Consider the following 144,179-nt stretch of genomic DNA (forward strand, 5'->3'; position numbering starts at 1 on the left):
TAAACTCAGTTTTTCACAATTCCTGACATTTATTCCTAGTAAAAATTAATTGTCTTTCATCAGTTAGGATCACCACTTTATTTTAAGAATGTGAAATGTCAGAATAATAGTAGAGAGAATAATTTATTTCAACTTTTATTTCTTTCATCAAGTTCCCAGTGGGTCAGAAGTTTACATACACTCAATTAGTATTTGGTAGCATTGCCTTTAAATTGTTTAACTTAGGTCAAACGTATCAGGTAGCCTTCCACAAGCTTCCCACAATAAGTTGGGTGAATTTTGGCCCATTCCTCCTGACAGAGCTGGTGTAACTGATTCAGGTTTGTAAGCCTGCTTGCTCGCACACGCTTTTTCAGTTCTGCCCACAAATGTTCTATAGGATTGAGGTCAGGGCTTTGTGAAGGCCACTCCAATACCTTGACTTTGAAGTCCTTAAGACATTTTGCCACAACTTTTGAAGTTTGCTTGGGGTCATTGTCCATTTGAAAGACCCATTTGCGACTAAGCTTTAACTTCCTGACTGATGTCTTGAGATGTTACTTCAATATATCCACGTAATTTTCCTCCCTGATGATGCCATCTTTTTTGTGAAGTACACCAGTCCCTCCTGCAGCAAAGCACCCCCACAACATGATGCTGCCATCCCCATGATTCACGGTTGGGATGGTGTTCTTCGGCTTGCAAGCCTCCCCCTTTTTCCTCCAAACATAATGATGGTCATTATGGCCAAACAGTTCTATATTTGTTTCATCAGACCAGAGGACATTTCTCCAAAAACTACAATCTTTGTCCCCATGTGCAGTTGCAAACCATAGTCTGGCTTTTTTATGGCAGTTTTGGAGCAGTGGCTTCTTCCTTGCTGAGCGGCCTTTCAGGTTATGTCGATATAGGACTCGTTTTACTGTGGATATAGATACTTTTGTCCCTGTTTCCTCCAGCATCTTCACAAGGTCCTTTGCTATTGTTCTGGGATTGATTTGCACTTTTCACACCAAAGTACGTTCATCTCTAGGAGACAGAATTCTTCTCCTTCCTGAGCGGTATGACGGCTGCGTGGTCCCATGGTGCTTATACTTGCGTACTATTGTTTGTACAGATGACCGTGGTACCTTCACAGGCGTTTGGAAGTTGATCCCAAGGATGACCCAGACTTGTGGAGGTCTACAATTTTTTTCTGAGGTCTTGGCTGATTTCTTTAGATTTTCCCATGATGTCAAGCAAAGAGGCACTGAGTTTGAGGGTAGGCCTTAATATACATCCACAGGTATACCTCCAATTGACTCAAATTATGTCAATTATCCTATCAGAAGCTTCTAAAGCCATAACATCATTTTCTGGAATTGTCCATGCTGTTTAAAGGCAACTTAGTGTATGTAAACTTCTTACCCACTGGAATTGTGATACAGTGAATTCTAATGACTTGTGTCATGTACAAAGTAGATGTCCTAACCGACTTGCCAAAACTATAGTTTGTTAACAAGAAATGTGTATAGTGGTTGAAAAACGAGTTATAATGATTCCAACCTAAGTGTATGTAAACTTCCAATTTCAACTGTATATACATGTAAACAGGAGTAATAGTGACCAGTAGCAGGATAAATAGATCGATACTAATGTTAATGGAAATCAATAAAGAGAATTATACTGGTAGTAATACAGCTAATCAATAATAACTTTAGCTGCAGCTTAGGAGTGAGAGGGGGAGTGGGTGTACTATATGTGTGTGGTGTTGGTAATGACTGTGTGAGTGAGTGAGTGAGTGAGTGAGTGAGTGAGTGAGTGAGTGAGTGAGTGAGTGAGTGAGTGAGTGAGTGAGTGAGTGAGTGAGTGAGTGAGTGAGTGAGTGAGTGAGTGAGTGAGTTAGTGTGTGTATGTGAGTATGTGTTTGCGCGTGTTAGGTAATGAGTGAGTGAGTGGTGTGTGTGTCTGAGTGGGTGAACAGGGAGTACAGGAAGTGGCTACAGGCACACATCCTGGGGTCCTGAGCTTGGTGACGGGCTTGAAGGGCACTATGGTGTTGAAAGCTGAGTTGTAGTCGATGAACAGCATCCTCACATAGGTGTTCCCCTTTCTAGGTGGGAGTGGGCAGTGTGGAGTGCAATTGAGATTGTGTTGTCTGTGGATCTGTTGGGGCGGTATGCAATTTGAGATTTTGGGAACAGGAATGATGGTAGTCACCTTGAAATGTGAGGATTACCGACTGGGACAAGGAGAGGTTGAAAATGTTAATTAAAACACCTGCCAGCTGGTGTGTGTGTGTGTGCATGTGTCTGTTTGCGTGTGTGAGTGTTGAAGCACGTGTGTGTGTCTGAGTTAGTGAGTGTTTAGTGTGATTACTCCTAAGTGTTAACCTGTGCCAATGTCTGTGTCGCCAGGGAGAGGGAGGGCCTGGGAGTGTGGGTATTTCAGTGCTCTCCTATTGGCTGAAACCCGAGGGGGTGTATTTCGGGGCTGGGCCAGGGCTTGTGGGGGAGGGGCCGTGCGTTCAGTCTTTCTCTTGCTCAGTCTAGAGCGGAGTGAGTGAGTGTGTACACAACAGAGAGAACAGTCGATAGAAAGAGAGAGCTGTTCTATTCTGGTTTTCATTCTGTCTATCCGTTTGTCTCCTCCAGACACCCAGGACTCCTCTGGCTCTCTCTACCCCGGCAGGGTGCTTGCTGTTGGTGTAACACTAGACCAGCTCAGCCTCCCTCCTTTTGGGAACTCTGGAGCTCCCTCTCTCACCATCTGTGTTTGCTCTCCATCGACTGGCTGATTTTCTTAATTTGGAGTGTGTGAGAGTGTGTTTTACTCGGCAGGATTAGGCAGTCAGTATGCACTCTGGTACAAGCTGGTACGGTGGAGGGCGTTTCGCTCGTAAGTGTGCGTTGTTGCCTCTCGCTCTGTGAGCCGCACTTGAGCATACACTCGTCGGATCTAACGGAACAAGCACCCACTATTCCCAAGGATTTGGGATATTTGTATAAAGGTTTAGCCTTCCCTGAATGGTGGATACAGAGAGGACTACACATTACAACTTCCCTGAGAAGTAACATCGTCTGAGCAGGTGAGAGAGACGTACCACTGCTTTCACTGGTTATCCACATGGACTGAGGTGTGTGCTTACGTGTGCCAGCTTTTAAATCTGTTCACCTTGTGTGTAGGGGAATCCATGGCGAGTTGCATAAACTACAGTCTGGTTAAGAGGGAGCAGAGCTTATGTGCAGCTTTCTGCAGTAAACCATAAACTGAACTGAATATGTTGACTAGTATTATCCGCATGGATGTTTGTCTGTGTGGTTTGTGGGCAGATTCCATGTTTTGGTGCATTTGTGTAGGTCAGTGTGCTTTTTTTGGTAGTTTTCGTGTGTGTGTGTGTGTGTGTGTGTGTGTGTGTGTGTACACCCCTCACCCTGCCCCCTCACCCCTATCACATCTGCACCCTCCCCTCAGGCCCTCTGCTTGCACCCCCCATTAAGGCCCCATTCCCCCACCACCATAACCCCTATCCCACTCCTGTACCCCCCCCCCACACACACACACACACAACCTTTATTGCTTCCCCATCGTAGCTCACTCCCCTACACACACACACACACACACACACACACACACACACACACACATCACTGTCTACCCCTGGGGTCTTGCTCAAACAGCTGTTACTTCCTCGACACTTTAAACACTTCGCTGGTCACAGGTTGAGGAATGGTTAAAAAAAATCACAACATTCACCTAAAATGAACCTTACAAATCGCAGTGTCGGGCGATTTGGAAAGCCATAGTCAGTCAATAAGTAATAATTTAATAATACTGGTAAGAAAGGTTTTCATCTTTAGCTCACAATCTGGGCATACTCTTTGATTAGAAAGGTTCAAAATGTAAAACATCACAGCACAATTAAAAAATATATGGCACATGGGAAGCAAACGAGAGTAGTCTATGGTGATAGGTGGGATGGGCTGAGAGTGGCTGAGGGGTGGGATTGAAGAGCTTATGGTTGGTAATGTATTATTGGTATGTGATTGCTTTATATACAAGTACCATGTATGTAAAATATGGATGCTAAATGTGTATGTAATATGTATATGTAAAATGTATGTATATGTAGCAGAAAAGCTGTAAAAAAAAAAGAAGGAAAAAAAAGATGTGTCCTCCGAAGGTTAATAATAATAAACCAAAAAAATAATAGAAAAAATCTAAGGAAAACAAAAAAATACAAAAAACTATTGGTTGCTGCTTTTCTGCTCCTCTCTCCTCCCTCTACTTCTCCTCTACCCTTCCTTGCTTCTCTCCCTCCCTCCCTCCCTCACTCTCCTACTCCACTTCTTCTCTCCCTTGCTCCTCTCCTCCCTTCTTTCATTCCTCATCTCCCCTGCTGCCATTTACCATCTACCACTCTATGGGCTACCGCTGCAACGAGCTCCTGTAAAACAGTAACCAGTGTGTGTGTGGTGTGTGTGTGTGTCAGGATATGTTTTATGCCTTAGACCTTGTATCCTCTGGAGGAATGCTGTATTACTTCTCTCCCTGGGTCCTTTACCTCCTCTCTCTCTCACTCACTCACTCACTCACTCACTCACTCACTCACTCACTCACTCAATCACTCAATTTCAATTCAATGTAAGGGCTTTATTGGCATGGGAAACATATGTTAACATTGCCAAAGCAAGTGAAGTAGATAATAAACAAAATTGAAGTTAACAATACAAATTAACAGTAAACATTACACTCACAAAAGTTCCAAAAGAATAAAGACATTACAAATGTCATATTATGTGCAAAAGGTAATAGTTAAAGTACGAAAGGAAAAATAAATTAACATAAATATGGGTTGCATTTACAATGGTGTTTCTTCTTCTCTTGTTGCCCTTTTCTTGTGGCAACAGGTCACACATCTTGCTGCTGTGATGCCACACTGTGGTATTTCACCCAATAGATATGGGAGTTTATCAAAATTAGGTTTGTTTTCGAATTCTCTGTCTTTCTGTGTAATCTGAAATATGTGTCTCTAATATGGTCATACATTTAGCAGGAGGTTAGAAAGTGCAGGTCAGTTTCCACCTCATTTTGTGGGCAATGCGCACAGTTTGTCTTCTCTTGAGAGACAGGTCTGCCTACGGCGGCCTTTCTCAATAGTAAGGCTATTTTCACTGAGTCTGTAAATAGTCAAAGCTTTCCGTAAGTTTGGGTCAGTCACAGCGGTCAGGTATTCTGCCACTTTGTACTCTGTTTAGGGCCAAATAGAATTCTTGTTTGCTCTGTTTTTTTTGTTTATTCTTTCCAATGTGTCAAGTAATTCTCTTTTTGTTTTCTCATGATTTGGTTGGGTCTAATTGTGGGGCTGTCCTGGGGCTCTGTGGGGTCTGTTTGTGTTTGTGAACAGAGCCCCAGGACCAGTTTGCTTAAGGGACTCTTCTCCAGGTTCATCTCTCTGTAGGTGATGGCTTTGTTATGTAAGGTTTCGGAATCAATTCCTTTTAGGTGGTTGTAGAATTGAATTGCTCTTTTCTGGATTTTGATAATTAGCGGGTATCGGCCTAATTCTGCCCTGCATGCATTATTTGGTGTTTTACGTTGTACACAGAGGATATTTTTGCAGAATTCTGCATGCAGAGTCTCAATTTGGTGTTTGTCCCATTTTGTGAATTCTTGGTTGGTGAGTGGACCCCAGACCTGTCAGGCGCGTTGTAAAAAGGGGACCAAGGCGCAGCGGGTATTGTGCTCATCTTCCTTTTTTATTTGGATAAACGTGAACACTTAACAAAAATAACAAACAACAACGAAAAACAGTCCTGTAAGGCTACACAGCTATACATGGAACAACTACCCACAAAAACACTGACAAAAACCCTCTACTTAGATATGACCTCCAATTAGAAGCAACGAAAGATAGCTGCTTCCAATTGAAGGCCAAACCAAAACCTGAACATAGACATACACTAAATAGACATTCAAACATAGAAATAGACAACATAGAACATTACCCAAAAACCCAAGACACATAAATCAAACACACCCCTGCCACGTCCTGACCATACTACAATAACAAAATGACTCCTTACTGGTCAGGACATGACAGTACCCCCCCCCCAAAAAAAGGTGCATATCCCGAATGCACCTTAACCAAAAGACCCCAACAATAACCCACAAAAAAAATAATAATAAAGGGAGGGGAGGGAAGGGAAGGGAGGGTGGCCACCGTCACCGACGGTTCCTGTGCAAACACCCCCCCTTCCCCAAACTCCCCCCTATGGAGGTGGCTCTGGTTCCGGCCCTAGTCCACAACCTAACTTGTCCAACACCGCTGAAGGCTCTGGGCTGAGGAGCGACTCTGGCTGCGCCGGACTGGCGGGCGACTCTGGCAGCTCCGGACTGGAGGGCGACTCTGGCAGCTCCGGACTGGCGGGCGACGCTGGAGGCCAAGTGCTCACTGCAGGCACTGGCTGTACCGGGTTATGGAGGCACACTGGAGGGTGAGTGCGGGGAACAGGAACAGGACGTACTGGACTGGGCTGGCGCACTAGAGGCCTGATGCGTGGGGCTGGCTTTGGAGGTGCCAGACTAGTGACACGCACCTCAAGGCTAGTGCGAGGAGCAGGAACAGGATGTACTGGACTGGGCAGGCGCACTAGAGGCCTGCTGCGTGGGGTTGGCTTCGGAGGCGCCAGACTGGTGACACGCACCTCAAGGCTAGTGCGAGGAGCAGGGACAGGACGTACTGGACTGGGCAGGCGCACTAAAGGCCTGGTGCGTGGGGCTGGCTTTGGAGGTGCCAGACTGGTGACACGCACCTCAAGGCTAGTGCGAGGAGCAGGAACAGGGTAAACTGACCCTGGAGACGCACTGGAGGTCTGGAGCATACAGCCTGCACAACCCTTCCTGGCTGAGTGCTCAACATCGCCTGGCCATACTGAGGAGCTTTAACCAATCGCACCGGCCTTTGAATGCTTCTGGGCAATATAGTGCGCATTTCCGCATAGCTCGGTGCTTTCTTGATCCGTCGCTCCCTGTAATAAGCACGGGGAGTTGGCTCAGATCTGCATCCTGACTCTGCCCAACTCCCCGTGTGCCCCCCAACATTTTTTGGGGGGATGCCTCCTGGTCTCCTCTAGCTTCCTTAGTTTGTCCTCCCAGAATTGTCATTCATCACTCCAAGTCCATCCTTCTCCCTGGTGCTCCAAACCCCGCTGCTTGGTCTTCGTTTGGTGGGTAGTTCTGTCAGGCGCGTCGTAAAAAGTGGACCAAGGCACAACGGGTATCGTGCTCATCTTCCTTTTTTATTTGGATAAACGTGAACACTTAACAAAAATAACGAACAACGACGAAAAACAGTCCTGTAAGGCTACACAGCTGTACATGGAACAACTACCCACAAAAACAGTGACAAAAACCCCCTACTTAAATATGACCTCCAATTAGAAGCAACGAAGAACAGCTGCTTCCAATTGAAGGCCAAACCAAAACCTGAACATAGAAATAGACTAAATAGACATTCAAACAAATAGACAACATAGAACATTACCCAAAAACCCAAGACACATAAATCAAACACACCCCTGCCACGTCCTGACCATACTACAATAACAAAATGACCCCTTACTGGTCAGGACGTGACAAGACCTCACAACCATTAAGGGCAATAGGTTCTATAACTGATTCAAGTATTCTTAGCCAGATCCTAATGTCAAATTTTATATTCCCTTTGATGGCATAGAAGGCCCTTCTTGACTTGTCTTTCAGCTCGTTCACAGTGGCCTCTCTCTCACTCTCAAAATTGAATAAACAAGGGAAACATTAGTGAACATTACATTCACAAAAAATTTACAAAAATATTAAAATGTGAAATATCATGTTATTGGCTATGTACAGCGGTGTTATAATGTGCAAGTACAGTGCATTCGGAAAGTATTCAGACCCCTTCACTTTCACACACTTTTTACACAGCATTACTCTAAAATATACTGCTCAAAAAAATAAAGGGAACACTTAAACAACACATCCTAGATCTGAATGAAAGAAATAATCGTATTAAATACTTTTTTCTTTGCATAGTTGAATGTGCTGACAACAAAATCACACAAAAATAATCAATGGAAATCCAATTTATCAACCCATGGAGGTCTGGATTTGGAGTCACACTCAAGCATCAATGCCTTCCTCAGTCCATAGCATCAATGCCTTCCTCTTGCAGGAACTGCTGACACACTCCAGCCACATGAGGTCTAGCATTGTCTTGCATTAGGAGGAACCCAGGGCCAACCGCACCAGCATATGGTCTCACAAGGGGTCTGAGGATCTCATCTCGGTACCTAATGGCAGTCAGGCTACCTCTGGCGAGCACATGGAGGGCTGTGCGGCCCCCCAAAGAAATGCCACCCCACACCATGACTGACCCACCGCCAAACCGGTCATGCTGGAGGATGTTGCAGGCAGCAGAACGTTCTCCACGGCGTCTCCAGACTCTGTCACATCTGTCACATGTGCTCAGTGTGAACCTGCTTTCATCTGTGAAGAGCACAGGGCGCCAGTGGCGAATTTGCCAATCTTGGTGTTCTCTGGCAAATGCCAAACGTCCTGCATGGTGTTGGGCTGTAAGCACAACCCCCACCTGTGGACGTCGGGCCCTCATACCACCCTCATGGAGTCTGTTTCTGACCGTTTGAGCAGACACATGCACATTTGTGGCCTGCTGGAGGTAATTTTGCAGGGCTCTGGCAGTGCTCCTCCTGCTCCTCCTTGCACAAAGGCGGAGGTAGCGGTCCTGCTGCTGGGTTGTTGCCCTCCTACGGCCTCCTCCACATCTCCTGATGTACTGGCCTGTCTCCTGGTAGTGCCTCCATGCTCTGGACACTACGCTGACAGACACAGCAAACCTTCTTGCCACAGCTCGCATTGATGTGCCATCCTGGATGAGCTGCACTACCTGAGCCACTTGTGTGGGTTGTAGACTCCGTCTCATGCTACCACTAGAGTGAAAGCACCGCCAGCATTCAAAAGTGAGCAAAACATCAGCCAGGAAGCATAGGAACTGAGAAGTGGCCTGTGGTCCCCACCTGCAGAGCCACTCCTTTATTGGGGGTGTCTTGCTAATTGCCTATAATTTCCACCTGTTGTATATTCCATTTGCACAACAGCATGTGAAATGTATTGTCAATCAGTGTTGCTTCCTAAGTGGACAGTTTGATTTCACAGAAGTGTGATTGACTTGGAGTTACATTGTGTTGTTTAAGTGTTCCCTTTATTTTTTTGAGCAGTGTATATTAAATTAATAAAAATCCTCAGCACTCTGCACTCAATACCCCATAATGACAAAGCGAAAATGTTTTTTTCATTTTTTTCTTTTTGCAAATGTATAAAAAATTAAAAGATACCTTATTTACATAAGCATTCAGACCCTTTGCTATGAGACTTGATATTGAGCTCAGGTGCATCCTGTTTCTATTGATAATTCTTGAGATGTTTCTGCAACTTGATTGAGTCCACTTGTGTTAAATTCAATTGATTGGACATGATTTGGAAAGGCACAAAGGTGTGTGTGTGTGTGTGTGTGTGTGTGTGTGTGTGTGTGTGTGTGTGTGTGTGTGTGTGTGTGTGTGTGTGTGTATAAGGTCCCACAGTTGACAGTGCATGTCTGAGCAAAAAACAAGCCATGAGGTCAAAGGAATTGTCCGTAGAGCTCAGAGACAGGATTGTGTCGAGGCACAGATCTGGGAAATGGTACCAAAACAATTCTGCAGAATTGAAGGTCCCCCAAGAACACAGTGGCCTCCATCGTTCTTAAATGGAAGAAGTTTGGAACCAGCAAGACTCTTCCTAGAGCTGGCCACCTGTCCAAACTGAGCAATCAGGGGAGAAGGGCCTTGGTCAGGGAGGTGATCAAGAACCCAATGGTCACTCTGACAGAGCCCCAGAGTTCCTCTGTGGAGATGGGAGAAACTTCCAGAAGGACAAACATCTCCGCAGCACTCAGGCCTTTTTTTATTTTACCTTTATTTAACTAGGCAAGTCAGTTAAGAACAAATTCTTATTTACCATGACGGCCTACCAGGAAACAGTGGGGCAACTGCCTTGTTCAGGGGCAGAACAGATTTTTACTTTGTTAGCTCAGGGATTCAGTCCAGCAACCTTTTCGTTACTGGCCCAACGCTCTAACCACTAGGCTACCTGCCGGCCTTTATGGTAGAGTAGACAGACGGATGCCACTCCCCAGTAAAAGTTACATAACAGCCCGCTTGGAGTTTGCCAAAAGGCACCTAAAGACTCTCAGACCATGAGAAACAAGATTCTCTGGTCTGATGAAACCAACATTGGACCCTTTGGCCTGAATGTCAAGCGTCACGTCTGGAGGAAACCTGCCACCATCCCTACGGTGAAGCATGGTGGTGGCAGCATCATGCTGTGGAGATGTTTTTCAGCAGCAGTGACTGGGAGACTAGTCAGGATCGAGGCAAAGATGAACGGAGCAACATACAGAGAGATCCTTGATGAAAACCTGCTCCAGAGTGCTCAGGACTTCAGACTGGGGCGAAGATTTACCTTCCAACAAGACAACAACCCTAAGCACACAGCCAAGACAATACAGGAGTGGCTTCGGGTCAAGTCTCTGAATGTCCTTGAGTGGCCCAGCCAGAGCCCGGACTTGAACCCGATCGAACCTCTCTGGAGAGACCTGAAAATAGCTGTGCAGCAATGCTCCCCATCCAACCTGACAGAGCTTGAGAGGATCTGCAGAGAAGAATGGGAGAAACTCCCCAAATACAAGTGTGCCAAGCTTGTAGCGTCATACCCAAGAAGACTCGATGCTGTAATCACTGCCAAAGGTGCTTCAACAAAGTACTGAGTAAAGGGTCTGAATGCTTAAGTAAATGTTATATTTCAGGTTTTTATTTGTAATAAATTAGCAAAAACATCTTCACCTGTTTTTGATGTTTTTGTCATTATGGGTTATTGTGTGAGGATTTGATGAGTATTTTTTTTAATGTTAATCCATTTTATATTAAATCTGAAACGTATCAAAATCTTTAAAAAAGTCAAGGGGTCTGAATACTTTCCGGAGTCACTGTAGTCGAAGTATGAAAGGGTAAATAAAAAAAACAGATAAATATAGATTGTATTTACAATGTTCGTGCTCCAGTGGTTTCCCTTTTCTCATGGCAATGGGCCAAAAATCTTGCTGCTGTGATTGCACCCTGCGGTATTTTCCCTTACACATATGGGAGTTTATCAATGTTTGATTTGTGATCTGTCGGAAATATATGTCACTAATGTGGTCGTACATTTGGCAGCAGGTTAGGAAGTATAGATCTGTTTCCACCTCATTTTGTGGGCAGTGGGCACATAGCCTGTCTTCTCTCGAGAGCCAGGTCTGCCTATGGCAGCCTCTGTGAATAGCAAGGCTATGCTCACTGAGTCTGTACATAGTCAAGGATTTTCTTAATTTGGGGTCAGTCACAGTGGTAAGGTATTCTGCCACTGTGTACTCTGTTTAGGGCCAGATAGTACTCCAATTTGCTCCGTTTTTTTTGTTTGATTCTTTCCAGTTGGTCAAATATTTATATTTTTGCTTTCTCATAGTTTGGTTGGGTCTTAATGTGTTGCTGTCCTGGGGCTCTTTGTTGTCTGTTTGTGAACAGAGCCCCAGAACCAGCTGGCTGAGGAGACTCTTCTCAAGGTTCATCTCTCTGTAGGTGAAGGCTTTGTGGTGGAATATGTGAGCATCGCTTCCTTTTAGGTGGTTGAAGAATTGAACAGGTCTTTTCTGGATTTTGATCATTAGCGGGTATAGTCCTAATTTCGCTCTGCGTGCATTATTTGGATTCAAATTTAAATTCAAAGTATTTTCTCTCTCTCTCGCTCGCTCCCCCTCTCTCCCTCTCTCTCTGTGTGCTGATGCTTGTAATGCTTATAAAAGTTTGGCATGAATTCAGTCATTGCACTTCAGAAGTGTGTTTGGTTAGCCCAACTGCTAGCTGTGTGTCCTGGATGGATGGCGTTAACACCTGGGACACGATCAGGAGGCAGACGTTGTGGAACGTTGCAGATGTCATGAATAGATCTGTTTCCACTGTATATTATGTTCACTCTACCTAGTTGTATATAATGTATGTAAACTTTGTGTAAACTCCTCTGTATGTCTTCTCTCTCTAAATCTTGTTAATCACTAGCAGCACCATATTACCAAGTAAAATTCAGAGTATGCGTAAATGTACTTGGTGAATAAAAGTGATTCCGATTTTGGCACGATTCCTAACTCTACATGTCAGAGAGGCGTGTTTGTTCTACATAATGTATTTCTATTCCCTGCTCCCAGTCTGCACTGCTTGAATTCCAGCTTCAGTCTTTTCCTTTACCTACACGACTGTACATCCATGGGTTCTCCCAGTCCATTTCCCAGGTAACCTCTAGTGCCTAATGCAATATGTTAAATGTGACGCTCTGATAAGAGCCACTGATGTGTTGCGTAGCATCGCTGCCACCATGGAGGAGCTTATCAGCCCATGTTAACTGGTGCAGCCTATTGGTGAGGTGTGTTTATCCGTGTGTGTGTCTGTGTGCATGCATGCGTGTGTTTTTTTCAGCCCATCCTTCTCAAAGGCCTTGCCCTCAGCAGCTGAGACGTATGTATGCATGTATGTTTGTGATTCCCATTAGACTATGTGTCAGTGCCACAAGATATGACTTTTTATGGCAGTATCAGTTTTAAGAGAAGTTAAAACTGGACCCTTCTCTTCTCGTATGAATGTGGAACAGAGATTAAACTCTGTAGAGAGATTAAACACTGTGATGTAAATAAATGTGTTTATGCAATTTAAGTGTAATTATGTGTTATTAGCACAGACACGCACGCACGTGTGCACACGCACACACGCTGCTCAGCCAGTGGTGGTCAGATGTGCTCTTTGACATTGTGACCTGTTACCGTAGCGACAGATGGACATTAATCATACAGAGAGAGGGGGAGATAGGCTTCCAGCCTCTCTAACGTTTTAGAGCGGTGGGCCAGTAACCGAATGGTCGCTGGTTCGAATCCCTGAGCAAAGAACTTAACCCCCTAATTGCTCCTGTAAGTCACTCTGGATAAGACTGTCTGCTAAAGTCACTCTGGATAAGACTAAACTTTCCCCTCTGCCCTCCATGACCCATGCATGATGTATGAATTCAGAGTGACCCCTCTTTGTCCCATGGGACTCCACAGTAAACCTTGTAAGTTCAAGCTTGTAAGAACCCCCCCCAGGGCCTCTTATTACTGACTGATGAACTGGTGGCGTGCTCTCTGGCGTGGATGACAAAACAATGATGTTTTAATTAGTTATTGACTAACGAAGATTACTAGGTCTGTACCTCACTCTCTCTTTCTCATATGCCCACATTCTCTCATTAACATTCTCGCTCTCTACCTCGTACACTTTTTCTCTGTGGTTCATTCTTTCCCTCTGCAATTTCCTCACCATATGTTCTGTCTCTCCCTTCATTTTATCCTGTTTTCTTTTGTCCTTCGCTCTTTTCCTCAGCAGTAAATTGGCAGGGATGGCAGACATTTCCGAATTAAGCCAAAATCTCTTTATTACACCCATGGCTGATTATGAAAGACCACGCCCCACCCCCCTCTCCTCTCTTTTCCCCCATCCCTCTCTCCCCTCCTCTAGACGCTCCCCTGTTCCTCTAATGGTAATGCTTTCTCCATTAACCCCACCTGATGGCTATGCAAGTAATTATAAGTCTATTGACGACCCTGTGGCCACACACAATGAGAAATAAATAACGTGTTCGCCCAAGCAGAAACATATTAGTTAGCTCTCTCCCTCCCTACTCCCACCTCTCTCTCTCTCTCTCTCTCTCTCTCTCTCTCTCTCTCTCTCTCTCTCTCTCTCTCTCTCTCTCTCTCTCTCTCTCTCTCTCTCTCTCTCTGTCTCTCTCTGTAACGCCCTGGCCATAGAGAGGGTTTTTTGTTCTTTATTTTGGTTAGGCCAGGGTGTTACATTGGGTGGGCGTTCTATGTTCCTTTTTCTATGTTTTTGTATTTCTTTGTTTTGGGCCGTGTGTGGCTCCCAATCAGGCACAGCTGAAGCTCGTTGTTGCTGATTGGGAGTCACACATAAGGAGCATGTTTTTCCTTTGGGTTTGGTGGGTAATTGTTTTCTGTTTAGTGTGTTCCTAACAGAACTGTTGCTAGTCGTTTTTTTTGGTTTCTTTTGTATGGTGTTCGTTGATCATTAAAACCTTTTATGATGAACACTAACTCCGCTGCACATTGGTCTCTCTCTCACGACAGCCCTTACACTCTCACACAACTCAAGAAGCTATAGGCTTTGATTTTTCCACAGAACTGCATTGTGCCTTACATCTCTCTTATTGGCTATTGTATGAGTTCTGACTCAAGGAGAGCCTTGCTCTATTATCTTCCCTTCAACAGCAAGGCTGTGTCCTTTATCCACATACTGTGTGTGTTCCACTCCTCGTCCACTCCACTTTCACTCCACTCCCCCACCGCCATTATTATATGTATGCTGTGTTCACAAATAGAACTGGTGAATGATGTGATAGGTTGTTGAGTCCATCTGTATTCTTCTCTGACGTATGTGGAAAATTGTATGTATGACCTATAGCCGTATCATTTTAGAGTGGAGCCATGGCCATATTATCCAGCCTTTTTTCCCACATGGGCCGTCTTCCTATAGTATATGTCAAGCTTTACCGCTCTGTTGGTAAATCTAAATAGGCATATGTATGTGACTCCTTTCCTTCCTTCACACTTGACTCCTTTCCTTCCTTCCTTCTGTACTGGTGAAAGCATACATTTGGTTGGCGTCACACTTATCACTTTGACTTATCACTTGCTTTTAGATCAGTGCACGAAAAAGTAGAGGAGAAGAAGCCACTTGATTTTGAGATGCAAACATTGATAATATTGTTTTCGTTTCATAGTCATCTTTTCCAGAGGTTAGGGGTCATAGCGTCCTACATAACGTCAACCCCTGCTCCTCTGAACCAGCTGATGCTGTTAAGTTATTTCAGGCGATTTCAAGTTGTTATAACTCATATTTCATTCACTTTGGAGTCATGCCACATTACTTACACTGGTACGATTTATAGTTGGTTGTTAGTCACTAAATCGCCACTGTGTGGTGTTATGTGAGACATTAGGCAAGCCTAGGCGCCAGGATGATTTACTGTGGTAGAGAGTCGAGCGTGAAGACTTCTGATTGCTTGATTGATTCGAGGTCGTTGTTGTTTGTTTACTCACTTGGATGTTTACTTCCGCAGTATGCCGAGAACGCTTGTCAGACTCATGGCTTAGGGTTTGGCAATAACCATTAACTAGTGTAAGTCAAACTATGCTGTAACTAAGATGGTAAATCAACGTTTTTACAACTCATTTATCAAAGGCCCCCTTTTTGATTTATGCCACGTTGTGAAAATGTCGTCCAATGCCGTTGTATGCTCAATAATTTAATTAGGCACCCTGTGTATGAAGTGCTATTTCACTTCACTGTGCTTGGAGTTTAAGACCCTCTCCAAGTTATAGAGAAGGAGTGGGAAGGAGGCAGAGAGATAATGGGGTTGGTAGAAGTTTAATATGAAATATTGAAGTACTACTACTTTGTTCCCTCCCGGTACACGAAAGCATGCAGGAGGCATGTTGAAACAACGTGTTCACATCTAACGTTCATCCAACATTCATGCCACAGTGTGGTGTATGTGTGTGTGTGTCTGACACAGAATACTCGAGAGCAGGCCTACACTCCTCCAACAAACTACTTTCAAAAGGAGTGGGAACAAGCAGAACACAGACACATAAAGAGATTATATAAAAATAAATAATAAGTTGTTTGATATAACTGTTCCTCCGTACTGGTTCAGATTCTTATGGGCGTGTGTAATCACTATCAGCCAGGATATGCTCTCAATACTTTCTAGTTCTCTGTGTGTGTGTGTGTGTGTGTGTGTGTGTGTGTGTGTGTGTGTGTGTGTGTGTGTGTGTGTGTGTGTGTGTGTGTGTGTGTGTGTGTGTGTGTGTGTGTGTGTGTGTGTGCGTGCGTGCGTGTGCGCCCGTTTTCCTGTAGACATCCAAAGCAGTGTCTGACGAGATAGCCTTGTAACATCCCTCTCTTCCACATGGATAAACAGAGAGAAATGGAAGACAAGGAGGGATGAGAGTGGGAGCAGAGTATAAAGAGAGACTGGGGAGGATGGTTGATGTAATGGCCCTGTCCAACATTTTCCCACTCATCCTGCTCTTTTCATATTGAGATGGGTGAAGGGAAGGGTTCCGCCTGGCAGACAGAGAGGAGTCAGGGTGTGCGTATGTGCATGTTTGTGCACGTGCGTGCATGTGTGTGTGTGAGACCTGTAGAGGTGTTGCCCCTCCTCATGCCCACTATTGTGCTCCGAAGAGATGGGCAGCACTTACTCAGCACCTATTATGTTGAACACTATAGGTGAGTGTGAGTCAGGGTCACAGAGGTGCAGAGACATGCATGAGCCTGAAAATGTGGCTGATTATTCAGGTTCATTCAGTTAATTTAATCCATGACACTAATGTTAGCTAGTCCTTTAGAATAGGGGATAATTCTGTTCTGAATCGGTAACTGGCACCTGCTTTATCCTCTCTTCCCCCGGTCTATATAACATATGCATAGCTGTTTAATTGCTAATTAGCCACTAATAGCTCTACATGCCCGATGCCTACATGACTGAATAGGCTGATAGGTGCTTTACATAGAAATAACCCTGTACTGTTTTGTGAGCGATTGTGTCTGTAGCAGCTGCCCCGATAGACCAGTAAATTCTTCTCAATATGGCTAAGTACATATTTTTTGAAGGTAATTACAGTATAATGTGACACAAAATTACATTTTTTTGTACAATGCACTCTTACGTCCTTACAGTTACATAGTAGAGAAATAACACTGCTACCTCTATTCCCCAAACTGCTATGTATTGTTTTGAAGTGGTGTGATCTGTGTAGTACAATATAGATTGGGTTGGAGGTCCTAATGGCATGACTTTCTATTGCTGCTCTGTGTATCTGTGACCCAGTTTGTAGATCCGTAAATTCAGAGGGAGATGCTTTGTCAGCTGGCTGTGTTCCCGACCTCCCTATACCTGTGTGTTTAAAGGAAAGGTTCACCCATTTTGAATGTTATTGTTTTTGTGCATCTCTGAGGGATGCTCTATTGATTCCCAGTGTCATGTTTTCATGTGTATCTGAGCTGTTGCCGCTCAAGCATGCAGAAAGTATGACGTAGCATTGCGATAAAGCCACTCTCACTACGCTGGAGATTAAGAGGAATATGACTTTTAGATCACGAAAACGTCTGATATATGTCAGATTTCAATACTGGCCGATGTCATAAAGCAGAGCGTTGTCTTCTCTTGAATGAGCCATTGATCATATTTTTGCGATTTTCCTACTTCGAGAAATGTGTAATTTAACAGAGGGTCTAGCACATTTCTCCTATTTGTCTGCCTCTTCAGGCAGGGTGCATTGCATGGTGCTGTCGCATGGCTGTTGTGAATGTCAGACTCCATTCTGTGAGACATATTGATCTGCAGGTTGAACATGGTGAGATTGTTGACCCAAAATTGAAAGTGCAGTTTGTTTAGGCGATTTTACAGTTAACTAGCTACTTCACATGTTGATACTGACTTTGGTATTATTGTGTGTAGCTACGTTTGCTAGTTAGCTACCTAGCTAGCCAGCCAGCCAGCCAGCTCATAGAGAGAGCATAGCATTGTGGGTTTTGTAGTTGACTTGAGCTGCAACATATTTTCACATGTTGCTACCAACCTTATTATAATGACAAAATGAAACATTTGTTTACAAAAAATATTGTTCTCACATATTAGTGTTGTTTAACACTGTAAATGAATGAATGAATAAATTCATTTGTGGTTCTGGATAGATTTTTCCTTTTATCAAGAATCGTTGATCTACAGTGGTTCCTCCTTTAAAAGTTGCGTTATACTGCGGCACACCTTGCGTGCTGCTGCAGCATTCTGTTGCACGTCATTTAATTATCAGTCATTTTTTCTGTTACTGCAAGTTATTGCTAGTTTGACCACCAGAGGGCATCTTTGAGAAGCATTTGATAGTATTCCATATTGGCATTACCAGAGAATTTTAAACCTCTTTTGTAATAACATAAAATATGGGATTGATTTTAAGAAATTTGGCTTAATTAATTTGATTAATATTATGGGGTTTCGATTCAGAGAAAAACTAAACCCTCAGGGTTTCCGTTAGGATGGAATGGAAAATATGGGGCTGTACAACGTGACGGTCGGGAGTAGGCTACAGGATTGGAGGATTCTAAATTGTTTGCCTTCATTAGACAACTTTGTTCCAATATTTCTGTAAATCAGTGATATTTATTCCCATAGTAATTCGTTATGGATCCATAACTAAATCAACATCTGCAATTTGAAAGAGTATTTTTTTAATCATTATTTTATTAACAAAATGTGTTTATTTGTTTATTAGGCTACTGTGCAGTCTACAATGCATACTGTAGTAAACATGGGTAAGTGCCTAATTCCTTACACAAGGGAGAGCAGGCCATGTCTGTACTACAGAATGCGGGGCACGCGGGAGACCGGGGTTCAAATCCCCATTAGGGAGGAAGGAGTAGGCTGTCCTTGTAAATAATAATTTGTTCTTAACTGATTCCATATGTGCTATTTCATAGTTGTGATGTCTTCACTATTATTCCACAATGTAGAAAATAGTAATAATATAGAAAAATCATGGAATGAGTACAGTAGGTGTGTCCAAACTTTTGACTGGTACTTAATGGAAAGGAAAATATGGCGCTGTACAACATGACGGTTGGCAGTACAGTACTGGGCTATTTAGCTAAAGAATCCCCGCAGGGCACGAGGAAGGAGTAGGCTGTCCTTGTAAATAAGAATTTGTTCTTAACTGACTTGCCTAGTTAAATAAAGGTTACACTAAGAGCATAACATTTCCTCACCCTAATTTTCTAATTATTGTCTAACCAATACCCAACTGGAGATTAACTGAAAATAAAAATCTCATTGATTTATCAAGACCAGTCCCCATGCTTGTCTCAGAGCAGTGCGAAACAGTGCTAAAATATTTGTAGGCTTGTGCTTCTAAGTTTTATATGCTATTTAAATAAATAAAACCTACACCATTTTTAACAGCACATTACTCAACAATAGTGAGACTCATTTTGCCTATGGTAGGCCTACAGTATATCGAAAAATATTTTTTTCAATGACGTGACTCTCCGCCAATAATTTCATTTAGAGGATTGGAAGACTAAATTAATATCTAAGGGGCATTTTCCATTAGGATCTGTAAGAATATCTGGGAATATCTAAGGGGCTTTTATATAATTCTAAATGAATTAATAATAGTAATAATCGCTTGTTTAAAAAGTATAATATTTTGGAGATTTCATTTTCATTTAACCTAGAGTGAATGAGAAAAAAGCAATTCTTGAACATGGTGTGAGACATTCTCACTAATTTGTAAGAAGCCAGTTTGTTATTTAGAATTATTTATTTCTGGAGAAACCTAACTTGATTATTTAGCAGATATCACTTGCTTATATTCATGAAGATGATGAGCGATCGGCAAAGGCCGATCTGTAATCTGCTGGCATCACGGCACGACACAGTCAGAAGACAGTTGAAGAAACTTGCGTGGACTTATGGAAATGCTCGGAAAGAAATGTTTTATATATAAAGTTGAAGTCGGATGTTTACATACATTTACAGTTGAAGTCGGAAGTTTACATACATTTAGGTTGGAGTCATTCAAACTCGTTTTTCAACCACTTCACAAATGTCTTGTTAACAAACCATAGTTTTGGCAAGTCGGTTAGGACATCTACTTTGTGCATGACACAAGTCCTTTTTCCAACAATTTTTTACAGACAAATTATTTCACTTATAATTCACTGTATCACAATTCCAGTGGGTCAGAAGTTTACATATACTAAGTTGACTGTGCCTTTTAACAGCTTGGAAAATTCCAGAAAATGACGTTATGGCTTTAGAAGGTTCTTATAGGCTAATTGGCATCATTTGAGTCAATTGGAGGTGTATCTGTGGATGTATTTCAAGGCCTACCTTCAAACTCAGTGCCTCTTTGCTTGACATCATGGGAAAATCAAAGGAAATCAGCCAAGACTCCAGAAAAAAATTGTAGACCTCCACAAGTCTGGTTCATCCTTGGAAGCAATTTGAAAACGCCTGTGAAGGTACCACGTTCATCTGTACAAACAATAGTACGCAAGTATAAACACCATGGGACCATGCAGCCATCATACCGCTCAGGAAAGAGACGCATTCTGTTTCCTAGAGATGAACGTACTTTGGTGCGAAAAGTGCAAATCAATCCCAGAACAACAGCAAAGGACCTTGTGAAGATGCTGGAGGAAACAGGGACAAAACTATCTGCAGCCACGGTAAAACGAGTCCTATATCGACATAACCTGAAAGGCCGCTCAGCAAGGAAGAAGCCACTTCTCCAAACCCACCATAAAAAAGCCAGACTACGGTTTGCAACTGCACATGGGGACAAAGATTGTACTTTTTGGAGAAATGTCCGCTGGTCTGATGAAACAAAAATAGAACTGTTTGGCCATAATGACCATCGTTATGTTTGGAGGAAAAAGGGGGAGGCTTGCAAGCCGAAGAACACCATCCCAACCGTGAAGCACGGGGGTGGCAGTATCATGTTGTGGGGGTGCTTTGCTGCAGGAGGGACTGGTGCACTTCACAAAATAGATGGCATCATGAGGGAGGAAAATTATGTGGATTTATTGAAGCAACATCGCAAGACATCAGTCAGGAAGTTAATGCTTGGTCGCAAATGGGTCTTCCAAATGGACAAATACTCCAAGCATACTTCCAAAGTTGTGACAAAATGGCTTAACCTCTTACATCTAGATGTTCCGCTAGCGGAACACCTGCTCCAATATCCAATGATAGGCGTGGCGCGAATTACAAATTCCTCAAAAATACAAAAACTTCAATTTTTCAAACATATGACTATTTCACAGCATTTTAAAGACAAGACTCTCCTTTATCTAACCACACTGTCTGATTTCAAAAAGGCTTTACAGCGAAAGCAAAACATTAGATTATGTCAGCAGAGTACCCAGCCAGAAATAGTCAGACACCCATTTTTCAAGCTAGCATATAATGTCACAAAAACCCAGAAGACAGCTAAATGCAGCACTAAATTTTGATGATCTTCATCAGATGACACACCTAGGACATTATGTTATCCTGTTGGGGCTAGGGGGCAGTATTGAGAATTTTGAAAAAAATATGTGCCCATTTTTAACTGCCACCTACACCAACTCAGAAGCTAGGATATGCATATTATTACCAGATTTGGATAGAAAACACTCTGAATTTTCTAAAACTGTTTGAATGGTGTCTGTAAGTGTAACAAAACTCATATGGCATGCAAAAACCTGAGAGAAAAAAATAATTTTGTGGCTGTACTATTTTTTTTAATCATTGTTTAATAGATACCACAGTGAGAAAGGATTAATTTCGCAACTCCTACGGCTTCCACTAGATGTCAGCGATCTTTATAAAGTTGTTTGAAGCGTCTATGATCAACAGAGACCGGATGACAAGGAAGGGAAGTTCACCTCCCTGGGATGTCGTCACTTCCATTATTGCCTGCACCTGCTCAATCATGTGACGCGAGACAATTTTCAAATACGTTTTTCAAGACACAGGAGAGGTCGGGTTGAAACATTACTGATGTTTCACGTTAAAAATGGCTCTAAAGATTGATGCTAAACAACGTTTGAACGAACGTAAATAGATTATTTTTTAAACTTTTTAAACTTTTCGCCGTGACTTCCCTCCCCCCGCCCGCACTACTTTTGAGTAGCCACCGAAGCGCTAACAACATGGAACAACTTGGAGTTATTTGGACATCAATGATGAACTTTGTCAAAATAAACCACATTTGTAGTGGACCTGGGATTCCTGGAAGTGCCAATGGATGAAGATAATCAATAATCAATAATATCCACCCTGCACAGCCAGAAGAGGACTGGCCACCCCTCATAGCCTGGTTCCTCTCTAGGTTTCTTCCTAGGTTTTTGGCCTTTCTAGGGAGTTTTTCCTAGGGAGTTTTTCCTAGCCACCGTGCTTCTTTCACATGCTTTGCTTGCTGTTTGGGGTTTTAGGCTGGGTTTCTGTACAGCACTTTGAGAATATCAGCTGATTTACGAAGGGCTATATAAAAATAAATTTGATTTGATTTGATTTGATTTTAAGGGATTATTGACGATAGTATTATTGAAATTAGATGGTTACAAGATGATGCTAACCTATATAGCCTAGCCTATTGTTCTTAGCACAGCACCCGGTTTATTGCAACTTGTGATTTCCCAGTAAAGTTATTTTGAAATCGGGCAATACAGTAGCATTTACGAAATGTTAAAATATAATTATTTGAATGACAATATTATAATTTACCAATGTTTTCGAATAGTAATTTTGTAAATTGTAACGTTGTTCACGTTGTTCACGTTGTTCACCGCTACTGTAAAATGCTGTTTTTGGATATAAATATGAACTTGATGGAACAAAAAATGCATGTATTGTTTAACATAATGTCCTAGGAGTGTCATCTGATGGAGATTGCCAAAGGTTAGTGCATAATTTTAGCTGGTTTCTGCTTTTGGTGACGCCTGACCTTGAATTGAAAATGGATGTTTGTACTTTTGTGGCTATGTACTGTCCTAACATAATCTAACTTTATGCTTTTGCCGTAAAGCCTCTTTGAAAATCGAACAATGTGGTTAGATTAAGGAGATGTTTATCTTTTAAATTGTGTAAAATAGTTGATTGTTTGAGAAATTGAAATTATTAGATTTTTGATGTTTTGAATTTCCAGCCTTGTTAGCAATCCCGTCTCGGGTTTCATTGCTAACCTGTAGCCCCAACAGGTTATACAATACATGCATGTTTTGTTCAATCAAGTTCATATTTATATCAAAAAACAGCTTTTTACATTAGCATGTGATGTTCAGAACTACCATACCCCCTGCAAACTTCCGGGGAATTTACTAACAATTTACTAAATTACTCACGATAAACGTTCACAAAAAGCATAACAATTATTTTAAGAATTATAGATACAGAACTCCTCTATGCACTCGATATGTCCGATTTTAAAATAGCTTTTTGGTGAAAGCACATTTTGCAATATTCTAAGTACATAGCCCAGCCATCACGGGCTAGCTATTTAGACACTCGGCAAGTTTAGCCTTCACCAAAATCAGATTTACTATAACAAAAATGTTATTACCTTTGTTGTCTTCGTCAGAATGCACTCCCAGGACTGCTACTTCAATAACAAATGTTGGTTTGGTCCCAAATAATCCATCGTTATATCCGAATAGCGCCGTTTTGTTCGTGCGTTCCAGAAACTATCCGAAATGGTAAATCAGGGTCGTGCGCATGGCGCATTTCGTGACAAAAAAATTCTAAATATTCCATTACCGTACTTCGAAGCATGTCAACCGCTGTTTAAAATCAATTTTTATGCAATTTATCTCGTAAAAAAGCGATAATATTCCGACCGGGAATCTCCTTTTCGGCAAACAGAGGAAAAATCACAAAGACGGGGGTGACCAGTGCACGCGCCTAAGCCCACAGTCCCTTGATCGGCCACTTGAGAAAGGCGATAATGTGTTTCAGCCTGGGGCTGGAATGACGACATTCAGGTTTTTCCCGGGCTCTGAGCGCCCATGGAAGACGTAGGAAGTGTCACGTTAGAGCAGAGATCCTTTGTAAAAGATAGAGATGGCAAAGAAGTTCAAGAAATGGTCAGACAGGCCACTTCCTGTAAAGGAATCTCTTATTATATACTTATTATATATGGATAGAAAACACTCTAAAGTTTCTAAAACTGTTTGAATGGTGTCTGTGAGTATAACAGAACTCATTTGGCAGGCAAAACCCTGAGACATTTTCTGACAGGAAGTGGATACCTGATGTGTTGTATTACCTTTAAACCTATCCCATTGAAAAACACAGGGGCTGAGGAATATTTTGGCACTTCCTATTGCTTCCACTAGATGTCACCAGCCTTTACAAAGTGTTTTGAGTCTTCTGGAGGGAGATCTGACCGAACAAGAGCCATGGAACGATGATGTCCCATTAGACACCTGGCGCGCGAGTTCATGTTGGGTACCCTCGTTCCAATACGTTATAAAAGAGTATGCATTCGTCCACCTTGAATATTATTCATGTTCTGGTTAAAAAGGCCCTAATGATTTATGCTATACAACGTTTGACATGTTTGAACGAACGGAAATATATTTTTTCCCCTCGTTCATGACGAGAAGTCCGGCTGGCTTAGATCATGTGCTAACAAGACGGAGATTTTTGGACATAAATGATGAGCTTTTTTGAACAAAACTACATTCGTTATGGACCTGTGATACCTGGAAGTGACATCTGATGAAGAGAATCAAAGGTAATGGATTATTTACATAGTATTTTCGATTTTAGATCTCCCCAACATGACGTCTAGTCTGTATCGCAACGCGTATTTTTCTGGGCGCAGTGCTCAGATTATTGTAAAGTGTGATTTCCCAGTAAGGTTATTTTTAAATCTGGCAAGTTGATTGCGTTCAAGAGATGTAAATCTATAATTCTTTAAATGACAATATAATATTTTACCAATGTTTTCTACTTTTAATTATTTAATTTGTGACGCTGACTTGACTGCTGGTTATTGGAGGGAAACGATTTCCTCAACATCAATGCCATAGTAAAACGCTGTTTTTGGATATAAATATGAACTTGATAGAACTAAAAATGCATGCATTGTCTAACATAATGTCCTAGGAGTGTCATCTGATGGAGATTGTAAAAGGTTAGTGCATCATTTTAGCTGGTTTTATGGTTTTGGTGACCCTGTCTTTGACTTGACAAAACATTACACACAACTCTTGTAAATGTACTGTCCTAACATACTCTAAATTTATGCTTTCGCCGTAAAACCTTTTTGAAATCGTAAAACGTGGTTAGATTAAGGAGATGTTTATCTTTCAAAGGGTGTAAAATAGTTGTATGTTTGAAAAATTTGAATTTTGACATTTATTTGGATTCAAATTTGCCGCTCTTGAAATGCACCTGCTGTTGATGGAGTGCACCACGGGTGGCACGCTAGCGTCCCACCTAGCCCATAGAGGTTAATGAGGGAAATAAGTATTTGACCCCCTCTCAATCAGACAGATTTCTGGCTCCCAGGTGTCTTTTATATAGGTAACGAGCTGAGATTAGGAGCATACTCTTAAAGGGAGTGCTCCTAACCGCAGCTTGTTACCTGTAAAAAGACACCTGTCCACAGAAGCAATCAATCAATCAGATTCCAAACTCTCCACCATGGCCAAGACCAAAGAGCTCTCCAAGGATGTCAGGGACAAGATTGTAGACCTGCACAAGGCTGGAATGGGCTACAAGACCATCGCCAAGCAGCTTGATGAGAAGGTGACAACAGTTGGCACGATTATTCGCAAATGGAAGAAACACAAAAGAACTGTCATCTCCCTCGGCCTGGGGCTCCATGCAAGATCTCACCTTGTTGAGTTGCAATGATCATGAGAACGGTGAGGAATCAGCCCAGAACTACACAGGAGGATCTTGTCAATGATCGCAAGGCAGCTGGGACCATAGTCACCAAGAAAACAATTGGTAACACACTACACCGTGAAGAACTGAAATCCTGCAGCACCGCAAGGTCCCCCTGCTCAAGAATACATATACAGGCCTGTCTGAAGTCTGCCAATGAACATCTGAATGATTCAGAGGACAACTGGTGAAAGTGTTGAGGTCAGATGAGACCAAAATGGAGCTCTTTGACATCAACTCCACTCGCCGTGTTTGGAGGAGGAGGAATGCAGCCTATGACCCCAAGAACACTATCTCCACCGTCAAACATGGAGGAGGAAACATTATGCTTTGGGGATGTTTTTCTGATAAAGGGACAGGACAACTTCACCGCATCAAAGGGACGATGGACAGGGCCATGTACCGTCAAATCTTGGGTGAGAACCTCCTTCCCTCAGCCAGGGTATTGAAAATGGGTCGTCGATGGGTATTCCAGCATGACAATGACCCAAAACACACGGCCAAGGCAACAAAGGAGTGGCTCAAGAAGAAGCACATTACGCTCCTGGAGTGGCCTAGCCAGTCTCCAGACCTTAATCCCATAGAAAATCTGGGGAGAGAGCTGAAGGTTCGAGTTGCCAAACGTCAGCCTCGAAACCTTAATGACTTGGAGAAGATCTGCAAAGAGGAGTGGGACAAAATCCCTCCTGAGATGTGTGCAAACCTGGTGGCCAACTACAAGAAACATCAGACCTCTGTGATTGCCAACAAGGGTTTTGCCACCAAGTACTAAGTCATGTTTTGCAGAGGGGTCAAATACTTATTTCCCTCATTAAAATGCAAATCATTTTATAACATTTTTGACATGCGTTTTTCAGGATTTTTGTTGTTGTTATTCTGTCTCTCACTGTTCAAATAAACCTACTATTAAAATTATAGAATGATCATCTCTTTATAAGTGGGCAAACGTACAAAATCAGCAGGGGATCAAATACTTTTTTCCCCCACTGTACATGCAGAAACAGCATAAGTCACAGAATGGAGTTTGATACACTTGGTATTGGATATGACAGAGAGAAAAAAACTTGCTAAAGAGCGATTTTCGTAAATTAACTTTATGACAAAAAAATATGCACAATCGTTTGTCTCTACATTAACTAACATATTCCTCTCAATTTTAAGTGTTTTGCTTGACTCGTTATGACGTTATAACTACTTACATTTGCTTCCTCCGTAATGTTTTGTCAGCCATCTTTACTGAAGAAAGTCACCAGGGAGGGGTGGCTTGCATCAAATTCGTCATTGGAACCACTCGATATGATTGGTCATATAAAAACCTTGGTACCCAAATGCATAATGAGTGCTCTAACTCCCCCTTGTGGTGGTTTGGAGCAATGAAGCCGTGACGTTGGGTACCTCTAAGTCCCGCGGTTTAAACTCGCAACTTTTAAAGGAGGAACCATTGTATGCTCTCATCTTGTTTTTATCGTTTTTTTAATTGTCATGTCTATTCTGTGCCACGGTGTTGTGTGTGTGTGTGGCAGTTTGTGATGTAGTTGTTTGAGAGGGTGTGTGTGTGTATGTGTGTGCATGCCCATGTGTGTGCTTGCGTGCGTGAAAAGTATGCCCTCAGTTTCTTGACACACAGGAATAAGTGTTATGCTCTCAAAGTTGTCCACCTGTTCATATGTATAAATCTGCTCTCTCTCTCTCCCTCGCTATATCTCTAGAGATTCTCATTCACTTATTAATCCCCTATGTTTAACAAGGAACCTAAGAACCTTAGAATGGAGACATCCTCTCAATTGTCTCTGGAGATCTATCTCAGTTTTAGTCAGAACATTCCGGGAGACCGGAAGGGGTCCAAGACCGAGTCAAGACCGAGACCAATTCAAGACCATGATTGTAATTTTGTCAAATCCCCACAATAATAAGAGTTAAAAATGTCCAGTATTTCTGTGTTCATATTTCAGAACAACTTATGGATTCTTTAGATATTCAGAATAGTGAAAAAATGGATACTGAGGGAAAATAAAGCCACTCTACAAATTATTACTAACCCAAACACAGTGGGGAACAATGGGCCTTCTACGCCTTCAGAGAAGGGCTAATCTAGCTGCAGCATTTAATTATAATTATATTATTGTTTTCAATGATGTTCTAATTTAATCTCTTCACTTTTTTGGGAAAAGAAAGAGTTAACACTGATGAGAAAAAAATATACAGTCAGTGTTTTTCTTTGCTTGTCTCTAGGGAGACTAATCTAGCTAGCTAAGTCAGCCATTGGCTAGGCCATCAGAAGCTAGATAAAGGCTTCTGCCATTCAACTATATCAGGGAAAAATGTTGGAGTGACAGTGGAATCAACCAATCACATTTTGTCTGGATGGGACCGTTTTTACAAAAATGTATGGAAACGTCTGCCTTCTTGAAGGCCAACAGGTCACTGCGCAATAGCGAGCAATAGTTTTCCCTTGGGCTAGCTAGCTGGCTTTTGTTTTTGGCTAGTTTGCAACGGCTGCACAGGTGTTATCAAAGAGGATGTTGTTGCTAATGTGTTAGCTTCTCCCTTTTCAAGAATGACTTTCAACAAGAAGATATGTTTCAAATGATTATCATCATCTGGTGAGTGGAACTGTTTTTTATTACAGAGCGCTTGCTGCTGTTAGCCATCTCTTTGAAAATAACTTATCTGTGTGAAACATTTTTTGCATTGTAGCACCATGAAATCTTATTAAAATCTGTTCAAATACACCCCCAGGAAGAATATGACACTTAAAAAAAAATCTGACAAGGTACCACTTATCTGACAAGCTACCACTTTTTTAACTTTTTCATAAATTCTTAGAATGTTTGGGAATTACGTATACTTAGGCATTTGTGAAATTTCTATAGCAATATAGAGTGGGAAAGCGGCCGTGTGTTTGGATAATTTATAGACACTGCAGTAAATAAAACCCAAATAAAAATATCTGACTTGTCCAGGACCAGAGTCTATACACAGGCCGGTGCTCTATAGCCGATCAGAGCTACAGCAGGCTTTTACAGTGCATTCGGAAATTATTCAGACCCCTTGACTTTTTCAACATTTTGTTACATTACAGATTTATTCTAAAATGGATAAAACCAAAATAATCCTCATCATTCTACACACAATACCCCATAATGATAAAGCGAAAAGCAGGTTTTTAGAAATTTTTGCAGATTTATTTCAAATAAAAAAACCTTATTTACATAAGTATTCAGACCCACGATTATGTCAAGGCACAGATCTGGGGAAGGGTACCAAAAACTGTCTGCAGCATTGAACGTCCCCAAGAACACAGTGGCCTCCATCAGCTCTTCCTAGAGATGGTCGCCCGGCCAAACTGAGCAATCGGGGGAGAAGGGCCTTGGTCAGGGAGGTGAACAAGAACCCGATGGTCACTCTGACAGAGCTCCAGAGTTCCTCTGTGGAGTTGGGGGAACCTTCCAGAAGGACAGCAATCTCTGCAGCACTCCACCAATCAGGCCTTTATGGTAGAGTGGAAAGACAGAAGCCACTCCTCAGTAAAAGGCACATGACAGCCCACTTGGAGTTTGCCAAAAGGCATCTAAAGGACTCTCAGACCATGAGGAACAAGATCCTCAGGTCTGATGAAACCAAGATTGAACTCTTTGGCCTGAATGCCAAGTGTCACGTCTGGAGGAAACCTGGCACCATCCCTATGGTGAAGCATTGTGGTGGAAGCATCATGCCGTGGAGATGTTTTTCAGCAGCAGGGACTGGGAGACTATTCAGGATCGAGGGAAAGATGAATAGAGCAAAGTGCAAAGATATCTTTGAGCACTCAGGCTCCCCTTCCAACAAGACAACAACACAGCTAAGCACACAGCCAAGACAACTCAGGAATGGCTTTGAGACAAGTTTCTGAATGTCCTTGAGTAGCCTGCCAGAGCCCAGACTTGAACCCAATCGATAATTTCTGGAGACACCTGAAAATAGCTGTGCAGCGACAGTCCCCATCCAACCTGACAGAGCTTGAGATGATCTGCAGAGAAGAATGGGAGAAACTCTCCAAATACAGGTGTACCAAGCTTTTAGCGTCATACCAAAGACTCGAGGCTGTAATTGCTGCCAAAGGTGCTTCAACAAAGTACTGAGGAAAGTGTCTGAATATTTATGTAAATGTGATATTTGAATGTATTTATTTTATTTTTGTCCCAACATTTTAAAAAAAAACTGTTTTTTCTTTGTCATTATGGGGTATTATGTGTAGATTGATGAGTGGGAAAACAACTATTTAATCAATTTTAGAATAAGGCTGTAAAGTAAAAATAACTGTGGAAAAAGTCAAGGGTATTTGGTATTATATTAGGGTCCCCATTAGCTGTTGCAAAAGCAGCAGCTACTCTTCCTGGGGTCCACACAGAACATGAAACATAATACAGAATGACATAATACAGAATTACATAATACAGAACATCACTTGACAAGAACAGCTCAAGGACAGAAGTACATACATTTAGAAAAAAGGCACACGTAGCCTACATATCAATGCCTACACACAAACTATTTTGGTTAATTAGGGGAGAGGCGTTGTGCCGTGAGGTGTTGCTTTATCTGTTTTTTTAAACCAGGTTTGCTCTTTATTTGATCAATTTGAGGTGGAAGGAAGTTCCATGCGATAAGGGCTCTATATAATAATGTATGCTTTCTTGAATTTGTTCTGAATTTGGGGACTGTGAAAAGACCCTTGGTGGCATGTCTGGTGGGATAAGTGTGTGTTGCAGAGCTGTGTTTAAGTTGACTATGCAAACAATTTGTGATTTTCAACACATGAATGTTTCAGTATAAAATAAAGAAGTGATGCAGTCAGTCTCTCTTAAACTCTTAGCCAAGAGAGACTGGCATGCATAATATTTATATCAGCCCTCTGATTACAATGAAGAGCAAAACGTGCCGCTCTGTTCTGGGCCAGCTGCAGCTTAACTTGGTCGTTCCTTGCAGCACTGGACCACATGACTGCACAATAATCAAGATTAGACTAAACTAGAGCCTGCAGAACATACTTTTTGGAGTGTGGTGTCAAAAAAGCAGAGCATCTCTTTATTACGGCCAGACCTCTCCCCATCTTTACAACCATTGAATCTATATGTTTTGACCATGACAGTTTACAATCTAAGGTAATGGCAAGTAATTTAGTCTTGATCAACAGCCACACCATTCATTGCTAGATTCAGCTGAGGTCAAGACCTTAACCTCTTAGGGCTAGGGGGCAGTATTTACACCGCCGGATAAAAAACGTACCCGATTTAATCTGGTTACTACTCCTACCCAGTAACTAGAATATGCATATACTTATTAGATATGGATAGAAAACACCCTAAAGTTTCTAAAACTGTTTGAATGGTGTCTGTGAGTATAACAGAACTCATATGGCAGGCAAAAACCTGAGAGATTCCTTTACAGGAAGTGGCCTGTCTTTGACATCTCTTTCCAAACCAAAGGATCTCTGCGGTAACGAGACACTTCCCACGGCTCCCATAGGCTCTCAGAGCCCGGGAAAAAGCTGAATGTCGTCATTCCAGCCCCAGGCTGAAACACATTATCGCCTTTGTCAAGTGGCCGATCAGGGCACAGTGGGCTTAGGCGCGTGCACTGGTCGCCCCCGTCTTTCTTTTTTTCCCTCTATTTACCGAAACGCAGATTCCCGATCGGAATATTATCGCTTTTTTACGATATAAATTGCATAAAAATTGATTTTAAACAGCGGTTGACATGCTTCGAAGTACGGTAATGGAATATTTAGAATTTTTTTGTCACGAAAAGCGCCATGCTCGTAACCCTGATTTACCATTTCGGATAGTGTCTAGAACGCACGAACAAAACGCCGCTGTTTGGATATAACGATGGATTATTTGGGACCAAACCAACATTTGTTATTGAAGTAGAAGTCCTGGGAGTGCATTCTGATGAAGAACAGCAAAGGTAATAACATTTTTGTTATAGTAAATCTGATTTTGGTGAAGGCTAAACTTGCTGGGTGTCTAAATAGCTAGCCCGTGATGGCTGGGCTATGTACTTAGAATATTGCAAAATGTGCTTTCACCAAAAAGCTATTTTAAAATCGGACATATCGAGTGCATAGAGGAGTTCTTTATCTATAATTCTTAAAATAATTGTTATGCTTTTTGTGAATGTTTATCGTGAGTAATTTAGTAAATTGTTAGTAAATTCCCCGGAAGTATGCTAGTTCTGAACGTCACATGCTAATGTAAAAAGCTGTTTTTTGATATAAATATGAACTTGATTGAACAAAACATGCATGTATTGTATAACCTCTATGGGCTAGGTGGGACGCAAGCGTCCCACCCGTGGTGCACTCCATCAACAGCAGGTGCATTTCAAGAGCGGCAAATTTGAATCCAAATAAATGTCAAAATTCAAATTTTTCAAACATACAACTATTTTACACCCTTTGAAAGATAAACATCTCCTTAATCTAACCACGTTTTACGATTTCAAAAAGGTTTTACGGCGAAAGCATAAATTTAGAGTATGTTAGGACAGTACATTTACAAGAGTTGTGTGTAATGTTTTGTCAATTCATAGACAGGGTCACCAAAACCATAAAACCAGCTAAAATGATGCACTAACCTTTTACAATCTCCATCAGATGACACTCCTAGGACATTATGTTAGACAATGCATGCATTTTTAGTTCTATCAAGTTCATATTTATATCCAAAAACAGCGTTTTACTATGGCATTGATGTTGAGGAAATCGTTTCCCTCCAATAACCGGCAGTCAAGTCAGCACCACAAATTAAATAATTAAAATTAGAAAACATTGGTAAAATATTATATTGTCATTTAAAGAATTATAGATTTACATCTCTTGAACGCAATCAACTTGCCAGATTTAAAAATAACCTTACTGGGAAATCACACTTGCAATAATCTGAGCACTGCGCCCCGAAAAATACGCGTTGCGATACAGACTAGTCATCATTTATGTCCAAAAATCTCTGTCTTGTTAGCACATGATCTAAACCAGCCGGACTTCTCGTCATGAACGAGGGGAAAAAATATATTTACGTTCGTTCAAACATGTCAAACGTTGTATAGCATAAATCATTAGGGCCTTTTTTAACCAGAACATGCCAAGGTGGACGAATGCATTCTCTTTTATAACGTATTGGAACGAGGGTACCCAACATGAACTCGTGCGCCAGGTGTCTAATGGGCCATCATCGTTCCATGGCTCTTGTTCGGTCAGATCTCCCTCCAGAAGACTCAAAACACTTTGTAAAGGCTGGTGACATCTAGTGGAAGCAATAGGAAGTGCCAAAATATTCCTCAGCCCCTGTGTTTTTCAATGGCATAGGTTTAAAGGTAATACAACACATCAGGTATCCACTTCCTGTCAGAAAATGTCTCAGGGTTTTGCCTGCCAAATGAGTTCTGTTATACTCACAGACACCATTCAAACAGTTTTAGAAACTTTAGAGTGTTTTCTATCCATATATAATAAGTATATGCATATTCTAGTTACTGGGTAGGATTAGTAACCAGATTAAATCGGGTACATTTTTTTATCCAGCCGTGCAAATACTGCCCCCTAGCCCTAACAGGATAACATAATGTCCTAGGGTTGTCATCTGATGAAGATCATCAAAGTTTAGTGCTGCATTTAGCTGTGGTTTGGTTTTATGTGACATTATATGCTAGCTTGAAAAATGGGTGTCTGATTATTTCTGGCTGGGTACTCTGCTGACATAATCTAATGTTTTGCTTTCGTTGTAAAGCCTTTTTGAAATCGGACAGTGTGGTTAGATTAACGAGAGTCTTGTCTTTAATTAGCTGTAAAATAGTTATATGTTTGAGAAATTGAAGTAATAGCATTTCTAAGGTATTTGAAAATCGCGCCACAGGATTCAACTGGCTGTTACGTAGGTGGGACGATTTGGTGCCACCTAGCCCAGAGAGGTTAAGGAATGATTTGTACCAAATACAATACTCTTAGTTTTAGAGTCATTCAGGACCAGTTTATTACTGGCCACCCCTTCCAAACAGACTGCAACTCTTTGCTAAGGGTTTCAGTGACTTCATTAGCTGTGGTTGCTGATGTGTATATGGGTGAATCATCAGCATACATGGACACACATGCTTTGTTTAATGCCAGTGGCAGGTCATTGGTAAAAATAGCAAAGCGTAGAGGGCCTAGAGAGCTGCCCTGTGGTACACCACACTTTACATGTTTGACATTAGAGAAGCTTTCATTAAAGAAAACCCTTTGAGCTCTGAATCCACAATATGGCTATATTCAGCCCTTTCCTGGGTAGCTTATCACTTCTTTCGGATCATTGGGAAGCTGGCGTCCCACCTCGACAACATCTGGTGAAATTGCAGAGCGCAAAATTCAAAATACAAAAGTAGTAATATTTAACATTCATAAAAATACAAGTGTTATACACCATTCTTTAGCTTCGAATCTTGGTAATCAAACCGCTTTGTCCGATTTACATTTACATTTACATTTTAGTCATTTAGCAGACGCTCTTATCCAGAGCGACTTACAGTAGTGAATGCATACATTTCATACATTTTTTTTCTGTGCTTTACGGCGAAAGCATAGAATTTGATCGTCTGAGGACAGCGCCTTAACATGAATTCCTAACCTGCACAGGTGTCACAAAACTCAAAAATAGCGATAAAATAAATCACTTACCTTTGAAGATCTTCATCTTTTTGCAATTCAAAGGGTCCCAGTTACACAATGAATGGTCGTTTTGTTTGATAAAGTCCTTCTTTATATCCCAAAAATGTCTGTTTATTTGGCCTGAGTAACAGGCAGCTTACTTCGGGCACGTTTGTCATCCAAACTTCAAAATACTGCCCCCTAGCCCAAAGAAGTTATCAGAGATAGACATAATACTTAAAAGAGCAAACAAAGCAAGAGAAAAAAATATACATTCAGCAGTCCATTAATCAATTGGTGTCTCTGTGTGTGTGTGTGTGTGTGCTGCGGGGTTGAAGCTACGAACCCATAGGCTTGGCTCTCTCATCCCGTCCAGGCTTCTGGGAGGGAGGGTGTACAATGAGCCTGTCATAGTGGATGTAAGCATTGTCCTTATGCAGCTTTCATGGATGGGATCAGTTCTTTCCTCTTCTGGTGCACAGCTTCAGGGATAGTCCTTTTTAATGAAGATGTATGTTTCTCTCAAGTTCTTGGCTCTTTCCAGAACAGCTACCTTGTCCTTGAACCTCAGGAACTTGAACACTATCGGCCTGGGCATATCACCTGGGCCGGTGGTGAGTTTTCCAGTCCTGTGGGCGCACTACACCTCAATCTTCCTGTGGGCCATCTTCAATTTCTCAGAGAAAATTTCACCCACTTTGTCCTCAGACTCCGTCCAGGTCTCATGTGGAGATTCTGCAATTCTGTCCACAACCATGTTGTTCCGCCTTGATTGTCCGTCGAGATCTGATTTATCCGTCATTGTTATCATGGATTCACATACTGAACTGATGTCCTCTCTCAATGACTTACAGATTGTTGTCATCTTGCCGTTCTCCTGTTTCTACTCATCAAGCTGACCCTGGGAGAACTGCAAACTGTTATTTTGGTCCTGGACCTCTCTGGTCAGATTGTCGATTATTTTATTAGTAGAATCCACAAGTATTTGGACAAAACACTTGAAGCTATTTTCTTGTTGTTGTAATAACTGCTTGTAGGTCTCTTTTTGTTCGTTTAAAAGATCCTTTGTCAAAGGCGTTGAGGGGTCTGAATACTTTCCTAATGCACTGTATACAAACAAGCCATTTGCCACACAGGCCTGTCATCATTCACTTTGAACTGGACTATGCATTTACAGGCAGTTGCAACAGCGTGATTTTAGATCATTAGAACGCATTCGCCAAAAGCCACAAAATACACCTGAATCGACAACAATGCCTTACCCTACATGTACACTAGCACGCGGTGCCACACGGTGAAACACCGCTTCCCATTCATTTTCAATGGAAGGAAAGCGGAGAGGGCGGGGAACCTTTTAAAGGCGATTGTGAAAAAGTTTTAACTTTTTCCAACTTTATGCAAATCACCAGCGGTGACCGCTGGGCGATGACCAATGTATCGAGTGGTTTCCATGACGAATTTGACGCTATACCCTAAAATGTTTGGTATAAGTATTAGTTGTGAACCTAGCTGTGAACCTCCTAGCTGGTTGTATGAACTTCAAAATAGTCTGAATGACATTAAGTAGAATATAATGGATTGAGTAGAATATAATACAACTTTGTGCCAAGGATGTATGTCGTAAATACATGTAGTTATTACCAAGCATGAGATCCCCACATTGTAGCATGGACATTGAATATATTCACTGATCATGTACTCTACCTAGGCAAATAAAGGTGCAGTTTAGGTATGAACGTCTGTGAGACATTCTTTTTCAGTCATATCCAATACCAGGAGTATCAAACTCCAGTCTTTGATTGACTCTGTGTCTGCATGTATGTATTACAATTATACACTTCAACAGTGTTTATCAATCCTGGTCCTGGGACATCAATGGTTACACATTGTAACTATGCAATAGACTAGAAACATGATTCAACTAATTCAAGGCTGATTTCTAATCCATATATACAGAAACAGAATTTAAAAAACTGTACACTACACTTCTAATACATCATGTAAATACTCTAAAACCGGTTCTTCTCAATATCTAATTTCCTTCATCTGCACTGATCTGAGGACACAGGATAGGTGTAGTATTTCATAAAATTAGAGACTTATTTTCAACCAGTAGAGAATGTGAAATGCTTAATTGAAAGACATTTCTTATCCAAGTGTTATAAATACATAATGCATGCATTATAAATATTCTATTTGTAATATTATATTATAAATACAAGTTCAAACTGAACTTCAATGCACATCTGGTGTCCATTATAAAAACAGAGGAAGAAAGAGAAGGTGGCAAGAGATGTGTGAGAGAGTGTAAAAGACAGAAAGGGAAAGAGGTAAGAACAGAAGAGCAGGGAAAACAGCATATGATTAATGAATTTCAGTGCTACTAAACGTAATATTCTCTCAGTTCCTCACAATTACATTATACATTATAGTTATAGTGTTTCTATCTGTGTCTCCTAACCAGCCTTGGGCTCCCAGTTGGCATGAAGGTTATCTTAAGAGCGGATGAGGTGGCGATGACGGGACTGGGGGTTGGCATCCTCTCTCACATCTAAACATACCTGCAGACGAGAGACAGATGGAGGGAGAGAGAGCATGGTTAAGCCTTGTGTTTTTTTTATTCTAACACTGTCAGTCATCTTAATCATCAGGAGGTGAAAAGCAAAACTGACCTTGGATCATTAACTCTGCGACTACTACATCTCTATCTGTATTTCAATGTAAAGCATCTCTTGAATAATACTTCCTGTTGACCCGACCAAGTGACCCCAAACCTCTGATCATGCTGTGCCCTCTATGTAGCCAGTTCAGATGCGGGAGGGTTCAACGACACTGCTGATATAACCTAGAGGATTTAGGGAGAATGGGGGGACAGGTGTAAAGTGAAGGAGAGAGACTGTTATTGAGAAAATCAGGCAGTTAAAGAGACAGTGTTCAACAGGCATCTGTGTGTGTGGCCTCACCCGGTGTCCACACTAAGTGGCTGCAGAGTACATTATACTGATAAACATGCACAGATACACATGGACAAACAATATAGCGTAGTTATAGAAATAATGAAGTGTCTTACTATTCTCCATGGTTGGCCCTCTTGCCTATTCTTTGAAGGTGGAAGGAGCCACAGTAATACTGTCACGTCCTGACCAGTAAAGGGGTTATTTGTTATTGTAGTTTGGTCAGGACGTGGCAGGGGGGTGTTTGTTTTATGTGGTTCGGGGTTTGTTGGGATATGTGTTTATGTAGAGGGGTGTTTGTTTAGAGTATTCCGGGGTTTTTGGTTATGTTCTATATTTTGTATTTCTATGCTCTGTCTATGTTGTGTATTTCTTTGTGTTGGCCTGGTATGGCTCTCAATCAGGAACAGCTGTTCGTTGTTGCTGATTGGGAGTCATACTTAGGTAGCCCTGTTTTCACATGTCATTTGTGGGAAGTCATTTTTGCATAGCTGTGTGCAGCCTGCATTACTGTTCGTTTTCTTGTTTTGTTTTTTCAGTGTTCTAATAAAAGTTAAAATGAGCACTCAACCCACTGCGCTTTGGTCCACTTCATACCGTTACAAATACACCTGAGCCTGCTTACTGCACAACACAATCCATCAATCAGATTGATACACGAGTGTGTGGGTTATAGGGTGTCTAATTGTTCTATATTTTCCAATATGGGTGACTCTTTAAGAGGCTGTTTTGTTTTTGTACAGACATCAACACTCTTACCTAAACAGCACCCTCACCTGAGAAGTAGAAGTCAAAGGGAGAGAAACTGGGAATTGAATAACTGCAGTTGACATAGCTAAGTAAATGGAAAAACACTATTTTTGCAATGTGGGTGGCTCTTAAAAGAGCCTTTGGTTGTGTATAGTATAGTCTATGGTGTTGCCAGGGTATAGCACCCTCTTCGATAAAGTAGGAGGTGAAGATCTCCTACACACGGATTGCCTCCCATGCTGCGATGTTGGCCCCCATCCTTGAAACATCCTGCAGAGCAGCAGACCTCTCTGGCACATGGTGGCGAGCTGCAGATCCCCTCCATCCTCATTAATTTATTCAGGACACAGTAAGCTTTCACATGCCTGAATTCCCATAGGAGGCAGTCCCAGAAGGCCCTGGTCACCCAACCTTGCAGTGCCCTACACAGTGACTATAGGCTATCGAATTGAAGGAATCTCCAGTTATCTCCAGTTATCTGTAGGAATATGGAAGATAATGTTATTATTAGACTTTTACATCAGGTCATTGTGGATTACTGAAGTATAATATCTCATAACAAATCATGATAACATTGGATAGATAGATAGATGCATGCACACACATGTGCACATGTAGTATGTGACAACAGCATGATCATATCAAGAATAGCATCACAAAGTAATACATAAATACCACTTGAAGCTTGATGATGAGTTGATCATTTGAATCAGCTGTGTAGTTCTAAACAAAAAACAAAAATGTGCACCCCTTTGAGTCCCCAGGACTGAGAACCACTGCTCTTCATTGTGAGCTCTTCATCTACAGACAGACTTTCATAGCTCTCTGTATCCGAGGACAGAAGACATCACAAGAAACAGACTTCATTATACTCAAATTAGACAGCACTGAATATTATGTTACTATTATCTCTGTCCTCACTTCTAGGGACTGGAACTACACAAAAGTACCTGCCCTATCCAGAACAGCCTACTCTCTCACTTTGACAGTTGGGACTGCTATACTTTCACCCTTCTCCATGGCTGGTAGCTAGCTACCTACAAATGCACATATAGATAGCTAATATGAAGTTAGGTAGCTGGTGATATTGAATTAACTTAGCTAGCTAGCTATACAGTATGTAGAGTTTGTTAGATAGCTAGCTAGCTAGCTAGCTAGCTACATTAGCAGCTGATTTGAGTTAGCCTGCACTGTAGCTGGTGAGCTAATAATTAATGTTATATTTTTTTACATTTTCGAAATGTATTTACTTACTTGAATAGGTTCTCCCAGCCATTTTTATGATTGGAAACAACAAAGCAAAGTTTGTTTGTCACCAGAGCAGTTTAGAGCATATTACAGTGCTTTGCAAAAGTATTCATCCCCCTTGGCATTTTTTCCTATTTTGTAATGCAAAATAGGATAATAATGCAACCTGGAATTTAAATGGATTTTTATTTGGATTTCATGTAACAGACATACACAAAATAGTCGAAGTGATTGGTGAAGTGAAATGAAAAAAAGTACTTAAATAAAGTCCACCTGTGTGCAATCTGTGTCACATGATCTGTCACATGATCTCAGTATATATACACCTGTTCTGAAAGGCCTCAGAGTCAACATCACTAAACAAGGGACACCACCAAGCAAGTGACACCATGAAGACCAAGGAGCTCTCCAAACAGGTCAGGGACAAAGTTGTGGAGAAGTATAGATCAGGGTTGGATTATAAAAGATTATCAGAAACTTTGAACATCCCACATAGCATCATTAAATTCATTATTAAAAAATGGAAAGAATATGGCACCACAACAAACCTGCCAAGAGAGGGCTGCCTACCAAAACTCACGGACCAGGCAAGGAGGGCATTAATCAGAGAGGTAACAAAGAGACCAAAGATAACCCAGAAGGAGCTGCAAAGCTCCACAGCGGAGATTGGAGTATCTGTCCATAGGACCACTTTAAGCCGTACATTCCACAGAGCTGGGCTTTACGGAAGAGTGGCCAGAAAAAAAGCCATTGCTTAAAGTAAAAAATAAGCAACACATTTGGTGTTCACCAAAAGGCATGTGGGAGTCTCCCCAAACATATGGAAGAAGGTACTCTGGTCAGATTAGACCAAAATGTAGCTTTTTGGCCATCAAGGAAAATGCTATGTCTGCCTTAAACCCAACACCTCTCATCACCCCGAGAATACCATCCCCACAGTGAAGCATGATGGTGGCAGCATCATGCTGTGGGGATGTTTTCATTCGGCAGGGACTGGGAAACTGGTCAGAATTGAAGGAATGATGGATGGCTTTAAATACAGGGAAATTCTTGAGGGAAACCCGTTTCAGTCTTCAAGAGATTTGAGACTGTGACGGAGGTTCACCTTCCAGGGGGACAATGACCCTAAGCATACTGCTAAAGCAACACTCGCGTGGTTTAAGGGTAAACATTTAATTGTCTTGGAATGGCCTAGTCAAAGCCCAGACCTCAATCCAATTGAGAATCTGTGGTATGACTTAGATTGCTGTACACCAGTGGAACCCATCCAACTTGAAGGAGCTGGAGCAGTTATGCCTTGAAGAATGGGCAAAAATCCCAGTGGCTAGATGTGCCAAGCTTATAGAGACATACCCCCAAGAGACTTGCAGCTATAATTGCTGCAAAAGGTGCATCTACAAAGTATTGACTTTGGGGGGGAAATAGTTATGCATGCTCAAGTTTTCCATTTTTTTGTCTTATTTCTTGTTTGTTTCGCAATAAAAAATATTTTGCATATTAAAAGTGGTAGGCATGTGTAAATCAAATGATTCAAACCCTCCAAAAATCAATTTTAATTCCAGGTTGTAAGGCAACAAAATAGGAAAAATGCCAAGGGGGTGAATACTTTCGCAAGCCACTGTGCTATTTTTACCTGTGAGTAAATTCATTAAATGGAGAATGGATTAAACTATTTACCCATTTAATAACCAGACCATACAAACTTACTATGCTGGATTCTTGACGCACAATCGAAAGTGCTGCTAAATGCTGCCAGCTCACCCACAAGCAAGCCACTCTGTGCTGCCGGAGCGGCACACAGCAATTTACCACTTACTAATGTATCCAGGGAATTAGTGTACGTCATGGAATGTTGAGTTAAATATAACCTTTTTTTAAAACCTATTATGAAGTTGGTTTTGTAGCATAAAATGGGTATTTGATATTTTTTACTGATATTATGATTGTCTTTTTTTTCGTATCTGCAAAGTAGTTAAAACACTGTCACTTCCACTTTAAAGTTAGGTCACCGGTTAATTTGTGTGCCAAATGTGAAATGTTTTTTTTTGCAATAGGAAGTAATAGTTGTACATTTCAATTGGGAAATGCTTAATGGTTGTGTTTTTGTATTCTTATGATCGGGACCGACTGGCTTATTATGTCCAAGTTTATGTACCGCTTATTGTTTAACATCATACTGTGTGCGACTGCTGTCTTTCCATCGGCCCTATGCAATGGTGTAGTGGTGGCTGGAAGTTCCCAAATGGCCTGCCCAGCGAAGCAAAGGCACCCTGTGTGGAAAATCCTATGTTTTCCAATAGATTTTTCAGATTTTCACTCTAATTTGATGGTATTAGGCCACAACAATGCTTAAACCACATCAATCTGATTGGGTGGGCCTGTCAGGGCCTGGTTCCCCAGTGGCTGGGCCTTGTCCACCCAGGCCCCATCCATGTGTACGCCCCTGATGCAAACAGTGCATGATGACAATTGCGCAAAACAAATAGACTAGTAACCAACACTCCAGACTCCATTTTTCAATATCTGGTTTGCATACCCATTGTTGCCGTAGTTAGCATTTACTGGTAGACAGGAGCACAACTTTGGTTTTATAAGTGGGATTTTTTTATCCAGTCAGATAAACACTCCAAACAGCCTACCCGACCACTCAGAGGCTCATGTATGGTCCTAAAGCACACCGTTGCCTGGTTTTGTATCACCTTCCAATGACAAAAATGCTATTTAAGAATGTGTGTGTGTGTGTGTGGGGGGGGAGATGGTCATGTCCCAGTGAAAGTTGTGCCCCTGCTGATAGATATCTTCAATTGAAACGTCTTTCCTACCCTACCGGCTACCGATGTCTTTCTTCTGTGAGCTGCTCCTTGCCAAAACCAGTTCAGAGCTGCACGGTCTTGCTCCCTGCAGATTATATTCTGCTGAAACTAGGCTACGTGCGCGGTGCACATTTGAATATATTTCATATGCTTTGCCATTGTGTAGGCTACTTTGTTCATGATTGCTCTATTGTACTACATAATTGATAAGTCGTATACCTCCACTACACTACTTTGATACACATCAGTAGTGAGTATACACAATGCCCACTAAAAATAAAATGTGTAGACCCTCCACTATACCACTGGCCTTTGTGTTTTACAAAAAGTGCACCTCTACATGAGTGCGCTGGTATTATGGTTGCTGTGCTTTCAGAATAATGAGCCTGTCACACACTGAAGGCCTACAGGTTCACCACTGTACTAACCTGTCACACACTGAAGGCCTATAGGTTCACCACTCTACTAACCTGTCACACACTGAAGACCTATAGGTTCACCACTGTACTAACCTGTCACACTGAAGGCCTATAGCTTCACCACTGTACTAACCTGTCACACACTGAAGGCCTATAGGTTCACCACTGTACTAACCTGTCACACACTGAAGACCTATAGGTTCACCACTGTACTAACCTGTCACACACTGAAGGCCTATAGCTTCACCACTGTACTAACCTGTCACACACTGAAGGCCTATAGGTTCACCACTGTACTAACCTGTCACACACTGAAGGCCTATAGGTTCACCACTGTACTAACCTGTCACACACTGAAGGCCTATAGGTTCACCACTGTACTACCCTGTCACACACTGAAGACCTATAGGTTCACCACTGTACTAACCTGTCACACACTGAAGACCTATAGGTTCACCACTGTACTAACCTGTCACACACTGAAGGCCTATAGGTTCACCACTGTACTAACCTGTCACACACTGAAGGCCTATAGGTTCACCACTGTACTAACCTGTCACACTGAAGGCCTATAGCTTCACCACTGTACTGACCTGTCACACACTGAAGGCTTATAGGTTCACCACTGTACTAACCTGTCACACACTGAAGACCTATAGGTTCACCACTGTACTAACCTGTCTCACTGAAGACCTATAGGTTCACCACTGTACTAACCTGTCACACACTGAAGACCTATAGGTTCACCACTGTACTAACCTGTCACACACTGAAGGCCTATAGGTTCACCACTGTACTAACCTGTCACACACTGAAGGCCTATAGGTTCACCACTGTACTAACCTGTCACACACTGAAGACCTATAGGTTCACCACTGTACTAACCTGTCACACTGAAGACCTATAGGTTCACCACTGTACTGACCTGTCACACACTGAAGGCCTATAGGTTCACCATTATACTGACCTGTCACACACTGAAGGCCTATAGGTTCACCACTGTACTAACCTGTCATACTGAAGGCCTATATTTTACATTTTTGCAAATGTATAAGAAAATATGAAACTGAAATATCAGATTTACGTAAGTATTCAGACCCTTTACTCAGTACTTAAATGAAGCACCTTTGGCAGTGATTACAGCCTCGAGTCTTCTTGGGTATGAAGCTACAAGCTTGGCACACCTGTATTTGGGGAGTTTCTCCCATTCTTCTCTGCACTACCGCTCAAACTCTGTCAGGTTGGATGGGGAGAGTCGCTGCACAGCTATTTTCAGGTCTATCCAGAGATGTTCGATCGGGTTCAAGTCCGGGCTCTGGCTGACCCACTCAAAGATATTCAGAGACTTGTCCCGAGCCACTCCTGTGTTGTATCGGCTGTGTGCTTCGGGTCGTTGTCCAATCAGGTCCTGAGCTCTCTGGGGCAGGATTTAATCAATGATCTCTCCAAGTGGGATGTTTAACTGAGGAGTGGCTTCAGTCTGGCCACCCTACCATAAAGGCCTGATTGGTGGAGTGCTGCAGAGATGGTTGTTCTTCTTGAAGGTTCTGCCATCTCCACAGAGAAACTCTGGAGCTCTGTCAGAGTGACCTTCGGGTTCTTGGTCACACCCATGACCAAGGCCCTTCTCCCCCGATTGCTCAGTTTGGCTGGGCGGCCAGCTCTAGGAACCTTCTTGATGGTTCCAAACGTCTTCCATTTAAGAATAATGGAGGCCACTGTGTTCTTGGGGACCTTCAATGCTGCAGAAATGTTTTGGTACCCTTCCACAGATCTGTGCCTCGACACATTCCTGTGTCGGAGCTCTACGAACAATTCCTTCGACTTCATGGCTTGGTTTACATAGACAGGTGTGTGTGCCTTTCCAAATCATGTCCAATCAATTGAATTTACCACAGGTGGACTCCAATCAAGTTGTAGAAACATCTCAAGATGCACTTGAGCTCAATTTCGAGTCTCATAGCAAAGGGTCTGAATACTTATTATTTTTAATACATTTGCAAAAATGTCTAAAAACCTGTTTTCATTTAGTCATTATGGGGTATTGTGTGTGTGTGTGTGTGTGTGTGTGTGTGTGTGTGTGTGTGTGTGTGTGTGTGTGTGTGTGTGTGTGTAGAGTTATGTTTAAAATGTTTTTTTTAATCCATTTTAGAATAAGGCTGTAACGTAACAAAATGTGGAAAAAGGAAAGGGGTATGAATACTTTCCAAATGCACTGTAGGTTTATATTCCAGCACTCTCACACAGAAAACCCCCAAAGGCAAAAAGCTTCCTCCTCATTGAATTTCATAAAAATTCACCTGCGATGTGGGATATTGTTTTGTGTGAGTGCCTATGTGCGCTACATTTTTCACGATCGTTATATCTTTGTTGTTTTGGAAGTTTCACTATCATTAAAATGTGGAACTCTACTCACGCTGTGCCTCTGCAGCGCTCTGCACCATGGTGTAGCCAGAAGACAGCTGGCTTCTGTCTTCCTCTAGGTACATTGACTTCAATACAAAAACCTAGTAGACTCATGGTTCTCACTCCCTTCCGTAGACTTACACAGTAATTATGACAATTTCTGTAGAACGTCCTCCAACCTATCAGAGCTCTTGCAGCATGAACTGACATGTTGTCCACCTAATCAAAGGATCAGAGAATGATTCTAGCACTGAAAGCATAGGCTACAGCTAGCTAGCACTGCAGTGCATAAAATGTGGTGAGTCGTTGACTCAGCGAGAGAAAGACAATAGTTGAACGGTTTTGAACAAATGAATTACTTAGCTAGCAAATGCAGCTAGCTAGTTTAGACTACTCAAATGGAGAGGGATGCTATGTTAGCTAACTGGCTATGACTATCCAACATTAGAACTTCCAAGTCAAGGTAAGCTTTTGGTTTTATTAATTTATTGCCACGAGGCCCGCCGGTGTAACTGCTTTCAGCTAGATGCAAGCAAGAGTGTGCAAGGCGGTATTGAATGGAGGTACCTGTGCACCTACATTGTCAACCTTAATTCATAGCTAGGTTGTAGCCACCTCATGATGGATACAGGGAGTATCGTGTAGTAGTCTCAACCTATAAATGTTACATTGAGCTGGGTGAATGGAATATGAATGACGTTCATCCAACATGCGGTAATAGAAATAAGGCCATGCTCATGAAGAAATGATCATCCTCCCTTGTCTTAAACAGCAATGACCGCCACTGGTGCAGCATCGCCCAACCTCACCCCATCCCACCCACACCCCAAGATATTTGTCTGCCCCTCTTTCCCATAAGTGTGGAAAAGTCTGTTCACAACCAGGCTACTTGTGATTCCCTCCCTTCCGCCCTAATCTCTATCTCTCCCTCCCTGTGATTCTCTTTTTTGTCCCTACTTTCTCTTCCTCTCTTTCTCTTCTCTCTCTCTCTCTCTCTCTCTCTCTCCTGTGAACCCCAAATATGATTTGAATGCCATTTCTCCTAAAGTGGCATAAAGGATGGCAGCGTGGCTGAAGAGAGCAGCCACAGCTAAATGCTTTTCTGACTACAGAGTCCAAACGGGGGATGCCGAGTAAGGACAAAGTGACAAGCTAAATTGAGGAACGAGAAATAATGAAATATTTCAGGAAGGTCAGGGGAAGCAGCTGCTTTCTGCGCGTGTGTGTGTGGATGTGATGACTGAGGTTTTATGTTTGGTTGTTCCTATAGTTCCATTCGGACTGACATTCTGTGCAGAGAGCAACACAGAGGAGAACAACGGCAGGGTGACACATGAAGGGATGCAGAGGGAGGGAGGGTAAGATTGAGAGAGAGAGGCAGAGTGAGAGAGAGGCAAAGTGAGAGAGAGGCAGGAAGAAAGGGGGGAAGAGGAGGAGAGACGGAGGATGGAATGGAGAGGCAAGGTAAGGCTGAAGACTTAAAGGCCTGAACTTCCCTCTCTCTCCTCTCTTTGCCTCTCTCTTTCTCTATTAAATTCAATTCAATTCAATGTCCAGGTAGCCTAGTGGTTAGAGCGTTGTGCCAGTAACTGAAAGGTTGCTAGTTCGAATCCTCAAGCTGACCAGATAAAATTCTATTATTCTGCCCCTGAACAAGGCAGTTAACCTCCGAGGCCATCATTGTTAATAAGAATTTGTTCTTAACTGACTTGCCTAGTTTAAAGGAATACTTTTCAAATGTCATATTATAGCTAAATGCAGTGTTGTAACGATGTGCAAATAGTTAAAGTACAAAAGGGAAAATAAATAAACATAAATATGGGTTTTATTTATGATGGTGTTTGTTCTTCACTGGTTGCCCTTTTCTTGTGGCAACAGGTCACAAATCTTGCTTTTGTGATGGCACAATGTGGTATGTCACCCAATATATACTACTCAAAAAAATTAAGGGAACACTAAAATAACACATCCTAGATCTGAATGAATGAAATAATCTTATTAAATACTTTTTTCTTTACATAGTTGAATGTGCTGACAACAAAATCACACGAAAAATAATCAATGGAAATACAATTTAGCAACCCATGGAGGTCTGGTTTTGGAGTCAAACTCAAAATTAAAGTGGAAAACTACACTACAGGCTGATCCAACTTTGATGTAATGTCCTTAAAACAAGTCAAAATGAGGCTCAGTAGTGTGTGGGGCCTCCACGTGCCTGTATGACCTCCCTACAACGCCTGGGCATGCTCCTGATGAGGTGGCGGATGGTCTCCTGAGGGATCCCCTCCCAGACCTGGACTAAAGCATCCGCCAACTCCTGGACAGTCTGTGGTGCAACGTGGCGTTGGTGGATGGAGCGAGACACGATGTCCCAGATGTGCTCAATTGGATTCAGGTCTGGGGAACGGGCGGGCCAGTCCATGGCATTACTGCTGACACACTCCAGCCACATGAGGTCTAGCATTGTCTTGCATTAGGAGGAACCCAGGGCCAACCGCACCAGCATATGGTCTCACAAGGGGTCTGAGGATCTCATCTCGGTACCTAATGGCAGTCAGGCTACCTCTGGCGAGCACATGGAGGGCTGTGCGGCCCCCCAAAGAAATGCCACCCCACACAATGACTGACCCACCGCCAAACCGGTCATGCTGGAGGATGTTGCAGGCAGCAGAATGTTCTCCGCGCCGTCTCCAGACTCTGTCACGTCTGTCACATGTGCTCAGTGTGAACCTGCTTTCATCTGTGAAGAGCACAGGGCGCCAGTAGCGAATTTGCCAATCTTGGTGTTCTCTGGCAAATGCCAAACGTCCTGCACGGTGTTGGGCTGTAAGCACAACCCCCACTTGTGGACATCGGGCCCTCATACCACCCTCATGGAGTCTGTTTCTGACCGTTTGAGCAGACACATGCACATTTGTGGCCTGCTGGGGGTCATTTTGCAGGGCTCTGGCAGTGCTTCTCCTGCTCCTCCTGATGTACTGGCCTGTCTCCTGGTAGCGCCTCCATGCTCTGGACACTACGCTGGCAGACACAGCAAACCTTCTTGCCACAGCTCGCATTGATGTGCCATCCTGGATGAGCTGCACTACCTGAGCGACTTGTGTGGGTTGAAGACTCCACTAGAGTGAAAGCACCGCCAGCATTCAAAAGTGACCAAAACATCAGCCAGGAAGCATAGGAACTGAGAAGTGGTCTGTGGCCACCACCTGCAGAACCACTCCTTTATTGGGGGTGTCTTGCTAATTGCCTATAATTTCCACCTGTTGTCTATTCCATTTGCACAACAGCATGTGAAATGTATTGTCAATCAGTGTTGCTTCCTAAGTGGACAGTTTGATTTCACAGAAGTGTGATTGACTTGGAGTTACATTGTGTTGTTTAAGTGTTCCCTTTATTTTTTTGAGCAGTGTATATGGGAGTTTATCAGAATTGGATTTGTTTTCAAATTATGTGTGTAATCTGAAATAAATTATGTCTCTCTAAAATGATCATACATTTGACAGGAGGTTAGGAAGTGCAGCTCAGTTTCCACCTCATTTTGTGGGCAGTGTGCACATACTGTAGCCTGTCTTCTCTTAAGAGCCAGGTCTGCCTATGGCAGCCTCTCTCAATAGCAAGGCTATGCTCGTTGAGTCTTTACATAGTCAAAGCTTTCCTTAATTTTGGGTCAGTCACAGTGGTCAGGTATTCTGCCACTCTGTACTCTCTGTTTAGGGTCAAATAGCATTCTAGTTTGCTCTGTTTTTTAAATAATTCTTTCCAATGTCAAATAATGATCTTTTTGTTTTCTCATGATTTGGTTGGGTCTAATTGTGTTGCTGTCCTGGGGCTCTGTGGGGTCTGTTCGTGTTTATGAACAGAGCCCCATAACCAGCTCTCTCTGGGCAGTGTTAATATGTTAATATTGATGACGTGATTGGTTTCATAAGCACTTTTAACCTGGTCTAAAAGACTTGCATGCATGTGTGGGTATAAAGGGGTCTGAGTCATAGCGATAGTGTGTGGTAGGTACACTCCTCCACTTCTACACTTCTCTGCCTCTGTTCCTTCTATACCCACTGTGTATGTGGTCTATATTTATATGGCTGTAGCAGGATAAGCCCATGCGTGACTGGGGTATGTTGTGGGTGTCTGGTATTGCAGTGAACAGATACGGCTTCTCACCCACTTCTAACCAGACTAAGTTACCTGTGTTCATGGCTATTACATTAGAACAACGAGACAGATATTTCACCAGATGGTAGTGAGAGAAGATGGAAAGAGGGGGATTTTGTCCAACATTCTGCACATTTGCTCATCAATGTTTATTTAAAAGAAAAATGTATTTAACCTTTATTTAACTAGGCAAGTTAGTTATGTCATAACTCTCCTGTGATGATCTGAAGGATCAGGTTACAGTGGGTCCTCTCTACAGCGTGCTCTCTCTCGTAGAGGGGGAGAGCAGGAAGTCTGCTGTTTTATGACGGTCATAAAATACGCTGCCTCTATGCTCTGTAGTGTTTGAGATTGGAATGTAAACTGTGGAACACAGAGATACCCTTGGACATCAAAAGTTGTAATAATTAAACAATATTTATATTTTTGAGAATGGGAGTGGTCTGTGGACACTTAAGGAACAATCCTGTCAAAGTTGTTTCATTTGGTGACCTCGTGAAAGGCAGGAGACCCATATTACTGTATCTCTGTTTGTTTGTGTACACTTTTCAATTATCAGATTTACATCTAGATGTTGGATAAAATGAATGAGTAAATATGAAACTATTTGTGAAAAGATGTAATGTGATGTTAGCCTTCTAAATGAGTATGTATTTTTATATAAAGTTTAACTAGTCAGTGGCCACGCCCCTGTGAGGCCAAGGAATCGGCCATTTTTCCACAGAGTATAAAACCACTTCCTACAAAATTTACATTAGGTCAGAGAATGCCGGGACAGGGTCCCCACATTGGAATGGATACAATTATATAGGCCATTAGACCACAAAATATGGAGCTGATGCTACATGTTGAAATGGTTAATAACTACAACTCTATAGGCCCAGGAGACCAGACAGTGTGTAGTGTTGGCTACACGGCTGGAAATGGTTAAACTCTGAGACTATCGATCACTACAGAATAAGAGCAAATCCTAGACGCATAATTACTAGTCTGCAGCTGGAAATTAAGTAAGTCTAGTATGAGAATACCGACAACCGCGAAGCATCTATTCTATGCAACGACCATCTGTACGCCTGATATATCCATAACAACAGACACTATCCAGAATTGCTGAGAAAGCGACAATTACGAAAGACATTGACTCTCTGATGAACTGACTCTCCAGCAGACAGACCGGGCGTAAATATATACATTGCAATTATTTTCAAATAAGCGGCCGTTCATGTGCAAACGATTAGCATTTCAATGAATACATTTATCAACTGTGTGTAGTGAATCAATTTTGTCTTTCCCGCTTTTTATCTGTCCCATCCCTTTCCATTGTCTACCAAGCCATCATACTGGTTTAGCCCACTAGGGACTTATCAATGCATTGTGTTAGTAACCAATAACTATATTGTTTGTTTATGTATTTCTGTGATTTGATTAGTTAGTTGGTAATAATTAAGCCAATTTGTATATCGCTGATTCATTATGGAAACTAGGGTTCGTGCAGATATCCATGGGTTTGTAATGTTCAGTAATGAGAACTGATGAGGTAATAATAGTACATTAATACAAGACTGTACTCGATAGGATATGAAAATATCTGAAGAGTCGATTCGGGAAAAAGAGACTCTATAAACATTTTCCTGTGGTGCCCGACTTCCTAGTTAATTAAAGTTTACATGATTAGTTTAATCACGTAATAATAATTACACATAGAGAATTGATTTGATAAAATAATGTCCAATGATAGCCTACTGGGGAACTGCCTTGTTCAGAACGACAGATTTTTACCTTGTCAGCTTGGGGATTTGATCCAGCAACCTTTCGGTTACTGGCCCAACACTCTATGCACTAGAACCCTAATTGCTCCAGGGTCGCCATTGATAATGGCAGACCCTGTGAACCCACTGTCTGAGGGTCTCCGGGGGAGTTGGGATATGCAAAAAAATGTCCAAATGACACATGCGTATAATACACACACTTGTACACTTGAAATAGGACAATATAAGCACCCACACACGGCACTATTAATGTTATCCATAAATAATGCAAACTGTATTTTGCCGACGCTCCTAAATTCGGCGCCCTGAGCGGACTGTGTGTGGACGAGTCAGAGCCCGTCAGGCTATGTGTTTGTTTCTTTGTGTCTGTGTTATCTCTGTATATTCTATGCATGCCTGTGTGTGTGCTTCTTTGAGTGTTTGTGTGTGAGTGCGTGAGATTGCTGTCTTTGTAGACATTTTAGCCTAATGCAATTCCATCTCAGTGGAGGGAGGGGGTGACTTCAAGCTAATTCTCTGGTAAATGTCAAACCCAGGTTCTTTGAATACATGTTTACATCATAGAGTGTTTGCGTGTGTACACGTGTGGTTAACATTGCTGTGTGACCAACAGGAACTCAGTCTCCCTTTTGAAATTCAATGTTTAATGGACAAACATACTTTTGTAACTGTTAAGTTTAGGCATTCATTCCAGCGGGTTAGGGCTAAGGTTTTGGGATAGGATTAACACACACACACACACACACACACACACACACACACACACACACACACACACACACACACACACACACACACACAACACACACACGAAACACAAGGTGCTGGGATTCAGTCAGGTTGTGTATGAATGTGGGAAGAGTGCGTGTGTGTGTGTGAACCCTCCCCTTTTAACACACTCTGATGCCTTGACTGTTTGGTGAGACTCACACCTGTTATCGCCATAGACATCACACTCCAGTGTGTGTGTTTGTATATGTGTGTGTCTGTCTGTGCATGTGTTCTTGCGCTTGTGTGTGTGTCCTAGCCTTTTGTCTGCTGTTGTTCCCTTAGGGGTGCGTTCAGAGGCTAGCATTGATTCACACTTGACACAATATCCAGCTGCATCCAGAGAGTGGGGTGGATCGGTGACAATGTGTTGAATGCAGCTGTAGTTTTATAGGGTTGCTAAGTTGGACCGAGCTCATTCTGAAAATCCTCTTCAACTTCATCCAGGTATTCAACAATCTCCCAGAATAGCTTTAGTGCTCACCAGGTGGTAGAGCCCTATTCTGGGACGCCCAATGTAGCAACCATAGATTGCTAGCACACTGGTGTGGCCGTTGTTGCGTCGTAACTGCATTGACAGTGGGAGATGTGCTGTGGTGTGTGCTAAGCTAAAGAAGTGGCGGTGGGAAATTGCTACTGTTGCGCTGTATGCTAAGCTAATTTAGTGTTGTGCTGCTTTGGGAGCTACGGCTACTGCTGTGCTGAATGCTAAGCTAATGTAGCAATGTGCTACTTTGGGGGACATGGGTGTAATGGAGCAGAGAGAGATTACTGTTCTACATTAACTTCATTATCTCTGTGGTCGTTCCTGAAGAGACAACAATATCTCTTTAGCTTTAAATGGGATTGTTCTTAAAGGCAGTGTGTGTGTGTGTGTGTGTGTGTGTGTGTGTGTGTGTGTGTGTGTGTGTGTGTGTGTGTGTGTGTGTGTGTGTGTGTGTGTGTGTGTGTGTGTGTGTGTGTGTGTGTGTTCTGGCTAGTCATGCATGGGATTTTTCGAGGGATACAGACACACACGCACGCACGCATATCTTTCTCATAGAAAATACTCATCTCACACAGGTCGCACTCTTAACACACACAATTGGCCTACACACCAAACTCACTCACTGCTCTCAAACTTGGCCAAACTATAAACCTCAATTTGAGAGGTTTTATTCTGGATTTGATTATTGGAAACTTAAAAGAAAATGTATCCTTATCTTTGGCCTGTTAACTTATCGTGACTACATCGAAGCTCTCTTGAAGTAATGTAATTTGAAACGGCAATGTCATTTTTTCAGTGTTTCTGCAAGCAGTAAGAAGTCATCTTTTTAAATCGCCTTGTTGGAGCCATCGCTCTCCCTCTCCCATTCTATCTTCTTTCTTTCCCTCTTCCTCTTCTTTATCGCTCTGCCCCTGTCTTCCCCTTGTTCTCTTTTTCTCCTTTTCTCCCCCTCTCGCTCTCTTTCTTTCTTTCTTTCTTTTTTCTCTGATTCTTGCCTCTAATTAACTTGTGTCCATATGTACAGCCAAGACCCTGCTTGATTGATGATGAGTCAGAGTATCAGACTTGAATGACTGGACTGCTTGATTAGAGGGCAGTGCTGTCTCTACTATCTCCCTGAGTGTGTTATCTGTGTAATATGTCAAGAGACACTGGTCTTCCCTCCCTACATATGCCCATCTCTCCCTTCACCCCTCCCTCCTCTCCTCTTCTTTCATCTCACTTCACCCCTCCTCTCCCCCAGACAGTGTGGCTCTGTTTGGGACATAGTAGGTCCCATTCCCCCTGGTCGTATAGAGCTTTACGGCAGCCATTCCATTATGGGCCAATCTGTCCCATTCATGTCACCATCAGTGGGCTGTTACCACACCGGGCTGCTGTTAACAGGCAAACAATGGCAACACTCCAGCTATTAACAATCAACAGGAGGAGAAGAATAGACGGAGACCTCATGTGGATCTGAGAGTGTGTGTGTGTGTTTGATTGCATGCGTGTGTGAGTGTGTGTGTGTGGCTCTGGGTGTAACTTTAATGCTTCAGGCCCCTGCTGTCAGTGTCTAGTATGGAGACTGTTGTGTAGGTGAGTATGTGTTTACTCCGAGTACAGCAGGGCCCGGGGCCCAAAGGCAGCCATTTCTGTAGCTTTTGACAGAGGTCACGTCCTCTGTTCTCTCTAAGAAGGAGATGGCCATCTGGAAACACAGCAAGGAGGAGAGAAGGATGGGCGAAGGACATAATACATTTATTCTGTTACTTACTCTCTTTGCTCTCGCTTCCATCTTAAAATACCCCACTCTTTTCAGCCTCCCTCTCAGTCTCTTATAATGTAGTACCATGTGACTTAGACACTCTCAAAGTCTGTAATGAACTCTCATCGATTGTCTTTATTCACCATATGTCTGGGCAACATATTTATTTTGATTTATTTAATTAGGCAAGTTAGTTAAGAACAAATTCTTATTTACAATGACGGCCTACTCCGGCCAAACCTAACCCGGACGACGCTGGGCCAATTGTGTACTCCCAATCATGACCGGTTGTGATAGAGCCTGGAATTGAACCAGGGTCTGTAGTGACACCTCTAGCACTGAGATGCAGCGTCTTAAACCGCTGCGCCACTCAGGAGCCCATGTAATTGAGAGGCTACAGAAAGTGAAGCTTTTGAGAAAAGATAGGCGCTCTCTGGCACGCTTGCACACACTTGAAAGCGCTGTAAAAAAAAAAAATACAATATAACATATACTAGGATTGATTGATTAAACAAACTCCTGTTGTTATTGGTACTTTTGATCAACTTGTGTGTTACTTGTCATCCGAATCCCTGAGCATGATTTTATGTTATTTATCTTTAGCTGTAATGCTCACTGTTTCCCTGTTTCTTTCCAGGTTGAGAGAGGGAGGAGTTCCCTCTTGTATTACCAGGCTGACCAGTGAGGTCTCTTAGTATTGAGGAGTTGCTTTTCCCATTAAACGGAATTTCAGAGAGCGAACCTGGTGAGTAACCAATGGAAATTCTGGAATGGCGTGTGCCTGCATGCCTGTGTGTAAGCGTGTGAATGTACTTTTCAAACTGTAGCCTGCGAATCGTCGTATATTGTGGTTCAATCAGCCTCTGTGCAGCAGACTGGTTCTTTCTGCTGATATCTGTGTTATCCCCTATCTGTCACCTGAGATTTACTATGCAGTCACATCATTTTCCTTGATCTTCTGATGTTGTGTTAGGATAATGTTTTATACACTGATCTTTACAGGAAACCTATTGATCGTAACACTTTGTTGAGGGCTTCCCTTGAAAAACAGTTTTCCCTACAGCCAATTCTGTCAAATCAAAAGAATTTGCAAAAACAATCAGATTCCGACAGAAATATGCCTGAGACGCAAATAAAATTCAAGGAGGGTGGTACAAAAATGGTCCGATTAATACTGCCATTGAGAAAATTCAAAACAAATCGAGACATGATCTTTCAAGGACATTGTCGCAAAAAGAAGCATTATTGCGTTCTAACTACTCGCTATTCAAAGTGCTCTGAACAAATTAAGGGAATTGTTCACAAACATTGGCCCATTCTAAGATCTGATGACAGTATCGGTAATGTGTTTACGGACAGGTTCCTTGGTTGTATTGTCGCGGGGCAGAAATCTCAGAGATCAATTGTTAAACTCTGATTTACCACTCCAAAATATCCCTGCAAAACTTTTATTTGCGCCTCTACAGGATGGAAACTACAAGTGTAATGGCTGCGTTCAATGCAATGGCACTTACAAATGTAGATCCTTCAAACACTCCCAAATAGGGAAACAGATCCCAATCAAATGTTTATTTTGATGTGCTCCACTAAGGCAGTTATTTATCTTATAACTTCTCCTTGTGGTAAAAATGATGTGGGTAAAAAGAAGCGCGAATTAAAAGTGCAAATCCCGGAGCATCGTAGCAACATTAGGTGCAGGAACTCGACTTACCTAGTTGCGGCCCACTTTTTGGAAGCGAACCACTTGATTTCGTCCCTACGTTATATCGGCATCGAACGTGTTTACCATTATACCGTGATGAAGACAACTTGTCTGTCGAAAAGTTGGATATTAGGTTATTCAATTATTACATCTGAGCTCCTAGAGTATGAGGCTCTCCTTTTCTTTTTTAAGTGTTCTACTCTGCTAGCCAGCACCTCATGTAAACAGGTGTGCGTTTTTCCCCCTCCAGATCCCCTATCTGTCAGCCTGCTGTCTGCCTGGCCTCGATTGCTTTGATCCAAGCACACTTAACATTGCTGCAAATGGCTTGGCTTTATATTTGTCCTCATTAAACATTTAAAACACAATCTATATTCACAGCCAGATGTGGTGATTTGTGGGTAACTTTGTTTGTGTGTGTGTGAGTCATGCAGTCCCCGCGGTTATATCCAGGGGGCAGGTGCATTTAGGGTCATGAAATATTGTGTGGATGAAGGGCGGGTTGAATAAAGAGAAAATAATAAATGTATCATTCATGTGCAATTTATATTTATAGGCTATATGAAGGTTTTTCTTTCATTATTTTGGGCTATCTGGCATTAGTGGGTAAGCTTTAGGGCCTCCTTAACAGCTTCTACCCCCAAGCCATAAGACTGCTTTTGGCTAACTACTAGTCCCGTGCGAATCGACTTCCCTGCGTTTTGAGGGAAATGTCTGAGTTTGACAGGTGTTGATTGCGGTTTGCTGCTCATAAGCTACAGTATATATGAATGGCCTACCAACTTTCACAATGAAAGCTTTTGTTAATATGTTTTGTGCGTATTAATTGAATATTGCCAAATGCATCAGTAAAAAAGATATTTAGGCTATTTAATGCAACCCTTGCTGTTAATAGATCACAAAGCAGCATTCAACTGACCTAAACGTTTGGAAATGATCATTTAACTTTCTCGACCATAGCCTTTAAACAGTGTTTAGCTCACATCTGAAGGCTGGGGGCATTTAGGACCTACTGAGATTCACTAAAATATCCTAATGATTATTATCACACTTCCTCAATTAAATATTATGGCGACACTATACCAAAAATGATTGCTATTGTTTAGAAACTTGGGAACCAAGTTTGAGTCATCAGTGTGGCCCTATCACCTGAACATGTTGAAATACTGTATCTTCATGCCTAGAATAAAAACCTCCAGGCTTCCGTCACAATTGATTAAAAAAAAAATTATACAAATTCAGGGGGCAGTTTAGAATAAACTTATCCCGTCCGAATCGTCATCTGGAATAATGGACATTCTGGAGTAATAATTACATAGTCAACATTCTCTTCTAATACTTTGGTCACGTGCATGCGATGCATAGATGCGGCAAATAAAGGGAGCAAATATTGAGGGAATAGGGAATGTTTTTCCTAAATAAATTAGGGATTTCGGTTACAGAACTTTTCAGTCAGAAATGTCTGTGCTTATGTTGCAGTTTCAGCAACACGACAGCGCAATAAAGACTGATGTTCTGTGGTGGTCGCTGAAGCAGGGAGGAGAGGGAGACAACGGGTGCTAGTCACACAGTTACTCGCTGTCTTTTTTTTAAACACAGTGCAGCAAGTCTGAGCCTGACCCGGCACAATCAAATCAATTGCTGGTCGGACTCCCCCAAGTAATTTGTCTATCTTAATTATTTAATCAAAGAGTGTGCTTAAAGCATCAGACAAGCTCAGTGAATATAGTTGATTCGATTAAAACACATAGGATGTGTCAATATATGGAAAAGTCACGTTTTAAAAATGTTGACTAATTAATTGGTCGAAAGAACAGACGACTCTTGGTCGACTAAGATATATTTTAGTCAGGGACAGCCCTAGTGAGCATGCATCTGTGGGTGGGTGCATGTGTTTATCCTTTGTTAAACACACAACACACTCTCTCCGGGGCGTGCTGTGTGACAGGCTGTATCCTGTGAGACTCATATAAGGTCTCTGTCAGGGCATTGGATCATAATCAAATTGAGCTCTAGGTATAAATGTTCACACTGATATGTGGGTGGTGGGGATTTGATGTGATTCACAGGCTCTCATAGGTCCTTAACTCTACTAAAACACACACACACACACACACACACACACACACAACATCCCACTGGTCCTCTCCTCACAGGAGCCAGACACATCATTGCAGAGCTGACCGGTTAGGCACAATACCTCTCTCGCCCTGACCCCTACCTCTGACCTCTGACCCCTGACCAGTGAAAGTGGAAGGCGCTTATTGTCTTTACCACTGCCTGATTGGCTCTCCCACAGGGCTTAGAGGGTCAGGTGATGTTCTGACTATACACTTTGCACACAGGGGAGGATAGAGTATCTCAGAATATGTCAGAGCCTGCTGTGCTGTGTGTTTATGGTCAGTGCCATGCAGTGGGGGTTGTGTATAGGTACACTAAGTGTACAAAACATTAGGGACACCTTCCTAATATTGAGTTGCACGCCCTTTTGCCGTCAGAACATCCTTAATTCATTGGGGCACACAAGGAAGTCTCCACAAGGAAGTCAAAAGCGTCCCAGAGGGATTCTGTCCCATGTTTGACTTCAATTCTTCCCACAGTTGTGTCAAGTTGGCTGTATGTCTTTTGGGTAGTGTGGACCATTCTTGATGCACATGGGAAACTGTTGAGCGTGAAAAACCCAACAGCGTTGCAGTGCTTGACACTCTCAAACCAGTGGGCCTGGCACCTTCTACCATTCACCTGGTCAGTCTATAGCATGGAAAGAGCAGGTGTTCCTAATGTCTTCTGCACTCAGTGTATATGTTTTAGGGATGGTGGGGGCAGGGGTGGAGATGGGAGGCAGTGGGGTGGAAGTTTTAAATTGCCCTGTTTATGAGTCCACCAGTAGTTATTGACAGGGATAAATACTAACTGTTTGTTTAGATTGAGGGAGGGAGTATATGAAGAGTTTATATACACTTTAAGTTTGTTTTCACCCCTTTTTCATGGTAACCAATTGGTAGTTACAGTTATTGCTGCAACTCCTGCTCTCAACTGCAAAGGTTGAGAGCTGTGCGTCCTCCGAAAAACTACCCAGCCTAGCCACACTGCTCCTTGACACAATGCCCACATAACCCAGAACTCAGTCACACCAATGTGTCAGAGGAAACACCATACACCTGGCAACCATGTCAGCATGCATGCTCCCGGCCCGCCACAGGAGTCGCGATGGGACAAGGAAATCCCGACCGACCAAACCCTCCCCTAACCTGGACAACACTGGGCCAATTGTGCGCCACCCCATGGGTCTCTCGGTCACGGCAGAGCCTGGTCTCGAACCAGGATCTTTAGTGGCACTGTAATGCAGTGCCTTAGACCACTGTGCCACTCGGGAGGCCACTAACCTTTATTGTTTAAAGAACTTAGGAAAGAGATCGGTGTGTTTTTTTTCACTATATAATCACGGAATTGGGTTGTTCAATGACAGACATTTATTTGTTTAAAATCTATCATATTTTATGGTTTCATTTCAGAGAGACAAATAATCATGTTTTAAAAAAAATGCTATATATCCACCTCACTCTCAAGAAATAAGTAGTACTGCTAGGTTTTACAGAGTGAAATGTAACAAATAACTACATTTTTAATAAAGAATAAAGAAAAAATTGTTCAATACAGTAATTTGAGATCTGTATGTAAAACATTTACATTTGACTTTGCAGTCATTTTGTCACACGCTGATCTGTTTCACTTGTCCTTGTGATTGTCTCCACCCACCTCCAGGTGTCTCCCATCTTCCCCAGTATCCACCGGTGTATTTATACCTTTCTTCTCTGTTTGTTCGTTGCCAGTTCATCTTGTTTGTCAAGTCAAACAGCGTTTTTGTTCTCGGCTCCTGCTTTTCCCAGTCTCTCCTTTTTCTCACCCTCCTGGTTTTGACCTTTGCCTGTCCTAACTCTGAGCCCGCCTGCCCCTGACACTGAGCCTGCCTGCCGACCTGTACCTTTGCCCCACCTCTGGATTACTGAACTCTGCCTGTCCCTGACACTGAGCTTGCCTGCCGACCTGTACCTTTGTCCCACCTCTGGATTGTTGAACACTGCCTACCCTAACCATGAGCCTGCCTGCCGTCCGGTACCGTTGCCCCACCTCTGGTTTACTGACCCCTGCCTGCCTTGACCTGTCTATTGCCTGCCCGTTGGAATATTAAACCATTGTCAATTTGACGTGTTTGCGTCTGGGTCTTACCTTGATTCCTGATACATTTAGCAGATGTTTTTAGCCAGAGTAACTTACAGTTGCATTCGTCTTAACTTAACTTGCATTCATCTTAAGATAGCTAGGTGAGACAACCACATGTCACAGTCAAACATACAGGATACGAACATTCCATTCCAGCTTAACAATGGATATATACCGTAAAAGAAAATAAACGATTTTGATACACATCTAAAATCTATGAATCAAACATTTGGGAACAGTCATATTTTACACACACATGAACATACCCATAAGCAATACTTTCGGATGAAAAAACACAAATGTGAAAAATTGATTGACATTGCGTTTTGGAAATAAACTCTTCATATTGAAAGAGGAAAAAATAGGGAAGAGATTAAAAGAGAGATGTGATTCATACAGGCTCATAATGGAAGTCTCTCCTATCCCTAAAGTAAGCATCCTCATCCCTTCCTCATCACCCCTCTCTACACTTCTACTGTCCTCATTGTCTCTCGTGCCCTCTCTCCATCTGTTACACTTCTCCCTCCCCTCTCTCCATCTCTAAACCTACTTCCACCCATTCTCCTCTCTCCTCTTCTCCCCTTCTAATTGCCCTTACTCCATCTTATCCACTCCTCCTCTCTTCCACCTCTCATCCACTACTCTTTCAGAGAGATAAATGCCTCTCATCTTCTGCTTTGGAAGGTAAGAAATGGAGCTTCTACTCCACTGGGGAAATAAACTATACCCAATCCTTTATCATCCCTCTCTCCACTGCACTCCACTCCTCTCATCTCCTCTTCTCCCCCCCATAAACAGTCCCTCTTTCTTCTCCCTTTTCCCATAAGGCCTACTGTCACACTTCCTTCTCTCTTTCACTCTCGCTCTCTCCCTCTCTATTCCTCTATTGTTCTCTCTCAGATGAGAAACCCTCACAGTTTACTCTCTCATACATGGAGATGTTCTCTGATATTACATGTTCTTTATGTTCATGATCTCTGTTTTTAGCGATTCATTTATTTTCTTTGAGTGCCGGCCAGCTTTGGATGATTAACTACTAAGTTAAGTTAATGATGTTGTTGTTTTTTGAAGGCACTGAGTCACAGGTGACTACCTCATGAAGCTAGTTAACCTCTTGGGGCTAGGTGGGACGCTAGCGTGCCACCCGTGGTGCAATCCATCAACAGCAGGTGCATTTCAAGAGCGGCAAATTTGAATCCAAATAAATGTCAAAATTCAAATTTTTCAAAAATACAACTATTTTACACCATTTGAAAGATAAACATCTCCTTAATCTAACCACGTTTTACGATTTCAAAAAGGTTTTACGGCGAAAGCATAAATTTAGAGTATGTTAGGACAGTACATTTACAAGAGTTGTGTGTAATGTTTTGTCAAGTCAAAGACAGGGTCACCAAAACCATAAAACCAGCTAAAATGATGCACTAACCTTTTACAATCTCCATCAGATGACACTCCTAGGACATTATGTTAGACAATGCATGCATTTTTAGTTCTATCAAGTTCATATTTATATCCAAAAACAGCGTTTTACTATGGCATTGATGTTGAGGAAATCGTTTCCCTCCAATAACCGGCAGTCAAGTCAGCGTCACAAATTAAATAATTAAAATTAGAAAACATTGGTAAAATATTATATTGTCATTTAAAGAATTATAGATTTACATCTCTTGAACTCAATCAACTTGCCAGATTTAAAAATAACCTTACTGGGAAATCACACTTTGCAATAATCTGAGCACTGCGCCCAGAAAAATACGCGTTGCGATACAGACTAGACGTCATGTTGGGGAGATCTAAAATCGAAAATACTATGTAAATAATCCATTACCTTTGATTCTCTTCATCAGATGTCACTTCCAGGTATCACAGGTCCATAACGAATGTAGTTTTGTTCAAAAAAGCTCATCATTTATGTCCAAAAATCTCCGTCTCGTTAGCACATGATGTAAGCCAGCCGGACTTCTCGTCATGAACGAGGGGAAAAAATATATTTCCGTTCGTTCAAACATGTCAAACGTTGTATAGCATAAATCATTAGGGCCTTTTTTAACCAGAACATGAATAATATTCAAGGTGGACGAATGCATACTCTTTTATAACGTATTGGAACGAGGGTACCCAACATGAACTCGCGCGCCAGGTGTCTAATGGGACATCATCGTTCCATGGCTCTTGTTCGGTCAGATCTCCCTCCAGAAGACTCAAAACACTTTGTAAAGGCTGGTGACATCTAGTGGAAGCAATAGGAAGTGCCAAAATATTCCTAAGCCCCTGTGTTTTTCAATGGGATAGGTTTAAAGTCAATACAACACATCAGGTATCCACTTCCTGTCAGAAAATGTCTCAGGGTTTTGCCTGCCAAATGAGTTCTGTTATACTCACAGACACCATTCAAACAGTTTTAGAAACTTTAGAGTGTTTTCTATCCATATATAATAAGTATATGCATATTCTAGTTACTGGGTAGGATTAGTAACCAGATTAAATCGGGTACATTTTTTTTATCCAGACGTGCAAATGCTGCCCCCTAGACCCAACAGGTTAAGAGAATGCCAAGAGTTTGCAAAGCTGTCCTCAAGGCAAAGGCTGGCATTTTGAAGAATCTCAAGTATGAAATACATTTTGATTTGTTTAACACTTTTTTGCTTACTACATGATTCCATATGTGTTATTTCATAGTGTTGGTGTCTTCACTATTATTTAAAACAGTAAAAATAAAGAAAAACCCTTGAATAAGTAGGTGTTCTTAAACTTTTGACTGGTAGTGTATATGTACACTGCCGTTCAAAAGTTTGGGGTCACTTAGAAATGTCCTTGTTTTTGAAAGAAAAGCTATTTTTTTTTGCCCATTTTACATTTTACATTTTAGTTATTTAGCAGACGCTCTTATCCAGAGCGACTTACAGTAGTGAATGCATACATTTCATTTCATACATTTTTTTTCATCTTTTTTTCTGTGCTGGCCCCCCGTGGGAATCGAACCCACAACCCTGGCGTTGCAAACACCATGCTCTACCAACTGAGCTACAATTTTAAAATCAAATTGATCAGAAATACAGTGTAGATATTGTTAATGTAGTAAATGACTATTGTAGTTGGAAAAGGCCAGCATCCCTGAGACGCCTCTTCACTGTTAACGTTGAGACTGGAGTTTTGCGGGTACTATTTCATGAGCTACCAGTTGAGGACTTGTGAGGCGTCTGTTTCTCAAACTAGACATTCTAATGTACTTGTCCTCTTGCTCAGTTGTGTACTGGGGCCTCCCACTCATCTTTCTATTCTGGTTAGAGCCAGTTTGCACTGTTCTGTGAAGGGAGTAGTACACAGCGTTGTACGAGATCTTCAGTTTCTTGGCAATTTCTCGCATGGAATAGCCTTAATTTCTCAGAACAAGAATAGACTGACAAGTTTCACTAGAAAGGCCTTTGTTTCTGGCCATTTTGAGCTTGTAATCAAACCCACCAATGCTGATGCTCCAAATACTCAACTAGTCTAAAGAAGGCTAGTTTTATTGCTTCTTTAATCAGGACAGTTTTCAGCTGTGCTAACATAATTGCAAAAGGGTTTTCTAATTATCAATCAGCCTTATAAAATTATACACTTGGATTAGCTAACACAACGTGCCATTGGAACTCAGGAGTGATGGTTGCTGATAATGGGCCTGTCACGTCCTGGCCAGTATAAGGGTTAATTGTTATTGTAGTTTGGTCAGGACGTGGCAGAGGGTATTTGTTTTATGTGGTTCAGGGTGGTGTGTTAGTTAGGAGGGCGTTTGATTTATTATTTCCGGGTTTTGAGTTATGGTCTATGTTTATGTATTTCTATGTGTAGTCTAGTGAGTGTGTTTCTATGTTGAGTTAATTGGGGTGGACTTCCAATTGAAGGCAGCTGTTTGGTGTTGCCTTTGATTGGAAGTCCTATATTAGTTGGGTGTGTTTGTCTTGTATTTGTGGGAGATTGTTTTTGCATTGCGTGTTTTTGTGAGCCTGCAAAACTGTCATTTGTCGTGCTTATTGTTTTCTTGTTTTTTCGTGTTCAACGTTTGTTAATAAATTAAGGAAATGAACACCAACTCTGCTGCATATTGGTCCACCTTTTCGGAGGACGATTTCGCTATATCGTCCTCCGACGAAGAAAGCTGTGACAGGGCCTCTGTATGCCTATGTAGGTATTTCATAAAAAATCTGCAGTTTCCAGTTACAATAGCCATTTAGAACATTAAGAATGTCTACACTCTATTTCTGATCAAGTTGATGTTATTGTAATGGACAAAAATTTGCTTTTCTTTCAAAAACAAGGACATTTCTAAGTGACCCCAAACTTTAGAACTGTAGTGTGTATATATACAGTACCAGTCAAAAGTTTGGACACACCTACTCATTCAGGGGTGTTCCTTTATTTTTACTACTTTCTACATTGTAGAATAATAGTGAAGACTTAAACTATGAAATTACACATATGGAATCATATAGTAAGCAAAAAAGTGTTGCACAAATCAAAATATATTTTGTATTTTATTTTCTTCAAAGTAGCCACCCTGCCATGATGACAGCTTTGCAAACTCTTGGCATTCTCCACTATGCGTCGTGCTTAAGAACAGTCCTTAGCCGTGGTATATTGGCCATATACCACATATCGGCCATATACCCAACCCTCTCATGCATTATTGCTTAATTATGCAACGTTTGGGTCTAATCCTGAATGCTGATTGGTTAAAAGCGCACTCCAGCGCACTCAACCTATTCCACAAGTTACCACCGGGTAAATATTTGACTTTAAAATATCTATTTACCATGTTCCATCTGACTGCGCAATCCACTGTCTCATCAACCCAGGCAGGGAAGTTCTGAACTTAATGTCTAGATGCTTTTTATAGGAGAGATAATCTCACAGTTCTTTTAGACTAGCATTTAGTTTTCAACAGTGGAGATTTGTATAAACCTTGCTGTCTCTCTCTGACATTTGCAACATTGGTTCAATATTCAAATTCGATCTCCAACTGTCGCATAGTAATGAACGTTTGGGGTTGGGAGTCGGGACGAGAGAGAGAGGCAGGTAGCGTTTCTCAGCCAGTCGAATCATGAATCAGCTGGTAGCAAGATTATGGATATGTACAAAGAAATGTCAATGGAAAAAAGGTAAAACAAAACTAAGTGCAGCTAGTATGAAGTCTTTCCAGCATACATTTGAAGTTCTTGTGTTAGCTGTGTTGTTGGCTAGCTCCTCTAAACAACACTGTCCTAACGAGAGAGCACATTTTCTATGCCGGGCGAAATCGTGCCTCATTTGCTCATTGTTATGAATGTATTCAAATAAATGCCACTAGAAAACAGCTTAAACAAATCCAGCTACTGTTGTTATTCTGTCTGCGCTGTTTGACAGTGCAGACGAGCTAGGGATAAGAACGTTGCCAGCCAATATGGCAATGGAACATTTAGAATGAACGACTTGGTCGCGCCATAGTTACAGAACAAAAAGACTGAACGACTGGGTCGCGTCTCTCGCAACAGAACCAATAGAACGAACGACCATGTCACGCTCTGACCTAGGAGAGCTGTGTTTTCTCTGTTTAGTTAGGTCAGGGTGTGATAGGTGGGTGGGCATTCTATGTTTTGTGTTCTATGTTTTGGCCGGGTATGGTTTCCAATCAGCTGTCATTCGTTGTCTCTGATTGGAAGCCATACTTAGGCAGCCTGTTTTTCCCTTTGTTTTCGTGGGTAGTTGCTTTCTGTTTAGTTTGTGAACCTGACGGAACTGTTGGCTGTCATTTTGTTATTTTGTCTAGTGTTCGTTTTCATTAAAATATATAACAATGAGCACTCTACACGCTGCGCCTTGGTCTCCTCTATACGACGCCCGTAACAGACCAGCCGGCTTAGGTAGCAACCCTAGATTTGTTTTGGGACTATATCTTGTGGAAGGATGAAATAGAATGAATAAATTCATCAAAATAATATATTTAATGAAAATATGTCAATCATTATTTGAATATGTTGGTAACCCGTCGTACAAAAGTGATAATGCCCTTGAAGCAGGTGTTTGGAGGATATATTGGCACGGTTTGCCGGCCTGAGACGACACCCGTGCCAATATATCCTCTATACACCGGCTTCTCGGGCGTTATCACTTAATAACTAACCCATAAGAGTCTAAGCCCAAAAATGATGAAATCATTTGATGTAACATTTTTGGGGGCCTTACTACTATTAGCCCATACTATCGGATTGAATAACATATTCACTACATGGACCAACAGATAGTCCCAAAAAACATGAAAAGGAAGTTTGTTCTGAGGTGTCTGTCTTATATCTGAGATAAATAAGAAAGATCAGGAAACATTTGTTTTTTTTGGACATGTGTTTAACCTGTTCTCTCAACCTGTTCCACTACAGCCCCGTCGATGAGAATGGGGGGCGTGCTCAGTCCTCCTTTTGCTGCAGGCCACAATCATCTCCTTTGTTTTGGTCGTGTTGAGGGAGAGGTTGTTATCCTGCACCACACGGCCAGGTCTCTGACCTCCTCCCTATAGGCTGTCTCATCGTTGTCGTGATCAGGCCTACCACTTTTGTGTTGTTGGCAAGCTTAATGATGGTGTTGGTGTCGTGTCTGGCCATGTAGTCATGGGTGAACAGGGAGTACAGGAGGGGACTGAGGACGCACCCCTGAGGGGCCCCTGTATTGAGGATCAGCGTGGTAATGTGTTGTTACCTATCCTTTCCACCTGTGGGCAGCCCGTCACGATGTCCAGGATCCAGTTGTAGAGGCAGGTGTTTAGTCCAAGGGTCCTAAGCATAGTGATGAGCTTTGAGGTTACTACGATATGTTCACCCTCTGAATGGCACACAATCCATCTCAATTGTCTCCAGGCTTAAAAATCCTCTCTCATCCCCTTCATATTTACTGTTTTGAAGTAGATTTAACAAGTGACATCAATAAGGGATCATAGCTTTCACCTTGATTCACCTGGTCAGTCTATGCCTTGGAAAGAGCATGCTAGACCTAGAAGCACAGACAGCTCAGCTGCTGCTGCAGCAGTCAAGTGCAGTGGAGGCATGAAAAAAAACAGAGAGACACACACAGACACTGACAGATGTACTGCCAGTTTTATGTTTTGGCTCTAAATTATAGTGTAATAGTAATTAACCCTTGGGATAGTAGTTAGGCTTTTATAAGTTATTATGAGCCAATGGTCATCTGTTAAGCATTTATTCAGTCATTATTCTTCTTTATCTAGTATATGAGTCTATTCATTCACAACTAGGATGTTGCTGGGCCAAGCACAGGCAGCGTGATCCCTGGTCTTCTGGTACCAGTGCTGTGGGAAAGGATGCTTAGCGGAGACAGCTCAGAGGTGAGTGAAGTGGAGGTAGGAAGTAACCAGAGAGAGACAGATGTAGTGCCAGTTCCTTAATATGTTGGCTCTATATGAAATCATGACAGACTGACAGTGACAGCAGAGTAGATACAGAGACAGACTGCACAGAAGGGAGGCAACAGAGGCACAGTTGTAGTGGTGAGTTGTGCCTCCAGTGGTTTCTAAGTGTTGTATTTGTCTTAAACATGACCTGGTTAAAAAGAGCTGGTTAAAATAGGAGGAGGACTATGTTTCATCGGTCACTGGTACAGTACATGTTGCAAAATGCTGTACTAGTGTGCTGTCTATGTTATGTGTAAGTAACTTGAGGGGGGGGGGGGCGTGCACAGTGATGTGGGCAGGTGTGGCTAAAATGGCAGGGCAAATTGTTGTGTGTGTGTGTGTGTGTGTGTGTGTGTGTGTGTGTGTGTGTGTGTGTGTGTGTGTGTGTGTGTGTGTGTGTGTGTGTGTGTGTGTGTGTGTGCGCGCATCCGCAATTGAGTGTCTGCCTATATGCATGTCTATTGCGTGTGTGTTTGTAGCAGTTATCTGTCTTGCTCGGTGGTGCTGAAAGCCAACCCATTAGTTGTCTCTGCGGGGGAGAAAGGCAGGGATCAGATCAGCCCAGTGTCTGCAACTCCTATGGAGAAGAGATTAGCTGTCTGGCAGCTTGTTTATCCTGTGTTTTTAACACAGTAGCAGCCTTCCCTGCCACGCCTCCTTTTAAAGGTAGAGCAGACAAGTTGCACTGGGGCTACTGTGTTTCTCATAGGATGCATGGAGGCGTTCCAGAATGTTCTTGGAGGGCAAATACAGCCCCCACCCAGCTCCCTCCTCACTATTTCCTACCCACCTATTTATGTGGAACACACTTTGGGAGCCAGGGAAACCTAAACCATGTCATCTCCCTCCTCTCTCTTCCCCTTTCCACATATTTTATGGTGGTGGGGAAACCCAACCCTGCCCCCCCCCGTTTATGTCGGACCCCCTGTATGGGTGTTGTGGTGGGGGGACTTTAGGTTTACTGGCCAAGGCCCAGCCAGACCTTTAACCCCATAATTAGGAGATAAGTGGAGGTGTTAACCTGCATTAGTCATCTGGTTTGACAGCCACCGGATCCTGAGCCAACATCCCTGGACACTGATCTAAGGTCAGTTCTTTGCTGCCTCTCCTCTAATGGTTAAGGGCAGGAATGGCAGAAGGTAAGCTGATCCTAGATTTATAACTGTGCCTATGGGTAACTTCTACCCAAAGCAACCAGAGGAGAATGAGCACTGGAGACTAGAAGAAAGCAGTGAAACCAGTTCAACTGCACTAAAGGTCCATTGGCAATGTGAAACCTTAAAACTGGTGGCTGTAGAAGTACTGTATGAATCACTGTCCGTTTCATCAGGGTGTTTTCTTTTTGGTATTGGTATAGAACGGCTAGCGCTGCTACCAGTTGTTAGTGTTGTTTCTACTGGAATCTGACTGTCTTGGTTTAGCTTGAGGCTCAAAGGGAAACTGTTGCTCTAGGGACTGAGATTGAATTTCAGGATAGAACTTTTTTCTCTCTCTCACACACACACACACACACACACACACGTGTACACACACACACACACACACACGTGTACACACACACACGTGTACACACACACACACACACACACACACACACACACACACACACACACACACACACACACACACACACACACACACACACACACACACAGTACCTCCCCCCACACACACACACAGTACCTCCCCACACATACATATGCCTGTGACTGGCCTTGCATGGGTATATACAGTATTGTTGTGCTCCTGTGTAAGAGATAAGTAGTGCTGAGACTGTACTCTCTGCTCCTCTCTCTGCTCTTTCAGCTCAGTTGAATCTCCCTTCAGACTTTCTCCAGTTATTACTGCCTCTAATAGGGGATCGATCATCACAGCTTAATTTAGATAGCTGGCCAGACGCAGGCTCCAACTAGCTCTCTGTTTAGCAAAAACAGCATTGTCTCTACTTTAATTAGAGCACTGTACTCCCCCGTCGCATGAGCTCGCACATACGTAAGTACACAAGCCTAGATGCACACACATTCCCTACTTAACCTGTTATGGATAGGGGGCAGTATTTTCACAGCCGGATAAAAAACGTACCCGATTTAATCTGTTTATTACTCCTGCCCAGAAACTAGAATATGCATATAATTGTTTGATTTGGATAGAAAACACCCTAAAGTTTCTAAAACTGTTTGAATGGTGTCTGTGAGTATAACAGAACTCATATGGCAGGCCAAAACCTGAGAAGATTCCAAACAGGAAGTGCCCTCTCTGACCATTTCTTGGCCTTCTTTAGCCTCTTTATTGAAAACAGAGGATCTCTGCTGTAATGTGACACTTTCTAAGGCTCCCATAGGCTCTCAGAAGGCGCCAGAACGTTGAATGATGACTCTGCAGTCCCTGGCTGAAAAACAGTAGCGCATTTGGATAGTGGTCGATCTGAGAACAATGAGACGGGTGCGCGCGTGCACGTGAAGAGTCCATTTTACATTTTCAGTCTTTGAACGAAAACGACGTCTCCCGGTCGGAATATTATCGCTATTTTACGAGAAAAATCGCATAAAAATTGATTTTAAACAGCGTTTGACATGCTTTGAAGTACGGTAATGGAATATTTTGAAATTGTTTGTCACGATACGCGCCGGCGCGTCACCCTTCGTTACCCTTCGGATAGTGTCTTGAACGCACGAACAAAACGCCGCTATTTGGATATAACTATGGATTATTTGGAACCAAACCAACATTTGTTGTTGAAGTAGAAGTCCTGGGAGTGCATTCTGATGAAGAACAGCAAAGGTAATCCAATTTTTCTTATAGTAAATCTGAGTTTGGTGAGTACCAAACTTGGTGGGTGTCAAAATAGCTAGCCTGTGATGGCCGGGCTATCTACTCAGAATATTGCAAAATGTGCTTTCACCGAAAAGCTATTTTAAAATCGGACACCGCGATTGCATAAAGGAGTTCTGTATCTATAATTCTTAAAATAATTGTTATGTTTTTTGTGAACGTTTATCGTGAGTAATTTAGTAAATTCACCGGAAGTGTTCGGTGGGAATGCTAGTTCTGAACGTCACATGCTAATGTAAAAAGCTGGTTTTTGATATAAATATGAACTTGATTGAACAAAACATGCATGTATTGTATAACATAATGTCCTAGGAGTGTCATCTGATGAAGATCATCAAAGGTTAGTGCTGCATTTAGCTGTGGTTTTGGTTTTTGTGACATTATATGCTAGCTTGAAAAATGGGTGTCTGATTATTTTTGGCTGGGTACTCTCCTGACATAATCTAATGTTTTGCTTTCGTTGTAAAGCCTTTTTGAAATCGGACAGTGTGGTTAGATAAAGGAGAGTCTTGTCTTTAAAATGGTGTAAAATAGTCATATGTTTGAAAAATGGAAGTTTTCGGATTTTCGAGGAGTTTGTAATTCGCGCCACGCCCTATCATTGGATATTGGAGCGGTGTTCTGCTAGCGGAACATCTAGATGTAAGAGGTTAAGTGATGAAGCCGGTGTTTGGAATATATTGGCACAGGTGTTGTTAGGCCCGAGATGAAGTCGAGTTAATAATGCAGGAAACTTAGTATATATCCATAAAAATTATGCCATCTGAGAAAAGCTGTCTGCCTGTCTGTCTCTTCCCAACATGTTCAATACTATGGGACAGCTGGAGATCGAATTTGAATATTGAAACAATGTTGCAAATGTCAGAGAGACAGACAGCAAGGTTTATACATAATGTCTAGATATTTTTTATAGCAGAGATCAAGTTTATAAATTGCGTGGCTGGGCTGATGAGATAGTGGATTGCTCAGTGAGATGGAAAAAAGTAAATAGGCATTTCAACTTCATAGCTTTAGCTGGTGGTAACTTGTGGAATAGACACTGGCTGAAATGAGGATTTAACCAATCAAATTTGGAATTTCTGAATGTAATTTAATTCAAACAATACATTTTAATTTGAATTATCCACACCCTACAGGAAGCAGAATGAAATGTGAATTGAAGGAATACACACACACACACACACACACACACACACACACACACACACACACTGTTAGTCATCCACTCTTTGGATCAGGTTACTCAGTAATGCAGAGTTAACCCAGTCTCTGCGTTAAAAGAGACAGAAAAAGAGAGCAAGAGACAATGAGAGAGATTCTTGCATTCCTGAGTTCCAACCAACTCCTGTCTTTTGTCACAGAGGGTTAACCGTGTGCACGGTGACACCACTCCCCCTTTCTCTTGTTCTCCTTTCAGCTTCTCTCGCCCCTTTTTCTGAGAGAGAGACTTATTGAAAGCGTGGCTGTGCACAACAACGTGGACTTGCGGCTACACACTTGGCAGACACTTAACACACAGAGAGGAAACGATTGGAGCTTACACAAACACGCCGGTCGAAAGAATGTGCAAAGGTCATTGCAGCTTTTTATTATCGACTGTGTGGGTCTGTGTTTGTCCACTTGGTGTGTATGTCGGCTTTGTTTTCACTGTCAGCTGTCAAAGTCCTTGTCAGACCTACAAGCACGTCTTACAGGTGGAAAGGTGAGAGAGAGACAGAACAAGAGTGTGTGTGTGAGAGAGGGACAGAAAGAGAGAGGTGTGTGTGTTCCTGTGTGAACAGGAGTGAGAGGTGAGCAGCAATCCTCTGTTCTCTCCTTCTGTTCCCCCTTGAGTGAATAGTGTTGGTGCTGTCATTGTAGCCCTTCTGTACCATTATTTTCTTCTGTCCCTCTCTTCCTACAGTATCTCTCTCTGTTGTAGTCTACCTACAGAATGTTTGTGTCCTGCATCTCTACATTTTCTGATATCTTTTCTCATAATTATTTTCCTTAAGGTACTATCTCCTAAAAGTTTTCCCCAGGAATTTGACCTTGGTGTGCTGTGTTTACTATCTCGGATGTCCTTCTCTAGGCTGTGTGTGTGTGTGTGTCCTCTGTTATGTGTTCTGTCTTTGTTTTATGTTGTTATTGAGTCATCCAGTGTGTTGTTGTTTCAGTGAGTGAGCCGTCGGAGGCGACAGTGTGTTAGAACAACAAAGTAGGGCAGATTGGACAAGGTAACTATCTCTGCCGTTGTTATTTCTGCAGGCCATTGAAGGATACTCAACTTAATCTGTTGTAGCGTCACTCTGTACAGGGGGCTGAGGAGGACGTGTATGTGCCGGTGTGTACGCCTGAGCATGTTCGTGAGTATTAGTGTGTCGGCATCCGTGCGTGTTTATGCATAACTGAGGTGAGATTAGTTAGTCTGTGATCTAGCGTAACCTTCAGCTTTATTGTTTCTCAAATCAAATCAGATAAAATGTTATTGGTCACATACACATGGTTAGCAGATGTTAATGCGAGTGTAGCGAAATGCTTGTGCTTCTAGTTCCAACAGTGCAGTAATATCTAACAAGTAAACTAAAAATTCCCAATAACTACCTAATACACACAAATCTAAAGGGGTGAATGAGAATATGTACATATAAGTATATGGATGAGCGATGGCCGAGCGGCATAGGCAAGATGCAGTAAATGGTATATACATGTGATATGAGTAATGTAAGATATGTAGACATTATTAAAGTGGCCTTATTTAAAGTGGCATTGTTTAAAGTGACTAGTGATCCATTTATTAAAGTGTCCAGTGATTGGGTCTCAATGTACGCAGCAGCCTCTCTGAGTTAGTGATTGCTGTTTAGCAGTCTGATGGCCTTGAGATAGAAGCTGTTTCTCAATCTCTTGGTCCCAGCTTTGATGCACCTGTACTGACCTCGCCTTCTGGATGATAGTGGTGTGAACAGGCAGTGGCTCGGGTGGTTGTTGCCCTTGATGATATTTTTGGCCTTCCTGTGACATCGGGTGCTGTAGGTGTCATGGAGGGAAGGTAGTTTGCCCCCGGTGATGTGTTGTGCAGACCGCACAACCCTCTGGAGAGCCTTGCGGTTGAGGGTAGAGCAGTTGCCGTACCAGGCAGTGATACAGCCTGACAGGATGCTCTCGACTGTGCATCTGTAAAGGTTTGTCAGGGTTTTGGGTGACAAGCCAAATTTCTTCAGCCTCCTGAGGTTGAAGAGGCACTGTTGTGCCTTCTTCACCACACTCTCTGTGTGGGTGGACCATTTCAGTTTGTCAATGATGTGTACGTCCAGGAACAACACTTTCCACCTTCTCCACTGCTGTCCCTTTGATGTGGATAGGGGGTGCTCCCTCTGCTGTTTCCTGAAGTCCACGATCATCTCCTTTTGGTTTTTTGACATTGAGTGAGAGCTTGTTTTCCTGACACCACACTCCGAGTGCCCTCACCGACTCCCTGTAGGCTGTCTCGTCGTTGTTCAAGCCTAATACTGTGGTAGTGATTTAAATGGAGGCGTGCATGGCCACACAGTTGTGGGTGAACAGGGAGTACAGGAGAGGGCTGAGCACACATCCTTGTGGGGCCCCAGTGTTGAGGGTCAGCGAAGTGGAGATGTTGTTTCCTACCTTCACCATCTGGTGGCGGCGTGTCAGAAAGTCCAGGACCCAGTTTCACAGGGAGGGGTTGAGACTCAGGGCCTCCAGCTTGATGATGAGCTTGGAGGGTACTATGGTGTTGAATGCTGAGCTGTAGTCAATGAACAGCATTCTTACATAAATATTATTTTTGTCCAGATGGGATAGGGCAGTGTGCAGTGCGATGGCGATTGCGTCATCTGTGGACCTGTTGGGGTGGTATGCAAACTGAAGTGGGTCTAGAGTGGCCAGTAAGGTGGGGGCGATATGATCCTTGACAAGCCTCTCAAAGCACTTCATGATGACAGAAGTGAGTGCTACGGGGCCGTAGTCATTTAGTTCAGTTATCTTTGCCTTCTTGGGTACAGGAACAATGGTAGCCATCTTGAAGCATATGAGAACAACAGACTGGGATAGGGAGCGATTGAATATGTACGTAAACACACCAGTCAGCTGGTCTGTGCATGCTCTGAGGACATGGCTAGGGATGCCGCCTGGGCCAGCAGCCTTGCGAGGGTTAACATGTTTAAATGTTTTACTCACGTCAGCCACTGAGAAGGAAAGGGCGCAGTCGTTGTTAGCGAGCCACGACGGTGGCACTGAATTATCCTCAAAGCGGGCAAAGAAGGTGTGTAGTTTGTCTGGAAGCGTTTTCCTTCCCCTGTGTCGCTGTGACAGCTGGGGTTTAGCTCAGCAAACAATCCTCCATATTGTAAACAAACATATGATTATGACATTGACCTTTTATTCAAACTAGAATTTAATGATCTTAACCAGGATTTGCCTTTCGTTTTACTATGGCTCTGATTGCGCACACACGCTCTCTCGCTGTGTGGTGTGTGGTGTGTGTGTGTGTGTGTGTGTGTGTGTGTGTGTGTGTGTGTGTGTGTGTGTGTGTGTGTGTGTGTGTGTGTGTGTGTGAGAGTCCTTGCGTTCATGCGTGAAGATGAACAGATTTTCACACAGTTCAGCGAAAGCCAAATACACCTTACACACTGCTGAATCACCTTTTTTTCCATTAGGAGAAGAGTTTCTTTAAATTTTTCAAACCATATTCTGAAAGTCTGTTTTTCTGGGCCTCTGTGATCGATGCCGATGATCTATGATAGATAAGGGATAGCTAACAGATAGGTAATGAGTCATAGATCATAGATATGTGTCCAGAATCCTTTATTTTGCTTCTTTCTCTCTCTCTCTCTCTCTCTCATGTTTCTGCAGGCTGCTGCAGAGCTTTAGTTAAATTTAAACACACTGTCTCTCTCTCCTTTTGGCCCTCAGTAACCTGAAAACCATGTCCTCTATAGCTACATCTCTTTCTCCGAGGAATGCTACCCTAGTCTGCCCTCAAGCATGTAATTGCCTCATGTCATGTATTTCTAGTACTACATGTGCTTTCTATTCCTCTGTATGTACACTACCGTTCAAAAGTTTGGGGTCACTTAGAAATGTCCTTGTTTTTTAAAGAAAAGCACATTTCTGTCCATTAAAATAACATCAAATTGATCAGAAATAGAGTGTCGACATTGTTAATGTTGTAAATGACTATTGTAGCTGGAAATGGCTGATTTTTAATGGAGTATCTACACAGGCGTACAGAGGCACATTATCAGTAACCATCACTCCTGTGTTCCAATGGCACGTTGTGTTAGCTAATCAAAGTTTATAATTTTAAAAGGCTAATTGATAATTAGAAAACCCTTTTGCCATTATGTTAGCACAGCTGAAAGCTGTTGTGTTGATTAAAAAAGCAATACAACTGGCCTTCTTTAGACTAGTTGAGTATCTGGAGCATCAGCATTTGTGGGTTCGATTACAGGCTCAAAATGGCCAGAAACAAATACATTTCTTCTGAAACTGTCACGGTTGTCGTTGGGAAAGGAGGACCAAAATGCAGCAGGTATGTGGTTGCTCATCTTGAACTTTTATTAGACTCCAAATGAACACCAGAACAACAAAACGAACTCGCGAACAGTCTTCTCAGGCTCACACACGCTAGACAAGAAACAATCTCCCACAAAACCTACACCAAACAATTACCCATATATAGGACTCTCAATCAGAGGCAACGAGGAAGCACCTGCCTCCAATTGAGAGTCTCAACCCCCCCATTAACCTAACATAGAAATACACTCACTCGACTAAACATAGAAATACCTAAACATAGAACATAAACCAAAACCCGGAAATAATAAATCAAACGCCCTTCAACAAACACACCACCCCGAACCACATAAAACAAATACCCTCTGCCACGTCCTGACCAAACTACAATAACAATTAACCCTTATACTGGCCAGGACGTGACAGAAACTTGTCAGTCTATTCTTGTTCTGAGAAATGAAGGCTATTCCATGCGAGAAATTGCCAAGACACTGAAGATCTCATACAACGCTGTGTACTACTCCTTCACAGAACAACGCAAACTGGCTCTAACCAGAATAGAAAGAGGAGCGGGAGGCCCCAGTGCACAACTGAGCAAGAGGACAAGTACATTAGAGTGTCTAGTTTGAGAAACAGACACCTCACAAATCCTCAACTAGCAGCTTCATTAAATAGTACGCGCAAAACACCAGTCTCAATGTCAACAGTGAAGAGGTGGCTCCGCGATGCTGGCCTTCTAGGCTGAGTTCCTCTGTCCGGTGTCTGTGTTCTTTTTCCCATCTTAATCTTTTATTTTTATTGGCCAGTCTGAGATTTTTCTTTGCAACTTTGCCTAGGAGGCCAGCAACCCGGAGTCGCCTCTTTACTCTTAACATTGAAACAGTTTTTTTGCGGGTACAATTTTATGTTATTTTAATGGACAAAAAAAATTGCTTTTGTTTCAAAAACAAGGACATTTCTAAGTGACCCCAAACTTTTGAATGGTAGTGCATGTGTGCGTGTGTGGGTGCGTGCGTGCGTGTGTGCTTTAACTATCACAAGACAAGTGTGTAAAGACTGTAAAGTGGTTTCGACTTTAAAGGAAAACTACACCCAAACACTGTCTTTTGGTATTTGTTTCATTAGTCTGTTATTGATATAGTCCCAAAAATGTTTTGCATGTCAGCCATCAACTTTTCAAGATTTGTAACTTTCAAAATACGGAAATCTGGCCTGTATAATGCATTTTGCATCATGTGATGCTGGGTTTTGCAGTTTAATATCCCCCCCTGATAATCAAACCCATTGTTTGTGAATTGTTGAGGCTGTGAACAATCAACTTGGATTGGCACTGGAGAAGTGTTAATCTTTCCATTACCAGAACAGTAGAAGTGCTCTGATATAGGACCGAGGGCGAGATGAGAATAGAGGGGAAAATTAGGAAAAGAAGGGACTTTGAAACACAGACTGATAAAGGCTGATTTTAGAGGGTGGCCAGACGAGAGGACACATATTAGCTCGGGTTCAAATGACCAACGGACCATGTAACGCTGAGTATGTGTGTGCGTGCTTGTGTGTGTGGCTGTTGAAAACAGAGCCGAGTAGAGTTAACAACTTCACAGTCCCCCTAGAACTATTCCACGATCCTTATGGCAAAGCTACTGCAGTTAACTTTAGAGCTCTCTCTGTCTTTCTGCTATTCTTTCTCACTCTCTTTCTCTATGTCAATCTTCCTTATACAGTGCATTCAGAAAGTATTCAGAACGCTTGACTTTTTCCACATTTTGCTACGTTACAGCCTAATTCTAAAATTGATTAATTCGTTTTTTTCCTCATCAATCTACACAAAATACCCCAGAATGACAAAGCAAAACAGGTTTTTAGAAATTTTTGCAAATGTATTAAAAATCTATAACTGAAATATCACATTTACATAAGTTTTCAGACCCTTTACTCAGTACTTTGTTGAAGCAACTTTGGCGGCAATTATAGCATAGAGTCGTCTTGGGTATGACGCTACAAGCTTGGCACTAGAGGTCGACCGATTAATCGGAATGGTCGATTAATTAGGGCCGATTTCGAGTTTTCATAAAAATCGGTAATCGGTATTTTTGGCCACGGATTTGCAGATTTTTTTATTTTAATGTTTTAGAATTTTTTATTTTTTATTATAATTTTTTATTTTTACACCTTTATTTAACTAGGCAAGTCAGATTAAGAACACATTCTTATTTTCAATGACGGCCTAGGAACGGGGGTTAACTGCCTTGTTCAGGGGGGATTCGGGGATTGGTTTTTTCAACCTTCCGGTTACTAGTCCAACGCTCTAACCACCTGCCTTACACTGCACTCCACGAGGAGCCTGCATGGCAGGCTGACTACCTGTTACACGAGGGCAGCAAGAAGCCAAGGTAAGTTACTAGCTAGCATTAAACTTATCTTATAAAAAACTATCAATCTTAACATAATCACTAGTTAACTACACATGGTTGATGATATTACTAGTTTATCTAACGTGTCCTGTGTTGCATATAATCGATGCGTTGCCTGTTAATTTCTCATCGAATCACAGCCTACTTCGACAAATGGGTGATGATTTAACAAGCGCATTTGCGAAAAAAGCACTGTCGTTGCACCAATGTAGCTAACCATAAACATCAATGCCTTTCTTTAAAATCATTACACAAGTGTATATTTTTAAACCTGCATATTTAGTTAATATTGCCTACTAACATGAATTTGTGTCACTTCTCTTGCGTTCCGTGCAAGGAGTCAGGGTATATACAGCAGTTTGGGCCGCCTGGCTGATTGCAAACTGTGTGAAGTCCATTTGTTCCTAACAAAGACTGTAATTAATTTGCCAGAATTGTACATAATTATGACATAACATTGAAGGTTGTGCAATGTAAAAGGAATGTTTAGACTTAGGGATGCCACCCGTTAGATAAACTACGGAACGGTTCCGTATTTCACTGAAATAATAAACATTTCGTTTTTGAAATGATAGTTTCCGGATTTGACCATATTAATGACCAAAGGCTCGTATTTCTGTGTGTTATTGTGTTATAATTAAGTCTATGATTTGATATTTGATAGAGCAGTCTGACTGAGGGATGGTAGACAGCAGCAGGCTCGTAAGCATTCATTCAAACAGCACCTTTGTTCATTTTGCCAGCAGCTCTTTGCAATTCTTCAAGCATTGCGCTGTTTATGACTTCAAGCCTATCAACCCCTGAGATTAGGCTGGTGTAACCCATGTGAAATGGCTAGCTAGTTAGCGGGTGCGCGCTAATAGCGTTTCAAACGTCACTCGCTCTGAGACTTGGGAGTGGTTGTTCCCCTTGCTCTACATGGGTAACGCTGCTTCGAGGGTGGCTGTTGTCTATGTGTTCCTGGTTCGAGCCCAGGTTGGAGCGAAGAGAGGGACGGAAGCTATACTGTTACACTGGCAATACTAAAGTGCCTATAAGAACATCCAGTAGTCAAAGGTATATGAAATACAAATCGTATAGAGAGAAATAGTCCTATAATTCCTATAATAACTACAACCTAAAACCTCTTACCTGGAAATATTGAAGACTCATGGAACCCCCAGCTTTCATATGTTCTCATGTTCTGAGCAAGGAAATTAAACGTTAGCTTTTTTACATGGCACATATTGCACTTTTACTTTCTTCTCCAACACTTTGTTTTGCATTATTTAAACTAAATTGAACATGTTTCATTATTTATTTGAGGCTAAATTGATAGTATTTTTATATTAAGTTAAAATAAGTGTTAATTCAGCATTGTTGTAATTGTCGTTATTACAAATAAATAAAGAAAAAAATTGGCAGATTAATCGGTATCGGTTTTTTGGCCCTCCAATAATCGGCATCGGTATCGGCGTTGAAAAATCATAATCGGTCGACCTCTACTTGGCACACCTGTATTTGGGGAGTTTCTCCCATTCTTCTCTGCAGATCCTCTCAAGCTTTGTCAGGGTATATGAGGAGCGTCGTTGCAAAGCTATTTTCAGGTCTCTCCAGAGATGTTTGATCGGGTTCAAGTCCGAGCTCTGGCTGGACCACTCAAGGACATTCAGAGACTTGTCCCGAAGCCACTTCTGCATTGTCTTGGCTGTGTGCTTAGGGTCATTGTACTGATGAAAGGTGAACCTTTGCCCCAGTCTGAGGTCCTGAGCACTCTGGAGCAGGCTTTCAACAAGGATGTCTCTGTACTTTCCTCCGTTCATCTGTCCCTCGACCCTGACTAGTCTTCTAGTTTCTATAAGAAATAAGACTCATAAATATCAAAAAGAAGTAACAAAGACAAATAGAAACACATTTGTGTTGATTTGGCACTCAAGCATCAGTTCATTACCCATCCCCCGACACTGTCAACAAAGAGTCAAGACTAAACCAATTCACCTTGGTGGTGTGCAGACTGGTTTATTAATATTATTCTTAACGATTTCACACAAACCAGAAAAAAATACAACAATTTGTCTGTGAAACTGTATATTCACAGTATTATGAATGAATTGTGGTCCATTTGGTAGTATTTCGTAGTGTGACTGATTTTACTAATTACATTAGTACTGTACAAAGTTAAAGCACCTCTATTTGATAGATTCCCCCGCTCCCCCTACCTCGGGCTTCCAGTGGGGAGACCTGAGGTCAACCTACCTCAGCCCCCCTCCCCATCTCGCACTTCAGAGTGGGAGACCTTCCCAGGCAGTAGCCTGCCTAGCTCACAAACTACAATCAGGACGCCCACTCCGACAAGGTTAATTGACCCACAGTCCCACACGGTGACATGATATCATTGACGTGACGTGTAAATGAGCGATAGAAATTTGACCGCGCAAATGTCACCTTTACGAATTTTATGGTGCCGGCGGCCCCGTGCCACCCCCAGCAAGATGCTGCCCTGGGCGGCTGCCCACGTCGCCTATACCTAAATCCGCCACTACTCACACTCACACACCCACATAAACGAAGAAACACAACGTCTTATGATAGCAGTCAGAGCTGCAGCAGATGTGATATGAGCAGCAGAGTCTGTCTAAATTGCAGTTTCATGTTTCATGTGAAATCCCTGCTGTTACTGTGAAGTGTGTGAACCATCATGTGAGCACAGATTATTGACCAGGGTGATAATTGGGTTTCTTACCCTGCTCTGAGAAAAATGCAGAAGATAGAAAGGTGTGTGTGTGTGTGCTGCGTCTCTCTGTCATCTCCCCGACACACGCCTGAACAGACTCCATTACCGTGTATTGCCCCAAGTGACATAAAGCCTGATTTGACCTGATTTGAAATGAACAGAAGTGATCTAGGGAGGCTGCAACAACAATACATGATGACACACAGTCAGCCAACCAAACACTAACACACACATTCACACACATACTAGTGGTTGTTCACCCGCCTGAAATTGCTAATAAATATAGAAAATGCGCTGTAGGCTACAGTCAGAGAAGGCGGAATGATTTTTTGACAGGGGGTGCAGAATAGTTTTTGGCCTAATTTAAATATGTTTCTGCTTATAATTTCTGACATTTTGGTAGGCTATTTGTTAGTCAACTTGTCTGTAATTAGATACATGCAGCTTCCCTTCTGTCAGTATATGTTGCCCTTGAAGACTAAATAAACTCTTGCTCACCAGAATGTTTATTTTAAAATATATATATATATATATATTTAACTAGGCAAGTCAGTTAAGAACAAATTCTTATTTACAATGACAGTCTACTTGTAAAGCCCCCCTGGCCAAACCCTCCCCAAAACCGGACGACGCTAGGTCAATTGTGCACCGCCCTATGAGACTCTCGATCACGGCCAGTTATGATACAGCCCGGGATCGAACCCTGGTCCTTAATGACACCTCTACCACTGCGATGCAGTGCCTTAGACCTCTGCACCACTCAGGAGTCTGCACTGTTAAAATGAAGTGCTTTGTAACACCAAAACTAGTGGCAACTCAGCTGCCACCAACTTGAAGGAGACGAAACCTTAACTTTGCTGGAGTATTGAAACACATTATCCTGACATGTTTTGAAACATAACACGGTGTGTTGTAACGCCACTTAAGTGTTGTGCAACAGCTTGCCAGAGACTGGGAGCACTAAAAAGAAACGATTGAAAACACTATTTTGGTGTTTCGAGTCCTGTTTAGTGCCGAATTAGATACCTTCTCTTTCTGTGTCGTTTCCTCACTCTAAAGCTTCTAAAAACCATTATGATTTGAATCCTTTCTAATGCATAATTAGATCCCTTTTTCTGAAGTGTCTTAATGTTCAACATTGTTTTATGTATTTGATCATTTGCCATTGTATAACGTTTTCGCATGTATTGTCAAGCTCAGTCAAGTTCAGTGTTCAAACCATCAACACTAACTGGAGGTTGAACAGCAAAACTGTGGGACTCTGCACTTGCCCTCTTCCGTTGACAATCATGAAGGCTTGAATGGGTGCTGTCCTCATTGAACACCAATTTGCCTGACGGTTTTGATATCCATTACACCTCATGGCACAACAAGCGTATTACTAATATGAAAGTAGACTTTTCTTTCATCAAACATGTATACAACATTGTGTGAAAGAATTATGAAGTCTAAAAACGTTCAATTATCCAAAACCCTTTAAAATCAGAGTCACATGGCAGGGTATGAAATGCAAAGTGATTAAAACCAAAGACTTCCAATGAGTTCAATCACTACATTGTCTCTCTTTGGTTATCCTCGTGAAAGCTACTTACATTTTGAGGAATATATTTAGTTGGATTTATTCTTAGATTGTTTTGGTAGAATGAAATGAATAAATCATTGAAATGACTTGCGTACATATTTTTGAAATATATTTTGGTGGCATTTTGACACTATTGAAACAGTTTTGAAATGACAGAGGGGACACAGATAGGTGGGAGAAACAGATTGAAGGGTTGGAGCGGGGAATTTAAGCCCGGTCTTCGGTGGATAGAGGGGTGACATGTCTAAGCTGTGTGCGTTATTGCTAGACCACAGGCACCACACGACTTGCATTCATTTTTATGTTTATTTGAGTTAATTTCAATTAACCCCAGAATAATTTCTTACAGTGTGGCTGTGTGGTTGAGTGTGTCAAATTCCCACCAAATGTACCATTTGACTGCCCTCATGTTTCTAATCTGTCTTAATAAAGCATTGAAAGTAGAAAGGTGGAATTCCACAACAAATATTCTCCATAGGCCCTTGTCATCAATCAATATTTAGGCTATAAACCATTGATTGTATGTTGTTGTGGTTATTATTATTATTATTATTATTATTATCATTACTACAGCATCATTTGTCTGAGAAGTGTTTCGATGCTGCCTTTTATGTGCACTAAAACCCTCAAAGTGTTCACAATGCTCTCTTCAAAACAACAATATTAAGGTTGAAGAACCACTTTGGGTGTTTCAGAGTACTTCATTTCTGTTTAAAAACACATTCTGTGCATTAAAACACTTACATTAGGTTTACATTCAAACACCCTCCAAACACCAGAGACTTTCTACTTTTACAGTGTAGTTGACATTGCAAAACTTCTTCTGTTTAAGAATGATGGAGGCAACTGTGCTCTTGGGGACCTTCAATGCTGTAGACATTTGTTGGTACCTTTCCCCAGATCTGTGCCTTGACACAATACTATCTCAAAGCTCTGCGGACAATTCCTTCGACCTCATGGCTTGGTTTTTGCTCTGACATGCACTGTAAACTATCGGACCTTATATAGGATGGTGTGTGCCTTCCAAAATCCTGTCCAGTCAATCGAATTTACCACAGGTGGACATCGCTCAGGTTGTAGAATGATGATCACTGAAAACAGTATGCACCTGAGCTCAATTTTGAGTCTCGAAGCAAAGGGTCTGAATACTTATGTAAATAAGGTATTTCTATTTTGTATTATTATTAACTTTGCAAACATTTCTAAAAACCTGTTTTCGCTTTGTCATTATGGGGTATTGTGTGTAGGTTGATGAGGAAAATGTTTTATTTAATCAATTTTAGAATAAGGCTGTAACGTAACAAAATGTGGAAAAAGTCAAGTGGTGTGAATACTTTCCGAATGCACTGTATGTATTATATGCATATATATTTATATTCCTGTCTCTGACATTGCTCGTTCTGATAATTCTTAATTTCTTTATTTTTCTGGATTATGCGTGTATTTTATAAATGTTGTATTATTATTGCTAGGTTTTACTGCACTGTTGGAGCTAGAAACACAAGCATTTCACTGAACCTGCATTATAACATTATCTGCAAATCACACACACACACACACACACACACACACACACACACACACACACACCAAAAGTCTTATGATAGCAGTCAGAGCTGCAGCAGATGTGATATGAGCAGCAGAGTCTGTCTAAATTGCAGTTTCATGTTTCATGTGAAATCCCTGCTGTTACTGTGAAGTGTGTGAACCATCATGTGAGCACAGATTATTGACCGGGGTGATAATTGGGTTTCTTACCCTGCTCTGAGAAAAATGCAGAAGATAGAAAGATGTGTGTGCTGCGTCTCTCTGTCATCTCCCCGACACACGCCTGAACAGACTCCATTACCGTATATTCCTCAAACATTCTGTGCATTAAAACACTTGCATTGGGTTTACATTCAAACACCCTTCGAACACCAGATCTCAGCTTAGTTTTCATGGTTTCATTACACAATCATGGTGTTTTGAGACTTTCTACTTTTACACTGTATTTGACATCACAACATTTTTCTCTGTCATCTCTGCTTCTTTCATGGAGCAAAGACGTTTAGGGACTGGGGAGAAAATGCAATAATGATTTTTTTATTTTTTTATTTTTTATATACATTTGGTGTATCAATCAGCCAGGTCACCCGTGATACAAGTCAGTATTTGACATCCATCCTTGTCTGAGGATGTCTGGCGATGACGTGTAAACCGTCCACTAGGGGCAACAGTGAGCGCTGTTACCTTCAAGATGGTTTCGGTTTTGCTAGGGTGTGGGATGGGCATAAGCATCTGCCTCTGATGCCAAAGGTTGCATGTTTGAATCGAGCAATAGAACGTTGTTTTTGCGATTTTTGTTTTTAGCCTATCCCAAACCTTAACCATTCGGAGTTAATGCCTTACCTTAAAAAGTCTGAGTTAACACTTTAAACACTTCGAAATTTGATGTTTGAGAAACATGGATGAACATCTAATTCTGACTTGAGCTTGTTGGTATAAAAGGCCTTCCCTGTAGCTCAGCTGGTAGAGCATGGTGTTTGCACGCATGGTGTTTGCAACGCCAGGGTTGTGGGTTCGATTCCCATGGGGGGCCAGTACGGGGAAAACAATTTTATGAAATGAAATGTAAGTCGCTCTGGATAAGAGCGTCTGCTAAATGACTAAAATGTAAATGGTATCAATTTACTGCAAGAATTGCTTATTTCTGCAGGAGTTAATGTTAAGACTATGTGAGAGGTTATAGACCTACAGTCATTGTCCAGATTTCAGTTTTCATTTAACCCATCTGAACAGTAGGCTACAATTCCCTTGACGTGTCATAGGCCTATTTGAAGTTTCCGTCTAGTGACTGTCGAATTCATATAGTGCCTTACAAAAATCACACTTAACATAGCCGGCACTGCTATCATCCTCTTTTACCACTTCACCAAATATTTCCCAAAAATACATTTTCTGGCCCCTCACTACTCTTTATTTTTAATTCTCCATTTTGCAGCATTTCTGTTATTGAATTAAACTCTGACATTGTACTTTTTGCCTCAGTGGAACGACATTAACTTATTCTAGCCGTTCCCAAAGCTTTAGGGGATTGGCGTGTAGGCTATTTAGCAGTTGTAAAGTTAGGTCCTAAAGCTTAGGTTTATGCACTAATGCCAGACCTCAATGTAGCTTATAGGCCTAGATGTAAATTGCACAAGAATTATACATTTATGGATTTTTTTTCTGTACTATTTTCTCTTTATTCAACCCGACAGCCACCCGCCCGACCCGCAGATATAACTGCGGGGACTGCAGGTTATGAGTCAACCCACGCATCACACACACACACACGCACGCACGCACGCACGCACACACACACACACACACACACACACACACACACACACACAGGACAAGACTGGTCAAACAAATGCAGAGGGACCCAATCCGTCTGTGCACAGATACACTCACAGACAGGGGTAAACGTATCCACTCTGAATGGATGGTTTGGTTTTCAATCGAGAACCTAATCTCAAGAGTGTGTGTGTGCGTTTGTGTGAACCCTTGGCTGAGGTCAAAATAGAGAAAGAGAGTAGATGATTAACCGTCTCTGTTATCATGGTTCTCTGATGCAGGAAGCACCAAACTGATTATGCCCTAATCAGAGAAATCTCCCTTCCTGATTAGCGCAGTGCTAAAAGGCCCTTCACTTTGAATGGGGAAGCTACCGTTAAAGGCATTTACACAATGGCTTCAGCTCTTAATTGCACTATTACTTGCATTATATGTTTCTCAGGAGCCATGTTTCATTGACAGCCATGCTTAGAAATACAGGAACAGGCAGGTTTCCCTTGGCACCATTCACTATGCTCTACAATAATGTGAAATGGAAAACTTTGGCTGTTTTGTACCTAACAAATGAAGAATTTCTGCTTTGGAGGACAATGAATGAAGTGTTGTATTCTGTTTAGTTTCCATTCTTTTTCCAACAAATCTCACGGTCTGACTACAGTATTCGACTTTTGACCATAAACATAGATATTTTGACGGTTAAGTTTAGGCATTAATTCCAAATGGTTAAGATAAGGGTTAAAGTCTGGGGTAGGATTTAAATCAGGGTTTGGAACCGATTCAGGGAACAGAGCCAAAAACTGGAAAATAACAAACTTTTTTAAAAAGCATTGGAACTGGTTAATAACGACCCAGCTCGATAGGTGTCCGGTTCTGCCAAGACTTACCTCGTAAATTCCCATGCTGCTGATCAACGACCCTCTGATCACCCCTCTTCATCCATCCCCCTATCCTCCTCCCCTCTTTCCCAGTAACACCAACTCTCTTCCTCCCTCTGTAGAACTCTCTGTAGCCCTCCACCCTCTCCCTTTCTCCACCTTTTCCCCTCTTCCTCTCCTGCTTGCTATCCGCCTGTTTACTCTCTTGAACCATTTGTCCAATACTTTGTAGGTGATATGAATATAACGTACTGTACTATGGGGGTATGTATAGTAGGCCTACTGTATGGATTATGTATACAAAGGAACCATGCATAGAAAACTCTGTAACTGAACTACTAGGCTTAGGTCCCAAATGGCACCCTATTCCCATAGGGCTCTGGTCAAAGGTAGTGGACTATATAGGGAGTAGGGTGCCATTCGACACACAACCTAGAATTGGCAGCTTCCTCTTCCTCTAAGCCCTTACTATTCCTCTGACCCTGTTGGAATGAATTGAAGCTGTACTAGCCAATGAGGATTGGAGCGTGATAGGGTGCAGTGTTCTGTGTGGCACTAGGGCACGCTCATCCTGCTCTTCTCCGTCTAGGAGGTAACGTACATTGTGAGGGTAAAGGACGAGACATGATCCAATTTGTAAGTCGCTCTGGATAAGAGCGTCTGCTAAATGACTTAAATGTAAATGTAATGTAAATGTTATTTTACGTTCTGGGCAAGAGGGAGGGAGGGAAGAGAGAGGGAGGGAGAGAGGGAGGAGGGAGGGAAAGAGAAAGCGATCGAAACATGAACTCAATGTTGAGGCTATGCTTACACCTGTGGTAAAAATCAAATCCATTCTGAAATATCTTCAGCACACACACACACACACACAGAAAAAAATATGAAAGATTAAAAAGCAGATGTCTTGCAGAATTTATCACTTGATGCAGCCAAGGGTTTCTGGGAAAAATGCCCTTCCTGATCTCACCTTGACCAGGTGTTGTAGCTCCAGGGCGTAACCTCAATACTATGTGGATCACATGTACTATTACTGTACTTTGTCAGGCAAAGAGCAGTAACTGTGCTTATAAAAACACAGCAAGGAAATGTATGAGGTATTTGACGTGAATGTATTTTGATGTTATAGTTGAATCAACTGTGGATTTGAGGGGATTGTTGAACTATCCTTTTAAGGCAGAGGTGGCCAACCCTCCTCCTGAAGAGGGGCTCGTTGAGGTTGGTAAATCGGTTGAACACCTCTCGCCTTTCTCTTCTGTATCTGCAGGCCTTGGCTCTCTTTCCCTATCCAACATACAAAGTCTCTCAACAGCCCTCACTTACTCCGACTGTTTTTTAAATTGTATTTATTTAACTAGGCAAGTCAGTTAAGGACGAATTCTTATTTACAATGACGGCCTACCTGAAGGCAAAAGGCCTCATGCGGGGACAGGGGCTGGGGCTTAAAAAATAAAATATAGGACAAAACACACATCACACGAGAGACACCACAACACTACATAAAGAGAGACCTAAGACAACAACATAGCATGGCAGCAACACATGAAAGCACAGCATTGTAGCAACACAACATGACCACAACATGGTAGCAACACAACATGGTAGCAACACAAAACTTTGTACAAGCATTATTGGGCAGAGACAACAGCACAAAAGGCAAGAAGGTAGAGACAATAATACATCACGCAAAGCAGCCACAACTGTCAGTAAGAGTGTCCATGATTGAGTCTTTGAATGAAGAGATGGAGATAAAACGGTCCAGTTTGAGTGTTTTTTGCAGCTCATTCCAGTCGCTAGCTGCAGCGAACTGAAAAGACGAGCGACCCAGGGATGTGTGTGCTTTGGGGACCCTTAACAGAATGGGACTGGCAGAACGGGTGTTGTATGTGGAGGATGAGGGCTGCAGTAGATATCTCAGATAGGGGGGAGTGAGGCCTAAGAGGGTTTTATAAATATGCATCAACCAGTGGAACTTGCGATGGGTGTACAGAGATGACCCATTTACAGAGGAGTATAGACTGCAGTGATGTGTCCTATAGGGAGCATTGGTGGCAAATCTGATGGCCGAATGGTAAATAACATCTAGCCGCTCGAGAGCACCCTTACCTGCCGATCTATAAATTACGTCTCCATAATCTAGGATGGCCATCTAAATCAGGGACTGTGAGCCAGCTATGGCTTTGGTTGTTGTGTTATTCATGTTACTAATAGCATTTTCTATAGAATTATACTTTTGGTTAATATACTGCACATGTCGGAGTTGCTCTCCAGCATGTTGTGGTATTGTTGCCCCTCTCTCTCTCTCTCTCTCTCTCTCTCTCTCTCTCTCTCTCTCTCTCTCTCTCTCTCTCTCTCTCTCTCTCTCTCTCTCTCTCTCTGGCATTATCAGCAGTGCTCTTTGTCCTCGTCGTTTTAGAGTCTGCTAGCTATAGGCGCTGTGACGAGATCAGAGTTGAACGGGGTGACGAGAATCCATTGGAATGAGAGACCTTGAGCAAACACACACACACACCTCGAGCAACCAAGTTAAGCATCGGTTTTAAGTGAAGTCGCACACTGAAGGGCAGGATGTTCATTTGACAGTCTTGAGGGTGTGTGTGTGTGTGTGTGTGTGTGTGTGTGTGTGTCAAGTAGATAAATACCACAGGTTAGCGTTTTTCGTCATGTATGGTACAGTCATAAAATCAGATTTTAAACCTTAACCACACCGCTAACATTAATGCCTAACCCTAACCTTAAATTAAGACCAAAAAGCACATTTTTGTTTTCATGAACTTTTACAATATAGCCAATTTTGACTTTGCAGCTGGCCCATTTAGCAGGAATCGCTCAGTTCTGCCTCCAGGACAAGACTCATCCCAATAAACGTCAACCTGCATAAAAACCTGGGTCAAGGAGCGAGTTCAGTTTAATCTCACCCCTATACCGTCCACCCATTCCAATTTCTCCTCCCTCTCCTCCCTTTCTTCCACTCTCTCACCAGAGTTTTCACAACAGCAAATCAAAGGCCAGACACACTCTCCTTTTCATAGACTCCCAGATATTTTTTTACTTCTCTTCTTTAATTGGCAGCTGCATCCAATCTTGTTTCCTTCAGGCCTGCATCTAATTAAAGTGAAACGTGATTAATTAAGCTCATCATAAAACAAAGAGAGGACCTGGAACTCTTATAGCCTTCACAGATAGAGGGAGGTAGAGAGAGAGGGAGAGAGAGAGAGCGAGAGTCTGCCTGCACTTATTGCCAATTGAGCCTGGCTGTGAATAAACTGTGGGTGTATGTGCGTACGTGCGTGCACATGTGTGTGTGTGCGCGCATGCGTGCGCGTGTGTGCATTCATGCCTGTGCTTGTATTTGGGTTATGAGAGTGAGATGACATCATATTTTAATTGTGCCCCTGACATTTCCGTGTCCTAACTTCCGCTTTGCTTGAATACGAACTGCACTGTTATGCCACTAAAGCATTTTGTGATAGCATCACGCTAACCTTCTCCCCTCTCCTCCTCTCTTTCCCCTCATCTCTCCCTCCAGATGAGAGGATGCAGCAGGAAGCAGATGTGAGACTGAGCCCCACCTGAGCCCTCACCTCCCACCCCCCCTCCCCGCCCCCCGCCGGGCCGTCCCATCATGCACATGCCGTTTCGAGGCCGTCTGAAGCTGCTGGTGGCATCTCTGACCGCCGTCATCCTGCTCACCTGGCTCTACCTGCTGGCTGGGAACCTGGAGAGTGAGTAGTACCTGCCTGTCGCCATGGTTACATGACTGACCGGAACAACTTTTCCACTGAACTGCAGTACGGTATACAGATGCCGCATCTTAATTTGAGCATCCTGTTGTTGCAGGAATTTGGAGACGCAAACGTGTAGCGCATTCAAGGTTTTAAAAAGGCTTCTAAAGTTTGTCATTTCCGTTTTGAAATGTCAGGCTCAAAATAATGTTTTAAACCCCAAATAACAATAACTGTAACGACCCTTTGTTTACAAACTTGTATATCGCCTTTGCCACTTCAGCATGCTTATGTGGCACGGTTGATGTCACGCAGGCCTACGGGCCAGAAAGTTGAGTGTTCACCGACCACCACAGACGAACTCTCATCGCCTGTTTCATTACGGCCCTGCTACACTTTAGCCATCGGGCGTCCGGCATTGCCATCAGCCATTGAGGAAATGCTTCCTTGAAATCAATGAAAGCGGCTTCACAGCCCGTGTTGCGCTCGCGATGCGTCACGTCCAATGTCAGCGTCCAAGCTCAAGAACCACAGAGGTTAAAATCTCGATGGCTGACGCGAACGTTCATTCTATCTTGTGAATTGAAATGATGACAAATAAAGACGATTTTGGTTGCATATGGCCACGACTATACATCACTGGTTATTTTAGTCAAGAAGCTACTACTACTAGCTAGCTAGTTACATTGACTAGCTACTGTAGGTTTAAAAGCAGCGTGTCAAATTAGGGGATCATTTAGTATAACCACTAGCGACAATTTAGTGAGCACTTGCGAAAAACTGGACCAAAGCTATTATACTTACCCATAATCGATGAATATGGTACAGTAGGCAAAACTGAATAAAGATTCTGCTCCTCTCTCAAAACAACAAACTCTGTGTAGCAGGTACAACTTCACATTGATGTGATGCTGATGGCAAAGCAGCACAATTACATTTACATTACATTTAAGTCATTTAGCAGACGCTCTTATCCAGAGCGACTTACAAATTGGTGCATTCACCTTATGATATCTAGTGGAACAACCACTTTACAATAGTGCATCTAAATCTTTTAAGGGGGGGGGTTAGAAGGATTACTTTATCCTATCCTAGGTATTCCTTAAAGAGGTGGGGTTTCAGGTGTCTCCGGAAGGTGGTGATTGACTCCGCTGTCCTGGCGTCGTGAGGGAGCTTGTTCCACCATTGGGGTGCCAGAGCAGCGAACAGTTTTGACTGGGCTGAGCGGGAACTGTGCTTCCTCAGAGGTAGGGGGGCCAGCAGGCCAGAGGTGGATGAACGCAGTGCCCTTGTTTGGGTGTAGGGCCTGATCAGAGCCTGAAGGTATGGAGGTGCCGTTCCCTTCACAGCTCCGTAGGCAATCACCATGGTCTTGTAGCGGATGCGAGCTTCAACTGGAAGCCAGTGGAGAGAGCGGAGGAGTGGGGTGACGTGAGAGAACTTGGGAAGGTTGAACACCAGACGGGCTGCGGCGTTCTGGATGAGTTGTAGGGGTTTAATGGCACAGGCAGGGAGCCCAGCCAACAGCGAGTTGCAGTAATCCAGACGGGAGATGACAAGTGCCTGGATTAGGACCTGCGCCGCTTCCTGTGTGAGTACAATGCATATAGTGGAGCTGAAGAGTAACACTACAATCAGAGCCGGCTGCAGAAAATGATCAGCTAGGGGCAATCAGATTTTCATATAATTATAGAAAATATTTGCAACAAAAAAAAGATAACGAAACAGGTTTCTGTGCCAATGCACCCCACAACCAATAAACAAAGCATACCGACTTCGGGCACTTAATATCATGGTTTGCATTTTCAACACCACAATAAATAGATGTCAATCTCGACAAACAGAAAATGCATCCCTCCATACCGACCTAGTATCAAAGGATTGGCTTGACAATCACTGAATGTCATTCAACTTTTTGGTGTTTTTTAACAGATGTCTCTTTCCGTTAATCAAATGTTTCGCTGCACAGTTTGGATTGATTTGAATGATTCAGTAAAAACAAATACATATACACACAGTACAACAATTTTTCAAAGTGACCGGGATTGCACAATAAAGTCAGACTTATTGTCATACTTGTCATAAGGATGGGACCAAACTGCAGCGGGTATGTGAATCATCTTCTTGTTTTATTGAAAGAAAATGAACACTGAACAAACGAACGACGAAAACAGTCCTGTAAGGTACACTGACTATACACAGAGAAAACCACCCACAAAACACAAGCTGAAAACCCCTACTTAAATATGGCCTCCAATTAGAGGCAACGAAGAACAGCCAAACCAAAACCAAAACCCTGAACATAGAAATAGAACAACTAGATAACCACATAGAAATAGATGACATAGAACAGTACCCAAAAAACCCAACAACACAAAACAAACACACCCCTGCCACGTCCTGACCAACTACAATAACAAAAAGACCCCTTTACTGGTCAGGACGTGACACTTATTTCCATTGTGGTCCCTATTTTCTTGCATAGATACATAATGAAATGTCATAGAGAGACATTACAGAGACACAGACAAAAAAATGCTCGACCTCTAGATGAGTATGAGGGGGGAGTTTAAGTACAATTCTTACAAGCTTGTTTTTGCTGGTCTGCAGCTTATTCTTTAGATGTTTGGGGCTGCCTGTGAATCACTGGACTACCACACTTGCCAGAGTCTTTAGGGTGTCCCTATAGCGAGCTCTCCATCCAATTGGTGACAGATTTTCATGTGAATATGAAAAAAATCAGCATACAAACAATATTTTCCCATCAGAGTTGTGTTTCCATTAAATTGACTTGTTGCGTAAATACGTAGTCCACATAAAAATAACTTTTGCTTTAAATTCCCATGTAGCGGAAAAAAAATACAAGATAAATGAGTTTCCATCGCATTTAGTCCTACTGATGGTTTTGTCTCAAAACAATGTGTAGGTATGGTGAATATGCCCACTCTGGTTTTGGCACGTGAGCTCTAGCCAACAATAGCCTACATGATGAGATTATTATGGACACAAGTGCGAGATTATTTTTATTGGTTTAACGGCAGACAAGCATCATTCATGTAACCAGAATAAGACCCTTGATATTTATTGAAAGGAACATCAAGCACTTTCACCACACGGTGAAGTTCATCATAATTTATGTCATCTGTAGCCTAATAACTGCATGCTTTCCCATGATGTCTTGACAATTTTTATCCGACGTACTTTACTCACATAAAAATGTTGAATGGAAACCTGGTTAATATCAAGCCATTTTGAGGAGGTTGGAATTATATTTTGGACAAACGTGTGCATGCCTACAGTAGACTTTTGAAGTAGCACATATAAAAGGTAATACATTTTAAAAGTTTATATTTAGGCTATATTGAAGCGTCAGGTTCTAGGTGTACAAGGAATGGCCGCTCGGATTGGAGAGGAAGCAGATCGTGCGATAAGCTTTCCTGAATAGCTGGGCCTACCGAGAGCATACAGTTGTATATGGCCACATTATTAAAGGATGACTTGGGAGAATGATTATCTGCAACAGACAGCACTTCTCCGTATCAGAAGTAAAAATACAGCCGGAATGGTCTGCTACTGCGCTTTTCTAGACCTTAAAAATGGTCGAGAGTAGACCCACAACTGATCCAAATGGAATGAAACATTAAAAATCATAGGGCTTTTATGTCATTATTCAAAGGACATTTTCACTGCAGCCTAGAGTAGAATTTTGTATTGCCCCTATACAAGATCATGTCTTCAATGTTATTTTATGCACAATGATGCACCTGGCTTCTCGACTGCCTATCAGCTATTCCTATTTGTTCTTGTGGATTTATATTGAAAATGTATGCAGCTTTGAATGCTTTTATATGTGGCATGATTGACAGTTTGCCTCTTGCATTTACATTTACATTTACATTTAAGTCATTTAGCAGACGCTCTTATCCAGAGCGACTTACAAATTGGTGCATTCACCTTATGATATCCAGTGGAACAACCACTTTACAATAGTACATCTATATCTTTTTTGGGGGGAGGGGGGTTAGAAGGATTACTTTATCCTATCCTAGGTATTCCTTAAAGAGGTGGGGTTTCAGGTGTCTCCGGAAGGTGGTGATTGACTCCGCTGTCTTGGCGTCGTGAGGGAGCTTGTTCCACTATAGGGGTGCCAGAGCAGCGAACAGTTTTGACTGGGCTGAGCGGGAACTGTGCTTCCTCAGAGGTAGGGGGGCCAGCAGGCCAGAGGTGGATGATCTTGACAAACGGTGCACCTACCACTGCTGTCACTATGAATGGTGGATAGAGGGCAGGATAGACCGGTAGACTACATTGAGTACACCGAACATTAGGAATACTTTACTAATATTGAGCTACCTGCTGTCCAGGCTCTGTCGCAGCCGGCTGCGATCGGGAGACTCATGGGGCGGCGCACAATTGGCCCAGCGTCGTCCGGGTTAGGGGAGGGTTTGGCCGGCAGGAATGTCCTTGTCCCATCGCGCACTAGTGACTCCTGTGGCGGGCCGGGAGCAGTGAACGGTGACACAGTCGCCAGGTGTTCGGTGTTTCCTCCGACACGTTGGTGCGGCTGGCTTCCCGGTTAAGTGGGCATTGTGTCAAGAAGTAGTGCGGCTTGGTTGGGTTATGTTTTGAAGGACGCGCGGCTCTCGAATTTCGCCTCTCCCAGCGATGAGACAAAACTGTAACTACCAACTGGATACCACAAAATTGTGGAGAAAAAGTGGTAAAAAAAATAAATAATAGTTGTTTGAGACGTGGCCTACGTCTCTCTTCACATAGAAACTGTAATCTCCGTGAACCATTATCGATCGAACCGAGGCCCCCCCCTTTTTGCCCTCAGAACAGCCTCATTTCGTCAGGGCATGGACTTTACAAGGTGTTGAAAGTATTCAACAGGGATGCTGGCCCATGCTGACTCCAATGCTTCCCACAGTTGTGTCAAGATGGCTGGATGTCCTTTGGGTGGTGGACCATACTTGATACACTCGGGAAACTGTTGACTGTGAAAAACCAAGCAGCGTCGCAGTTCTTGACCCAAAACGGTGCGCCTGGCACCTGTTCAAAGGCACTGAAATGTTTTGTTTTGCCCATTCACCCTCTGAATGACACACGTCTTAATAGTCTCAAGGTTTAAAAATACTTTAATCTGTCTCCTGCCCTTCATTTATACTGATTGAAGTGGATTTAACAAGTGACATCAAGAAGGGATCATAGATTTCACCTGGATTCACCTGGTCAGTCGATGTCATGGAAAGAGTACGTGTTAATGTTTTGTATAATGTGCGTGGTATAGTAAAAGTTAGCATGCAGAAAAGCGTAGTGCATAAGGGAAGTACCAAAACAACTTGATATAGAAAAACGGAAATACCTTATTTACATAAGTATTCAGACCCTTTGCTATGAGACTCGAAATGTAGATGTTTTTACAACTTGATTGGAGTCCACCTGTGGTAAATTAAATTGACTATACATGATTTGGAAAGGCACACACCTGTCTATATAAGGTCCCACTGTTGACAGTGCATGTCAGAGCAAGAACCTAGCCATGAGGTTGAAGGAATTGTCTGTAGAGCTCCGAGACATGATTGGGTTCGAGGCACAGATCTGGGGAAGGGTACCAAAACATTTCTGCAGCATTTAAGGTCCCCAAGAACACAGCGGCCTCCATCATTCTTAAATGGAAGGAGTTTGGAACCACCAAGACTCTTCCTAGAGCTGGCCGCCCAGCCAAACTAAGCAATCGGGGGAGAAGGTCCTTGGACAGGGAGGTGACCACGAACCATATGGTCACTCTGACTGAGCTCTAGGGTTCCTCTGTGGAGATGGGAGAACCTTCCAGAAGGACAACCACCTCTTCAGCATTCCACCAATTAGGCCTTTATGGTAGAGTGGCCAGACAGAGGCCACTCCTCAGTAAAAAGCACATGACAGCCCGCTTGGAGTTTGCCAAAAGGCACCTAAAGACTCTCAGACCATGAAAAACAAGATTATTTTGTCTGATGAAACCAACATTGAACTCTCGTCACGTCCTTGAGGAAACCTGGCACCATCCCAATGGTGAAGCATGGTGGTGGCAGCATCATGCTGTGGGGATGTTTTTCAACGGCAGGGACTGGGAGACTAGTCAGGATCGAGGCAAAGATGAACGGAGCAAAGTACAGAGAGATCTCAGACTGGGGCGAAGTTTCACCTTACAACAGGACAACGACCCTAAGCACACAGCCAAGACAATGCAGGAGTGGCTTCGGGACAAGTCTCTGAATGTCCTTGAGTGGCCCAGCCATAGCTCGGACTTGAACCCGATCAAACCTGTCATGAGAGACCTGAAAATATCTGTGCATCAACACTCCCCACCCAACCTGACAGAGCTTGAGAGGATCTGCAGAGAAGAATGGGAGAAACTCCCCAAATACAGGTGTTCCAAGCTTGTAGCGTCATACCCAAGAAGACTCGAGGCTGTAATGGCTGCCAAAGGTGTTTCAACAAAGTACAGAGTAAAGGGTCTGAATACTTATGTAAATGTGATATTTCAGTTTTTCTTTTTTTATAAATGAGCTAACAGTTCTAAAAAACAGTTTTTGCTTTGTCATTATGGGGTATTGTGTGTAGATTGACGAAGGGAAAAACAACGATGTAATACCTTTTAGAAAAAGGCTGTAACTTAACAAAATGTGGAAAAAGTCAAGCGGTCTGAATACTTTCCGAAGGCACTGTAGGGGAGGCGCATGCAAACAGATGTGGAAATGTGGCTAGGATAGAATCAATTATATAATAAATCCTGCAAAAGAGCGAATGTAAACCAGGGACAAAACACACTACGCTCCCCTGTGCCCCAAAAAAACACAAAAAAACAACCCTTCCCAATTTTGATCTGTCCCTAACAATTCACCTTTCCTCTTGCTGCAGGATTATAATCTTTCTGTGTGAAACTGGCTCAAATTAAGATACGGCATCTGTACTAACAATCCTGAGGGCTGTTCGACATTCCGAGATATCTTTGTCCGAGAATGTGGTTAAGTATCCTGTTGTAAACAAAAACGATAGACCAATTTATGAAGCGCGCCAAAATTCACAAGTGCACACATGTGCATGCAAATCCTCTCTCACACATACTGTACCTGAGATGACTGATGGGGTGTTATAGTGCAGTAAGGTTCACTTCAGCTCTATGGAATAGCCATAGGAAGCAGTGAATTACTGTGTACACACGAGAGGACAAGGCTGTCCTCGTACAGTATCTGTGTCAGTATTAGGTCTGACTGTCTACATATCAGTATTTCTCTCTCTCACCCACTTTCCTCTGAGCGACCAGGAACAGGGTGTGAACATTCCCAGAGTGCATTTCAGCTGTGTCAGCTTTGTGTGTTATACAACTCTAGAAATGAAAGATTTTATTCAACCCTAATCCTAATTCCCCTCTATCCCCTCCTCGCCTCCCCCTCCCCCCTCTCCAGATGGGCGTTCTCTCCTCCTGTCCCCCTGTTTGTCAGAGACGCCCGAGGCACGGGTTCTAGAGCGGGCGGTTCTAGAGTCGCGGGTGCGGGAGATGGAGGAGGAGAACCGGCAGATCCGCCTGCAGCTCAGCCAATTGCAGGGCACGGCCGGCCAGCCCGCCGACGGTGGTAACTACGGCAACGCGGCGTGGGGGGCGTCAGCTGACACTGGGCCCGAGGATGTGGAGAACACGGCGGAGGAGAGAGCCAATCACACAGAGTGTCCCCGTTCGCCCACCGTACTGAAGTGTGAGGTGAGCCAGGATCAAGTACTTATTTTAGCGCAGCTCTGTGTTTTAGCTGTGTTTAGTTTAGCTTCGCTGTTTGGTCATTGGTGTTAAGTTGATATGTCAAATCTACTGTCATTGGTGTTTGTGTGTTTTGGATAAAAGAACATAGACATAGTTAAATAACATGGCTATAGTGCTAAAATGTAGGGAGTTGATATTCGCCGCAGTGTTGATGGCATAGCTTCTCTCTTTTCTGTGCAGCTGATCCATGTAGCGTGCGTGTGTGCCGGTCACAACGCCAGCAGAGATGTGGTCACCCTGGTCAAGTCCATCCTGTTCCACAGGTAACACAACAGAGCTTCACATACAACTACACCCGTTGCTATAGCTTCAGCTACACCTAATATAGCAACAGTAGTTGTTTGTTCGACTTGATGAATCCTGAGCCAATAAGGATGAAGTCAATTCGAAGGCCACTTGTAAAAATGAGAATGATTTATTAATTCATTATTGGAAGTTTAGGAAATGCTAGACTCTTCATAATCAGAGAGATTAAGCACTTGAGTAGCTCTTGGCATATGTTTCTCTTTCTCTCTCTCGCTCTCTCACTTTCTCTCTCTCGCTCTCTCAGGAAAAACCCTCTCCATTTCCACTTCATCACAGACGCAGTAGCCAATCAGATCCTGAGTTCTCTGTTCCAGTCCTGGATGGTTCCGTCTGTACAAGTTAGCTTCTACGACGCAGATGAACTCAAGGTAAATGCCAACTATGGTCCTCAGGAGCCTGAGTGTCTGCTCTACCTTTTAAATCAGTGTTTAGGAAAACAATGGTGTGCACTCTGTGAGCAACCATTGACATTAAAGGGGAATTCCACCCCTTTCCAATCAATCAGTTGGCAGGAGAAAGGGAAATCAAGTAGACACTTCACAAGGACTGGAGACCATACTTGCTCTCATTCAATTTTCCTTGTTCTACGTGCTCTTTACTCCCTCCTTCTCTTCCCTTTCCCTACTCTTACAACAGTGATGTGTAAGAGGGGGGGTGTATGTATGCATGTACTGTGTCTTTGTGTGTAGTATGTGTGTGTTGCGTGCATGTACTGTTGGTGGGTGGATCTGTGCGTCTAGCTTTGGCTCTTTGCTATTGATAAAGGGTTCATAAAGTAACATGTTGTTGCTCAACTCACATTATAACCTGCCTCGACCTGTAATATGACTTGGTTCCGTCTCTGTCCCCATCATCAAATTCTCTCTCAGCCTCCACAAGCTTAGCAGGAACAAAAGCCCCTTGTGCTCTCAAATGTCTCAACCTACTCACAGTTTTCATTAACTCAGTTCAAACAGAGAAGGAAACACTGCATCTTCTGAGCTGATTAAATTTGCAAATGATTCACTTATGCAGATCCCGTTCTGTAGAATCAAGAGGAATACATGATCAGACATGGTTTCCCAGATGCATGCCAAGAGTTATGCAGGTTTCCGTATTCATTTGGGTATATCCTGGGCATAAAAAGAGGTGATATTTTTTAAAGGTTGATGCTATTGAGTAAACAGTAGTAATGTTCCAATTCACCTCTGGTTTAAAGGGTCTTTTATACTAAAGGGATCTTAGGAAACGGATGTCTGAGCAAGTTAGCTATTTAAAGGAAGGAGAATACCCTTACACACCTGACAAAGATCCACAGTGGTGTTGCTTTTAATTACATTATTTTTCATACCTTGCAACTTTATGTTCCCTTTCTTTTTTAAATCAATATTTGTGAGGTCTAAAGTTGTTCAACCTCGCTCTTGCTTTCTCTTTCCATCCCTCTACCTTCTCTTCTCTTCCAGTCTGAGGTGTCATGGATACCTAACAAGCACTACTCAGGTATCTACGGCCTGATGAAGCTGACCCTAACCAAAGCGCTGCCCTCTGACCTCACAAAGGTCATAGTCCTGGATACGGACATCACCTTTGCCACTGACATCGCTGAGCTCTGGGCCATTTTCAGGAAGTTCACTGGTACGACCTTTGACCTTGATAAAGATTTCTGGTTGATTGATTGAATAATGAATTCATTGGTTGAGTGATAAAGCAAATTACTGAATTGTACATTTTTTTTAATGCTATAAAGCAACAATCCCTTGAGGGCAAAAATGCCTAGAGGACAAAAATTATATTTGATAAACTAGTAGTTCAAAAGCTGTCTATATGCTGAAGACTACACCTCATTACCAATGATAATCAGCATTTTAAAATCCGGATGAATGATGATTGGTGATGCTGTGATTGCAGACAAGCAGGTGATAGGTCTGGTGGAGAACCAGAGTGACTGGTACCTGGGGAACCTGTGGAAGAACCACAAACCCTGGCCCGCCCTGGGACGAGGCTTCAACACTGGGGTCATCCTGCTCTACCTGGAGAGGCTGCGACGGATTGGCTGGGAGCAGATGTGGAGGCTGACCGCCGAGAGAGAGCTAATGAGCATGCTCAGTACCTCGCTGGCTGACCAGGTCTGTTTATTTACTTTTATTCTATTCTAGTCTATTATCTTTATTCAGAATATTATTAAATACTCTTTAGATCATTACTTTTCTTAACATATGTTAATATCGGGCAGGGATCATCAAATCAAATCAAATGTATTTATATAGCCCTTCTTACATCAGCTGATATCTTAAAGTGCTGTACAGAAACCCAGCCTAAAACCCCAAACAGCAAGCAATGCAGGTGTAGAAGCACGGTGGCTAGGAAAAACTCTATAGAAAGGCCAAAACCTAGGAAGAAACCTAGAGAGGAACCAGGCTATGAGGGGTGGCCAGTCCTCTTCTGGCTCTGCCAGGTTGAGATTATAACAGGACATGGCCAAGATGTTCAAATGTTCATAAATGACCAGCATGGTCAAATAATAATAATAACAGTAGTTGTCGAGGGTGCAACAGGTCAGCACTTCAAGAGTAAATGTCAGTTGGCTTTTCATAGCTGATCATTGAGAGTATCTCTACCGCTCCTGCTGTCTCTAGAGAGTTGAAAACAGCAGGTCTGGGACAGGTAGCACGTCCGGTGAACAGGTCAGGGTTCCATAGCCACAGGCAGAACAGTTGAAACTGGAGCAGCAGCACGGCCAGGTGGACTGGGGACGGCAAGGAGTCATCATGCCAGGTAGTCCTGAGGCATGGTCCTAGGGCTCAGGTCTTCCGAAAGAAAGAAAGAAAGAAAGAAAGAAAGAAAGAAAGAAAGAAAGAAAGAAAGAAAGAAAGAAAGAAAGAAAGAAAGAGAGAAAGAAAGAGAGAATTAGAGAGAGCATACTTAAATTCACACAGGACACCGGATAAGACAGGAGAAATACTCCAGATATAACAGACTGACCCTAGCCCCCCGACACATAAACTACTGCAGCATAAATACTGGAGGCTGAGACACGAGGGGTCAGGAGACACTGTGGCCCCATCCAATGATACCCCCGGACAGGGCCAAACAGGCAGGATATAACCCCTCCCACTTTGCCAAAGCACAGCCCCACACCACTAGAGGGATATCTTCAACCACCAACTTACCATCCTGAGACAAGGCCGAGGATAGCCCACAAAGATCTCCGCCACGGCACAACCCAGGGGGGGCGCCAACCCAGACAGGAAGACCACTTCAGTGACTCAACCCACTCAAGTGACGCACCCCTCCTAGGGACGGCATGGAAGAACACCAATAAGCCAGTGACTCAGCCCCTGTAATAGGGTTAGAGGCAGAGAATCCCAGTGGAGAGAGGGGTACCGGCCAGGCAGAGACAGCAAGGGCGGTTCGTTGTTCCAGAGCCTTTCTGTTCACCTTCACACTCCTGGGCCAGACTACACTCAATCATAGGACCTACTGAAGAGATGAGTCTTCAGTAAAGACTTAAAGGTTGAGACCGAGTCTGCGTCTCTCACATGGGTAGGCAGACCATTCCATAAAAATGGAGTTCTATAGGAGAAAGCCCTGCCTCCAGCTGTTTGCTTAGAAATTATAGGGACAAATAGGAGGCCTGCGTCTTGTGACCGGAGCGTATGTGTACGTAAATACGGCAGGACCAAATCGGAAAGATAGGTAGGAGCAAGCCCATGTAATGCTTTGTAGGTCAGCAGCAAAACTTTGAAATCAGCCCTTGCCTTAACAGGAAGCCAGTGTAGGGAGGCTAGCACTGGAGTAATATGATCAAATCTTTGGGTTCTAGTCAGGATTCTAGCAGCCATATTTAGCACTAACTGAAGTTTATTTAGTGCTTTATCCGGGTAGCCGGAAAGTAGAGCATTGCAGTAGTCCAACCTAGAAGTAACAAAAGCATGGATTAATATTTCTGCATCATTTTTGGACAGAAAGTTTCTGATTTTTGCAATGTTATGTAGATGGAAAAAAGCTGTCCTTGAAACAGTCTTGATATGTTCTTCAAAAGAGAGATCAGGGTCCAGAGTAACGCCGAGGTCCTTCACAGTTTTATTTGAGATGACTGTACAACCATCAAGATTAATTGTCAGATTAAACAGAAGATCTCTTTGTTTCTTGGGACCTAGAACAAGCATCTCTGTTTTGTCCGAGTTTAAAAGTAGAAAGTTTGCAGCCATCCACTTCCTTATGTTTGAAACACAGGCTTCTAGCGAGGGCAATTTTGGGGCTTCACCATGTTTCATTGAAATGTACAGCTGTGTGTCATCCGCATAGCAGTGAAATTTAACATTATGTTTTCGAATGACATCCCCAAGAGGTAAAATATATCGTGAAAACAATAGTGGTCCTAAAACGGAACCTTGAGGAACACCGAAATTTACAGTTGATTTGTCAGAGGACAAACCATTCACAGAGACAAACTGATATCTTTCCGACAGATAAGATCTAAACCAGGCCAGAACTTGTCCGTGTAGACCAATTTGGGTTTCCAATCTCTCCAAAAGAATGTGCTGATCGATGGTATCAAAAGCAGCACTAAGATCTAGGAGCACGAGGATAGATGCAGCGTCTCGGTCTGACGCCATTAAAAGGTCATTTACCACTTTCACAAGTGCAGTCTCAGTGCTATGATGGGGTCTAAAACCAGACTGAAGCGTTTTGTATACATTGTTTGTCTTCAGGAAGGCAGTGAGTTGCTGCGCAACAGCTTTTTCAATTTTTTTTGAGAGGAATGGAAGGTTCGATATAGGCCGATAGTTTTTTATATTTTCTGGGTCAAGATTTGGCTTTTTCAAGAGAGGCTTTATTACTGCCACTTTTAGTGAGTTTGGTACACATCCGGTGGATAGAGAGCCGTTTATTATGTTCAACATAGCAGGGCCAAGCACAGGAAGCACCTCTTTCAGTAGTTTAGTTAGAATAGGGTCCAGTATGCAGCTTGAAGGTTTAGAGGCCATGATTATTTTCATCATTGTGTCAAGAGATATAGTACTAAAACACTTTAGTGTCTCCTTTGATCCTAGGTCCTGGCAGAGTTGTGCAGACTCAGGACAACTGAGCTTTGGAGGAATACGCAGATTTAAAGAGGAGTCTGTAATTTGCTTTCTAATGATCATGATCTTTTCCTCAAAGAAGTTCATTAATTTATTACTGCTGAAGTGAAAGCCATCCTCTCTTGGGGAATGCTGCTTTTTAGATACCTTTGCTACAGTATCAAAAATAAATTTCGGATTGTTCTTATTTTCCTCAATTCAGTTGGAAAAATAGGATGATCGAGCAGCAGTGAGGTCTCTTTGATACTGCACGGTACTGTCTTTCCAAGCTAGTCGGAAGACTTCCAGTTTGGTGTGATGCCATTTCCGTTCCAATTTTCTGGAAGCTTGCTTCAGAGCTCGTGTATTTTCTGTATTCCAGGGAGCTAGTTTCTTATGACAATTGTTTTTAGTTTTTAGGGGTGCAACTGCATCTAGGGTATTGCACAAGGTTAAATTCAGTTCCTCAGCTCGGTGGTTAACTGATTTTTGTCCTCTGACGTCCTTGGGTAGGCAGAGGGAGTCTGGAAGGGTCTGTGGACTTTTCCATGTGAATATTAAAGTCACCAAAAATTTGAATATTATCTGCTATGACTACAATGTCCGATAGGAATTCAGGGAACTCAGTGAGGAATACTGTGTATGGCCCAGGAGGCCTGTAAACAGTAGCTATAAAAAGTGATTGAGTAGGCTGCATAGATTTCATGACTAGAAGCTCAAAAGACGAAAACGTCGTTGGTGGGTTTTTTTGTAAATTGAAATTAGCTATCGTAAATGTTAGCAACACCTCCGCCTTTGCGGGATGCACGGGGGATACGGTCACTAGTGTAACCAGGAGGTGAGGCCTCATTTAACACAGTAAATTCATCAGGCTTAAGCCATGTTTCAGTCAGGCCAATCACATCAAGATTATGATCAGTAATTAGTTCATTGACTATAACTGCCTTTGAAGTGAGGGATCTAACATTAAGAAGCCCTATTTTGAGATGGGAGGTATCACGATCTCTTTCAATAATGGCAGGAATGGAGGAGGTCTTTATTCTAGTAAGATTGCTAAGGCGAACACCGCCATGTTTAGTTTTGCCCAACCTAGGTCGAGGCACAGACACGGTCTCAATGGGGATCGCTGAGCTGACTACATTGACTGTGCTAGTGGCAGACTCCACTAAGCTGGCAGGCTGGCTAACAGCCTGCTGCCTGGCCTGCACCCTATTTCATTGTGGGGCTAGGGGAGTTAGAGCCCTGTCTATGTTCATAGATAAGATGAGAGCTTGGTCTTGTTTGTGGGTGAGTCCCAGAAAGAGGGCCAATTATCTACAAATTCTGTCTTTTGGGAGGGGCAGAAAACAGTTTTCAACCAGCGATTGAGTTGTGAGACTCTGCTGTAGAGCTCATCACTCCCCCTAACTAGATTGAGCCAATTCTTTTCTTGAATGGATGGTCAGAGGGCCGTAACATAATTACAAATAATTTGTAGACTGCAAATTGACTGCAAGAAGCCCAAACAGATAAAATGTTAGACTAAAACCTAATCATTTCAAACCTTGCTCACATTTGTATACGATCAAGTGACTCTCTATTATGCGTGGAAATACTTGGGAACAGATGTCTTGAATAAAAATCACTTGAAGCTGATTTCCTGGTGTTTTTACAGTCTTCTATGTCCAACAATAAAAAATAAAAATATATATACAGTTGAAGTCGGAAGTTTACATACACCTTAGCCAAATACATTTAAAATCAGTTTTTCACAATTCCTGACATTTAATCCTAGTAAAAAAATCCCTGTTTTAGTTCAGTTAGGATCACAACTTTATTTTAAGAATGTGAAATGTCAGAATAATTGTAGAGAGAATTATTTCTTTCAGCTTTTATTTCTTTCATCATATTCCCAGTGGGTCAGAAGTTTACATACCCTCAATTAGTATTTGGTAGCATTGTCTTGAAATTGTTTAACTTGGGTCAAACGTTTCGGGTAGCTTTCCACAAGCTTCCCACAATAAGTTGTGTGAATTTTGGCCCATTCCTCCTGACAGAGCTGGTGTAACTGAGTCAGGTTTGTAGGCCTCCTTGCTCGCACATGCTTTTTCAGTTCTGCCCACACATTTTCTATGGGATTGTGGTCAGTGCTTTGTGTTGGCCACTCCAATGCCTTGACTTTGTTGTCCTTAAGTCATTTTGCCGCAACTTTAGAAGTATGCTTGGGGTCATTGTCCATTTGGAAGACCCATTTGCGACCAAGCTTTATGCGACCAAGCTTTAACTTCCTGACTGATGTCTTGAGATGTTGCTTCAATATATCCACATAATTTTCATCCCTCATGATGCCATCTATTTAGTGAAGTGCACCAGTCCCTCCTGCAGCAAAGCACCCCTACAACATGATGCTGCCACCCCCGTGCTTCACGGTTGGGATGGTGTTCTTCGGCTTGCAAGCCTCCCCCTTTTTCCTCCAAACATAATGATGGTCATTATGGCCAAACAGTTCTATGTTTGTTTCATCAGACCAGCGGACATTTCTCCAAAAAGTACGATCTTTGTCCCCATGTGCAGTTGCAAACCGTAGTCTGGCTTTTTTTTGCCGGTTTTGGAGCAATGGCTTCTTCCTTGCTGAGTGGCATTTCAGGTTATGTCGATATAGAGCTTGTTTTACTTTGGATATAGATACTTTTGTACCTGTTTCCTCCAGCATCTTCACAAGGTCCTTTGCTGTTGTTCTGGGATTGATTTGCACTTTTCGCACCAAAGTACATTCGTTTCTAGGAGACAGAACGCATCTCTTTCCTGAGCAGTATGACAGCTGCGTGGTCCCATGGTGTTTATACTTGCGTACTATTGTTTGAACAGATGAACGTGGTACCTTCAGGCGTTTGTAAATTGCTCCCAAGGATGAACCAGACTTGTGGAGGTCTACAATTTTCTGAGGTGTTGGCTGATTTCTTTTGATTTTCCCATGATGTCAAGCAAAGAGGCACCGAGTTTGAAGGTAGGCCTTGAAATACATCCACAGGTACACCTCCAATTGACTCAAATGATGTCAATTAGCCTATCAGAAGCTTCTAAAGCCATGACATAATTTTCTGGAATTTTCCACGCTGTTTAAAAGCACAGACAACTTAGTGTATGTAAACGTCTGACCCATTGGAATTGTGATACAGTGAATTTTACGTCAAATAATCTGTCTGTAAACAATTGTTGGAAAAATTACTTGTGTCATGCACAAAGTAGATGTCCTAACCGACTTGCCAAAACTATAGTTTGTTAACAAGACATTTTTGGAGTGGTTGAAAAATGAGTTTTAATGACTCCAACCTAAGTGTATGTAAACTTCCAACTTCAACTGTATATATCTAAAAATGTTGGGGTACAAATAAAACCACCCTCGGCCAAAATTCGACCCACGGGCCGCCAGTTGGGAACCCTGATATAGGGTAATCTTATGCCTCAAAGCATACTGTGTATGAGGCAAATGGTAATGTAAGTGTGTAGGACATCTCTATTGAACATTTGGCGCATGTGTAAATGTGAATGTTTACTATTGTGTGCCAGAGTTCTATATGATCTTAATGTCAAAACGAGTGTGTATAATACTCTTAGAAAAAAAATGGTCCAATCTTGAACCTAAAAATATTCTTCGGCTGTCCTCATAGGAGAACCCTTTGAATAACCCTTTTTGGTTCTTGGTAGAACTATTTTGAGTTCCATGTAGAGTTCCATGTAGAACCCTTTACACAGAGGGGGACACCGAAGAACCCTTTTGGAAACCTTTTTTCAAGGAGGGTATTACACAGGTGTTTAATGTGAGTGGGTAATCTTGTGTGCAGGACATCTTTAATGCTTTCATTAAGCAGAACCCAGTCCTAGTGCATCAGCTGCCCTGCTTCTGGAACGTTCAGCTGTCTGACCACACACGCTCCGAACAGTGCTACACAGAGGTGTCTGACCTCAAGGTAGGGTTATGCAGGGAAATACACACACACACACACACACACACACACACACACACACACACACACACACACACACACACACACACACAATATACTAAAATCCCTGACTTATTTCCTTATGAATGTACTGCGTCTAGTCATCTGGCTACAGGTCACCATGGTAACATGTTTATGTCCTGTGTCAGGTGATCCACTGGAACTCTCCTAAGAAACTTCGTGTGAAGAACAAGCATGTGGAGTTCTTCAGGAACCTTTACCTAACCTTCCTAGAGTACGATGGGAACCTACTGAGACGAGAGCTGTTTGGCTGCCCCAGCCATGCCACCTCAGAGAGTGTACAGGTGAGTAAAACATTATCTTAACGTTAACCATAATTAAGTGATAAATCAAAAGAAATCAAATCACATTTTATTTGTCACATGCGCCGAATACAACAGCTGTAGACCTTACATTGAAGTGCTTGCTTACAAGCCCTTAACCAACAATGCAGTTTTAAGAAAATACCGTAAAAATAAATAAAAGTAAGAGCAGCAGTAAATAACAATAGCGGGGCTATATACAGGGGGTACCGGTACAGGGTCAATGTGCGGGGGCACCGGCGTCGAGGTAATTGAGGTAATATGTGCATGTATGTAGAGTTATTAAAGTGACTATGCATAGATAATAACAGAGAGTAGCAGCAGCGTAGGGGGGGGGCAATGCAAATAGTCTTCGTAGCCATTTGATTAGCTGTTCAGGAGTCTTATGGCTTGGGGGTAGAAGCTGTTTAGAAGCCTCTTGGACCTAGAGTTGGCTCTCCGGTACCACTTGCCGTGCAGTCCAGGATCCAGTTGCAGAGGGAGGTGTTTAGTCCCAGTGTCCTTAGTTTAGTGATGAGCTTTGAGGGCACTATGGTGTTGAACGCTGAGCTGTAGTCAATTAATTGCATTCTCACATAGGTGTTCCTTTTGTCCAGGTGGGAAAGGGCAGTGTGGAGTGCAATATAGATTGCATCATCTGTGGATCTGTTGGGGCAGTATGCAAATAGAAGTGGGATAATGGTGTTGATGTGAGCCATGACCAGTCTTTCAAAGCATTATCTACAGACGTGAGTGCTACGGGTCGGTAGTTATTTAGGCAGGTTACCTTAGTGTTCTTGGGCACAGGGACTATGGTGGTCTACTTGAAACATGTTGGTATTACAGACTCTGACAGGGAGAGGTTGAAAATGTCAGTGAAGACACTTGCCACTTGGTCAGGACATGCTCGGAGTACACGTCCTGGTAATCCGTCTGGCCCTGCGGCCTTGTGAATGTTGACCTGTTTTAAGGTCTTACTCACGTCGGCTGCGGAGAGTGTGATCACACAGTCGTCCGGAACAGCTGATGCTCTCATGAATGTTTCAGTGTTGCTTGCCTCGAAGCGAGCCCAGAAGTTATTTAGCTCATCTGGTATGCTCGTGTCACTGGGCAGCTCGCGGCTATGCTTCCCTTTGTAGTCTGTAATAGTTTGCAAGCCCTGCCACATCCGACGAACGTTGGAGCAAGTGTAGTATGATTCGATCTTAGTCCTGTATTGATGCTTTGCCTGTTTAATGTTTTTTTCGGAGGGCATAGTGGGATTTCTTATAAGCTTCCGGGTTAGAGTCCCGCTACTTGAAAGCGGCAACTCTACCCTTTAGCTCAGTGCGAATGTTACCTGTAATCCATGTCTTCTGGTTGGGGTGTGTACGTACAGTCACTGTGGGGACGACGTCCTCAATGCACTTATTGATAAAGCCAGTGACTAATGTGGTGTACTCCTCAATGCCATCGGAAAAATCTCTGAACATTTTCCATTGTGTGCTAGGAAAACAGTCCTGTAATTTAGTGTCTGCTTCATCTGACCACTTTTTTATTGACCGAGTCACTGGTGCTTCCTGCTTTAATATTTGCTTGTAAGCAGGAATCAGGAGGATAGAATTATTTTCAGATTTTCCAAATGGAGGGCGAGGGAGGGCTTTGTATTCATCTCTGTGTGTGTAAAATGCCCTTGAAGCCGGTGTTTGGAGGGTATATTGGCATGGGTGTTGCGGCAAACCGTGTCAATATATCCTCCAAACACCGGCTTCGAGGGCATTAGCACTTTTATACAACAGGTTACCAACATATTCAAATAATGATTGACATATGTGACCAACTGCCTTGATTCGGTCTTATGTAGCAAAATTTGAAATGTTTTATTTTTTTACATTGGATAAAAGCTGAAACACAGAGCTACAAAATGGTATATTATACACTGCATTTTTAAGTTGATAAACTTGTAACCTCACTTTTGAGAAAATGGCCAATGTTTTGGTACCTACTGGCGAGCTCTTTTCTGTCTACAACCATTCAGCATCGATCACACCCTCTTAAGCTTTAGCCCCACCCATCTCTTTAAGAGTTGATCCGAGCGTTCTGTCCTAACAACAACAGTCAAGCACCCAAGCTAACAGCTGCTTCCAGACACAAATGAGAGAACAGCTCATTGACCATTTTACTCGCCCTAGCAGAGCTGGTTAGGCTGTTTTTATGTTGGTGACTGCAACTGTGCTGCTGGCAACAATTTACACTTTTTTGACAACGTTTACTGACACCGGCCATATTCAACGGGTGTTGAGCATTCGTAAATTCGTCAGTTATTCTGCACTCTGGCATACTCAGACTAGAGTGCTCTGAAATTGGAGTAGATAGCCAGAGCGAATTTACCAGCTCAGTCTATCAACCGTTGTCGCAGTGACATTCTATTGAAATGGTTACTTGCATAGTGGAGTCTTTTGTTATTATTAAGACATGTAGCTAGCTAAACAATGAACCATAATCAATGAATAACCATAATGACATTACTACCCTGCATGAATCTGCAGGTAGCTAATCAACCAGGTCCAACGCTAGCTACTGTGGCTAACATTAGGCTATAACTAGCAAAGTAAATGCCTCTGAGATACGGATAATAAGATCATACACGTAACAGTAGCTAGTGAGCCAGCCAGCGAACGTTAGCTAGCTAGCTAGTACAATTTAATTTGAAATGAAAATGACTTTCTGTCAAAATTAGAAAGTGTAATATCTGAAAATGTAGCTAGCTAGACTATCTTATCATGGATGGATGCCTCTCCCTGTCACGGATGCCATGGTTGCCTTTCATTTGAAGATGTAATCCAACGACAGGTGTTTTCGCCATCTCCTTAGCTATCATACTGTAATTACACTGATTTCAAAATCTCAGTCGTCCAGAAAGTGGAGAGCAACACTTATGCAGTTCTACTATGCGAGACATAAAAAAAGATGTGTTTGACAGGATTACCTACACATACTGACCAGCTCAAATAGACAGAAGCGTGCTATATGGCAGACCAATCCAAACTCATCTCTCGGCATGTCCAGCCCACTCATTATCTCAGCCAATCAAGGCTAGCGGGAAGGTTGCTCTCTTTTTCTGTGACTAAACCAACTGGGCTCGTAATTTAACAATTGTATTCATATTTACAGATGGCATACAAGTCTGTTATTAAGACACATGAAAGTTCACGTTCCAACGCATTTTGATTAAGAGAGTTTACATTCAATTGGCTCTCCTGTGAAATAGTGACCCGCAACATTCGCCTAGTTTCCTGAAACGAGTCTCATATTTTCATTAAAAACATTATTTTTATGAAATTAGTAATACTATTTCATCCTTCCACAGGATATAGTCCCGACACAAATCTAGGGTTGCTACCTGGTTGTTCGTTCTATCGGTTCGGTTGCCAGAGACGCGACCCAGTCGTTCAGTCTTTTTGTTTTGTATCTATGGACGCGACCCAGTCTTTCGTTTTAAATGTTCTATTGCCGTACTGGCTGGCAACGTTCTTATTCTTTGCTTGCTAGCAAGACAACTAAGGCTAATTTATAGTCCGGTCAACCAGTACAGCCAGAATAACAACAAAGTAGCTTCATTTGCGTGTGTTTAAGCTGTTTTCTAGTGACATTTATATGGGTACATCCATAACAATGAAACAACAAATATAGTAGCGTGAGCCTGCTTACATCGGTCACAAGTGGGATCTATTTCTGGCCTAATCTTGAATAATTTAGCCTTTGACCAATGCAGCCGATGAACAATTTTAAATTGAATTACGACATGTCTTAGACATATAGATGAAGAATGTATTCTCTGAAGCATACTCTGCCAAGTTTCGTCTGTAAATTGTTAACCTAAATCCTCTTCCCATTGTTTCTTAAGAGAGTACAGGGAATGCAGATTGTGCGAGTTTAATAACGTATAGATCAAGATTATGCCCCCTTTGATATAAGAGTTCACTTTAGAAAGAGAATATAGAGGGGAGGCAGGTGCGCGTGATGGGAAGTTACTAGAGTATGAAGATACAAAACTACGCAATTGCAGGTATCTAACGAAATGGGATCTAGGTATTAAACTTTTGTACTAACTGTTCCAAAGATGAAAAATCCTTATCAATGTACAAGTTGTTCAGTGAGGAGATCCCTTTTCCAGACCAGATATGAAGCGCACTGTCTAATAATGACGGAGAGAATGTATGGTTCTTTAATAATGGGGCAGAAGTTGAAAATTCACTGAGATCAAATGATCGCCTGAACTGTTTCCAGATTTTTAGAGAATGTTTCACAATAGTGTTTTTAGTGTATTTGGAAACAGGCTCAGCTAATGCAAGTCTTGAGAAAAGTAAGGCTGCTAAGGAGGTGGGGCCACAGGATGAGATCTCCAAGGTCAACCATTTCGGGCCTGTAATATCAGGGATTTCTGTCATCCAATATAGAAGGATTCTTATATTAGCTGACCAGTAATAGTATTGAAAGTTCGGAAGTGCTAGATCACCACTGGGGACGAGATCTCTGCAATATGCTCTTACGTATCCGAGGGTTTTTCTTGTTCCAGATAAAAGCATATATCAGTTTATCTATGGAGATAAAAAAATATTTTGTTAGAAAGATAGGAATACATTGAAGTAAGTATAAAAGCTTAAGTAATACATTCATTTTAACAATGTTAATTCTTCCATCCAAAGAAAGTGTCACGTCCTGACCAGTATAAGGGGTTATTTGTTATTGTAGTTTGGTCAGGGCGTGGCAGGGGTGTGTTTGTTTTGTGTTGTCGTTTTTTTTGGGGTATTGTTCTATGTTTTGTATTTCTATGTTCTTTCTATGTTGTGTATTTCTTTGTGTTGGCCTGGTATGGCTCTCAATCAGGAACAGCTGTACATCGTTGTTGCTGATTGGGAGCCATACTTAGGTAGCCCTTTTTCCACCTGTCTTTTGTGGGAAGTTGTTTTTGCACTGCTGTGTAAAGCCTGCAAAACTGTTTAGCTGTCGTTCATTCGTTTTCTTGTTTTTGTGTAGTGTTCAATAAAAGCTAATATGAGCATTCACATACCCGCTGCAATTTGGTCTACTCACTACGACGGCCGTGACAGAAAGAGAAAGTAAATCCCACCATTCAAGGTCCTGTTTCAGGCGGAGTATCAAGGGAGGGAAATTGGCTTGATAGACATCTTTTAAATTGTGTGTGACCCAAATTCCCAAATATTTCTGTGTAGTCACTCTGAAGGGCACATAACTAAAATAGGTTTGCATGGCAGAAGGATTAATAGGCACCAATTAACTTTTTTGTAGATTAAGTTTATAATGAGGTGCGATTTCACATGGCATAGAACATGTACTCTCTCGTCAGGACACTATTGTTCAGAGGAGCTAGCTAACACAATCACTTCAAACTGAAGCTGGAAAGACTGCAAACTAGCTGCACTTTGTTTTACCTTCTTTCTATTGACATTTCTTTGTATATACCCATAAAAAGTATGCCAACTGATTCATGATTTCGACTGGCTGAGAAACGCTGCCTGCCTGTCTGTCGCAGTCCCGACTCCCGGACGTTCATTACTATGGGACAGCTGGAGATAGAATTTGAAAATTGAAACAATGTTGCAAGGTCTATACAAATCTCCGCTGTTGAAAACTAAATGTTAGTCTAAAAGCAATGTGAGATAATGTCTAGATGCTTTTATAGTGGAGATCAAGTTTATAAGTTACCTTAACGTCATAGATTTAGCCGGTGGTAACTTGTGGAATAGACACCGGCTGGAATGCGGCTTTAACCAATCAGCATTCAGGATTTGCACCACCCGTTGTATAACATTTAACAAACCACTCCCTAACACCTCAAGTAGGTTTTAGAGTGTACAGAGTGTACAGGTGTGCCACATGCTCTCATGAAACCATGTTAGCCTATTAGAGGGAATACTTACAATAAAAACATTGGTTTTGACCTCCCTCTGTCCATTCCTCTCCAGTTACAAGGAGCTCTGGAGGAGCTGGATGAAGACGACCAGTGTTATGACTTCAGGCGGGAGCGAATCACAGTGCACCGCGTGCACCTCTACTTTCTGCAGTACGAGTACACGCCCACCGGGGACGACACGGACGTCACGCTGGTCGCACAGCTCTCCATGGACAGGTAAACACTCACCTTATAGCTCTGACCCTACTGACCTTTGGTTTACTAGTTGTTGGAGATGTGAGCTTGAATTCATTATCACGTTATGGCTAATCAGGAGTGCACCTCTCCACAAATATGATTGTATTTTGCTTATTTCTCTACTTCTTCCTCTTCCCCTCCTTCATCTTTTCTTCTCTACTTCCACCACTGCTTTTATTATCATTATACATGTGTGTGATACTATACGACTCTGTATGTATTTTATGTAATCTCTATTTCTCTCAGGTTACAGATGCTGGAGGCCATATGTAAGCACTGGGAAGGCCCTGTCAGCCTGGCCTTGTACATGTCTGACGCTGAGGCCCAACAGTTCCTGCGTTACGCCCAGGCCTCCGAGGTGCTGAAGAACCGTAAGAACGTGGGCTACCATATCGTATACAAGGAGGGACAGTTCTACCCTGTCAACCTGGTGAGAAATGTGGCCCTGAGGAACGCCAACACACCCTATGTGTTCCTGGCAGACGTGGACTTCCTGCCCATGTACGGCCTCTATGATTACCTCAGGTGAGTTGTAGTTCTTCCCAAAGATGTTCCATCATAAACATAGACAGAACACTGGCTGAGATTTCTGTTTTGTCATTTAGCAGCCATTTTAATCCAAAGAAATTTACAGACAACATATGTATGATGTTCATATATGGCCCATATGGGAGTCGAACCCACAGCTAAGGTGTTGCCAGCAATGCATTCCAACCAACTAGTGGGAGCTGTGGCTCTAGCTGATCAACAGTATTCATTGTAAATGAATTGTTTCTCTATCTTATCCCCGCAGAAAGTCAGTGGTCCAGTTAGACATGGCCAACACTAAGAAGGCTCTGGTGGTACCGGCCTTTGAGACGCTGCGCTACCGCCTCTCCTTTCCCAAATCCAAAGCTGAGCTGCTCTCCATGCTGGACATGGGGACCCTCTACACCTTCAGGTACCCCTGCACTAACAGCTCGCCCCATTGGTCAATCTGGCTTGTAGATCAGGAGGTTTGAATGGCCCTTCTGAAATAGACCCAGGTGACATAACTTGGAACAGCCATCCTCATGTTGATACTATGTTTATTACATTGATTACATTGATACATTGAAGTCATTTGATAATATATACGGTACCAGTCAAAAGTTTGGACACACCTACTCATTCAAGGGTTTTTCTTTATTTGTAATATTTTCTGCATTGTAGAATAATAGTGAAGACATCAAAACTATGAAATAACACATATGGAATCATGTAGTAACCAAAAAACTTTGGATTTGTTAAACAAATCAAAATATATTTTATATTTGAGATTCTTCAAAGTAGCCACCCTTTGCCTTGATGACAGATTTGCACACTCTTGCCATTCTCTCAACCAGCTTCATGGGGTAGTCACTTGGAATGCATTTCAATTAACAGGTGTGGCTTTTAAAAAGTTAATTTGTGGAATGTATTTCCTTCTTAAAACCTATTGGGTCTAGGGGGCAGTATTTGCACGGCCGGATAAAAAACTTACCCGATTTAAACTGGTTACTACTCTTGCCCAGAAACGAGAATATGCATACAATTAGTAGATTTGGATAGAAAACACTCTAAAGTTTCTAAAACTGTTTGAATGGTGTCTGTGAGTATAACAGAACTCATATGGCAGGCCAAAACCTGAGAAGATTCCATACAGGAAGTGCCCTGTCTGACTATTTGTTGTCCTTCAGTTGCATCTCTATCGAAAATACAGCATCTCTGCTGTAACGTGACATTTTCTAAGGCTTCCATTGGCTCTCAGAAGGCGCCAGAAAGTGTAATGGGGTGTCTGCAGTCTCTGGGCAAAGTACAGCAGCTCTGTTTGTGAGTGGTCAGCCTGGGAACAGTGAGACTGAGAAGCGCGTTCATGAGAATTCTCAATTTTTTTCTTTCAGCCTTTGAATGAATACAACTTCGCCCGGTTGGAATATTATCGCTATTTTACAAGAAAAATAGCATAAAAATTGATTTTAAACAGCGTTTGACATGCTTCGAAGTACGGTAATGGAATATTTTGACATTTTTTGTCACGAGGTATTTGAATATAACTATGGATTATTTGGAACCAAAACAACATTTGTTGTTGAAGTAGAAGCCCTGGGATTGCATTCTGACAAAGAACAGCAAAGGTAATCCAATTTTTCTTATAGTAAATCTGAGTTTGGTGAGGGCCAAACTTGGTGGGTGTCAAATTAGCTAGCCGTGATGGCCAAGCTATGTACTCAGAATATTGCAAAATGTGCTTTCGCCGAAAAGCTATTTTAAAATCTGACACCGCGATTGCATAAAGGAGTTCTGTATCTATAATTCTTTAAATAATTGTTATGTTTTATGTGAACATTAATCATGAGTAATTTAGTAAATTCACCGGAAGTTTGCGGTGGGTATGCTAGTTCTGAACATCACATGCTAATGTAAAAAGCTGTTTTTTGATATAAATATGAACTTGATTGAACAAAACATGCATGTATTGTATAACATAATGTCCTAGGAGTGTCATCTGATGAAGATCATCAAAGGTTAGTGCTGCATTTAGCTGTGGTTTTGGTTTTTGTGACATATATGCTTGCTTTGAAAATGACTGTGTGATTCTTTTTGGCAGGGTACTCTCCTGACATAATCTAATGTTTTGCTTTCGCTGTAAAGCCTTTTTGAAATCGGACAATGTGGTTAGATTAACGAGAGTCTTGTCTTTAAAATGGTGTAAAATAGTCTGTCTATATAAAGTCCCACAGTTGACAGTGCATGTCAGAGCAAAAAGCAAGCCATGAGGTCGAAGGAAGTGTCCGTAGAGCTCCAAGATAGAATTGTGTCAAGGCACAGACCTGGGGAAGGGTACCAAAACATTTCTGCAGCATTGAAGGTCCCCAAGAACACAGTGGCCTCCATCATTCTTAAATGGAAGAAGATTGGAACCCCTAACACTCTTCCTAGAGCTGGCCAAACTGAGCAATCGGGTGAGAAGGGCCTTGGTCAGGGAGGTGACCAAGTACAATCTCTGTGGAGATTGGAGAACCTTCCAGAAGGACAACCATCTCTGCAGCACTCCACCATTCAGGCCTTTATTTTAGAGTGGCCAGACAGAAGCCACTCCTCAGTAAAAGCCACTTGACAGCCCACTTGGAGTTTGCCAAAAGGCAGCTAAAGGACTCTCAGACCATGAGGAAGAAGATTCTCTTGTCTGATGAAACCAAAATTGAACTCTTTGGCATGAATATCAAGCGTCACGTCTGGAGGAAACCTGGCACTATCCCTACGGTGAAGCATGGTGGTGGCAGCATCATGCTGTGGGGATGTTTTTCAGTGGCAGGGACTAGGAGACATTAACAGAGCAAAGTACAGCGAGATCCTTGATAAAAACTTGCTCCAGAGCACTCAGGACCTTAGATTGGGGCAAAGGTTCACCTTCCAACAGGACAACGACTCTAAGCACACAGCCAAGACAACTCAGGAGTGGCTTCGGGACAAGTCTCTGAATGTCCCAGCAAGTGCCCAGACTTGAACCCGATCTAACATCTCTGGAGAGATCTGAAAATAGCTGTGCAGCGTTGCTCCCCATCCAACCTGACAGAGCTTGAGAGGATCTGCGGAGAATAATGGGAGAAACTCCCCAAATACAGGTGTTCCAAGCTTGTAGCGTCATACCCAAGAAGACTCGATGCTGTAATCACTGCCAAAGGTGCTTCAACAAAGTACTGTTTTTAAAGGGTCTGATTACTTGTGTAAATGCCAAAGCAAACATGTTTTTGCTTTGTCATTATGAGGTATTGTGTGTAGATTGATGAAAAAAAAAACTAAAGATTTAATCCATTTTAGAATAAGACTGTAACGTAACAAAATGTGGAACAAGTCAAGCGGTCTGAATACTTTCACGAATGCACTTAATGCAATCTTGTTCAAAACTATTATTAACACACCTGTACACTTCTCTTTCTCCTTGCCTTCCCCAGGTATCACGTTTGGACCAAGGGCCATGCTCCTACCAACTACGCCAAGTGGCGGACAGCCACCACGCCCTATAAGGTGGAGTGGGAGGCAGACTTTGAGCCCTATGTGGTGGTGAAGCGGGACTGCCCTGAGTATGACCAGCGCTTTGTGGGCTTTGGCTGGAACAAGGTCTCCCATATCATGGAGCTGGATGCACAGGTACAGTATGGAGGATAATGGTGGGGAGTTAAAATATAATATATTTATTTTCCTCCAGGACACATTATCACACCACAGTACATTTGCACACATTGGGTAGACCAAACAACCATAGCAAACAAGACGGGCAGACAAAGAGATGAAGTTAAAGTCTGCATATCCTCATCTGTTTATGGCTTGTTGAGAAGAAAAATGGTTGTTAAAGTTATTGTTCACATTTTATCCTCAGACTCTACTCCCAAATAATCTGCACATAATAACTCCTTATAATTTACATTTTATTCAAAACCTCAAATCATCTTTGGAATTCAGTTAAGGTTATGCTAATGATTAGAACAGATTTGATTCGCAGTAGACCTCTGTTATTAGGTTTAATGCTTTCGCTAAGTCAGGAATAATAGCTATTGTAATGGCCCATAAATCAAAGTCAAGCCGTGACATTTCAGTGTTCAGCACCTCAGAGCAACGAACGTGACTTTGTTTCTCGAGTCTTAAACTATTCAGTCACAGCCAGGACTGCAGATGAGTATTAGCTACGTAGCTAAAATGTGGTGCCTGTTGTACACGGACCGTGTCCAATAAACAAATAAAATAAAACACATTTTCACCCCTTTCCCACCCCCCAGGAGTACGACCTGATGGTTCTGCCCAATGCGTTCATGATCCACATGCCACACGCACCCAGCTTCGACATCTCCAAGTTTCGCTCCAGCCCGGGCTACCGCTACTGCCTGCAGACCCTAAAAGAAGAGTTCCACCAAGACCTGTCCCGGAAGTACGGCGCAGCCGCCCTCAAGTACCTCACTGCTCAGAGGAACATCTAAACCAGGACTCCCAAGGGCCACTGGGCTCCATATCTAGGGCCCCACTGGCCCCCATGCTGCTCCCTGGCAAGTCTGAAGGGGTTTGGGAATATTGGCTACTATCAGCCAATATCACTACTAATCTTGGATATCAAGATGGAGCTTTAAAGTCTTGTAGAAATTTCTGGAGTTGTGTTAAACTTTCTGGGGTGGTTTGGGCTGGGATGACCCACCCAACTATGCTATAATGGATTATGGCCCAAACTGGAATAAAAACAATGAAACAAACAGAACAGACATGATAGTTGTCACAAGATGTTGGGCTCACTGGGAAGAAATTCCTCTGAGAGGGATGAGTGGTTGACTGCTTTAAGTCTGGGAGTAAGTGACAATTATCATAATTTGTTCTGACAATCAGGGCCTTTTCTGAGGAAAATACATTTCAAACCAATACGTCCACATGGGATACCTGGACCTGGAACTCAAGGACAGGATATTTGGGAAATACAGAACTGAAAGAAAAGGAAGTTGCATCTTCCCTGGTCTCTTCAAGGGGACGAATCGGAATCACGTTCGGAGTGACCAATCGAACTGGAGAAACGTTTAAGCCTTATAATTTTCCATTATATTTAATAAGATATTGAATGATATCAGTTTTTTTCTCAATGTAAATGATTAGCAATTAATAACAAACAAATATGGCATATATATGTTTTGATTATGATGTTGCATAATGATTACATTATTTTTCCTTTCTCTATTTTTGGGCTCCCTGAAAGGAAAGAGTATGTCCTTGTTTGAAAGCTTCTGAAGGATTGGGCGGAGAGAATAGCCAGGCATCACGGTCAAACCGGACATTGTGTATGTGTGTGCACTCACTGACTAAATGAGCTGCTCACTAAGTCACCATGCTATGTCATACTACATTCTTACCACTCAATGTCATAGTGTCATATCATTTGCTCTTTCCTCTACATCATATTAATAACCTGCATTTATCATCCTGCATCTAAAGAATATATATATATACACACACACAGTATCAGTCAAACGTTTGGCCACACCTATTCATTCAAGGGTTTTTCTTTATTTTGACTATGTTCTACGTAGTAGAATAATAGTGAAGACATTAAAACTATGAAACAGCACATATGGAATCATGTAGTAACCAAACAAGTGTTAAACAAATCAAAATATATTTGATATTTCAGATTCTTCAAAGTAGCCACCCTTTGCCTTGATGACAGCTTTGCACACTCTTGGCATTCTCTCAACCAGTTTCATGAGGTAGTCACTTGGAATGCATTTCAAATAATTTAGGTGTACCTAATTTGTGGAATTTATTTTCTTAATGCGTTTGAGCCAATCAGTTGTCTTGTGACATGGTAGGGGTGGTATACAGAAGATAGCCCTATTTGGTAAAAGTCCATATTATGGCAAGAACAGCTCAAATAAGCAAAGAGAAACAACAGTCCATCATTACTTTAAGATATGAAGGTCAGTCAATCGGGAATATGTCAAGAGATTTGAACGTTTCTTCAAGTGCAGTCGCAACAAACATCAAGCGCTATGATGAAACGGCTCTCATGAGGACCGCCACAGGAAAGGAAAACTCAGAGTTACCTCTGCTGCACAGGATAAGTTCATTAGAGTTAACAGCCTCAGAAATTGCAGCCCAAATAAACGCTTCACAGAGTTCAAGTAATAGACACATTTCAACATCAACTGTTCAGTGGAGACTGCATGAATCAGACCTTCGTGGTCGAATTTCTGTAAAGAAACCATTACTAAAGGACACCAATAAGAACATGAGACTTGCTTAGGCCAAGAAACACGAGCAATGGACATTAGACCAGTGGAAATCTGTCCTTTGTTTTTTTTAGTTCCAAAGCTGTGTCTTTGAGATGCAGAGTAGGTGAACGGATGATCTCTGCATATGTGGTTCCCATCGTGAAGCATGGAGGAGGAGGTGTGATGGTGTGAGGGTGCTTTGCTGGTGACACTCAGATTTATTTAGAATTCAAGGCACACTTAACCAGCATGGCTACCACAGAATTTTATAGCGATACGCCATCCCATCTGGTTTGTGCTTTCATTTCTTTTGCAATAGGACAATGACCTATCACACCTCCAGGCTGTGTAAGGGTTATTTGACCAAGAAGAAGAGTGATGGAGTGCTGCATCAGATGACCTGGCCTCCACAATCACCCGACCTCAACCCATTTGAGATGGTTCGGGATGAGTTGGACCGCAGAGTGAAAAGCAGCCAACAAGTGCTCAGCATATGTGGGAACTCCTTCAAGACTGTTGGAAAAGCATTCCAGGTGAAGCCGGTTGAGAGAATGCCAAGTGTGCAAAGCTGTCATCAAGCCAAAGGGTGCCAACTTTGAAGAATCTAAAATCTAAAATATATTTTGATTTGCTTAACACTTTTTTGTTTACTTCATCATTTCATATGTGTTATTTCATAGTTTTGATGTCTTCACTATCATTCTACAATGTAGAAAATAGTAAAATAAAGAAAAACCCTTGAATGAGTAGGTGTGTCCAATCTTTTGACTTGTACTATATAGGTGTTAATATTAAGATTCTTGTTTTTCCTTCTGCATATATTTATCCCCTCTAAGCCAAATATGCACCCAAATTCAGCCAGAAATACAAGTCAACACTGATTGGGAACACCGCAAAGCATCTCGCTAGAAATGCAATGGCTGCAAATAAACAGCCTGTTGTTGAATTGTTAACAATCACTACTGAAATTCCATGCCATGAGCGATTGGAGCATTACCAGTGCCATGTCTAGATGAGTGATACGCTGTATGCTATGTGCCATCTACTGTAACAAACCTTGTCATCTACCAAACAAACCTTTCTCCTTTTACAGTGAACCTTTCCCCTTTTCTTTAAAACTTAATTCCTTTTTCTATTGACCCATTCCTTGTTTTTTTTGTATACCATCCTGAAACCCACACCTGTTCTCACAAACCATCCCTTCTTTCTCTAATCCCAACCCCTTCCTAAATCTCTATGCTACTACTACTGTTTTGCACTCTATAGTACACATAATCCATGGGACAACCGGGCAGTAACAAATCAACCTTTCAACCCCAATGAACCTACTACTCCAAATGCCAAATATTAGGTATACGCCTAAAGTTACGAGAAACGGCACAAGTGTTCAAGCCTATTTGCTACTGTAATGACTTTGTAATGACTGAATGGTTACATATAATGCCACTATGGGGTCGGCACATACAACATAACTATGGGATGGGCACATACCCTGCATCATTACTATGGGCTAGGTATATACACAGCTGCCATTGAATTGGCTACCAAGGAATGGATCCAGACATCACCTCTCCCTGCCACCTTCCATGCCTCCCACAACCCCTGTCGACTGTTCTGATTGCAGTAAATGCTAGTGCCTTTGCTGTATTGTGAAACTGGATATTGATTGTACTACTGTACGTTACCAATGGGGCCTGAGGATAGTCAGGCACTCTATTTATTATTGTCAACTCAAATCAATCATATTTTTCTATGTCGGGGACAAAGTGCTTTAAATAAATATGCCCTTTTTCTACCAGTTTGTCTGAGGTTTGTCTCCATTGGAACATAAGTGGAACAGATTGAAGGATATGGTATCACCACTATAAGTGTGGAATTATATACACATGATTTATTTTCAGATTTAATTGGTTTTAAAACATCAAGGATTCTCCTCTCATTAATGTTTTTATATGAAGACATAATGTCTGCACTGACTTCATGAAAGGAAATACACACACACACACACACACACACACACACACACCACACCAAGGAGGGAAAACAAAACAAATTGTAATTCTCCGTCAGCTGTTTGTTATCTTCTGTGACATTTATTACCAGCCTGAAAATTGAATTGTCTCTTATAGATGTATTGCTTGTCCTAAGGAAATAATCAGCCGCCAGGCAGGCAGTTTTCTTTCACAAAAAAATAGAATAAAAATTGTTAAGCATTTCTTCATATCCACTTTGCCATCTCCAATATCTTCAGAAACAACTGTGGCATGATTATAGTAATCTATGAAAATAGTTGTGTGTCACTCCGCTGCATAAGCAATAAAAAGTAAGATATTTTCATATTACAAAAGGTAGAATGGATCACTGAGATAATCTATTAATGGGCATTCACTCACAGAAGGCACGACTAATCTGCAAATCATCTAAGTATGACATGAATCGCTGAATACGGATCATTCAAAGATTAGTGGGAAAAAGTAAAATACAAATGATATACTTATACTAAACATGTAAAAAAACTTTGTAACGGGCCATAGTCAAACAAAAAGACTAGACATAATGCAATAAAGTATCTATATTCTCCTTACGAGAAAGACAAATAAGGATAGATTGGGCTGATCTAGCGTAGAGCTACAGTATTGTTAATGGGCTTTTCAAGGAGCCACATCAGACAAGTCCTATTAAACCATTAGATTTATACATTAGGTATTCAAAGATGAGCACAATTAAAAAATGAATTATCTTCAATGACATTTCTTGACCTTTGAATGACCCTGGTAGTGATAACCATCAAAAGACTTGTTTGACCTCTCAACATATACAGGGTCAAGTTGTTCTGAAGTTCTTCCAAGCCGGTTGGAGGGAAAAGATTTAGGGCTTCTTGAATGGATGCGATGCTTCTTTCAAATTGAATTAAACACTTTATGTAAACCCTCATGACACTTTGTAGGAGAGATTTACACCACCCTCACTTTCTCCTTCCCTCCATCCGTCCCTCCTTTCCTTCCTCCCCCTCTTTTATCTGCTGGCTAATAATGGAGTAATTGCTGGATGTGGTCCTTTATGACGTTATGAATCATCTCATCCACTGCACACATTAGACGGGCCTGACACAAGCGCTCTTAATATAACAGGAGGTCACATAAGACCAACCACGTAGAGGCGTACTGGAAGCTTCTCAAGAGGAGAGGCAGCAACATAAAGCTTCAAAAATCCAGCAGAGGAATGTACTCTTGCTTTACATTGAATTTCAGATATATGTTTATGAAAATGCTGACTCTGTATTTTGTTGTTCAAGCCTTTTCCAATTTGTGATTCATGAATGACTGGCAAAATTGGTTCGTTTCTAGTTACGAAATGCTTGACGTGGAAGCACAGAGGTGAGCTTGAGAGCTATTTTTACCCATGTTTGTTTAGACTCCTTTTGCTTTTTTAGAAGCTTAAACCATGTGCTAGGCTAGATATATTTAGTAAGACTTGAACCTTTGTGCTCCAAACAGGCACAATCGGAGTTACACAACAGTTTCTAAGATCGCCTATCAATGTACAAAGAGAAGGAAATGATTCAAAGTGTCGCAAATGAGTTGGATGATGTGATCAATGATGTTCTGTTTTAGATATATTTTCCCCCAGTTTCCAAAAAACAAAGGGGTCAACAACTAAGTTAGCAAACTGTAAACTTGGAAAATATAGAGGGTATGCAACAAGATTCAGCCGAGGGCAATTTTTACACTGCAAATTGATCTAAAAAAAGCCCAAAATAGATTTCAAAATAATAATGTCATACCTTAATTACATTGAGACATGATCATAAAAGTCTCTTTTTTATTTGTGGGAATACTTGGGAACAGATTTCCTTAATTAACTACATTTTTTGCTGTATTCCTGGTGATTTTATAGTATTTTTTTGACAAACAACTGCCTATATAGATAGGCCCAAGTATGTCTCTAATTATTGGTGTCCTTTAGTAGTGGTTTCTTTGCAGCAATTTGACAATGAAGGGCTGATTCACAAAGTCTCCTCTGTACAGTTGATGTTGAGATGTGTCTGTTACTTGAACTCTGGGAAACATTTATTTGGGCTGGAGGCTGGTAACTCTAATGAACTTATCCTCTGCAGCAGAGGTAACTCTGGGTCTTCATTTCTGTGGCGGTCCTCATGAGAGCCAGTTTCATCATAGCGCTTGAGGATTTTTGCGACTGCACTTGAAGAAACTTTCAAAGTTCTTGAAATGTTCCGGATTGACTGACCTTCATGTCTTAAAGTAATGACGGACTGTCATTTCTCTTTGCATATTTGAGCAGTTCTTTCCACAGTATGGACTAATATGGTATTTTCCCAAATAGTGATATCTTCTGTATACCACCCCTACCTTGTCACAACACAACTAATTGGCACAAACACATTAAGAAGGAAATAAATTCCACAAATGAACTTTTACCAAGGCACACCTGTTAATTGAAATGCATTCCAGGTGACTACCTCATGAAGCTGGTTAAGAGAATTCCAAGAGTGTTTAACGCTGTCATCAAGACCAAGGGTGGCTACTTTGAAGAATCTCAAATATCAAATATATTTTTAATTGTTTAACAATTTTTTGGTTACTACATGATTCCATATGTGTTATTTCATAGTTTTGATGTCTTCACTATTATTCTACAATGTAGAAAATAGCAAAAATAAAGAAAAACCCTGCAATGAGTAGGTGGTTACAATCTTTTGACTGGTACTGTATATAAACTCAGCAAAAAAAGTAACGTCCTCTCACTGTCAACTGCTTTTATTTTCAGCAAACTTAACATGTGTAAATATTTGTGTGAACATAACAAGATTCAACAACTGAGACATAATCTGAACAAGTTCCACAGACATGTGGCTAACAGAAATTGAATAATGTGTCCCTGAACAAATGGCGGGGGGTCAAAATCTAAAATAACAGTCAGTATCTGGTGTAGCCACCAGCTAGCTGCATTAAGTACTGCAGTGCATCTCCTCCTCATGGACTGCACCATATTTGCCAGTTCTTGCTGTGAGATGTTAACCAACTCTTCCACCAAGGCTTCTGCAAGTTCCCGGACATTTCTGGGGGGGGGGGGGTGTCCCTAGCCCTCACCCTCCGATCCAACATGTGTCAGACATGCTCAATGGGATTGAGATCCGGGCTCTTCGCTGGCCATGGCAGAACCCTGACATTCCTGTCTTGCAGGAAATCACGCACAGAACGAGCAGTATGGCTGGTGGCATTGTCATGCTGGAGGGTCATGTCAGGATGAGCCTGCAGGAAGGGTACCACATGAGGGAGGAGGATGTCTTCCCTGTAACGCACAGCGTTGAGATTGCCTGCAATGACAACAAGCTCAGTCCGATGATGCTGTGACACACCGCCACAGACCATGACGGACCCTTCACCTTCAAATCGATTCCACTCCAGAGTACAGGCCTCGGTGTAACGCTCATTCCTTCGACAATAAACGCGAATCCGACCATCACCCCTGGTGAGACAAAACCGCAACTCGTCAGTGAAGAGCACTTTTTGCCAGCCCTGTCTGGTCCAGCGACGGTCGGTTTGTGCCCATAGGCGACGTTGTTACCGGTGATGTCTGGTGAGGACCTGCCTTACAACAGGCCTACAAGCCCTCAGTCCAGCCTCTCTCAGCCTATTGCGGACAGTCTGAGCACTGATGGAGGGATTGTGCGTTCCTAGTGTAACTCTGGCAATTGTTGTTGCCATCCTGTACCTGTCCCGCAGGTGTGATGTTCGGATGTACCGATCCTGTGCAGGTGTTGTTACATGTGGGCTGCCACTGTGAGGACGATCAGCTGCCCGTCCTGTCTCCCTGTAGTGCTGTCTTAGGCATCTCATAGTACAGACATTGCAATTTATTGCCCTGGCCACCTCCTTGCAGCATGTGTAAGGCACGTTCACGCAGATGAGCAGGGACCCCGGGTATCTTTCTTTTAGTGTTTTTCAGAGTCAGTAGAAAGGCCTCTTTAGTGTCATAACTGTAACCTTAATTGCCTACCATCTGTAAGCTGTTTGTGTCTTAATGACCATCCCACAGGTGCATGTTCATTAATTGTTTATGGTTCATTGAACAAGCATGGGAAACAGTGTTTAAACCCTTTACAGTGAAAATCTGTGAAGTTATTTGGATTTTTACAAATTATCTTTGAAAGACAGGGTCTTCAAAAAGGGACATTTCTTTTTTTGCTGAGTTTATATTATTTGACAAAACACTTTGGGGGTTCAATCACTTGCGGGATGTTTTTTTTCCCGTGGGCCACCTGTTGTCAACCCCTGATACAGTATGATTACTCTCTCGGTGTCATTTTGTGCCACAGTGCTGGCAGACAGTCCCAGACAGGCGAGATGCCAAGGAGTGCTGGAGATAGACCCTGCAGAGTGGGTGGCACCAGTGTCATTATTGGTGTCAGCAGTGGGATCGATGTCCTACCTCCGAGTCTCCAAATAAAAATGAACTCCCACGACCGCCTCCCTCTACACTACTCTTCCACCGCTGCCTCCGCTGAATCAATGGCAATAACCTCTCCCTCTCTTTATTTTCCCCTCCGTTTGGTCAATAAAGTGTCCCACTCTACTGTGATTGTGCCTCCCGGTCGGGGGAATGAAAATATACCTTTCATACTTTAAGGTCTTTATTGTCCTGCCCTATAGGGATACTCTTATGGAGCAGACTAATTGTTTACTGGAGGACTATTGGAGGATATTATTATATTTGTTTAGCGTATTTCTGGAGGATTTCGTTTGTTACTTGATACCTGTAATCCCAGGCAATTTCTCTCCTCTAGGCTACGTGGATCAATATGGAGCCGCGGTCAAATGGCGCAGGCCGTGAGGGGTGGCGGTGGCATTTACAGTCATCAACAAGGGTCAGGAGAGCATCTAGATCTATAGCGCCTTGTAATTGTTTTTCTCCAATTGGATTTTTTGCAGCTAGAGCTGATTATGGATACAATGACTTGTTTATTGTACTGAGCTTCAGTTCACTGATGCTTATGGACTCTGTCTTGTTTTGCACGCCTTGTACAAAATAATAAAATGCAGTACGACAGGATATTTCTTAACGTAGCTCTTTATTAGCTAGCTATAACTGGCATGTTTACGTGTCTCATACCATGACCAACCGAAGATGACCTCACCACCTGGTTGGTCTTAACCAATCATAGCGCAGTATGATGTGGCGGTAAAATGCATCCAATTACAATTCAGTATGTTTACACTTATGAATAATACACCCCCCTTCTTTTAAAACAAAAATATATATTTTTTTACATATTCTAAGTGTTTCTTTTGAATACATGCTCTGTAGTTTGAACTCAAGGTAAGTAACCATTTATACTGCATACTGCACCAACTAAATCAACATAACAGACTCTGAAACAATGATTCAGCATACTGTTACTTTTAGAACGAAGAATTCTCAGCAACTCAGCTTTCACTCTAGCAATGACATCTTAACATTTCAAACAAATACAATACCAAAGCATTTCAAGTTAGCTTTTCAATAACAAGTTTACAATCCAGAACTCTTTTAGGGCAGTGATCCGCCTACAGCCTTTGACATTTCACAGGTCTAGGACAGCACTGGGCTTGACCTCTCTTCCTGACCTTGTGAGATATGATGCTGAGCATGCTTCTGTGTCAGTCAACAGTTCTTGTGGTGTTGCAGGTAAGTATGGTGTATGTTGTGTGTGTGCTTAGTTCATCACATTCTCTTTCAGGGGAATGGTTCATCTCGACGGTGTATTGTTCTTTTGTGTTCAGTAGGTGACGACGATTGCGGCGGTACACCGCTCCTTCTGCGGTGCGGACGTGATATGAACGTTCAGTGTCAGCTGGCTGTATGACGACTGCTGGCTTCCAGTGGCCATGCTCCTAGATTCTAACTGACTCTCCGTTGTTCAGTGGTCTAGCTGACCTGTTGTAGTATCGTTTTTGTTGTTGTTGTCTCTGTGCACGTTTTTCATGCATTTCCTTGTAGCTGACAACCTCCGGCTGCAGCTGCTGGTTGGTGCTGGGAAGGATGGAGCGAAGTCTGCGGCTCATCAACAGCTGGGCTGGTGATTTGAAGTTGTCAACTGGAGTGTTGCGGTATTCAAGGAGACTGAGGTAGGGGTCTCTCTTGTCTGCTTTTGCTTTGTCCATGAGTGATTTAGCAATCTGCACAGATTTTTTAGCAAGGCCATTACTTTGAGGGTAATGTGGGCTTGTGGTGACGTGTGAACTCCCATGCTTTTGTGAAGGATTCAAACTCATTTGATTTGTAACAGGGGCCATTGTCAGACATTAAAGTATCTACAATGCCATGCCTAGCAAAGATTGCTTCCAGGATTGTGTATCACAGCTGCAGATGTGGTGCTGTGAAGCTTGTCAAGTTCGAAGTATCTGATGTAGTAGTCCACTGTTACGATGTAATCCTCGTTGTTCCAGGTGAACAGATCGGCTGCCACAACCTGCCAGGGTCGGTCTGGGATACAGTGAGGTAACATTGGCTCTTTGGTGTTTGAGGGGCGTTGTTCAAGACAGGTGGGGCATTTACCAACAATCTCCTCTATTTGTTTTCACATTCTGGGCGAAAACAAAATGTCCTGTGCTTGCTGTTTACACTTTTCCATGCCCATGTGTCCAGCATGGATCTTTGTCAAAATCTCTTCTCTGAGACTGGTAGGAATGATGATTGTCTCTCCATTGAAAATAATTCAGTTGATCTGTGATAGTTCATCACGATGGTTCCATAACTTTGAGACACTCAAAGGGAATTTTCTCCTCTCCTCAGGCCATCCATCCTGTATGACTTTCCTCAGCTGTGTGAGTTGTGTGTCCTTTTCTGTTTCTGCTCAGATCTCCTTCAGTTTTGTGTCACTAACTGGTAAGTTGCTGGACACAGTGTGCACTTGCATGTCCATGCCTTCACCGAGGCTGCTGTCCTTGTAGGTAAGAAACCTCCTGGAGAGTGTGTCTGCGACAGGGATGTCTTTGCCTGGACGGTGAGGGATTATGAAGTCGTATTTTTGTAGTTGAAGGATCATTCTCTGTAGCTTTGGCAGGGCTTGCGGCTAGTGGTTTCCTTATGATTGACTCGAGGGCCTTGTGGTCGGATTCCACAATGACTTGTCGTCCATATACGTACTGATGGAAACGCTTACATCCGAACAGAGGGGCGTACTGCTCCTTTTCGATTTGAGCGTAGTTGATTTCACAGTCTGTGAGAAATTTGGAAGTGCTAGCCGATGGGCTTTCCTCCTTGCAGTAGCACTGCACCTACACCATATTTTGACGCGTCCACTTGGCGTCTGAGCTCTTTGTTGGGGTCGTAGTAGGAAATGATTGGTCCTGGTTCTCTTGTGATCAAGTCTTTCACTCTCTGGAAAGCAATGTCTTGTTGCTTGTCCCAGAGGAACTCACTGGACTGCTTTAGCAGCTGACGCAGGGGTGCATTAGCATTGAAGAGGCTGGGTGTGAACTTGGATAAGTAGTTGACCATGCCAAGCACTGTTTCCAGCTCTGAACGGTTCTTTGGTGGCTCCATTTCTTTTATGGCTGAGACCTTCTGTGGATCTGGCTTGATTCCATTCGCTGTGAGAAGATGTCCAATGTAGCTGACCTCTGTAGCACAGACTGCTCTTCTCGGGGTTGAGCCGGACTCCTCTCTCGCGGGACCATTGCAGCATTGCGCAAAGGTTTTTGTCGTGTTCCTCTTTGGTTCGACCATAGACAAGGATGTCGTCCACAATTGCCACAACTCAGTAGAGGCCTTCGTACACTTCGTTGATCCTTTCCTGAAACTCGTCTTGGGCTGAGATAATCTCAAAAGTCAGGCGACGAAACCTGTAGCGTCCAAATAGTGTGTTGAACGTTGTGAGCTTAGATCTGGCGTCCATGACACTGAAGTAGCGTGCTCCCGCTAGCTTGTGTGTGATGCCATCTAGCGTCGGTAAAGGGTAATGGGGGTGTTTGATAGCCTTGTTCAAGTCTCTTGGGTCGAGACATACTCTGAGCTTGCCTGTGCGTGGTACTCTCCACCACCACTAACGCGTTTACCCAATCTGTCGGTTCTCTAACCTTGGTGACTATGTCAGATATCTCCATGCTATCCAGCTCTTTCTTCAGACGGACACGGAGAGCAAGGGGAATCTTTCTCTGTGGGTAGACCGCAGGGGTTGCGTCTGGGTCAAAGTGAATGGTACATTCTCCTGGGAATAGTCCTATTCCTGTAAAAACATCAGAAAACTCCGCCATTACATTTTCTGTCTCTACTGGTGCTGTCACTAATACAACTAGCTTGATGAGGTCCATGTCTAAACATGCTTTAAGACCTAGCACTGCAGGTGCTCGAGTGTCAACAATGTAAAAGTCCAACATCATGTCACCTTCCTTGTATTTGCATTTGAAAGTGCATGTGCCTTTTAATGGGAGCTGTTCACCACCATAACCAGTCAGTCAGTCTGCGCGTGGTGGACTGTAGCTCGCACTCAGATGTCAAGCTGCGGTACTTATTCAGAGGAATAATGCAATCTCAACATTTTACTCTTTGATTGACATTTTATCTTCACTCATTGCGTGTATTGTTTTTTCATGGTAAGCTCTGCACACTTTTGCAAAGTAATTCCATTTCCCACATGTAGTACATTGTTTGCCTTTAGCTGGGCAATTTCCCTGTTTGCCATGTACTTTGTATCCACAATATCCACATGTTTTGGGGCGTTTTGAGTCTGTCTCTCACAGTTCTGAAGCGCGCTCTCTAGCCACCGGAGGTGTGCTTTGATGTCTACCTGACTGCGTGCACTGCTTGTTCACGTGATGCGCTCATGCTACAGCGGAAAATGGTTTTCATTTGAACCTGTGCTAGCTCGTGAGATCTGGCTATGTCGATAGCTTTGTCCTGCGTCAGCTCAGACCCAACATTCAGAAGTTTCTCTCTCACTCGCGGTGAGTGTATTCCAAATGCAATACGGTCCCTGACTCATCCTTGTTTGCATAGTCAGTCTTTCACAAGCAGACGTATCTCAGTCACAAACTGTTCAAACAATTCGCTAGCTCCCTGTACTTTCTCATGGAATTTGTACCTAGCGAAAATCCTATTGATCTTCGGCATAACATACGCTTCAAAACGATCGTAGTATGTTTTCAGTAACTTTGATTCAGCCTCGGTAAGTGTCCATGTGTTGTAAATATCTCTCCCTTTTTCACCGATCCAGAGGAGCAGGTAGCTGCGCTTTTCCTCTTCTCCTCTGTCCATCAGAGGACCCGTGAACATTAGCTCCACATGCTCTTTGAACTTACGCCATGCATCGAGTAAGTCTGTAGACTCCCAGTCCATTCGAGGTGAAGGAACTCCATCTTTTAATCCTTTTACTCTGACACCATGTCTTGTTTTGCACGCTTTGTACAAAATAATAAAATCCAGTACGACAGGATATTTCTGAGCGCAGCTCTTTATTAGTTAGCTATGACTGGCATGTTCACATGTCTCCTACCATGATCAACAGGAGATGACCTCACCACCTGGGTGGTCTTAACCAATCATAGCGCAGTATGATATAGCGGTAAAATGCATCCAATTACAATTCAGTATGTTTACACATATTCATATTACAGACTTCATTGACATTGTAAAGTTCTGTAACTTTTTCAAGGTGGGTATGCGAATACATAAACCCAAGTTATCCATCTAATATGTATTCTTCTTCTGGCCTTCCAACACCTTCTTGAACATCTAAACAGCACTTTAAACAAAGTGCAGGCTCTATCATCAGATAGGTCTTCTGTTGCTTAAACTGCTATAAAATCAAGTAGACCTGAGCGTTCCATTGATGTCTTCTGAGTTAAAGTTCTAAAGATTAATAGGTGTTTGGAGAAGGCAAAAGGGCGGGAACAGACAAAAATTACAGCCAAGTTTTTCCATGAGCTTCAATCAGTCTGGACTTGACTGATTACTGTATGTAGAAAGGCTGTTGTTGATATATTTTGAAAGGTGTGTTTGGCCTTGTCTGGGTGTTATCTACCTTAGAAAATTGGCATTTAGTTGCCGAGGAGAGTTTGGAGTGCGCCTGCCATCAAACAAACAAACAAACATACACGCACACACACACACACAAGCGATGGATAAAGATGGTCTACATACACTTCAGAATCATGCGCTCTTATTTCAAATTTTAGCACGGTGAACAACACTTGAAGTGTAAATGTAAAAGTAAAATGTAAAAGCAATGCAGTGTGAATCATATTAACAGCAGTTTAAGGTGAGATCAGTAGTGTAGTTTACCCACTTTTTTGGTTTGCGCAAGAGTTTTTTTGCAGAAAAAAAAGCATTGAAAATATAGGGAGCATTACTTATTTTCACTGCAACCGGTGATCAGAGTTTACCCACCTATTTTTTCACAACTACAAAGCTGCGTGAGATTGATGTTCTGTTGTTACTTTGTCTCTTTCTCAATTCAGGAAAGCCTTGATTCCTCCACATCCTCTCTCATCGCCTCCTCAAAACACATTTGTGGAGAAGGTCTGAGGGGAGGGAATTAATTGGATGTTAGGAATTGAGGATGAATTGAGATAGGGCCATTAAGTACTATGTCATGGGCATCCCAATCTTTCAGATGGTTTATTAAGTCCATTCAAACTAAAGTCTTATAATCAAATGTATCTATTATCAGCAAGCAGAAAATCTGATTATTGGGGAATAACTGGAATCTCCGGAGACTGTTATTGACTAGAACATGTAGAAAGATCTGCATTGTGTCACGAATTGGCTCGTAACCCGTAACAAAGAGGGAGACTGTTACCTGCCTCCTAAGAGGAGGGAGGTGCAGGAATCAGGAGCAGGAGAGCTAGGAAGTCCCAGTGGCACAATCGTTTATTAAGGAGTCCCAACTCAACAACAACATGGGGGGAAACACGCCCAAACGAAGTTGCCACACACAGGGAAGTAAACGCAACACACGGAGGAGAAACCTCTACTCCTAAACACATACCAAAACGGTACAACACGACTGTGAGAAAAGAAAACCCTGTGGTGCAGACACGCACCCCTAACAGAGTAACCACAGCAAACAATCCCGCACAAAGACTAGCAGGCAGCGGAGGTAAATAAACCCACCGAAATCAACTAATAGGACACAGGTGTGAACAAAACAGACAGACACAAACAAAAAGGAAAAATGGATCGGTGGCAGCTAGTAGGCCGGCGACGACGATAGCCGAGCACCACCGAACAGGGAGAGGAGCCACCTTCGGTGGAAGTCGTGACAGAGACAATGTGGAGATAAGGAATAACATAAATATATTGATTAACTGAGGTAACCTATATAAAATTAACTATGGTGTGTGTGTAGTCAGTAATCAGTAGTGTAAGTGAGTGGTTGCGTGTATAGATGGGATAATGAGGAGTGTTGAACCATGCCAAAGCAAACAAACCGGCTACAAAAATGCCACAGCCAAAATCAAACAGTGTGTTTGCATGGAGAGAGTCTCCTCAATGAATGGGAAAACGGTGTATTTATCCCGGAACACACCCGGGCCCAGATGTGTCCCAATTCGCTGACGACCCTCTCCTTTCACTAAAGGATAGTTTAACAAATGGATATCTTCTATAATTTTTATTTTTATTACAACAGTGACTCCGCCCACAGACATCCTATTAAGGAAAACAAGAGCAAAGAGAAAGAATTCGGCAGACAGAGTGGGAGGGTTATTACAATTGGACCAGATAGCCCCCCGGCCCTTAATAGAAGAACATCTTCTATCATCAACAAGTTACATATTATAACCAGTGGTGTGTATTCATGGATGCGAAGGGAAGCCAGGCTTCCCCAAATATTTATTTTGTCTCTCTCTGTGTTTTCATAATTGTACGTCAATGGAAACAGCGCCCCTCTATCTCAGTATGTGATAGATGTCTCTGATGCTGTCTTGATCAAAGGAGTATAACATGTTGCCGCCTTAGCATTTTATTGATTGATGCCAGCAAGCATTTGGCCTCCCTTGAATCAGTGTTGAGCTGAGCTCAACTGTGGGTTGTCCTGGTGCATCAAAAGCCCCCCAAGAGAGGCCAGTTTGGATTTGGCTTTGGCAAACCAATCAAATCACTTCCTTTGAAAAACATCATTTTCAGAAAAACGTGTCTGTTTCTGGTCTGCTTGTGTTGACGTGCTGTGGTTGCTAGCTTGCTAAATCTGCCCTCTCCTAAACCATGGATGGAGATGTGGATTTGGACTTGTAGCTTAGACTTAATTCTCTTGCAGGCCAATGATTATGACAGTGATTCTGATCTAACCATAAAGGAATATGTTGTGCCACTGGCCTGAGACAATTTGAAGTTCAATATGTAGCCTAGTAGGCTCACGTTAACTAGCTAGCTAAGTTGGTTCATTGTTGCCCATGCAAGGAAGTCAGGCTAGAAAGCATTTTAGCTAGGCAGCTTATGAAAACCAAAACTAGAACTGTACTGTATGACAGAGCCATAGACCGTTTTGCCGACATGAAAGAGAAGAGGATGACATTGGCATTCAACTAGTCTATAAGTAGGGTGAGTAAAAAAAAAGTTTTACTTGCATGCACACGCACGGATGCCCACACCTACATACATACATACACAGAAATGAATACCATGGACATCACATGACATTTAACAACATCGATTGGTCTAAATTGCTTTTGGTATCTTTAAGTTTGTTTTCAGTGTATTAAAGTAAGCAAATTTAGCCTTGTTGATTTGATGATGTTTAAATTGAAATGGTGCTGGGATAGTAGTGCTCCTGTTGTCCTTGTACTGACTTGCAGTAACTCCATGGTTCTAAATCAGTAGTTGTTTAATAAACTGTTGAAAACATTAACTTGCTTGACTATGCTGTTGGTGATAACTATTTTTATGCAATATTTGCTATGAGGACTTCACCAGACAGACGTTGCTCTCGGTTTTGTGATGAAACAAACGTACGTGTAGTTGAACTAACTCCGCCGCTGTGTGACTGTTGTATTTCTGTTGTCACGGCCTTGTTGTATATCACGTGACGTATGAATGAATGGGTTATAGAGCAAACCCTGCAATTTTCATAACATACGTTGTAGTATGGCTTTTTACTGGATTGGCTTCCTCATTGATTTTACCCACACAACACTACTGATTGTAACATGCTGTAAAAATGATTGGCCACCCAGTGCTGGCCCTCAGTGTGTGTGTGTTGGTGTAGGGTCTTCCTGCTCCAGGCCTCCAATTACAAGCCAAACTCCTCATCTGGAACACAGGCCAAAACACCTGTTCACAACAGCTGCTGAGATCTCTAGGGAACATTTTTGTGTTTGTGTCCTGAAGACACATGTCTGAGGCCAGAGCTAATACCTAGACATACTGGACGCAGAGACATACAAATAATATCCACGAGTTCATCTGACTTTGGGTAAGTAGAAAAAGAAAGACTTCCAAAATCTCGCACCATCCCTGAAAAGTCTGAAAGGTTATATCACTTAACTTGTCTGTGATCAGGCTTTTTGTTGAGCCAGGTAAGATGAGGTGAAATGAGGATGACTTTGTTCTGAAAAACCTGTAAGAATTTCTGTCACATGATATGAATTCTAGAGACTTTTTTTCAAAAATGCTTTTCTTAGAACTCTAAATTTCTAAAAGTACATTTCAAAATGTTACGCTTTGATTTTGTCTTTGTGTTTTGTTAATCAGAGATATGAAGCAGAGAACAGAATGTGCAGAGAAGAAAAAGAAAGAGAGAGAGAGAGAGCAAAAAGACCATCAGAGAGCTAGGGCTTTTAATAATAATCTGTCTCTGACGGCAACGTTGGATGGTGAAAAGCTGATTGATGTGCTATGAGATCATTACAATAATTAAACACTCAGATGCTCTTATCAAATGGTGTTTAATTTGACGCAGCGTTATGATGCGTAATGGGAGAGACAAAGCGTGTGTGTGTTAGCCAACCTTCATTAGACTAATTGAATAGCACACTGTCAAGCCAAACGCTGTTAAAATCGGCAAATAGGCTAACAGTTTAGCGAAGCGCTACAAAAAGCATCTCGCATCCGCCCTCCAACACATCAATAACACTTCCACTGTGTCAAACCTAACACTTACGGCAGCTGAAGTGTGTTTGTGCGCGTGCGCATGCGTGTGCGTGTGTGTGTGTTACCTACCACAGCAGTAGCTGAGGCATCTTGTCAAAACTCTTTTAACGTCATCTCGTATTTCTCTCTCTCTCTCTTTAACACATCCATCCATTTCTTTATCCTGATCCCTCCATCTATCACCAAGCTGATAAATATGTGTCCATCGCTAATGGCAAACTGTCTCCCAGCCAAACCCCTCTGTGGGTGGTTACAGCTCTTCCACATTGATTGAAGTATACAGGGGGTGTTCTATCTACATCCTCTTTGCAGTGGTTTGTGTTATACCCGGCTCCTTTCAGCTGAAAGTTTTTGTAGGCGTTTACTTGGAATGTTAAATTTTTTTCTCCCAGTTGGTGTAGATATGTCCTAAAAACACTATGGTGTTAAAAAATATTTACCCTCATTCTATTCGGTGATAGGATGTAACAGACTAAAGATTTCAAATGTTTCACACAGTTAGATACTTTGTGACCCACAAGGTTCTTGTCACGCCCTGACCTTAGAGATCCTTTTATGTCTCTATTTTGGTTGGTCAGGGCGTGAGTTGGGGTGGGCATTCTATGTCCTTTTTTCTATGTTTGGTATTTCTTTGTTTGGTATGGCTCTCAATCAGGGACAGCTGCATATCGTTGTTGCTGATTGGGAGCCATACTTAGGCAGCCTGTTTTCCTTTGGGTTTTGTGGGTAGTTCATTTCGGTTTAGTGTTTTGCACCTGACAGAACTGTTTGGCTGTCGGTTTCTTGTTTTTTTGTTTAAAGTGTTCTATCTTTAATAAATTAATGATGAGCACTAACCACGCTGCGCCTTGGTCTACTCTCTTCAACGATGGCCGTTACAGTTCTATGTATTTTTCATGTGTATAGGCTGTGGGCTCCACCCTGGTCACTGGCTAGCCACACCCAGTCATTTCCTGGTAAAATAGAAATCTTTCGTAACTAGAAAACTGATCATAATTTAAAAGCCCAGGGTCTACAGTGCATTTGGGAAAAGTATTCAGACCCCTTGAATTTTTCCACATTTTGTTACGTTACAGCCTTATTTCTTCCTCATCAATCTACACAAAATACCTGGTAAGGACATAAATAAAAAACTGAAATATCACATTTATATGAGTATTCAGACCCTTTACTCAGTACTTTGTTGAAGCACCTTTGGCAGCGATTACAGCCTCGAGTCTTCTTGGGTATGATGCTACAAGCTTGGCACACCTGTATTTGGGGAGTTTCTCCCATTCTTCTCTGCAGATCCTCTCAAGCTCTATTAGGTTGAATAGGGAGCGTTGCTGCACAGCTATTTTCAGGTCTCTCCAGAGATGTTCGATTGGGTTCAAATTAGGGCTCTAAGTTGGCCACTCAAGGACATTCAGAGACTTGTCCCAAAGCCACTCCTACGTTGTCTTGGCTGTGTGCTTCGCATTCAGGCCAAATAGTTCAATCTTGGTTTCATCAGACCAGAGAATCGTTTTCTCATGGCCTGAGATTCTGTTAGGTGCCTTTTGGCAAACTCCAAGCGGGTTTTCATGTGCCTTTTACTGAGGAGTGGCTTCCGTCTACCGTAAAGGCCTGAATGGTGTAATGCTGCAGAGATGGTTGTGCTTCTGGAAGGTTCTCCCATCTCCACAGAGGAACTCTGGAGCTCTGTTAGAGTGACATCGGGTTCTTGGTCACCTCCCTGACCAAGGCCCTTATCCCCTTTTCTTTGAAATGTAGAAGCACTTTAATTGTGTTAGTGGCCGTGTCCAAATAGCCAAACTTGCGTTCTAAATAGTAGGCATTCTGGGTATGTGAAAAAAAATCGAAAATTGAGTATGCTTTAAATGGCAGGATATCATACACATTTTGCCTTGTCATGTAGTAGAATTTGCTGCACACTATTGAGGAAGAGAATCCTATTTAGAGACCCAGGAGTAACTGACAACAGCTGATAATCAGCTGGGGGACACGCTGTACCAAAATGTATTAATGTAGGGAATCAAGGAAATTGCACATTAGATTACTCATTCTCAGTAGGATAAGCCTAGTATGCTGATATTTGTTGCTTACTGTATTTGTTTTTACTAAACAGTACTTTTGTCACGTGTGCTCCCTCCCCGGCCTCGAGGTCACCAAGCTGCTCGTTATGGCGCACACCTGTCACCATCGTTACGCGCACCTGTGTGTCATCAGACTCACCTGGACTCCATAATTTCCTTGATTACCTGCCCTATATATGTCATCCCCTTTGGTTCCTTCCCCAGGCGTCATTGTTTCTGTTCTTGTGTCATGTCTGTGCGTTGTTCATGTTTCTTATTTTGTATTATCCCTGAACTTGCTTCCCGACTCTCAGCACACATCGTTACAACTTTCTAAATAGTATATAGTACAATGAGTAGTAGCCAAGCTAGATTTCAGACACAGCCAGTGTGTTGAGAAGGGTGCAGACAACAACTTGACGTGTGATGTAAGTGCTTTAATGTGTTTGGAACCCAGGAAGACTAGCTGCTGCCTTGGCTCCCTAATAAATACAAAATACTATATAATCTAAGATTAAGAATTAATTTAATAAGGACCTACTGTACCAGTAAAAAGTTTAGACACACTTACTCATTCCAGGGTTTTTCTTTAGTTTGACTATTTTCTACATTGTAGAATAATAGTGAAGACTTCAAAACTATGAAATAACACATATGGAATCATGTAGTAACCAAAAAAGTTTAGATTTGAGATTCTTCAAAGTAGCCACCTTTTGCCTTGATGACAGCTTTGCACACTCTTGGCATTCTCTCAACCAGATTCATGAGGTAGTCACCTGGAATGCATTTCAATTAACAGGTGTGCCTTTGGTAAAAGTTCATTTGTGGAATTTCTTTCCTTCTCAATGTGTTAGAGCCAATCAGTTGTGTTGCGACAATGTAGGGGTGATATACAGAATATAGCCCTATTTGGTAAAAGACCAAGTCCATATTATGGCAAGAACAGATCAAATAAACAAAGAGAAATGACAGTCCATCATTACTTTAAGACATGAAGGTCAGTCAATCCGGAACATTTCAAGAACTTTGAAAGATTCTTCTAAGGCAGTCGCAAAAATCCTCAAGCACTATGATTGAAACTGGCTCTCATGAGGACCGCCACAGGAAAAGAAGACCCAGAGTTGCCTCTGCTGCAGAGTACAAGTACATTAGAGTTACCAGCCTCAGAAATTGCAGCCCAAATAAATGCTTCACAGAGTTCAAGTAACAGACCCATATCAACATCAACAGTTCAGAGGAGACTGTGTGAATCAGATCTTCATGGTCGAATTGATGCAAAGAAACCACTACTAAAGGACACCAATAAGAAGAGACTTGCTTGGGCCAACAAACACGAGCAATGGACATTAGACCGGTGGAAATCTGTGCTTTGGTCTGATGAGTCCAAATTTGAGATTTTTCGTTCCAACCGCCGTGTCTTTGTGAGACACAGAGTAAGTGAACGGACGATCTCTGCATGTGTGGTTCCCACCGTGAAGCATGGAGGAGGAGGTGTGCTGGTGTGGGGGTGCTTTGCTGGTGACACTGTCAGTGATTTATTTAGAATTCAAGGAACACTTAACCAGCATGGCTGCCACAGCATTCTGCAGCGATACCCCATCCAATTTGGTTTGCACTTAGTGGGACTATCATTGGTTTTTCAACACACCTCATTTTTTTTTCAACACACCTCCATACTGTCAAAGGTTTATTTGACCAAGAAGGAGAGTGATGGAGTGCTGCATGAGATGACCTGGCTTCCACAATCACCCGACCTCAACCCAGTTGAGATGGTTTGGGATGAGTTGGACCGCAGAGCGGACACGCAACCAACAAGTACTCAGCATATGTGGGAACTCCTTCAAGACTGTTGGAAAAGCATTCCAGGTGAAGCTGGTTGAGAGAATGCCAAGAGTGTTTATAGTTGTCATCAAGGCAAAGGGTGGCTACTTTGAAGAATATAAAATATAGTTTGATTTGCTTAACACTTTTTTGGTTACTACATGATTCCATATGTGTTATTTCATAGTGTTGATGTCTTCACTATTATTCTACATTGTAGAAAATAATAAAAATAAAGAAAAACCCATGAATGAGTAGATGTGTCAAATTTCTACTGGTACTGTAAATCTTCAGCCTTGTAGACGAACACACTACAAGGGCCTAAAATGTATATTACATTACATGGATATGTACACCTAAATAAAGTCCTACAACGATTTATGTGTATTTTTTATAATGATCTACTTCGTGACATATGCGTTATTTGACATGAGGACCAGTGCCCAGATTCACAAAACCTTCTTAAGAAGAAATTTCTTCTTAACTGCCATTTTTCCTTAACTATAGACTTAAGAAGAAAGTAAAGCGAATTTGCTTTTCCTCCAAAAAGGTTTTTGGAAATGTTTTTGCAGTATTTCTTATGTTCCTCCTTACGCAAAAAGTAAAAACAAAATTAGATTTTTAAAAATACATTTATTGGAAATGTTCTTAATTCTAAGACAGCTAAACCCTTGCCTTAAACTCAGGACAGTGAGAGAAAATGCTCATGAAAGCAATATATACATTTTTATTCACTCACAAACTTAATCTGAAAGTTTCAGTATTGATTATTTTAAACCCAAGAACATGTTTCAGAACAGTAATATCAGTAAGAAATATGCTAACATGATTGCCACTGCTAGCTAAATAGCTAGCTAAAACGGTTGCCTAGCATCAAACACCTTATGAAGATTTGTAAGAAGATATTTGAGAAGTTCGTAAGAAAATCATTAAATCTTAAGATATTGTTTAGGAATTGCACTTACGAACTATCTTATGAACTTCTTATTTTTTATCTTAAGAAGCTTCTTAAGTTTTTGTGTAAGAAGTGTTTTGTGAATCTTCGCCCAGCAGTGGAGCATAATTTCCTTAAAAAAAACTTTGGCCAAAATGGGATTTGAACTCACAGCTGTCACATCCCACAAACTTCAAACCTAATAAAATACAGCTATTTAACAAGACCACCATCATCTTCATCTTTTTTAATGATGTAGCGAAGAATGTAAACATATAATCCTTCTACATGTTTGACGGCTAATTGTGCCAGGTTTGCCAATGAGAAAAGTAGGCAGCTAGACATTTTAAACCAAAGGTCTAAACCTCAGGTAGGACCCAGTATAGACCCAGTATAGACCCATTGTTTCCTCACGCCATACAGGACGAGAACATTCTATAGACTTAGATAGACTACTCATCTTTATATCTGTCCTATTAAGGCGTCTGTGAGATTGGACAATGCCATTGAGGCCATCTCCATTTTCAGGTAGTCAATTTTCTTCTTCTATGAGTTGGTAAATAAACTGAAAGGGTGCAAACTGCCACCTGGAGTGTTTTGTTTGAACAGGTATAAAGCCAAGCAGTTATGGAATGTTTGCTCACAAGTATAATTCATTGGCTAATCCCTCCTGATGACCAAAATGGAATTATGTGATCCTTCCTTAACCCATAGGAAGTCCCACCCAGTTGACTATACTTCAAAATGGTGAGAGTCCTCAATGGCGCCACCCATTAACCTTTGTGGACTACTTTCCTTTGGATTATTACACAGGGGAACAGCTGAACTGATAAGATCACTCCTTATTTCATTTCTTGCACCTGGATTTTTTGGGGAGGGGGATTTTGGGACTGAACTCAATAGAACATTTACTTTTATTGTAAGACAAAGGCATTGTTGTTGCTCACCTACTAAAACAGAGACAGAGATTTCTTATACATTTGAGTTAATTAATAAATGAAATAACATTTAGATTTGATTTTTATTCATTTTAGGATATTTTGGTTTGATGTCTTTATGCCAGCTGATTTATTTGTGAATACACAATTCTTTGCATGACATTCCCTTTTCTATTACCGACGAGAGCATATTTTTTACAGGGTTTCTCAGAGTTAATCTTGGTGGTGTTGTCAGCAGATGTCTGTGAAGAAGCAGAGTGTAGGGCAATATCCCCGGGGCTCCAAACTCTTCTGTGCTGGGCTGGGATGGTCTCGGCTGGGCTAGGCTGGGGAGAGAGGCAATGAGGTGGGCAGAGGGACAGTAATGATGTGCAATATTCTTTCCACTTGTTGACAGTATGAGGACATGTTCTCTGAAATACACTAACATACAGTACATTTTTGACAGAATGGGTTTCAATAATATGGATCGGAGGATGAGGTATACTCCCTGGAAAACAGTGACAAGTGTTACTCCTGGCTAAGTAAATAAAGTGATACAATTAGGTAATGGGAGTACACTATTTGTACTTATTATGAGTCCCCATCCCGAGCTACTCTTCCTGCGGTCCAGCAAAATGAAGGCAGTTATACAATTTTAAAAACATTACAATACATTCACAAAAGATTTCACAACATATTAAGTGTGTGCCCTCAGGCCTCTACTCTACCACCACATATCTACAACACAAAATCCGTGTGTAAAGTGCATATGTTATCATCTGTTTGTGTTGGTTCACAGTCCCCACTGTTCCATAAGGTGTATTTTTGTCTTTTTTTTAAATGTAATTTTACTGGTTGCATGTGTTACTTCATGTGGAATAGAGTTCCATGTAGTCATGGCTCTATGTAGTACTGTGCCATAGTCTGTTCTGGACTTGGGGACTGTGAAGAGACCTCTGGTGGTATGTCTTGTGGGGTATGCATGGGTGTCCGAGCTGTGTGCCAGTAGTTCAGACAGCTTGGTGCATTCAACATGTCAATACCTCTCACAAATACAAGTAGTGATGAAGTCAATCTCTCCTCCACTTTGAGCCAGGAGAGACTGACATGCATATTATTAATGTTAGCTCTCTGTGTACAGTGCAAAAGTATTCATCCCCCTTGGCGTTTTTCCTATTTTGTTGCATTACAACCTGTAATTTAACTTACATCTAGATGCTCTGCTAGCGGAACACCGCTCCAATATCCAATGATAGGGCGTGGCGCGAATTACAAACTCCTCAAAAATCCCAAAACTTCAATTTTACAAACATATGACTATTTTACACTATTTTAAAGACAAGACTCTCCTTTATCTAACCACATTGTCCGATTTCAAAAAGGCTTTACAACAAAAGAAAAACATTAGATTATGTCAGGAGAGTACCCAGCCAGAAATAATCACACACCCATTTTTCAAGCTAGCATATAATGTTGCAAAAACCAAAACCACAGCTAAATGCAGCACTAACCTTTGATGATCTTCATCAGATGACACTCCTAGGACATTATGTTATACAATACATGCATGTTTTGTTTAATGAAGTTCATATTTATATCAAAAACCAGCTTTTTACATTAGCATGTGACGTTCAGAACTAGCATACCCACTGAAACTTCCGGTGAATTCACTAAATTACTCACGATAAACGTTCACAAAAAACATAACAATTATTTTAAGAATTATAGATACAGAACTCCTTTATGCAATCGCGGTGCCCGATTTTAAAATAGCTTTTCGGTGAAAGCACGTTTTGCAATATTCTGAGTAGATAGCCCGGCCATCATGGCTAGCTATTTTGACACCCACCAAGTTTGGCCCTCACCAAACTCAGATTTACTATAAGAGAAATTGG

The 144,179-nt window shown here is 42.2% G+C and overlaps 1 protein-coding gene across 4 annotated transcripts; it reads left to right on the plus strand.

Moving 5' to 3' along the window:
• Positions 1-2,493: 2,493 nt before the first annotated feature.
• Positions 2,494-119,612, plus strand: LOC106561911 (LARGE xylosyl- and glucuronyltransferase 2). Of its 4 annotated transcripts, XM_014126255.2 has the most exons (15): positions 2,494-3,046; positions 54,445-54,552; positions 89,928-90,123; positions 97,575-97,867; positions 98,105-98,187; positions 98,475-98,598; positions 99,673-99,844; positions 100,118-100,335; positions 107,100-107,225; positions 107,411-107,566; positions 113,533-113,696; positions 113,964-114,242; positions 114,511-114,657; positions 117,674-117,869; positions 118,496-119,612. In XM_014126255.2, the coding sequence occupies exons 3-15, from the start codon at positions 90,024-90,026 to the stop codon at positions 118,691-118,693; spliced, it is 2,256 nt and encodes a 751-aa protein (XP_013981730.1). In that variant the 5' UTR covers positions 2,494-3,046; positions 54,445-54,552; positions 89,928-90,023; the 3' UTR covers positions 118,694-119,612. The 4 variants fall into 4 exon arrangements, with proteins under 4 accessions (XP_013981730.1, XP_013981734.1, XP_045544905.1 ...); XM_014126259.2 differs by lacking the exons at positions 2,494-3,046; positions 54,445-54,552 and adding an exon at positions 71,424-71,557; XM_045688949.1 differs by lacking the exons at positions 2,494-3,046; positions 54,445-54,552 and adding an exon at positions 71,574-71,687.
• Positions 119,613-144,179: the final 24,567 nt, after the last annotated feature.

The sequence above is a fragment of the Salmo salar genome, chromosome ssa11, assembly GCF_905237065.1.
Source record: "Salmo salar chromosome ssa11, Ssal_v3.1, whole genome shotgun sequence".
NCBI classification, from domain to species: domain Eukaryota; kingdom Metazoa; phylum Chordata; class Actinopteri; order Salmoniformes; family Salmonidae; genus Salmo; species Salmo salar.

Excerpts from the sequence above, each read along its gene's own strand:
- LOC106561911 (XM_014126255.2), top strand. The coding sequence starts at position 90,024 with ATGCACATGCCGTTTCGAGGCCGTCTGAAGCTGCTGGTGGCATCTCTG. Across the intron at positions 107,567-113,532 it reads CCACCTCAGAGAGTGTACAG|TTACAAGGAGCTCTGGAGGA; the intron begins GTGAGTAAAACA and ends ATTCCTCTCCAG. Across the intron at positions 117,870-118,495 it reads TCATGGAGCTGGATGCACAG|GAGTACGACCTGATGGTTCT; the intron begins GTACAGTATGGA and ends CCCACCCCCCAG.